Source organism: Symsagittifera roscoffensis, chromosome 1, assembly GCF_963678635.1.
Source record: "Symsagittifera roscoffensis chromosome 1, txSymRosc1.1, whole genome shotgun sequence".
Taxonomy (NCBI): Eukaryota; Metazoa; Xenacoelomorpha; order Acoela; family Convolutidae; genus Symsagittifera; species Symsagittifera roscoffensis.
This window is the reverse complement of record NC_087062.1, coordinates 52,701,958-52,823,853: the sequence shown is the minus strand read 5'-3', so window position 1 is coordinate 52,823,853 and position 121,896 is coordinate 52,701,958. Positions and strand designations below refer to the sequence as shown.

General features: G+C 36.7%; 4 protein-coding genes across 4 annotated transcripts; all 4 read right to left on the bottom strand.

Annotated features, from left to right (window-relative positions):
- Nucleotides 1-613: 613 nt before the first annotated feature.
- LOC134856951 (uncharacterized) lies at nucleotides 614-5,653 on the bottom strand. Its single transcript, XM_063873246.1, has 2 exons — nucleotides 5,487-5,653; nucleotides 614-892 (listed from the first exon to the last, which is right to left on the bottom strand). The coding sequence occupies exons 1-2, from the start codon at nucleotides 5,605-5,607 to the stop codon at nucleotides 645-647; spliced, it is 369 nt and encodes a 122-aa protein (XP_063729316.1). The 5' UTR covers nucleotides 5,608-5,653; the 3' UTR covers nucleotides 614-644.
- An 11,761-nt stretch (nucleotides 5,654-17,414) lies between these two features.
- On the bottom strand, nucleotides 17,415-33,238 carry LOC134838761 (acetylcholine receptor subunit beta-type unc-29-like). The gene is made up of 5 exons (XM_063854118.1): nucleotides 32,441-33,238; nucleotides 28,265-28,378; nucleotides 27,657-27,896; nucleotides 20,712-21,162; nucleotides 17,415-17,676 (listed from the first exon to the last, which is right to left on the bottom strand). The coding sequence occupies exons 1-5, from the start codon at nucleotides 32,508-32,510 to the stop codon at nucleotides 17,415-17,417; spliced, it is 1,137 nt and encodes a 378-aa protein (XP_063710188.1). The 5' UTR covers nucleotides 32,511-33,238.
- Nucleotides 33,239-51,892: 18,654 nt separating this feature from the next.
- On the bottom strand, nucleotides 51,893-61,335 carry LOC134838745 (uncharacterized). The gene is made up of 6 exons (XM_063854117.1): nucleotides 61,312-61,335; nucleotides 61,115-61,237; nucleotides 54,009-54,104; nucleotides 53,843-53,936; nucleotides 52,131-52,344; nucleotides 51,893-51,965 (listed from the first exon to the last, which is right to left on the bottom strand). The coding sequence occupies exons 1-6, from the start codon at nucleotides 61,333-61,335 to the stop codon at nucleotides 51,893-51,895; spliced, it is 624 nt and encodes a 207-aa protein (XP_063710187.1).
- A 5,940-nt stretch (nucleotides 61,336-67,275) lies between these two features.
- Nucleotides 67,276-95,198, bottom strand: LOC134845507 (very long chain fatty acid elongase 4-like). Its single transcript, XM_063862433.1, has 3 exons — nucleotides 94,972-95,198; nucleotides 94,199-94,480; nucleotides 67,276-68,015 (listed from the first exon to the last, which is right to left on the bottom strand). Exons 2-3 carry the CDS (start codon nucleotides 94,385-94,387, stop codon nucleotides 67,419-67,421), a joined length of 786 nt encoding a protein of 261 aa, XP_063718503.1. The 5' UTR covers nucleotides 94,388-94,480; nucleotides 94,972-95,198; the 3' UTR covers nucleotides 67,276-67,418.
- Nucleotides 95,199-121,896: the final 26,698 nt, after the last annotated feature.

Below are 121,896 nucleotides of genomic sequence, written 5' to 3'. Positions count from 1 at the left end.
ATTTTTCATTTGCTCAAAGTTTTCTCTAAATTTGTTTTGGTCGTGTTACACTGCCATCTGAATTGAAAACTTTAAGTCAGAGACGTCCAAAAACGGACATAAATTGACAAATGGCAATCTCTCAAACTGGTTTCTCTTGAGATAAATGATTGATATATAGAAAAGTTAGACTACTTAAGAAAATACAAACATTAGAAACATTGTCTTTATTTAACATTAAAATTTAATTTCGAAAAAAAATCAATGCATCAGTTTGAAACTACTTTTCAAAATTCTTTGATCGAAACACTCTTAAATAGCAATCTTAGGTTAAAAAAACTTTTAAAAGTCCCATTTATTATGTTAAGGTTAACGCTGCTTGTCTACGAGAAAAGGCTCCAACATACGAGATGCTCAAATCTTTACTGATAGACATTTGTTTCGAAAATTTTTCTGCACTAAAACAACGAGCTCGGATTATGGAGGATGTCGCAACACAGACCAATCATTTAGAAGGAATCTAAACGGCTCCGCCAACGTTTCCATAAAAGTGATTTTTGATTTTTTTCAACCTCAAAGGTCTGTTTAATACTTTGTCAAAAACATTTTAATTGAGAATAAAGTTATTGGAGTAATTGCACAAGATCTCTATATTACAGTTCAGGTCACTCGAGGCACGTGAAAGCCAAATATGATACAAGAGCAGTTAAGCTTACAAAATAGAGATAGAGAAAAAGAAGATCCGATCCAGCAGCAACTGTGTGCCACTTATCGTGCACATAATCCATGTACTCTCGCTCTTTCAGAATATTCAGTCGTCGAGAAATCTCCCTCAAATAGTACTCCAATATGGAGCTGCGGATGTCCTCATAAGAGCCGGAATTGGAATGTCTTCCAACGGCCCTTGTTGCATCTAAAACAAAACGGGCCAAAAATTCAAGTAAAATTAGAAACTGAATAGTGAATACCCCTGCAAAGCACGCCAAAATTACAGTCTCAATATTTATATGAACCCGTCACGTTAAAGGAACAACCCTAAAAGTTTTGGCCAAAAGACTCCCAATTTTATCAAACGCGTGTTTAGCACCAATTTATAAAAAAAATTGAGGGTGCGGGCGACGGAGAAGGCTACTTGTTGTTTTGAAAAATTAACCAAAAATATCAAAAACTGAATTTCAACCAGTAGCGGATTTAGGGGGGCAGGGGGGGGGGCGGACGACTCCTTTCCCCCTCCTCAGGGAATCGACCCCGTGCCGACCCAAAGGGTCCCCCCTTTGTACTATTTTGAGATATCCATATTTGCTGACGAACCCTAAAAGTTTTCTAAAGGCGCCTTTGGCGCCAATCTATACTAATTTTGAGAGGGGAGCGCGCGCGGAAAAAAACGCGATTTTTTGGTCGAAATTTGTCAAAAAGTGCCTAAAAACGCCTTTTTTTAACGTTTTTTCAAAAATATGCCTGCGGCGCAGAAAATTTGGTAAAATATGTGTCTTTATAGTGGTTTGGGAGAGCTCAGAAAATCAATTTAGTCGACCAATTTTTTTTTTGAAAATCCCCACCCCCCTCGAGAAATTCCGGGTAAACAATTATGAACAACCTTTTATGTTTTTACGATAATGTAGTATTGAAGTACAACCAACCAATCACGACGTAAAAAGCAAAGAGTTCCTGAGATTGTGGAAGATCTCTACATGCTAAGACTTTCCTACTAGCTGGTCTTAGACGGGTTAAACCTAAGCCAGGTTGAAAAAACCTCAGCCGGATTGGTTAAAAATAAGCCGTGGAAAAACTCAAAAACTTTTGACCATCTTTCACTCCCACACACAGTGTGACCTTCTTTCAATTCAGTGACTTAATGAACACAATAAGTGTTTGCTCATAGCCAAAAATTTAAAAAAATAACCATTAACTTTCAGCTTAACATCCTTGGGCCATCTTTAATTGCCACAGAGTTTGACCTTCTTTCAAATCAGTTGCCTTTTGAATACGTGAAGTTCTAATTCAAGCTTTTTTTTACGAAATACGACCATTTAGTTTTGATTTTAACTGTCAAAAACTTTTATCCTCCTGATTTGATCTATAACCTTTTGAAGATCGACGTATGTACGCCACATTTTTTCAGACACAAACAAAAGCATAACAAAATATTTTGTATTCAAAAGATCGCAAAATTAGATTAAAAAATAAAATGAGATAAACCAAAATAAAAATTGATGTAATTAAAACTTACCTAACGACTATCAATTATAGTTGAAATTACTTGAAACGGCCGCAAAAGTTTTGCTATGCAGAAAAACTCCAGGCTTTGGAAAGTCAGCTATCAAAAAACGAGTAGAGAAATTGTAGTTCGACATTTTAAGTTTTCCCAAAAAAATTCAGTTACCGCCTATGTTAACAAGATCTGGCCAGGACTTGATTACTAAACCTCATGTTCCGAAAGCTTTTTATTATTCATTTCTCAAAAAAGACAAATCATTTTTGAAATTGTCACTTCCCTCTTGGAGCTTCCATGGATAATAACCGATTATAAAGGGTTTTCAAGGTCTGTCCACTTGCGATTAAATAAACAAAGAAAAAAAACTAGTTCTACTAAAATTAAATTTTTGTCTGTCTCGATTAAAGTTCTTTCTAGGCTAACATGCCAGAAAATTGATTGTTGAATAAGTAACGGAACACAACTTACAATGAGTAAACACAGCCAAAAATCTTTGAGCAGATATAATTTGAATAGAAAAAATATGATTTCATAATTTTTTAAACAGTTTTGAGTCCCATCTGAGACTAGAAAAAACTACACTTGCACTTTCAACTACACGGGAAGTTGCCTACATCACAAGTAAATGAAAAAAAGGTGATGTGGCAACTAAGCTGACAATCTTTGAGCAGACACCTGTTGAGCCGACAAAAAGACTATAAAGTCCACCTACCTGAAACTACAAAGAACAACACTTGCAATTACAAACAAAGTTACACACAGAACAAACAAGATGTGCAAAGCGGCAACTAAGCCGACAAAAATTTTGCCGAATAACGGAAGTCCAACAACCAAGTTTTTACCAATTTTTTTTTCATTTGGATGCTGAAAAAAATAAGGTCCGGCCGTGAGTCAAACACCAGAACTTAAGGTACAAAAGCGAAGTCGTTAGCTCTAGGCCAAGTGGGAGGGAACCTGGATGTTGTGAAGTTTCAATAAAAAAGCAAGTTGAAAAAGAAAACATAAAACGTGTAGACAAAGTTGTTTACTGGAAAACTGTATTGCTCCTGACTTCAATACACTTGCTCTCGCAAGTGTAATCCTGCCTGATCTAGTCGAAAAAGAATTTCTTCTCTCGAAACAACGCAGTATAAGCTCTTTATGCCTTCAAAGATTAGCTAAAACCGTTTTAATCGAAAAAGAATTAATAAAAAATGAAATTAAAAAATCAGACTTGGTGTCATGGCAAGTTACAAATTTTCAACGACAGTAAAAACAAATTCAAATCAAAACAAAATCCATGCCTAACAAAAAGTCCGGAAAAAAAAACCAATGGTTAACAAATTGGAAAAAACGGGAAAGTCACAGACGGAAATTAGGCCGAAAAACGCGAATCTGGAAAAAATTCAACATACTTTGTAGAAAAATATGTGAATAATCACTAACACCGGAATTGGGCTACACTTGAAGGTATTTTAATTTGAATTTTCAAGAAACTGAGTATGTGTGAATTTTAATGCAGTAGTTTTGTTCGAATTTTCATGAAATTGAGCATGTCTGAAATTGACCATGAAGATGAGCATGACCAAAATTTATGCCCAAAGTATTTTTGTGGAAAAGAGAAATCAGTTTAAATCAATATAATTGATTATAATGGATCATAATTTGTTTTACGCAGTAGCCTGGATTTTACAAATTTTTTCCGTCTAATTTCAAAACTTAAATAATGCAATTGTTAAATTGAGATTTACATTTGGCTTGTAAATTTTTAGTGAGAGTTTGGCGTGGCGGGTGTTTTTGACATTGTGGTATTTCTCACGGAAGGTTGCTGAAAGTGCGCTGGATTTAGTTTTGTTAGAATTGAGTAGAATTAACTAGGTTTAAAAATCCAGCAGGCTGTGAGAATTATTGAAAAAGCTGCAAATTTGGAAAAGTTTCAGACATTGTAATTCATTATAATCCATTATAATGGATTTTAAATAGACTATAATCAAAATTAATGGATTAAAATTTATTATACTCGATTGTGTGGTCTCAAAGTGTAACTATAATTGATTATAATGTCAAAATTTTTGACGACAAAAATCGATTATAATCGTTTATTATCCATGGAACCTCTTTGCGGTTTGTTTGAATTTTATGCTACGTAATTAGAGGGTTGAAAAGACCTTATTGCACCAAGAAGTTCAAAAAAATCGTTTCAGAGAGATATAAACCTGGATGAGTTCTTCCAAATATGCACGAACTGAAAGAGTGTTTCTTTAGAAATACGAGCATCTGATGCATGCAAGGAAAATCGGATGGCATAGCGACTCACTTCAGCATAAACGTTGGAAAATTTGGATAACGTGGTAAGTTTGCTGCCGTCTCAATAAGTTTTCGGCGTGGTCAACTCATATTCAAAATTGGGGTTATTCACACACACGCGCTAAAATTCGGAACTCCCAGGTGATCATGTCTGCGAGTTCAATTTATAAACATTGATGCATGTCCTTACTTTTCGGATTTCTCAAAGGAAATCAATTATTTTCTTTCATGTTACAATGAAGGTTATGAAAATTATGAAATCCTTGATGTGTCCCGTCTGCGAGTTTGATTAATAAACACTGATGCATAACTTAACTTTTGGAATTCTTTGAGGAAATCAAGTATTGTCTTTTTTTTTAAATGAATTAATGACGTTGAATGATTTTAGAGACCAATTTAATGTCTTTCTCAAAGCAAAAACGGCTCTTTTTCCTTCACCCCACCAAAATTCCCCGCGCCACCACTTCACCTAAACATTAATCAATTTTATAGGGGTAAAGAGGGGTTTTAATTGATTATGGGGTAACGAGGCAAAATACATGAAAATCAAATATGTTTGTCACAGCCTAATTAGTCCGCATGTCAGTTTTTGCAACAATCGGACAGTGTGAACAAAAAAATACTTATAAAAACTCCCAGGTGCGGCATAAGGAAAAAAATTGCAAAGATTTCCACGGCGTGCTTTTAGCAGATGCCAATTAGCGGATGGAGCAACTAGTGACATTAACTCCTACAAAAAATCTGCCCAAAAACCTTTGCCTTTCGCAGCAAAAAAAACAAGTATTAGGAAAACATGTTTTTGACAGGTCAGAAAAGGATAAACTGGCCAGTTTTTCTATCATATCCAGCCACATCCTCCTTGTAAATTCTAGATCTGGAGAGCATGGTTCGAGGAGAACATTTGCTTTCTCCCTTTATAGAAAGACCACTAAGCCCATAAAATAAGGGAAGATGCTGACCGTATAGTTGCAACACCCACCCAAGTGGTCTAACTGAAGACACTTACCCTTCTGATAATTAGCACCTGATCCACCACCGCTTTCATCCTCATGTTCATCCACTGATCGCTGTTGGCCTCTTGAGATGTAATAAGCAACATTGAACTCGTTGAATTTTTTGTCGCCCATTGCTTCAAACCAATTCGATTTGCCCTCGAAGTTGTTCCTGTTGAGATTTTCAGTGATGAGCATCATATGAATAAAAAACTTGTTGATTCAAGTTTTCGGATCTACTTTACGCCGCATGATATCTACTAAAGAATATCCGCTTCTTAAAAAACAGTAAATTGGTAATGAAGCTTTTTACTGAGAATTCTAATTTTGCTCCATTCTGATTTTTCGCAAATTCGACCAACTTAATCTGCACAACAATATCCCCCTTCTCGAAGTATATCCCAGTTTTCCATTAAGAGAAAAATGTTGGAAAAACGCATGATCGATGTAATATATCTTGTTACACAATTTTAGTCAGGCATTTTTTCACAACTGAAAAATTAGACAAAATTAGGTTGAGGTTATTTTTCGGCCACGGACTGAGACTTATTGTTCCGACTTTTGATACGAAAGTAACGGAATATTTGTGCTCGGGGTGGGTTTTTTTTTCTTCAGACAAATTTCTACTTTTTAACTAGCCATTTTTGACGGAATTTTTTTTATATCATTCAAAAGGTATTGTTGTCTTGAGCTTAAATTTGAAAAGATATTTCACCTGTGATCGTTCTTCGTAAAGTTATGAGGGTTTAAAGATTGCCATTTCGGCCATTTTGACCAATTTGGGACAATTAACGCGCGGTATAATTCGCGCTATTAACGCGTAAGCGAAGATTTAATCCGTCTTGTAAATCGCTCCAAATTAGTTGAACGAAGCTTATTTGCCATAATTGATTTGTTACAAGGAACGAAATCTCTCTTTTTATACTTTATATGGCCTGTGAGGGGATGATTTTCATAAAAAACTTTCAAATTTTAGAAAAAAAAATTTCATTGTATTTTAAGTCATTTAATTTTTTTATGTTATTACTGCTGCTCCATAAACCTTAAAAGGCAATCGGAACATTCAGGGCTTCGCCCTGATACGAACAGTCTTGTTTTGTATTCGGATGTATATTTACACGCAATAAAATGTACTACAGATGGATATCGCAAGAATTTGAATAATGCATCATGATGAAAACCTTTCAGTCTTTTTTTGCCATGCAATGAAAATTGTCAGAAATGTTTCTACCGCCGACAAAGAGCACAACAATTTTTTCATTGTTTTGCAAATTTCAATCAGCGATTGAAGACTTTGCGTTGACTGACAAATGTTTGTTTCATTTTTTTGCGCAAAAAATTTTCAAGGATTTCTGAACTGACAAATATTTAAGTGGTATTTAAGTGGCAAGGCGAGCGGCCAAATTATGTTTGAATTGAAAATTATTTAAGTAACTTTGATTGAAGTTGGGGATTTTAAAAAAAAATAAGTAGTTCGAATCTGGACAAAAATAGATGTCATATGATAGAATGCTCGAATTCTTGTAATATTTTCTTAGTTTACATGAATCTGCCTGAATCTGAAATTGAATCAGCTCCAAGCTGAAATAAGTTGCGCTGACGCGTTGAACCTAATAGAAAAATCCATGAAAATTGCGCATTAATTGGTCCTGTAATGCTGCAATTTTCCATAACATTACAAAAAATTTTGATGTTGAAAGAATCTAATTGGGGTATCAAGTTAGTCTGAAAAAAAAACATATAAATTTCGTTACTTTCTGAGACAATCTATAAGAGAGATTGCTTGGAAGTCATTTTCAGCAATTAAGTTCAACGTGCATAGCCCGTGGTTGATGTTTCGTCAAAAATGAGCGCTGTAAATGTGCAGAAACTGTTACCTCCACCTAGGAGTTAAGAATCTTAGGAGTTTACAATTAGGGCAAACTTTGGACCTAATTCATCACAGAATCAACGCTGGAACAGAGCGTAAGCTTTTTAGCGATTAACTGTTCGGTGAAATACCTCATTCGATAGTATCCTTCTCTGAGAATGCCATTTAGCTATATTTTTTGTCTTATAACTTGCTTTTCTGTCCAGTAAGCACTATATTAAAAATGGAAATTGATGCTTTTTGAAAACAAATTAAAGTATGCTAAACACAGTTAGGCAGCAATTACGCAGCAAAAATAAACATATCATAAATTAGACTTTGTTTTTCAATCAGAGTTGAAACAAGACTTCTTAAAAAACAGTAAATTGGTAATGAAGCTTTTTACTGAGAATTCTAATTTTGCTGCATTCTGATTTTTCGCAAATTCGACCAACTTAATCTGCACAACAATATCCCCCTTCTCGAAGTATATCCCAGTTTTCTATTAAGAGAAAAATGTTGGAAAAACGCATGATCGATGTGATATATCTTGTTACACAATTTTAGTCAGGCATTTTTTCACAACTGAAAAATTAGACAAAATTAGGTTGAGGTTGTTTTTCGGCCACGGACTGAGACGTATTGTTCCGACTTTTGATACGAAAGTAACGGAATATTTGTGCTCGGGGTGGGTTTTTTTTTCTTCAGACAAATTTCGACTTTTTAACTAGCCATTTTTGACGGAATTTTTTTAATATCATTCAAAAGGTATTGTTGTCTTGAGCTTAAATTTGAAAAAATATTTCATCTGTGATCATTCTTCGTAAAGTTATGAGGGTTTAAAGATTGCCATTTTGGCCATTTTGACCAATTTGGGACAATTAACGCGCGGTATAACTCGCGCTATTAACGCGTAAGCGGAGATTTAATCCGTCTTATAAATCGTTCCAAATTAGTTGAACGAAGCTTATTTGCCATAATTGATTTGTTACAAGGAACGAAATCTTTTTTTTTGTACTTTATATGGCGTGTGACTAGGGGATGATTTTCATAAAAAACTTTCAAATTTTAGAAAAAAAATTTTCATTTTATTTTAAGTCATTTAATTTTTTTATGTTATTACTGCTGCTCCATAAACCTTAAAAGGCAGTCGGAACATTCAGGGCTTCGCCCTGATACGAACAGTCTTGTTTTGTATTCGGATGTATATTTACACGCAATAAAATGTACTACAGATGGATATCGCAAGAATTTGAATAATGCATCATGATGAAAACCTTTCAGTCTTTTTTTGCCATGCAATGAAAATTGGCAGAAATGTTTCTACCGCCGACAAAGAGCACAAAAATTTTTTCATTGTTTTGCAAATTTCAATCAGCGATTGAAGACTTTGCGTTGACTGACAAATGTTTGTTTCATTTTTTTGCGCAAAAAATTTTCAAGGATTTCTGAACTGACAAATATTTAAGTGGTATTTAAGTGGCAAGGCGAGCGGCCAAATTATGTTTGAATTGAAAATTATTTAAGTAACTTTGATTGAAGTTGGGGATTTTTCAAAAAAATAAGTAGTTCGAATCTGGACAAAAATAGATGTCATATGATAGAATGCTCGAATTCTTGTAATATTTTCTTAGTTTACATGAAATTGCAAAATCCCCAACTTCAATCAAAGTTACTTAAATAATTTTCAATTCAAACATAATTTGGCCGCTCTCGCCTTGCCACTTAAATACCACTTAAATATTTGTCAGTTCAGAAATCCTTGAAATGTTTTTGCGCAAAAAAATAAAACTAACATTTGTCAGTCAACGCAAAGTCTTCAATCGCTGATTGAAATTTGCAAAACAATGAAAAAATTGTTGTGCTCTTTGTCGGCGGTAGAAACATTTCTGACAATTTTCATTGCATGGCAAAAAAAGACTGAAAGGTTTTCATCATGATGCATTATTCAAATTCTTGCGATATCCATCTGTAGTACATTTTATTGCGTGTAAATATACATCCGAATACAAAACAAGACTGCTCGTATCAGGGCGAAGCCCTGAATGTTCCGACTGCCTTTTAAGGTTTATGGAGCAGCATTAATAATATAAAAAAATTAAATGACATAAAACAAAATGATTTCGGATGTATATTTACACGCAATAAAATGTACTACAGATGGATATCGCAAGAATTTGAATAATGCATCATGATGAAAACCTTTCAGTCTTTTTTGCCATGCAATGAAAATTATCAGAAATGTTTCTACCGCCGACAAAGAGCACAACAATTTTTTCATTGTTTTGCAAATTTCAATCAGCGATTGAAGACTTTGCGTTGACTGACAAATGTTTGTTTCATTTTTTTGCGCAAAAAATTTTCAAGGATTTCTGAACTGACAAATATTTAAGTAGTATTTAAGTGGCAAGGCGAGCGGCCAAATTATGTTTGAATTGAAATTTATTTAAGTAACTTTGATTGAAGTTGGGGATTTTTCAAAAAAATAAGTAGTTCGAATCTGGACAAAAATAGATGTCATATGATAGAATGCTCGAATTCTTGTAATATTTTCTTAGTTTACATGAATCTGCCTGAATCTGAAAATGAATCAGCTCCAAGCTGAAATAAGTTGCGCTGACGCGTTGAACCTAATAGAAAAATCCATGAAAATTGCGCATTAATTGGTCCTGTAATGCTGCAATTTTCCATAACATTACAAAAAAATTTTGATGTTGAAAGAATCTAATTGGGGTATCAAGTTAGTCTGAAAAAAAAAACATATAAATTTCGTTACTTTCTGAGACAATCTATAAAAGAGATTGCTTGGAAGTCATTTTCAGCAATTAAATTCAACGTGCATAGCCCGTGGTTGATGTTTCGTCAAAAATAAGCGCTGTAAATGTGCAGAAACTGTTACCTCCACCTAAGAGTTAAGAATCTTAGGAGTTTACAATTAGGGCAAACTTTGGACCTAATTCATCACAGAATCAACGCTGGAACAGAGCGTAAGCTTTTTAGCGATTAACTGTTCGGTGAAATACCTCATTCGATAGTATCCATCTTTGAGAATGCCATTTAGTTATATTTTTTGTCTTATAACTTGCTTTTCTGTCCAGTAAGCACTATAATAAAAATGGAAATTGATGCTTTTTGAAAACAAATTAAAGTATGCTAAACACAGTTAGGTAGCAATTACGCAGCAAAAAAACACAGATCATAAATTAGACTTTGTTTTTCAATCAGAGTTGAAACAAGACTTCTTAAAAAACAGTAAATTGGTAATGAAGCTTTTTACTGAGAATTCTAATTTTGCTGCTTTCTGATTTTTCGCAAATTCGACCAACTTAATCTGCACAACAATATCCCCCTTCTCGAAGTATATCCCAGTTTTCTATTAAGAGAAAAATGTTGGAAAAACGCATGATCGATGTAATATATCTTGTTACACAATTTTAGTCAGGCATTTTTTCACAACTGAAAAATTAGACAAAATTAGGTTGAGGTTATTTTTCGGCCACGGACTGAGACTTATTGTTCCGACTTTCGATACGAAAGTAACGGAATATTTGTGCTCGGGGTGGGTTTTTTTTTCTTCAGACAAATTTCGACTTTTTAACTAGCCATTTTTGACGGAATTTTTTTATATCATTCAAAAGGTATTGTTGTCTTGAGCTTAAATTTGAAAAAATATTTCACCTGTGATCATTCTTCGTAAAGTTATGAGGGTTTAAAGATTGCCATTTTGGCCATTTTGACCAATTTGGGACAATTAACGCGCGGTATAATTCGCGCTATTAACGCGTAAGCGGAGATTTATTCCGTCTTATAAATCGTTCCAAATTAGTTGAACGAAGCTTATTTGCCATAATTGAAGCTTGTTACAAGGAACGAAATCTCTCTTTTTGTACTTTATATGGCGTGTGAGGGGATGATTTTCATAAAAGACTTTCAAATTTTAGAAAAAAAAATTCATTTTAATTTTTGTCATTTAATTTTTTTATGTTATTACTGCTGCTCCATAAACCTTAAAAGGCAGTCGGAACATTCAGGGCTTCGCCCTGATACGAGCAGTCTTGTTTTGTATTCGGATGTATATTTACACGCAATAAAATGTACTACAGATGGATATCGCAAGAATTTGAATAATGCATCATGATGAAAACCTTTCAGTCTTTTTTTGCCATGCAATGAAAATTGTCAGAAATGTTTCTACCGCCGACAAAGAGCACAACAATTTTTTCATTGTTTTGCAAATTTGAATCAGCGATTGAAGACTTTGCGTTGACTGACAAATGTTTGTTTCATTTTTTTGCGCAAAAAATTTTCAAGGATTTCTGAACTGACAAATATTTAAGTGGTATTTAAGTGGCAAGGCGAGCGGCCAAATTATGTTTTAATTGAAAATTTTTTAAGTAACTTTGATTAAAGTTGGGGATTTTTCAAAAAAATAAGTAGTTCGAATCTGGACAAAAATAGATGTCATATGATAGAATGCTCGAATTCTTGTAATATTTTCTTAGTTTACATGAATCTGCCTGAATCTGAAATTGAATCAGCTCCAAGCTGAAATAAGTTGCGCTGACGCGTTGAACCTAATAGAAAAATCCATGAAAATTGCGCATTAATTGGTCCTGTAAAGCTGCAATTTTCCATAACATTACAAAAAAATTTTGATGTTGAAAGAATCTAATTGGGGTATCAAGTTAGTCTGAAAAAAAAACATATAAATTTCATTACTTTCTGAGACAATCTATAAAAGAGATTGCTTGGAAGTCATTTTTCAGCAATTAAATTCAACGTGCATAGCCCGTGGTTGATGTTTCGTCAAAAATGAGCGCTGTAAATGTGCAGAAACTGTTACCTCCACCTAGGAGTTAAGAATCTTAGGAGTTTACAATTAGGGCAAACTTTGGACCTAATTCATCACAGAATCAACGCTGGAACAGAGCGTAAGCTTTTTAGCGATTAACTGTTCGGTGAAATATCTCATTCGATAGTATCCTTCTCTGAGAATGCCATTTAGTTATATTTTTTGTCTTATAACTTGCTTTTCTGTCCAGTAAGCACTATATTAAAAATGGAAATTGGTGCTTTTTGAAAACAAATTAAAGTATGCTAAACACAGTTAGGCAGCAATTACGCAGCAAAAATACACATATCATAAATTAGACTTTGTTTTTCAATCAGAGTTGAAACAAGACTTCTTAAAAAACAGTAAATTGGTAATGAAGCTTTTTACTGAGAATTCTAATTTTGCTGCATTCTGATTTTTCGCAAATTCGACCAACTTATTCTGCACAACAATATCCCCCTTCTCGAAGTATATCCCAGTTTTCTATTAAGAGAAAAATGTTGGAAAAACGCAAGATCGATGTAATATATCTTGTTACACAATTTTAGTCAGGCATTTTTTCACAACTGAAAAATTAGACAAAATTAGGTTGAGGTTATTTTTCGGCCACGGACTGAGATACGAAATTAACGGAATATTTGTGCTCGGGGTGGGTTTTTTTTTCTTCAGACAAATTTCGACTTTTTAACTAGCCATTTTTGACGGAATTTTTTTAATATCATTCAAAAGGTATTGTTGTCTTGAGCTTAAATTTGAAAAAATATTTCATCTGTGATCATTCTTCGTAAAGTTATGAGGGTTTAAAGATTGCCATTTTGGCCATTTTGACCAATTTGGGACAATTAACGCGCGGTATAACTCGCGCTATTAACGCGTAAGCGGAGATTTAATCCGTCTTATAAATCGTTCCAAATTAGTTGAACGAAGCTTATTTGCCATAATTGATTTGTTACAAGGAACGAAATCTCTCTTTTTGTACTTTATATGGCGTGTGAGGCGATGATTTTCATTAAAAATTTTCAAATTTTAGAAAAAAAATTTTCATTTTTTTTTGTCATTTAATTTTTTTATGTTATTACTGCTGCTCCATAAACCTTAAAAGGCAGTCGGAACATTCAGGGCTTCGCCCTGATACGAGCAGTCTTGCTTTGTATTCGGATGTATATTTACACGCAATAAAATGTACTACAGATGGATATCGCAAGAATTTGAATAATGCATCATGATGAAAACCTTTCAGTCTTTTTTTGCCATGCAATGAAAATTGTCAGAAATGTTTCTACCGCCGACAAAGAGCACAACAATTTTTTCATTGTTTTGCAAATTTTAATCAGCGATTGAAGACTTTGCGTTGACTGACAAATGTTTGTTTCATTTTTTTGCGCAAAAAAAAACTTCAAGGATTTCTGAACTGACAAATATTTAAGTGGTATTTAAGTGGCAAGGCGAGCGGCCAAATTATGTTTGAATTGAAAATTATTCAAGTAACTTTGATTGAATTTGGGGATTTTTCAAAAGATAAGTAGTTCGAATTTGGACAAAAATAGATGTCATATGATAGAATGCTCTGAATGTTCCGACTGCCTTTTAAGGTTTATGGAGCAGTAATAACATTAAAAAATTCAATGAAACAAAAAAAATGAATTTTTTTTTCTAAAATTTGAAATTTTTTATGAAAATCATCCCCCCACACGCCATATAAAGTACAAAAGGATAAATTTCGCTCCTTGTAACAAATCAATTATGGCGAAAAAGCTTCTTTCAACCAATTTGGAACGATTTCTAAGACGGGTTAACTCTCCGCTTACACGTTAATAGCGCGAAATATGCGAAATATATCGTGCGTTAATTGTCCCAAATTGGCCAAAATGGCAATTTTTAAACCCCCGTAACTTTACGAATAATGATCACAGGGAAATATTTTTTCAAATTTGAGCTCAGGACATCAATAATTTTCGAATGATAAAATTCCGTCAAAAATTGCTAAATTAAAAGTCGAAATTTGTCTGAAGAAAAAAAAAACCCACCCCGAGCACAAATATTCCGCTACTTTCGTATCGATACTCGGAACATTAAGAAACCAAACGTGTTGACAAAAAAGCAAGACTGCTCGTATCAGGGCGAAGCCTTGAATGTTCCGACTGCCTTTTAAGATTTATGGAGCAGTAATAACATTAAAAAATTAAATGTAAAAAAAAATAAAATGAAATGTTTTTTTTTGGCTAAAGTTTGAAACTTTTTATGAAAATTATCCCCCCACAAGCCATATAAAGTACAAAAGAACAGATTTCGCTGCTAGCTAGTAACAATCAATTATGGCAAATAAGCTTCTTCCAACCAATTCGGAACGATTTCTAGAACGGATTAAATCTCCGCTTACGCGTTAATTGGGTGCGTACCCACGGAGCCGCATTCCCGGATAGCCAAAAAAAAAAAATACCTCCGAAAAAAATAAAGACCCAAAAAATTGCCATTTGCAAATTTAAAAGAAAACAAGACTGCTCGTATCAGGGCGAAGCCCTGAATGTTCCGATTGCCCTTTAAGGTTTATGGAGCAGTCATAAATAACCTTAAAAAATTCAATGAAATAAAACAAAATGAAAAAAAATTTTTTCTAAAATTTGAAATTTTTTATGAAAATCATCCCCTCACTCGCCATATAAAGTACAAAAGGATAGATTTCGCGCCTTGTAACAAATCAATTATGGCAATTAAATTTCTTTCAACCAATTTGGAACGAATTCTAAGACGGATTAAATCTCCGCTTACGCATTATTAGCGCGAGATATAGACCTTTGAAAAATTTATATAAAAGATATTGTTTTCTTGAGCTAAAATTTAAAAAATTCTGAGTTGATCAATCCAATTTTTTTTTTCGGAAAAAAATGGGTGTTTATAGATAGCCAATTGAACCAGTTTGACCGATTTGGTAGATTTAAGGCACGATACATTTTGTGATATTAACGCGTCAGCGGAGATTAAATCCGTCTTGAAAATTGTTCAAAAATGAAATGAGGCAAGCTATTTGGCCGGTAAAAAACTTCTCGATACGTAAAATGTATTAATTTGCACTTTAAATTGCGTATGAGATATGTTTTCAAAAATAGCGTGTGGGATATGCTATCAAAAAAAAAATTTTTAAATGCTGATTTAAAAATTTTTTCTTCTAAAAAACCCATTTTCTTAAAGGAAACACTACTCCATCGACCTTAAAAAACCGTTTGAAAATTCAGGGCTTTGCCCTACTTTGAGCAGTCCTATTGTTCCAACCATTCGAAAATAGTAAAATAGTGAGGAACTTTGTAATCGGGTGTGATTTAATTTTTGTTTTGTTTTTGTTTTCAACAAAAAGTCAGGTTCCGCAAATAATCATCGGTATCATTCAAGTAATATATCATTTTAAAACTCTTCCAGTTTAGATTTGAATGACCTACAAAAATGAACTTTTTTTTCAGTTTCGACAAAAAACTGACATGAAATTTTTGATTTTTGGTCTATTCTTGAGCTAAAAAGATTTGTCAAAATCAAGCTGGAAGACTTACAATAGCTTATTTTAGCTTAACTTAAGCCGTGAGAGCTTTTTTACTCCAGTAAAGTTAGCTTCTGAAAACGATTGCGCCATTTCGAGAATCAAAAACTGCAAAAAAAAAACATTTCGTAAATTTTTTATCTGATTTTTTTTCGTTTTACTAGTCATTTTTCTACAGAAACTGTTTTCACTGTTTTCCAATTGGCCTATTTGACTATGACTGTCGAATAAACTTTTTTTCGTTCAGATCATACCATGACACCACACAGAAAAAAAACGATATTAAATTGAAAAAAAAAATCGTATTTTTTTTTTTTAAAACTAGGGTCTGTACTATTTTCACAGCGACCGGCTATTCTTGTTTAATGTTGCATAGGTTCGTTTTTTATCTCACTTCCAATTGGTCAATTATTGTGTTTGTCTATTTTTTGACGAGTATGTAATATTCTACATTCTAACTGCACTCCTTATACAACGCATTTAGATAAAATTCCTGCTAAGCGAGTTGTATAATAACTACTATATGTGACTTAGAAATCGTCTTTTGAGATCCAAAGAAGCAATGCAATAATTAATTTGCACAATAGCCATCCTAGATCATCTGGGGTTTTTGTTCCGACTTTCGATACGAAAGTAACGGAATATTTGTGCTCGGGGTGGGTTTTTTTTTCTTCAGACAAATTTCGACTTTTTAACTAACCATTTTTGACGGAATTTTTTTATATCATTCGAAAGGTATTGTTGTCCTGAGCTCAAATTTGAAAAGATATTTCACCTGTGATCATTTTTCGTAAAGTTACGGGGGTTTAAAGATTGCAATTTTGGCCAATTTGGGACAATTAACGCGCGATATTTCGCGCTATTAACGCGTAAGCGGAGAGTTAATCCGTCTTAGAAATCGTTCCAAAAGGGTTAAAAGAAGCTGATTTGCCATAATTAGTTTGTTACAAGGAGCAAAATCTATCCTTTTGTACTTTATATGGCGTGTGGGGGGATGATTTTCATAAAAAATTTCAAATTTTAGAAAAAAAAATTCATTTTTTTTATTTCATTGAATTTTTTAATGTTATTACTGCTCCATAAACCTTAAAAGGCAGTCGGAACATTCAGGGCTTCGCCCTGTTACGAATAGTCTTGTTACTTTTCTTATTTGTTGTATGACTCTCATAATTATTTCTATGATTGTTGTGATCATAATTTCTGCTAGTGTTGCGACTTTCGGAAAAAGTGACAAAATATTTGAGCTCGCGGTGTTTTTTTTTCTGTTTTTTTTTCTATTCGACTATTTAACTAGCCAACTTTGACAACCGTTTTTCTTTATCATTCAAAAAGTATTGTTGTTCTGAGCTATGCAAAAAAATAATTCACCTGTGATTATTTTTTGCAAAGAAATGGGGTTTTAAAAATAGCCAAATAAGACAATTTGGGACAATTCACGCGCACTATAAGTCGTACTCTTAACCATGAAGCGGAGATTTAATCATCCGTGTCAATCTTACCAAATTGATTTCAGGCCGGCTAGTATATTTAATATTTTGGTACGAAATATATCATTTTATTCATACGTCATATTGTGTTAAATAGCGTGTGTGGATGATTTTTAAACAAATTTCAAAAAAATGTGATTTGTTTTGGAACTTTCTTCAATTTTTTTATAGCAAACACTACCCCATAGACCTCAAAAGGCAGAGTCGGAACATTCACCCTGATTCGAGCAGTCTTGTATTATTCTATGTTACAATGCTCATCACTTCCCTGTGTAGTGGGTTGTAGACGTGGCTGTATATGAATGATCGCTTCCCTATATTCTCTAGGAAGTGGAGCAGAGTGTAGAGGCAGTAGGACACGGGTATCTTGTGTGCATTCATGCCACTGTGGAACACTCTCAGCACAATCGCAGTCTGTGCCACATTCAGGGCAAACAAGGAGGTCAGAACAGTGCACAGGATAGTCACCAGGGGCATCGTGTCAGCCGAAGGAGGCACAAACTGGCTGAGAATAAACAAAAAACCGGTCATTTCTCATTAACCAACATGTAATCCGAATTACTTAGGCATTAATTTGAGACAAAATTAAAAACAGATTGCCGTAACAGCTGAACAAGTCAAATGGTGGTTCTTCTACTCATGCATTTTTTTTATTTTTCATGTAAGTAAAGAATATAGTAGAACTCGGTTTCGTATTTGCTTCACTTTTGGGAGGAATAGATTATTTCTGTAATATGAACACTTTACCATCATTTCACCATTCCATTCATTCAAGGTACCTGCTATAATTATACTACTCAGTTTCTCTTGACACTAAACAAGACTGATCGTATCAGGCCGAACCACTGAATGTTCCGATTGGCTTTTCGGGTCTATGTGGTAGTGTTCGTTTGAAAATTTTTAAAAATTTCAAATTTTTTGAGATATGTAAAGTATAAAAACTAGGTTTTGCATATAGCAAAGTATAAAATAGTCAAATAGTTTGCCTCAATTCGATTTATAACTATTTCTAAGACGGATTATATCTCCGCCTACACGTTAATAACACAAAATATATTGCGCTTTAATAGTTCTAGACTGGCCAAAATGACAATTTTTAAAGTCCTATAAATTCACAACAAATGATCACAGTTGAATCATTTTTTAAAAATTGAGCTCAAAAAAACTACACCTTTCGAATGATATATAAGAAAAATTTGTCAAAGTTCGCTTGGTAAAACGTCGAAAATTATCTGGAGGAAAAAAACACTCCGAGCACTAATGCTTCGTAAGTTTCTTCGAAAGTCGAAACAACTAATCTCTGTAAACTTTCTAATAATTCAATTCTCTATGATCTTGAAAAATTTTCAAATACCACTCGTTTTTTATTCACGGTTTTCATCGAACGAATATCATGCCCGGATCCAATTATTTCAAAATGGGCCTCACTAAAAAGGTGTATAGCTTTCATGCTAGATGTATATTTTAAAAAGTTTTAGACAAAATAACTGTTGTGATACAATCTTAACAAAAGTATTGCTTGGTTGCCGATTGTTTGTTACGACTTTCGACAAAAGTGCGGAATATTTATGCTTAGGGTGATTCTTTTTTCAATCAATTTTTGAATTTGTAACTGAGCGTTTTTGACGGAAATTCTATATATCATCTATAAGTTGTTGTTGTCCTGAGCTCACATTCAAAAATTTTTTTCAGCTGTGTTTTTTTGCAAAATTACAGGGGCTTGAAAATTGCTAATTTGGTCGTTTTGGGACAATTATTCCGCGTTATTTCACGTTCTTATAACACGAAAAAGCGACAAATTAATGCGTTTCAAATTGGATTGAGACATCAAATTTTGTCATAAAGAATTAAAACAAGGCGCTATGCTAAACACACTCTTTGCATTTTACTCTGCGTGTGAGGGGATAGACCATAGAAAAAAATGAAAATTATTATTTTTTTCATTTTATTTCTCATTCAATGTTTTTGCCACTTATTCAATTAAAAAGATTTTCACTTGACATTAAAATGCAGTCGGAACGTTCAAATTTTTACTTTGATATTTTTTGATAATACTGTGAAATGTTTAGCCAAAAGAATCCGACCAACTTGAGACAAAAGAAAAATGGACAGCGCCCCAAAAAATGTTGGCCTAATAAAATGGCTTTGGCGTTTTAAGGCGTTGCTAAACATAGAATAGTTGAACAAATAAACATATTTTCAGAATCACATCCAACAGAAAAATTGAAAAGTTGAAAAGCGCGTGTTTTGTCAAAAACTAAAGATTATGCGAAACCATGAGGGAACTAAAAAACTATTGTTCTTTAAATTGCCTTTGCAATTGAGTTTGATTTGTTTCCCAAACTTTGTGGATCAAAATTAGTTACAAAAAATCATGATTGCGGCTGTCATACCTTCGTTTAAAATCATTTACGTTTATGATATTCCAAATATTTTTTCATATTGAAACTTTTTTTGATAGAAATTTTTAAGAAGCATCTATCTTTGGAACCATTTGCAGCCTGCATGTGGTGTCACAAAAGAATGAAATGAATATCGCGATAATGGAAACCCTCATAGACAAAGGACCGAATGGGCGAAAATAAAAATCAGCATATCCGATTTCAGTATTCAAACGTTGGCAAGAAACGTGAAAAACTCAGAGAAAGTAAACATTTTTAGGGACTTAGAATTAGTATTTGCCGAATAAAAAACGGCAAAATTTTCAAAATGTCGTTTACCGCAGGCGAATTAGGACATATTTCATATTATAAGTTTTTGGTTATAAAAGAAGCAAAACATTGCTTCATTTAATTCCTTTTTAGTTGAATGGCAATTGATGTATTTGAATAAATGACTTTCGACTGTTTTTGTTTTCGGTCCTTTGCCCATGAGTAACTCGCCCATTCGGTCTTTCGCCCATGATACTAGCCCCCTATCGCGATATGGGCACCTGAGTTGAAATTGAAAAAGCACATGTGTGTAATTTTTCTACACTCAAGGGATCCAAAAAAAGAGCGGAAACCAACCACGCTGGTAATTTTATTCTAACACCCTACCCTTTTTTATCCTGCCACATATCTATCATTTTAATGGGAGAAAAGGGAGTTCATAAATTATGTATATTGCTCACACCTGTCAAATTATCACATTAAGTGCCAATCGATTCCGCTCTTGTCCCTTTATCTGACAGTTATGCGACAATTATCATCACTCAGCGTTATGCAAATTTGAGGAAAAAGGGGACTTTTCATATGAAAAGAATTGTGTCTATTATGCATAAGTTTGTGTGAACAAAGAAAAGTTCGGCTCTAAAGACCAGCTGCCTGTCAAGGTCTTAGTAAAGTCTACATCATAGCATCAAATGTTGCTATTCTGTTTGTAAAGTCTGCTTTTCTGTGTCCCACTCCGTGCTATTAACGTATAGCAACCATTTAAAGCATAGAATGCGGCTGTAGAGTTCATTCGGCAGTAAAAATTTATTTCTTACTGTTTGCCTTGCCGAAAAGCTATCTCTATGGATGCATAGAGCTTACAATGAGACCTTAGCACTTAACTCACTTGATGACTAGCTGGTTGACAAAAAGTGCCAGGAACATTGAAATGGGAAAGGACACTTTAGCCCCGTTGTCCACGGGGATCAAGAAAGTGAGAGCTCCCAAACTGGCTCCCAATAAAATTGGGACGAAGATGCAATACACGTAGAAACTAGGTTTTCTCTCTATCGTTAAAGAGTACTGCACTTTTGAGAAATTCATGGGTTTGTTGTGGAACTCTGAGAAGCGTTCTGCAGTGACTAAGGATGCCTGGATGTTTGTGATGCTCCACTGGATGTTTTGCGAGACTCTTTCCAACAGGGTTTTGTACTCCAGTAAAGTCAGTTGCAGTAGTTCTTGTGAGTAAGTCCAAGATCCCAAATCAATGAAACAAGTTTGGACGTCGAATGGGAAGAAACGGGCGTCTGTCTCGCATCTTGTAGTGATTCTGGCAGGCAGAAACCAGTACACATACCCTAAGCAAGCAAAATTCAATTGGCCATTTCAATTATCATCATCATCCTATTTCATGCATAAATCAGGGTAACTTTTAAAAATATATGTTAATGTCAAATTTCCGGCAATATCCTTGTAGGTTAACGAATCTGTGCAAAGTTATGTGAAAAGTCGGTTCGACAATAGTAAATTCCGGAATCCATATCAAAATATAACTAACTTAATATTCCAAATTATAGCTCAAGAGTGAGAGCTAGAAGTCACACCAAAGGTGACAGACACGCCGTTGGCCGGTACCTGCAGGAATTTAATTAGCACCGATAGTATGACATATGATTGACAGTTAGAATAATTACAAATGCTGAATTGAAACGGATTTAAATAGCACTATACGACATTCCCTCTGTTAAAAAAATTGAAAAAATTGTAAAAACGTGTTGACTGAAAATTGCACATATGTAAAGCTATCGGATGGTAAATTTTAAAGTACTCAATTGAAATGAATTTAACTATTGCTGCATTTGGAGTTTTAACAAACGAAAATACCTCCGACGGCAATGAAAGAATTTGAGTTTTAGGAAGACCCACAAAAGTACAACCAGCCCTCTCCTTGGACTTCGATAAAGTTTTTGGACAGTATAAGCTTCAATTTTACTCCTTTCCTTGGTCGGTTTTCTTAGAAATATGGTCTATCATCACCCATCCAACCTTGGTGACCGCCGTTCGTTTACGCCCACTTTTTCGGGACGCTGTTGTTTCTTGACTGTCGTTCGAGTCTTGGATACTGTACGACAACAATCGTTGTTTGCGTACACGTTTCTTAGTTTCCGTCGGTTGCGAAGTATCTGCCGTTTTTCCCGCTACGCCTGTCGCTGGTGCCGCTGGTTCCTTGATTCCGATTTGGGTTGTTGCCGTTGGTTCAGCTTTTTCTACATCCGCCAGTTCAGACGTTGCGCCACGGGCTCAGAGGGCTCCGCTTCCGACTCTGCCAAGTAACTGTGCCTGGCCACCGTTCGCTTGATTGAGAGCGGAAGGTTCTCGCTTTCGTTTTCACTGTTTGACTTGTTAATTGGTTCGGATCAACGGCTTTTAGTGATTTGATTAAGAGTTCTTGGCTTCTTTGGCTCCGATAATGGTTGCTTCTTAGTCAGTGTTTGTTTCCGTTTTAGATCCCTTGGTGTAGGCGGCTGAGGAAACTTTGCTGAAACCGTCTTTGAATTTTTTGAGATTGCCACCGCCGATTTCCGCCGAAGAACAACGCCATTGTTTAGAGTAATTGTATGTGCGCTTGTTGATTGCACCTTTGAAATAATTTTTCTATACCTTTGGAGATCCTGATCTCCAGTGCGCTGATATAAGTGGCCTGAAAATCCTGGTTGCTGGTCCACATAGTCCGATTTGCGAGCCAATTGTTTGTCTTGTTGGCCGGCCTGCTGCTCCTCCGTGAGCTTGCTCGGATGGTTCAAACACCAAGTCCGAGCGCACACCCCAGTTGGTGTCTGCCGGAGGGGAGTAAGTCCTGCACCGCCGGATCACTACTATCTAAACATGCAGATTTCTCTTTTAGTGCTTTCTACCAATTCAAATAGTGAAGCGAAGGTTTCTTTGTGAGATTTCTTAGAAAAGTAATTGCCTCGCACCCATGATGGGCTTCAAATGGCGTTAGTGGCGTTAACTGAAAAGCGAAGCGCACCGAGGGCTCGTTCAACCATGTTCCCCAAGGGTTCGGGATTTTTTTCCTTTGCGTGCGTGAGAATAGAGTTTTTCAAACTACCTATTGTCCGCTCCACACATCCAGCAGCGCGATGATCATTTACAGGTGATTTTACAATTTCAATTCCCTCAGTGCTACAAAATGTTTCAACATCGTTTGACATAAAGTTCATTCCCTGATCTATACGAGTTTTTTTGGCACATCATGGGTTACTATATACGTTTTCGAGAATTTCCTTATTTTTTTTCCAAGTATTATTTCTGCCCACCATAGCCGACGGCCAACGAGAGAAACGGTCCACTGCTACTATGAAATACTTTTTCGATTCATTTAGGTAGTTAATCTGGCCCCAAAAATCAAGTTGAACCGCTTCATTAGGATCATTAGCCTGTGCAACTTTTCCCATATCATATCTTTTTATTGAGTTTTTGAGGTTTTTACCCGACTCTGTGCAATCTGTGCAATTCTTAGCCATAGATGCTATCAAACAGTATATGTACGGTACCAATGTCTTTGGCGGCCTGGAACATGTTCGATTTTCCATGGTGATAACAGTGAACGCGGTTGTTGGTTGCAGTAGTTAGAGAATTGAGGATAACAAGCTTGTCGTCCATCCACACGAAGTTTTCTAGAACATAAATGTCCTTAATAAATTGGGCGTAGTAACGGTTCTTAGTGTTTAGTTTTTAGTATTTGTGGATCTGATTTATATTTGGATTCGGTAAATTACAGATTGAAATTTCTGGTAATGAAATAAGTTTGCTAACAGTTTTCTATCCCCTTGATACAATAGACATAAACAAATTATTAGAATCAACCGATGGAATAGTTTTGCCGGCGTATGCCGAAGGTAAAGAAAGTATAGTATTTCCTTCAATGGATCTTCACTTCTTTGTAATTGCTTCTAATTTTGATGTTGTTGTTGGTATTTCTTCGAATTCGTCGCTGCTACTGTGTAAACTGCGATGCCGTTTTAAAAATCGTTCTAATTTCCGAAAACTCCTATCCATATTTTCTTTGTTGATTTTGTTAGATTTTAAGTAACTTTAGGCTATGTTAATTGTTTGATCGTATCCCAAGGTGCAACGTATTGATATAATTTTGACCACTGTGAATATGCTATCATACACTCTTACCAGCACCGCTGCGCCATTTGTGTTTCAAGATAGATGGTCCGCCATGCCGGTTTTCGCCCCCAGCTTATGTTCTTCTTGGAAATCGAAAATGATTAAACGATCTAGCGATCTTGTAAGTCTACTAAACATATTCTTATTTTCTTATTGTTTCCGTTAAGAGAGAGACTATGGCTTTATGGTCTGTTAATACGTAAAATTTTCGGCCCAGCACGTGGTTTTGGAAATAGTCTGCCCCCAAACTACGGCGAGCATCTCGAGTTTGTTGGTTGAATGCTTCTTTTCGGCATCATTAAAGTACCTTGAGGGAAATCAAATATGTCTCCACCCTTCGATGCCTAATTATTCAAACACCGCCCCTAATCCGTTGTAACTTGCGTCACATATTATTCGAATGTCAAGATGCATGTTGAAAAATCGTAGCTCGACTATGTTGGCCACTTGCCGTTTCAAATTCTTAAATGCGGACTGGCATTCCGTTGGCCATATATATATATTTATTTTTTCGACTGAGTAGTGGGCGAAGTGGGGCGGAGGTTTCAGCAAGCGCGGGCAAAAACTTGTGTAAGTTGCGTATGGAGCCCATAAAAGATTTCAGCTGCAGTAAAGTTCGCGGAGGTTTCAGCATTTTGATCGGTTCGGTTTTCCGCACCAATGGTGTGATGCCCGTCGGTGTAATCTTATGTCCGAGCCATTCACAGCTCTTTTATGCGAAATCACATTTTGTCAGTTTTAGCGACATGTTTTCCTTGTCTAGTTTTCGTAGGATCTTCTCTACGGTCGCTATATGATGAATTTCCCAGCCTTTCGTGACTACCAGTATATCATCGATGAACGAGTGAGCCGGAGGAAATTCCGACAGAATGCTATCCATCGTTCGCTGAACTTTCGCCGGCATCTTTGTACGGCCATAGAACCCGGTCTTGAAACAATACGTACCGATAGATTTTACTCCGCTTAGTAAAAAATTACACTTAACGCTCGTAACCGCACTTACGGGAAACTGCCCACACGCGTACGTCAAATCCAATGTTGAAAAAATCCTCCCACGGCTTTCTCTCACTGATGGTTTGTCCGACGGTGTTCATTAACTCTTCAATATTACGCACCTAGTTTTTGTTGCTATGGACTTGTTTGTTCATTCCTTTGTTTCTAGTGCTAATTTAACCGAACTTTTTTAACCGTGATAACAATCGGTGAAGCGAAGTATTTATCCAAACATTCTTCAAATTTTCAATATGCCCCTGTTTCAGTAATTTGGAATCTCTTTATCCGCTTTTTCTTACAAAGTGATTGGGACCCGGCGTCTTTTCTTTTGCACCGGAGATAACTTCTCACAAAAATCAGCCTGTACTTCATAGTTCCTTATTTTTCCTACCCTGCGAAAGATGTTTGTAATTTGCTTACTAAAAATTCCTGCTACGGGTTTAGTTGAATCTCTGGGTCCCCGGTCGCATCCTGGTCTATCGCCATCACCTTGCGCTCTGGTTGTTTTTGCATCAATTTTTGTCCTATGTTCTCCATTAGGTCCCGTCTAATGATCGATGGTCTGTTGCCTCCTATCACCCGTATTCTGTTCTCTGTTTTCCCTGCATTCGATTCAAGTTGCATCGTTCATCACTCCAATTAACTTATGCGGGTTATTTCCGTAATCGCCGAACTCGTTATCTTCCGGTGTCAGGTTCTCCAATTTGACCCTTTGTGCACCCAGAATACTCCTTCATTCGCCAACGATGAAAATTGAGATGGGTGATCCGCTGTCTATCCATACATGTGTGGTCTTTCCATTAATCTTCACAGAAAAGTGCGTACCCGCGACCTTGAGCTCAGTGGAGATTTTAGATCGAATTGCCATTACAACGTTCTCACCAGAACTATCCGAATCCCAAGAATGTGAACGTGCAGGCAACGCGGGCCGATTCACCCAGCCAACCGATTTTCCGTGTTGTTTTGAGCCATCATCCGGTGTATCGGCATAATCCAATGGTCCATCATCCTGTTCTTGAATGAGATTGACTGCACCTCGTCCCCTATTCTTTGCTTGTTTTCCCTGCAGGTAACCTTGCTCGCTGGGCACTTGCGCGGCACTTGGACGAGAGTTTTGGCATCCTCTTCGGATAATTCCAACTGATTCCTCCTTGTTTTTTATGCCACCTCCCGATGGTGACGACCAAATTCCTCTTCCGGTAGTCGTAGAAACGTATGAATTAGCATACTTGTCTCCCCGCTCGTACGACGAAACATTTTTGTATTTTTCTTCTGGAGTATTCGTTGATCGGCAAAGCTCGTTCTGGGCTTCCCGATTATTCATACTGACAATGAAAACGTCTCGTAATATCCGGTCTTCCAGTGTGTCAAAACTGCACCTCGATGCCAACCCGCTAAGCACTGAGTGAAATGCTCGAGCGAATCGCTAATTTGTTGCTTCCTCGACGGTAACTGGAAAATTTCATAAGTTGCAATCCGCTCCTTCTTAAGTTCCGCTTCTAGTGCGTCGAATACTCGGGGATATCGTGTTGCCCCAAGGTCCATATGCGGCGGTATGTTATGAAATTCCTCCTGCCCTTTCTCCTCCAGGCACAGGTATAGATTTGAAATCAACATTTGCTCACATTTCAATCGGTTCTTGCCATCCACCTCTTCTGGCAAAGCCGTTATTTGAGCCGTCGTAAGTGATCCACCCGAATGGAAGGTCTTATGGTTTACTCCGTGTTTGGCGACCATCCCCAATTGAAAACATGTATACCAAAATTCCCACATCATGATCGGCTCAATGCATTTCGATGGCCAGAACCCAGTTATGCCCAATGGGTTCTTACCCTCACTTGGAGCTGCTGACTGCGCCATGTGAAAAGTCGGTTCGACAATAGTAATTCCTGAATCCAAATCAAAATATAACTAACTTAATCTTCAAAAGTATAGCACAAGAGTGAGAGCTAGAGGTCACACCAAAGATGACAGGCAGGTTGTTGGGCGGTTCCTGCAGATATTTAATTAGCACCGATAGAATGACACATGATTGACAGTTAGATTAGTTTACAGACAATGAATTGAAACTGATTTAAATAGCACTATACCACAGTTACTTAACCCAAAAATGCTCGTTTTGTTGTCCTGAAATCAAATTTTACTTGAATTCAACCATACAACTTGGTAAAAAATATATTTTTAAAAAATTTATTTAAATATTAACAACCGTTTTTTGACCCTTTAAATTGCTCAACAATTTTGCATTAACTATAAATTTGGATTAGTAAACACAATTAGCCAAAAAATATGAATTCTTTTTGCTGGATTACTAAACAAGGATCTAATACTGATTTTCACAATGTTAACAGTAGATTAAATGTTTTCTCATATTAAAAGTTTTTTTTTCAATTCTGATAGTTTTATATATTGTTATCAGACGTTAAAGTTTTCTCATAGGTTGAAATTCTACAATAAAAAATAGCTTAACCAAACAGCGTTTAACTCCTCCGCGAATTTTTTGTTTTGAACACTTTTTCAATTGCGTAATATTGGAACCAGTTTGAAACAAGTATTTAATTTATACTTTGATTTTTCTCACTGTAAATTACTAATAACTAGTCAATCATGATCCATGGTTTAAAATTATGACGTATCTTAACTTCTGCTTGTTTTGTTTATTTTCCAATCCAACCCATACCAGTGGAATCGACAGTAGCTGGAAGGTGTGATCCTTTGGGAAGCTCCTGGGCCGAGTTGATGATGACAACGTCTGGAGTCCAGATATTGTCTGGGAACACTCTCAGTTCCCTGATTCCGAACATCTCCTCGCTCCATGACAGTCTGGAGTCCTGCCAGATGAGCCTCATCCAGCCCATCACTTCCAGCTGCTCCTTCTTCACGTCCAGCTCAATCAACTCTTGCACGATCAATTTCACGTCTAAATTAATTATTTTTCGAATACATCCTCTTAGTACTCGTGGACCAACAATAACATAAGTTACGAATGATTGTCTCAGTTTAAATTTAAAAGTCATAACTTTTCTCTCAAGTACATGTTCGCATATATGTCCACAGCTTGCCAATTTTTGAGGGAAAGCCGCTTGTATGGCTCTAATTAGGAACTGCATGCTGTTTGGGTTAATTTTTTGTGGACTGGGTAATATGTTTGCAGTCTCAAGCAAACCGTTTCCACGATGGTAGGCTTGGACTTGAACTCGCTCCGCAAACAAACGCTGCCTCGTTTAAAACAGATGGGTTCAATTAGATTTGGTTGGGGGGGGGGTTGGAGAAGTGACCATAACTTACAAAGTGTGAGTGGATTTGTGGGCAGAGTGATGGTTGAGTAGTTCTGCAGCCGGCTGGTGTCGAAGATTCTCTTTATCGCTTCCACATTCTCATAATACAGCTCCGGATTCACATCTTCAAACAAACAACCATTTCGTTGTAGAAAATATTTTTGTGATTTGATACTTTTGTGAAAATATATTTGTTATTTGAGAAAATACCTACAATCAATCAAAAAAATTTGTTTTCCTCCTGGGAACTCAGTAAAGGAATTGAACAATCAATTGGAATCAGACATCGGCGTGCACTTGCAGTCGTCGTTGTCTTTTTTTACTCATTCTGGTTAGAAGCACAATCTGGGCACTTGAATGATTATTTTTTCACTAAATTACGCTCTGATGGACAATTAAGTAACATTTTTTCTCTGGTACAACGCGCTAATTGCAATGGATTTCTTAGTACAAATAATCAGGGTCACTGTTTTTACATGTGCTTTTATCCATTTTACATGTGCTTAGAATTAGCATTTTTGTTCTAAAAACAATCAAAATTTCTTCTGGAAACAATATTCATGATTTTTTTTGTTGTATCAACTCAACATCTAGTCCTACTTTCAAAACAATTTTGGTTTTCAGACTTATTTATGCAAAATTTAATAACTCTGAAAGTTTAGACGACGTTGGCTGACATCTCAATTTTATTCGGTACAACTCCAACGTTGAATTAGCGGTATTTTAAATTCTTTTATCCACACACTTCCGTCAGCCTATATGTCGACAAAAGTCACAGTACGCTTAAAAAAGAAATAAGGCGACATTTTTTATTCATGTTTCTATCTTTTTTTAAGCTTCTAATTCCTTTTCTTTAATTATTGTGTTCGGATTATTCTGTGCTACTTGTCGAGCAACCGACTACTTTTTTCTAATATGTTGCTTTAAAAAGTTTTGGTAACCGTAAATATGTGTCCGTTCCTAGTCTGAAGTAACCGGTAATTTTGTTTACCGCACATAACAGTAATTTTTTAAAGGTTTGTTTCGGTTTTGCATGATGAAGAGTGGTATTAATTTCACAAAAAAAATGAAAAATCAGTTTACTTATTCAATGAGTTTTTTAATAGCTCATACAGTTCAAAATTATATTTCGTCTGAACCACTTGCTAATTATGTTAAAATTGTCGAAGACAAAATTTGCACGGGGTTGTTTTTTCTCCAGGACAATTTTGAATTTTTAACGAGCTGTTTTTGAGCCGAATTTGTGTTCTTATATCATCTGAAAGCGACTTGAGTTGAAAACTAAAAGCATAATGTTTTGAGTTGTGGTTTGAAAGTAAGAAATTTAACTAATTTAGAAAAACAAACGGGCCAGACATTTCGTGATATTAACGCATAAGCGGCTATTTAAACCGCATATAAATTGTTCCGATTTGAAACTCGGTGTGATAATAACATCACTTGTACTAGGCATAGCGTGTGTGGGGAACCTTTTAAAAGAGGAATGTTTCAATTTTTTGTGAAAATTTTTTCAGGCGTTTAACCTATACTTTCAGAACATGTTTCATTGACATTGAGAGTTCGAAACAAAGGTGTACAAAAATAAACCATAAACCTTAAAAGGCAGTCGGAACATTCAAGGCTTCGCCCTGATACGAGCAGTCTTGCTATTTTGTCAACACGTTTGGTTTCCTAATGTTCCGACTATCGATACGATTGTGCTCGGGGTGGGTTTTTTTTCTTCAGGCAAATTTCGACTTTTAATTTAGCAATTTTTGACGGAATTTTATCATTCAAAAACTATTGTTGTCTTGAGCTCAAATTTGAAAGGATATTTCCCCTGTGATTTTTTTTCGTAAAGTTATGGGGGTTTAAAGATTGCCATTTTGGCCAATTTGGGACAATTAACGCACGATATATTTCGCATATTTCGCGCTATTAACGCGTATGCGGAGACTTAATCCGTCTTTTAAACCCTTTCAAGTTAGTTGAAAGAAGCTTATTCGCCATAATTGATTTGTTACAAGGAGCGAAATCTATTCTTTTGTATTTTATATGGCGTGTGGGGGGATGATTTTAATAAAAATCTCAGTTTTTAAAAAACAATTTAATTTCATTTCATTACATTTAAATTGTTTCATGTTATTACTACTCAATAGACCTTAAAAGGCCGTCGGAACATTAAGGGCTTCGCCCTGATACCAGCGGTCTTGTTTAAAATTCAAAATCAAAATTACCATGTGTCTTTCAAAGTAAAAGACAAACATTTGTCGGAGTTTGAGTCAATTTGTCTTGAGTATTTTTTTCAAGTTTCTTGGTCTTATAATTTTTAACCAAGAACGAAAAAAAGCACATTTTTTTCGTATTTCAATTTTCAAACAAAAAAGTAACATAATTTTGTAAAAATAAGTCAACATTAATATGACTTGCATTTTTTAGCGTAATGAACAGACTTAATGATTTGCCTCAATTCAAGTAGGAAATATGTTTGAGCCTGATCATTTTGCATCTTACTCAATGATATTACAAAAAATTTGCAAATAGTTTTTCTGAGTGTCTTTTTCTAGCCCTTCACGATAAATGATTGCAGTGAATATTTCATTTTATTTTTGTGGTCAGGGCATTGGTATCTTTCAGACAAGTCAATTCATCTCTCTTTATTTCGAAGATACCCATCACTAAATCTAAGCCCAACTCAGATTTAGTGTTATTTTTTTCAAAAAATGCAACAATCATTGGGGGCAAACTTTGCGTTATAAACTTATCTGACTTCGGTAGCCACCCATGGCTCGGAACAATTTTAGAGTTTCTTTAATTCGAAGTTTAAGGACCCATTTTCATTATAAAATCTATGATAACAGAACTTATGATGAACTTTGGAGACTAAGTTCCTTCATTTTTTGCAGCAAAAAGTTTTAACAGTGAAACTTAGTCGTTATTTTTTTATTTTTAAGAGGTCAATATGACGCCACTACGGCGATATAAAATTAAGTGAAACCTACCTATCAAGCCAAAAAAAAGAAACAAAAAAATAGCAAACTGTGTTGGAAAAAACAACCAGCAGAAAAATTTCGATAAACAGAGAACAACGAGGTGAAGAAGGCCTTATTGCAAGGGTAATTATTTTAAGAGTATTACAGTATGAGTACCGGTCTGAGTTTTCAACAATACAATGCTTGCTATGTTTTTACCACTTGATTTAGTTTAGAAAGAAAACAATTTTGAGTTTGTCTGGTTACCATCCTCAATAAACAGATCAAGTTAGGATCCTCCACACCACTAATGCAGTTGGTTCAAAACTGTTCATTGCTGTGATTTTTTTTTGTTTGAAAAATCCATATACAAACTAATATAATAAATTCCCCTAACTCCCTATAAGGAGAAGATGTAAGCTTGGTTCGACCTATTCATTTAAATACGACTCCAATTTCGGGTTTGGTTTGATCATTCTTCTCAAAATAGAATCGAGGCGATTTCATTTTGCAACATTTTACCTACAAAACTTCAACGATAATCATCAGTTATATTGTTATTTTTTATTCAGTATCTACAAATCTCTAAAATAATGAATCTAATGCATTTAAACTGGATTACAAACGCTACAATTCGTTTTGCTACAATCCAAATCTTGCAGAATAATTTTAAAAAATTTGAACAAAAAAATCCATTTTAATCCATTATAATGAATTATAATGGATAAATTGATTGCGTTGCTCCAAAGTGTATTTTTGGTTGATTAAAATGGCAACGTTTCAGATAAAAATATCGAATAATATCGATTGTTCTCCATAAAACTTCACTGCGTGTAATCATTTTGTGACTCCTTTGGGCTGGCTGGTTTCACTTCAACATTCTTTTAGACAAAACTGAAAAATAATGGCTTTTGAGATCAGAAAACCAGAACATTCGCTTTCATAAAAAATACTTGGTGCAATTTTTTTTTTCAAACCCAAATAAATTTGGGGTAAATAAAAAGGTCGGTGTAAATTGTAGGCGGATAAAAACATTTCAGAGTAAATTCCATACAATATTTCTGCTATTTTCGTAAAATAATTACGATAGAATTGAACGTGAGGTTAAAAGAAAGGAACCAGGTTTAAAAAACCTAAAAGTTTGCGCAATTTGTGCTTGCTGCGAATTTCATAATACAACATGCCAAAAACATTTTAAGAAACAGTAACAAAAATCGAAAGCAAAGGAAACGTACCATATCCACGCCACGCAACGCAAGTGATAAAAATGAAACAAAGTATGCAGAAAGAGCGGAGAATTTTCATTTTAAAATATGAAAGTTTAACTTGATGGTTTAGCTGGTCTTTGATCGATAATAACTCTTCAATATCAGAAAACGAAATTGTTTGTAGAAAGTAAAAGTAAGGAAAAGCAGAGTTCTCTTAGGCGGTTGCAGCCACTGTTTAAAACTCAAAAGGAAATCAATAAATCAAAGAACACCCAACATTGAAAAAAATAGCCAGTCATCGTTCTCTGCATTCCGCGAATTTATAACACTATGTGACCAAGCCTCAGCTATAAATTGCGGAACAAAATACTTTTTTGCTATCACTTTTTCGGTAGATGAGAACAAATTGTTGCAGAAAGCTGAGAATATCAATAAGCAATCAGTTTGAAGGACTTTGAATGCATAAATAGGCCGCTTGCTTTTTTAAATCTCTTCCTACAGGGGAATTTAGGTAAAATATTTTGGTGATCGCAGTAGTATCGATTTTGGAAAACGAAAGATTGAAAACGCCGATGAAATATGTGAGGAACAAACCCGGTTTATTTGCCAAATAACCGCAAAATTCAGAGGAAATGAAGAAATTTGCAAGTTGCAGGTTATAATTCCCTTGAGCTACGTGGAGGTACGTAATCGTATCACGCGTAATTGATTTACCAGCCTCTAAATTCACGATTAGATTTCGTCTGCGATAACTAATTGTAAAATTATTAGAAATCCTTTTTCACATATGGGTTTGTAATGACCCTTCCCTATGGCAACTTTTCTCTTGCGTGTTCTTGCTGACCAAGTATCAGTTTGTTGACTTCCTTTTTGCCTTTTAAACAGGTACAACTTTTGAAAAAATGCAACAAATTTCCTTTTGAAAAAATTTAAGTTCCGGTACTCCGCTTAAACCCGTAGCAATACAAAGGTTTACTTTCTCTTCATGCTTTAAAAAATATTCAAACCCGATTTTGAGTAAAAAAAGGAAAGGTCATTGTTCCGACTTTCGATACGAAAGTAACGGAATATTAGTTCTCGGGGTGGGTTTTTTTTCTTCAGACAAACTTCGACTTTTTAACTAGACATTTTTGACGGAATTTTTTTATATTATTCAAAAGGTATTGTTGTCCTGAGCTTTAATTTGAAAAGATATTTCACCTGTGATCATTTTTTGTAAAGATATGAAGGTTTAAAGATTGCCATTTTGACCAATTTGGGACAATTAACGTGCGATATAAATCGCTCTATTAACGCGAAAGCGAAGAATTAATCCGTCTTATAAATCGTTCCAAATTGGTTGATTTGCCATAATTGATTTGTTACAAGGAGCAAAATCTATCTTTTTGTGTTTTATATGGCGTGTGGGGGATAATTTTCATAAAAAAATTCAAAAAAAAATGTCTATTTTATTTTATTTCATTAAATTTTTTAATGTTTTTACTGCTGCTCCATAAACCTTAAAAGGCAGTCGGAACGGAACATTCAGGGCTTCGCCTTGATACGAGCAGTCTTGTTGTTCCGACTTTCGATACGAAAGTAACGGAATATTTGTGCTCGGGGTGGGTTTTTTTTTTTCTTCAGACAAATTTCGACTTTTTAACTAGCCATTTTTGACGAAAATTTTTTTTATCATTCGAAAGCTATTGTTGTCCTGAGCTTACATTTGAAAAGATAATTTACCTGTGATCATTTTTCGAAGAGTTATGAGGGTTCAAAGATTGCCATTTTGGCCATTTTGACCAATTTGGGACAATTAACGCGCGATATAATTCGCGCTATTAACGCGTAAGCGGAGGTTTAATCCGTCCTATAAATCGTTCCAAATTGGTTGAAGGAAGCTTATTTGCCATAATTGATTTGTTACAAGGAATGAAATTTCTCTTTTTGTACTTTATATGGCGTGTGGGGGGATGATTTTTACAAAAAATTTCAAATTTTAGAAAAAAATTTTATTTTATTTTATTTCATTTAATTTTTTTATGCTTTTACTGCTGCTCCATAAATCTTAAAAGGCAGTCAGAACATTCAGGGCTTCGCCCTGATACGAGCAGTCTTGTTTTTGTTTCTTCCCAATTTCTACAAATTATCCAAAAAGATAAAATTATTTTCGTAGAAAAAGGAATGAAATTGACTGATTCTTGCTTTTGAAGAGAAGGATACAGGGAAACTATTGATTTGCAGAATGAATATTTGTTTCAGATCAGTAAAATTATGCATTAAGAGAACAAACGAACTCCTCTGAACTGGTTTTGCAGAATATGGCAGTATCTCGCTCCGTTTTCGACCACATTATAAGTGGGTTTCATAACGGCGGCGAACGCAATAGTTTAGTTTTTGGCTAACATGAATTATAAACTATATTTTTTGTGGCATGCTTGACTTAACCAGGAATAAAATATTGGCTTAAACAGGAGTAACATATTGGAAAGAGAGTATCCATTTTCCTAAGAACAAAACTAAATAGAGCGCAAAAAAAACAAGACTGCTCGTATCAAGGCAAAGCCCTTAATGTTCCGACTGCCTTTTAAGTACAATGTAGTGTAGTGTTCGCTTTAAAAAAAAACTAAAAATTGATCCTAAATTGATCGAATAGGCAATGTTCAAACTTCTTTGATTTTACGAAAAAAGATCGAAGGTGACAAAATCATTTCTATTAAACTCAGTACAACGATAATTTAAGGATGACAAAAATAAATTGGTCATAAATTGCTAGTAGAGAAACACCTCGAGCTCAAATCTTCGCGTTTTTTTCTTCGAAAGTCAAATCAACATTTTTTTTGTAACAGAGTGAGGACTTTTAAGGTCAATTTCGACTGCAGTTTTCGCTTCAGAGAAATTCTTAAACATTCAGAAAATCCGATTTTTTTTAACATCAGGAAACTATACTTCCGTACGTCTGAAAAAAAAACAAAAAGATATATTTCGCATCAACAAAGTGTTAATCAGTAAACATTTATAAGACGGATTAAATCTCGGCTCACGCGTATAAAAACGTGACATAAGATGCACATTTTAAATGATAAGCGAGAAAAAGAACGAAAAATGTTTCATTTTTGTGCGGTTTTCTTTTTTTGAACACTAGCCGGATACAAAACCGTAAAAAATTGTTTTTAAGTTGTGGTTTGGCCATTTACTTAAGGAGCGACAGGGAAGTGTTCGTAGTACAAAAATTCCAAGTAAACAGCAAAAGAAGCTTGAAACTTTGTGTGATATGCGTTGCGATATCAATTGAAAACAAGGTGTAATTCAATACTGTATTCTGTATATTGAATTTAGTTTTCTTTTCTTTGCTTTGTTATTGGTTATTGAGAACTAGATCAGCACTGAACAACTCTGACCTCTCACTTGGTCTCAATGTCATAACACACTGTGACCTTGAGTATACCATGAAAGTAATAACTAAGCACCGGAGGTTGGTAGTACATACATAATCAATTACTGCTATTGCAGTAGCGGTATGACACACCCCCCTCGGTAAAAATAAATTATACAACATAAGTAGGATAATTTATCTTAAAAAGAGTTTACTGTACTCAGTTCACAAGAAAGTTTTTGGGTTACTGAAGGTTTAGTTCATAGTTTTCTTCAATTTTCTTCCAGCTCTATTTCGCAACTCGGATTCCATTCCACTCCTTCATCTAGCGTAGCATACCCAAATTTTCGCATGAATAAGTGTCGTTCGAGCCGTCTTAATTTTGCTTCCACAGGTCTATCACTTCGTTCCTTGAAGTCTCTTAGTTCTTTACGATATTTCTGAAGTTCTGTTTTGAGGAGTGCTCCCCCTGTCAGATTCTCTGAAATCTCTTTAATTGAGTGCTTTATCGGGTCACCAAAGCGTTTCGGTTCCTTGTTCTTCGTTTGCCTGGAGCTTCGTCTGACACTCGACTCCTCCGCACTCGATTCGTCCGAGAATCCTTGTGGTGGTTCAAATGTCGTATCTTTCTCCGAAATTTGTTGTGGGTTTCCTCTAATATCGTCCGCAACTCTCTGAACTCCACGTTTTAGTAACTGGTCTGCAAACTTTTCCCAATCGGAAGGTGCCAAATTTCGGTTCTGGAATGTATCTAGTATGTCCTCTGGAGGTGTCTGGGAATCAATACATTTCAAGTTTGTCCGCTGTTTTGATTAAGGCGTAGAACTTGTCTGAGTTTTATGACCTAACTTCCCCGACTTTGAAGTTGATTGCTCCTGTTCCGGATCGGCTGCCGTCGCAGTTTGGCCTGTCCCATTTTGTTGGTTGTTTTGGTTCTTCTTTTCTTTAGTTTTCTTCTCTGTCTTCTTTTTGTCGCTCTCCTCTGCAGGTGAACTTGGACCCGCCAAATTTGGTTTTGCTCTCTTGATCGCTAATTTCAGACCTCCTCCTGCTTCCGTGTCTTTTGAAGTCACTACTGTTTGGCTCTGTTGGAATCTGTCTATGGGGTTCATTGCATCCGCTATCTCCATGTCTCGTTGCAATTCTTCATCGGAACCTATATCCTCGAGTAATTCAGAGGAACTGATCCTTTGAAACTTTTCCGTAGGTTCTGCCGATGGGCTCTTACTCGCACTCCGCTGATTTTCCTGCATTAAAACTGTTCTCGATTGTGCAATATCCGACTTCCGATAGATAGAGCCTGTAGGCGTCTTGATAGTTGAGTCTGTTTCGGAAGCGATTTTTCCCTTTAATTGTTTTGTGAGTGCCTGTCCACTTTTTGTTAACGGGTCCTTTCTGAGTATTGTCTTAGGCGGAGATTTACTTTGATCTTCTACTTTGTCCTCAAAAAATCCCTTCTCCCATGAATATATCGTCTCCTTTCGTAGGTCAGGATTTAGTAGTCCGGTCTCGTCCACTAATCGTCTGATATCATTTTTAGCCGCATCTCTTCTCTCGTGGTTCCAGCGGGCGTTCGCCTCCAGCAGTTCATTTAGGGCTTTAGCCCTCTCTCTATCCCTGTCCGAGGTTAGTTGCTGCTTATGCAGTGGGCTTGTATCTCTGCTGAGTTGTCCTTTTCGTACTATTTTGAGGTTTTCTCTTAATTGGTCAATTCTGCGTTTCAATTGAGATGCCGTCAATGCTGAACGTTCCAAGTGTTGTTTGTCTGAATAATCAGAATTGTTATAACCCTATCCCTCACAATTTTGAATTCCGTTTTTAGTAGTCTGCCAAAATTGTTTTGAAGTTGATTGCTCCTGTTCCGGATCGGCTGCCGTCGCAGTTTGGCCTGTCCCATTTTGTTGGTTGTTTTAGTTCTTCTTTTCTTTAGCTTTCTTCTCCGTCTTCTTTTTGTCGCTCTCCTCTGCAGGTGAACTTGGACCCGCCAAATTTGGTTTTGCTCTCTTGATCGCTAATTTCAGACCTCCTCCTGCTTCCGCGTCTTTTGAAGTCACTACTGTTTGGCTCTGTTGGAATCGGTCTATGGGGTTCATTGCATCCGCTATCTCCATGTCTCGTTGCAATTCTTCATCGGAACCTATATCCTCGAGTAATTCAGAGGAACTGATCCTTTGAAACTTTTCGGTAGGTTCTGCCGATGGGCTCTTACTCGCACTCCGCTGATTTTCCTGTATTAAAACTGTTCTCGATTGTGCAATATCAGACTTCCGATAGATAGAGCCTGTAGGCGTCTTGATAGTTGAGTCTGTTTCGGAAGCGATTTTTCCCTTTAATTGTTTTGTGAGTGCCTGTCCACTTTTTGTTAACGGGTCCTTTCTGAGTATTGTCTTAGGCGGAGATTTACTTTGATCTTCTACTTTGTCCTCAATAAATCCTTTCTCCCATGAATATATCGTCTCCTTTCATAGGTCAGGATTTAGTAGTCCGGTCTCGTCCACTAATCGTCTGATATCATTTTTAGCCGCATCTCTTCTCTCGTGGTTCCAGCGGGCGTTCGCCTCCAGCAGTTACTTTAGGGCTTTAGCCCTCTCTCTATCCCTGTCCGAGGTTAGTTGGTGCTTATGCAGTGGGCTTGTATCTCTGCTGAGTTGTCCTTTTCGTACTATTCTGAGGTTTTCTCTTGAATGGTAGATTCTGCGTTTCAATTGAGATGCCGTCGATGCTGAACGTTCCAAGTGTTGTTTGTCTGAATAATCAGAATTGTTTAAAAACCTATCCCTCACAATTTTAAATTCCGTTTTTAGTAGTCTGCCAAAATGCGCTTGAAATGGGGATACTTGTATGATTTTCCGCTTGTTCCACCGCAAATCTCGCATTATCGCATTATGATACTAAGACACAATTTGATCGATTTATTAATTTCTTCAAGCAACATAACCCTCAATCTTCTTTTTATAGTTTGGATTGTACGTTCTACCAAACCACAGCCTCGGTGGTCCCCCACCGGACAGAATTTTTGCTCGATATTGAGTTCCGAACAAAACTTTTGTAGAGTTTTCCCCTTAAAGCCTCAAAATTGATCAGAGCGAATCGATTCCGGAATTCCATGTGTGTCGATATACGATCTCAAGAATTTTACCGTGCACTTCCCGCTTGTAGATTTCGTAACTTTCACCGATGGAAATTTTGAGAATCTATCTATAGCTACCAGAAGGTAGATTTTTTTTCCTTTTTGAATTTCAATAGGCCCCGCGTAATCTAATTGTACTTCCTGTCCCGGCTGCATGAGCAGTTGCAGTGGTTTTGATGCGTTTTTTGAAATAAGATATTTTACTACTTACCATATCTGGTGCAACTACGGCACAATGTCCTTGTTCATATGTGGCCACCACAGGTATTGTGATACTCCTAACATAGTTTCTTGGCCTGGATGTCCTCGATGTATCCTCTTTAGAACGGCTTGTCTTAGCTGGACTGGGACCGCTAAACGATTGTTCACCAAAATGCAGTCGTCCTGCACTGCCATCTGTGACCACAACGGGTTCGTATATGGACCCATTTATTCGAAGCCTTGTTTGTCCCCCCTTTCTATCACTCGTCTAAGGCGGTCCATCCAAGTGTCTTCGGTTGTTAATTCGGCCAACAGACTTTTGTCGAACAGTTTTGCTAAATTGTCCAGGGTCTCCTTTTGTTGCTGCTTCGGCAGTTTTAATTTTCCCAACGTCTTCAGTGGTTCGATTGCACACACTTCTTCTTCACTCTCAGTCTCTTCTGTAGTCGTCAAATCCATCTCGATTACCTGCACTTCACTTAGCTTTCTTTCCGCCGACGCGGTTGGTTTGGTTATCGCTGAACTTTGTCCATTTTCTGGGCTGTCCTTGATCTCCTCTGTGTTTGCCACCAATTCTGTATTGGTGTTTCCCGGTATGTTGCCTTCTCCTCCGATTAGTTGCCAGAATGAAAGTAGTCTCTGATCTGCTTCTCTTTAATGATCTGGTTCGAGCTGCCATTTCACTCGTGATGCCTGTCGGGTTTCACTGTCGGAGCTCTCTCTGTTTTTCCGGCCACCTTTAAAGATTTTTCTCGTTCGCTGTACTGTTTCTGTGATCTCCTCCTCTTTCGAAAGTTCGTTTGCATTTGACATTGAGCGGTTCCACTTATTTGAGCACGACTGTTTGTTGAGTTGAGTTGACAAAAAAGTGATCGGTTTATGTTGAACTGCTGTGTTTAGCTGTTTTTGCAGTAGTGGAAACTGTTTTCTCTCGTTCCGGTCGAGTTTTGTTCGTTTTTGACCGTTTTGGTTGCTATAGCAGCCATTAGTTGATGACTGTTTCTCTGCATTCTTTCTAGAACATTCTAGAACGTTTTCGTTCCGGTCGAGCGACCCAGTTTCTTTCAGCCTACTGTTCATGCAGTCTAATGCTTCATGAAAGGAGTTTATTGTCGCCAATGCAAACTTTTTGTCAAATTCTGATTCGGGCCAAGGATCATTGGAGGGATCACGCGATAAATAATCAACTATGCCCATGTCCCTCCCCGGAATGTGAACTATTTTGAACTGATATGGCAATAACCGGTCAACCCACCGGGTCAAACGAGATTGGTAGGTCTTATTCGACTTGTTACCATCTAGCGCTGATGTAAGCGCTTTATGATCTGTTGCCATGGTAAATGGTTTTCCCAAAAGGTAGTGTTTATATCTGTCTACTGCCCAAACAACTGCCAGTAACTGCAGTTCATTTGATGAATATTTTTTTCTTGGGCATTCAGATATCGGGGTGCGAATGAAATTGGAACCCACAGACCTTCATCATTTTGTTGTTCCAATGTAGCCCCTAGCCCATCATGGCTCGCGTCACATTTAACTCGTGTCTCTCGGTTAGCATCATAATAATATACTTTTGTAATATTTGCAACAGCCTCTTTTATAGCATTAAATACTCCGTGTGTTCATTCCCCCACTCAAACTTTTTTACCGGGAGTTTCATGTTTTTTAACTTTTTCTTTTGATTCTCTTCTTTAAGAAGTGGTCTTAATTTCTCAGTCAGACTTGCTGCGTTAGGTATAAATTTAGTTAAGTGATTTATACTTCCCAGAAATGACCTTAACTGCTTAAGCAATTTCGGCGGGTTCAGATTTCTAACCCCTGCTCCTGAGAGGTGATGACCTAACCAATTCATTTCTTGTTTGAAAAATTCGCACTCCGAGATTTTCAATGCCAAATTTTCCGCATCCAATTTCTTTAGTACCGCTTCCACCAGATTTCCATGTTCAATTTCATTTCCCTTCGACACAATAAGAATGTCATCCAGAAAACAGAACGTGTTTTTAGCGTGATTGATAGTTCTATCCATAGCCTTTTGAAATTCGGCTGGCATATCCGCTAAACCATAGAACCCTGTCAAAAATCTGTATGTTCCGGTTGCTTTCCCAACAACAATATTAAAGTTGCCTTGTTTAGCTGTATCTGCAACCAATTTTAATTGACTGTACGCATATTTCAAATCTAACACCGTGAAATATAGAGTAACCTTTTTGTTTTCGGTAACTATTTGGCTCACCCCATCGATGAGCTCATCTACGTTCGGCATTTGGTATTTGTTTTTGAACAGTTGTCTATTAATTGGTTTCGCGTCCATCGCCAATTTTATTGAATCGTCTTTTTTTACTGTTATCACAATCGGAGCGATAAAGCAATCACTTGTACATTTATCGAGTTTTGTTATATGACCTTCTGTCAACAGCTTCTCGATTTCTTTTTCAACTTTATCTTGTATGTGAATTGGGATTCTTCTCTCCTTTTCTTGAATTGGACATAGTGGGTATTTAATTTTGAACTTACAATGATTTTTTGAAATTCCTTGTCTTTCAAATAAGTTTTTGAATTTAGTGAAAAATTTTTCTTTCCAACCTTCTGACTGCTCGCACATGAACACGTCGAATCTGGTAAGTTCCTTTGGCGCTGGTTTTTGTGTAGTAACTATTCCCACTTGTCCTTGCAAATCTAGTCCCATGATGCATCTGGTCTTACGTTCTGATACAAGAAAGGTAGCGCCTTTCACCTCCCAGCCCGCCGACCGAAGGTTTGTCTTCAAGGCTCCCAATATACTGATCGGTTGTTTGTTATAATCAACGAATTTTGCCTGCAAGTTCAGTTTTCCTGACGGAATGAGTCTTACTTTGCTTGATTTTTCCATAATTTCCTTCGCCGTCGCCCAGTTGAGAAATGAAACTGGACTTTCCGTGTCCACTGTCAGTTGTAATATTTGATTACCGATTCGTACCATGGCTTTTAGTGATTTTACTCGTTTCAACGTTGGATCTCGAATTGAATCTATTTTCTGAACTTGTATCGTTTCTGCATTCGAATTGTTCCTTATTTCATTGATTCGATCTTTCACATACTTTGAAACTCTTTCGTTTTCCGGTTGTTAGGTTTGTATCGACATAACTTCAAACTCACTACATGACCAAAAACTTCACTTATCTGATCGCATTCCTCTACCGATCCTTCCGAGTCTTCCGCAACTTCACTTACTTGTTGAGATCTGCACATTTTTGCAAAATGATTGGGTTTACCACAATTCTTACAAGTTTTCCCCATCGCTGCACAATTTTTCAAATTTCCCTGATCAAATGTCCTTCCACATCTATTACATGGTTTTGTTTTCGTGTTGTGGTTCTTGTTATTGTTCTGTCTTTTATTTGATTCCTTTCTGTTTCGATTCTTTGTCGTCCCTGACAAATTTCTTACTGCCATTACAGGTTCTTGTTTTATTCTCACTCCCGAGGTGTAATTGTTACTTGATCCTCCTGTAGCCGCTTTTGGAACGCCATTGTGGTTAACTTGCTATGTTCGAACTTTATCGCCCTTTTCAGAACCTCTTCCTTGTCTAGGGTCTCGAATGTCAGCGTGTCCTGGAATGTCATGTTTTTCGTTTTTGAAATAAATAAATCACGAATTATCTCATTTTCCAATGTTCCCAATTCGGATCGGGCTGCTTGCGCAGTTAACGCTGCGTGAAATGACTCCAGAGATTTTCCGGATTCTTGCATTCTCGTAAACAGTTTGTATCTTTCGTACGTTACACATTTCACCTTTTGAAACGAAACTTCTGCAAGTTCTGTAATTTCCCTGAACGTCATTTTCGATATTTCAGTATGTGGGTTCTTTTGTAGGAATCTTTTCTTTCCTTCTGTACCCAAAGACAAAAATAATCTGGACACCAATTTCTTTTGTACTTCGTTGTAGAAAACATTGTGTCCGACTCGTGGGCCTCTTGTCCTTCTCTCTTCGTTCTCCAACAATACTCTACCCCTTGCAAGCTTGTCTCTAAGGGTCCTCGCATTCCTCGCATCTTCATTCTCTCCCTCTCGAGTTGTTTCTGGTAGAGGAGGTGGCTCCTCTAGTATGTCTTTTGGTTCTTTCAAAATAATCTCTGGGTTCACATTTTCTTTAACCGTTACCGCCATGAGAAATTGTTCGAACCAGATTTTGAATTGTTGAATTGCCACGGAGGATCTAAATTCGCTGACGCCCAAAATACGGGGATTCCCATCTCCGTTCGGTTGTCTTGAGCTGCGAATCCTGCTGGCTGCGCCATGTGATATGCGTTGCGATATCAATTGAAAACAAGGTGTAATTCAATACTGTATTCTGTATATTGAATTTAGTTTTCTTTTCTTTGCTTTGTTATTGGTTACTGAGAACTAGATCAGCACTGAACAACTCTTACCTCTCACTTGGTCTCAATCTCATAACACACTGTGACCTTGAGTATACCATGAAAGTAATAACTAAGCACCGTAGGTTGGTAGTACATACATAATCAATTACTGCTATTGCAGTAGCGGTATGACACTTTGAAAAAAAAATATTTGATACTATTATATTCATTACACAGCGGCCAAGCGCTGCTTTGCAACAGATGTGATACGAAATTATATGCCAACGTTCAAAAGATAAATAAAATTTCTCGAAAAGCTGATGAAAGCCGTACCATTAAATATTTTTTCAACTTTAAGGATTTGTTTAAAGATTTCGTTGAATTCCATTTGAAACGTTTATTGTCGATAAAATTGTATTTGTTTTATTCCCAGTAGAAGCCCCTAAGCTTATTGCTTTACTATAAAATCATTGCTTTCTCATATGGAAGTTAGAAAAAATAAATGAATCCCGTTGAAAAACTTGTCAGCTCAAAAAATAAATAAACATTTTGCAATTTTTAACAAGACTGCTCGTATCAGGGCGAGGCCTTGAATGTTCTGACTGCCTCTTAAGGTCTATGGAGCATTAATAAGATGGGAAAATAAATGAAAAAAAAAACAAAAAGAAAAATAAATTTTTTCTAAAATTTGAATTTTTTTATGAAAATCATCCCCCCACGCGCCATATAAAGTACAAAAGGATAGATCTCGCTACTTGTAACAAATCAATTATGGCAAATAAACTATTTTCAACCAATTTGTAACAATTTCTAACGCGGATTAACTCTTGGCTTACGCGTTAATATCGCGAAAGATATCACGCGTTAATTGTCCAAATTAGCCAAAATGCCAATCTTTAAACCCCCTTAACTTTACAAAAAATGATCACAGGGGAAATATCTTTTCAAATTTGAGCTCAAGACAATAATACCTTTCGAATAATATTTTAAAAATTAGTCAGAAATGGCTAGTTAAAAAGTCGTAATTTGTCTGAAGAAAAAAAAACCACCCCGAGCACAAATATTCCGTAACTTTCGTATCGAAAGTCGGAACAATAAAATCCAATAAATAAAACATAAAATGAGGTAAGACTATAGTTAAATTCCGTTAATTGCGTTATGATAACTAAAAGATTCAAAAGGTTGACGCTAAAGGAAACTTTTTACATTCATTCTGGTCCGAAAACTTCAAATTTTACCAGAAAATTTTAAATAACCGGAAATCCAACTTGACTTAAAATGATAAAAACTGTTGAAAATTAGTAACTCAAAACAGTTGGATCAAAAGCATCAAAAAAAGTATTCAAAGGTATAAATTTTTAACACTAAGAATAAATGCAATAAAAAACGACGCCTGTTAATAGAAGGCACACAACTTTATGTTGAGAAAAAAAGACATGAAACACTCACTCAGGTCAAAATCATTAATGAAAGTTTTTTTTTCCAAACTTGTTACAATTTCATATCAGTAATCTGTGCAATCACTTTGATGCGGTTTATAATGAGATTTTTTTAGTCTTTATTTGACTTAAGTTGCTAAATTCGAAGTAGACGCACTTTCAGAAGAAATAAGATTGCTCGTATCAGGGCGAAGCTGCACTTCACACCACTTGCGATTCAAAACTAGAAAGACGCCAAGTCGGAAAAAAATCCAAAAAAAAATCGAAAAAGTCGAAAAAACTAGATCTATCAAAATAAATCAGGCTAGTTTGAAACCAAAACATGCCAGTGAATATAATATAAAACTAAAATTGGAAGAAAATTTACAAAGCGTTTACAAAACTGAAAAGACCTTAGCAGAAACCTTTTAAGCCAAAAACAAAATCAACAAGGTTTAAGACTTTAAAAAAGTTAACAATGCTTTTTTTGGCGCGCGCTCACTTTCCAAAATATTGGCACCGAAAGCACTTTTAGAAAATGTTTATAGTTGGTCGGTCGAAAACATGTCAAAAATTACTACCAAATGGATGCACGAAATAATACCAAATTCGACCGCCTCACAAACCAAAAGATCCCTTTGGTTAGCGAGGGGGTCAAATCCCAGAAGGCTTCTCCTGCCCTCTCTTAATTCCGCCACTGTTCCCCAATTTTCTTTTCATATTTTGGAGTTGAACTAAACACAATCTAGTTTTGAACTAAACACGCGGTTGAATCTCCTTGCACGTAAATCAACTGAAGCGAACAGTTTTGTCTGGCCATCCGTGCACAGGAAAACCGGAACACAGACGGTTTCAACCAACAAGAAAACCAACAAAAAGTGAGAGGCCAAAAAACTTGCTCGGAAGAAAAAATTTTAAATAGTACGATCTACAGGCAAATATTTTCAGAAAGAATTAAAAGAATTCCGGAATCTTTCGATTAATATCTTCGCAATATTGCCAAACATGAATTTCGAACGCTATAAACTATTTCGGAGACGCAAGTTTTTAGCAGGTACAATCGATCCGATGGATTCGTTAAAAACAGAGGCAAAGCGGAGCTTCGCATTACTTGCGATACCACAAAAGTAGCATTGCAAGCTAGCAGACAGGAGTTGAAAGGAGAGCCACTACGTCCACAGAAACCGGAAAGGTTGTTGAAAAAAAACCGTAACTAAAAACTTCAAAAAATTAACTGGAATGATGTTCAATTTGCGGTAAACATGTCCAGAAGCACATTCGATAGCGTTTAATGAAAATTCGCAAACAATTTTTGAGTGAAAAAAGGGTGGCAATGGAAAACTTTGAAATCTTCTAAGATTTTTAACGTTTTGTGCGACCCGGAGGAAAACATGCAAACTATGTTCTCTCAAACGATCCAAAAATAAGTTAGTAAGCCGATAAAATACAAGCCAAAATCAATTAGAAAAAATTTTTAGGAAAAAAATGCATAAAATTACGAAATTAAGGTTAGTAGAATTACAAATTTTAGTAGTAAATGAAAACATAAAAACCAACTGTAATGAAAAACGCATAAAACAAAAAAATGTTGATGTGACAATTCAGCCGACAAAGTAATAGTAGACAAATAATAAGCCGACAATTTTTGTGAAATGGAGGAAAGTTTCCCGTTTTTAAAAAACAGGTCCTCGTCAGGTTGGAACCAGGGACCTTTGCAATTCCACGCGTATTCGTTGCACGCGTAACCTCCAGACATTCCACCACTTTTCCAATTTGATAACGCTTGCTAATTGATGAAAAAAGTTGTTGAAATCATCAATAACAACTTAAAATGTCTTATGCAACGACCAATGTCCATTTTTCCAGAAACGTTTCCCATAGTTTCAAAAACAAAAGGACAAAAACGCTCAGCGAAGCAACAGCTGTAAGAAGTGTAGTAAGTTCTTAAAAAAAGTATTGAAAAAAAGTTTTGCGCTATATAGTGGATACAAAAGAAAAAAGAAAGCTTCTTCACCAATTAATTTTTTAAATTAAAAAACAACAAATGTACAAAAATAATTGATAATAAACCTCAATTCCTAGAAAGTTCAGCAAGCCTAGTTATTTTAAGAAAAAAAATGAAAATGATACTGGTGTTTTTTTTAAGAAGATAACTGGGCTTGTTGGTGAATTATTTCAGGCATTGAGGTTTTTTATTCGGGTATTGCGATCTCTAGAATAGGAAAAGGCACAGTTCTCTTAACTTTTTTAACCAATTCAGACCAAAAAGTAACCAATCAAGAGGAAAACGATAAAAAAGTCACTCTTAAATGATTAGACATCAAACATACAAAAATTTATTGAAATTTGGACAATAACATAAATTTTATATAATCTGCATCTGCATCAGTAGACTTAAAAAATACTGCGAATAAAAATATAATTTATTTTGGCCAGTTTCAAAGTGGATTTCACACAGTGAGTACTATAATGAACGTAATCTATCGGGTTCATGGATTCACTTTTAAAAGACAAAATTTTTACAAAACTTATTGTGATGAAATCTGAATTGCTTCTAGAAGGTCGTCTAATGATATAAATTATTTCTCTAAAAGATATAAAAGATAAAGGCTGTGTGATTCATCGAAGTTCATTGAAAATCATGAAAGATACTAATTCAATTGATAACTTGAAGCTTCGGTGGAAGCAAATTTGATGAATTTGAAACGGGCAATATCCACTTAAAAACGCTATATTAAAAACGCATCTAAAAACGCTATAATAATTCTGAAAAAATCTATAATAACTCTGAAGTATAAAATTCCTTTTTTTGTTTCGTTTAACCGTTTTGTTGTCAATATTACGTAGCCCAAGACTTTTTGGACACATAACTGCTGTTTTTTTTTAGATTGAATGGCTGCTTATTTGAAAAACATTAAAATGAGAATGCAGAACTGAAGGCATAGAAGGTTGAAGCTGATATAGAAGATTCGAAGAACCCAAGCTTGGTCTTAAAGTTGAAAAATTTTCTCCAATAGCGCCCAGAGGCAAAAACATTTTGAGAAGACCTTGGGAAAATGATTGCTGGGTGACATTAGGCCTTTTTGCATAATGCAGAACAGTGGGTTCAGAAGTTTTGATGTGTGATCGTTGTGAAGTCTTGAAAAAAAAATTAATTGCAGTTCCTTATATAAGATTTTAGGTAGTTACGTAGAAAAACGCGAGCTCTTCGAGAAGAAAAAAACTGTTGAGGTTCAAGAAAAAATCTAGAAAAAACGAGTGAAATCTGATTGGGAAAAACTGACTATCTGGGTCAAATTATTGTAAATTTTTTTTTGCCAAACTTTTTTCGAAACAAAATCAATTTGCAATTTTATTTGCAATCTTTTTTGCAAGTTTTTGAAAGTTTGCAAAAATTAATTTTCAAATAAACAGAACAATCGTTTTGACAAAAAAGTAAAACTAACAACCTACTTACTTCCTTTCCACAAATTTAGGTGTTCTACTTAAACTATAGAAACCAAAAAATGGTTCATGATTAGATTATCTCAATTTACGTATTCTACAAACAGCTCAATTTTTTATGAGTGGATTGCAAAAGCCCTTGCAATAGCATATTTATTAAAGTATGTTCATGAAAAGACGCACGGTAAAATTTTTCGCTGAATGAAAATTTTTTTTCAACATTTGATTTAGCATACATCCAGAGAAGTTCTATCTTCGCCGCAAAATGAGTAAGAAAAAATAAGACTTATATATGAAAATCATTACAAGGCCGATTTGTGCATTTTGTGAACTGTAAGCCAATTCCGCAACAGGCAAAAATTAGATTTGTCAGGGAATCCGCATCTTGCTCGTTTTTTTAATCTTCTCTGCTGTTTTGAATTCCACGGACAAATAACTTAAACACTGTAAATGAAACAGTTTGGTCTCATAAAAATTAGAAGTACAGCTTGTCTCGTCCAGCAAGTGGATACTATTTTATCTAACTATGTGAAGCGTATGAACGCCTTTTCCCAAACGGAAAGATCTATTTGTTTTTTAATCGATCATTATGAACCTAAACTGCAGAAAAATTACTGGTTACATCCCTCACCAGATTCAACTTGTTTATCTACAGGTTTTGGAATGGGCAGCTTCAAGTTGTTTGTATATCAAGCACGGTTCTGAATCATAAATGCTAAATGAAACAACAGATTTTTGGAATTACAAAATTTAATGTACGTTTTTTCATAGGTAATGTTTAGATTTGCTGATATTTTGATTTCTTGTGGAATGTTTTTACAATGTTGAACCATTTTTGTCAATTTGAACTAATTTTACGATGAAAATCTTTACTTCATGAGATATTTAATTTTTTTCAGTCAAAATTAAAAACGGAATTTATTAATTTACATCGTTCCTATTTTATTAAGATCTACTAAGATTAAAAACGTAGTTTATTAAATAAGAACTAATTTTATTAAATTCCATCTGTCCTGAAATTCTAATAGGGTTTATTTTAAGATCTTTTTTTCATTTATATGACATTGAACAGTTATGTAAATGCGTTCAAAACATTCTAGTTCTGTGTTCAAAATATTCTTTTTTATCAATATCTTTGCCTCTTTAAGATCTGTTTTTTTTTTCTTACAATTGAACAGTTGTGCAAAATGTGTTCAAAACATTTTATTTTAGTGAGACCTAAAAATTAATTTTATTTAAAGAATTAAAATTAAATTTTAAAAATATCAATTGTTCGTAGTCATTTGAAAAGATTTAATTTAAGATTTTTGTTTTTTTTCTGACAATTGAACAGATGTACATGTGTTCAAAACATTCTAGTTCTGTCTGTCTAATTGCTTTTTTGTTTGTTTTTTTAAATGCCGTCTTTGAAATTGATACTTTATTTTCTGAGATTTCGATTTAAGTATGAAAATATAACGTTTGCATTGCAATTGATTTAATTTCTTGGAGAACATTTCAAAAGATTCTCTAACATACGGAAAGCTGTTTCCACAAAATTTTATATAATGCGAATGCCTTGCAACAAAAACAAAGCTGCTGAAATATAAATTCTGCAAAATTATATGATCCCAAAAACAAAAGTGAGCAATATTGTTTGATTAGAAAATTTGGAAGCATATTCCGTTTCAGCATACAGAATTTCTATTTTGTGTTATCTTCAAATTAAAAAGATGATTAAATTTTAAAATGCGACAAAAATGAGGCATAGTGTTTCACGAAGCCTTCTTTTTGTGGTAGCTTAGATTTGGAGAGCCGCCTTCTTCTATGCGTTTTTAAAATGATTCCGTTTTTGCTTGAAACTCAATTGGAAAGCTACTCCCGAGTTTTGAAACTAGTTACGTTTTAAATTTTGTTTTGAATCTCAAGTATGCACTGGGCCAGATAAAGATTGATCTTTATCGCTCTACAAAAAAAATAATTTTGTAGTTGTAATTGTTAGGTGTATTAATCAGTTAAAAAAATAAATAATGTTTCTACCTTATGTTAAGCGTATACTTGAACTTTTAAAATTAACAAAGATGCTCATCTTTGCATGGCAAATACTAGTGACATTATGACAAAAAGCTGCTTTAAAACGTTCAAGATAAAGCTTGGAATTACCAAAAATTCGCCAAGGTCTAGGATTCGATCTGCGACCTAAGGAACTTTCGAGATTTTTTGTCTCTTGCTTTATCTACTCAAACTGGACCACCGACAAACACTAGTCACCGAAAAACTAGCTACATATTGCCTGTGCAATTCAGTTAAAGTAGCACTAATTACAAACAGACTTACTTTTGCAAGTAATAATTTGGAATACAACTAAGTCATCCACGCTAACTTTGCTTCTAATAAATTATAAAACGAAGGCACATTATCAATTAGAGTACGAAAAAGTTGAAAATAATCATCGATAAAGCTTTTAACTTTGAGGATTTGACATTACCCCTAGCACGAAGCAAACACTCGCTTGAAATCTATCGCTATCTTCTAAATTTTGCATCTGAGGCATTTTTGTCGATGCAACATGACAACTATACTTAAAGGAACTATACACCAATTCCTCAAAAAAAATCGGAATAATTAAAAACTGATTCTCACTTTTTAAACTTGTTCTAAAAAGCATGCACTGTCAAAAACTAAGCAGCGCCCAAATTATTCATTTTTCTAAGAAACAAAACATTTCATTTTTACGTGTACTAATTCAACTACTTAAGATTACTGCTAAAGCAACCAGCATTAAGTAGTCTTGATTAATTTTTCACACAGAGAAGATGCACATCGCATATTTAAACAAAAACATGACCGATAACGCTACGGGGAAAAATTGAATTAAAAACACAGCCTACAAATTTTTTTTACGTGACACGCCAATTATGAGCCTACATAATGCCTAAGTGACACAAGCCAATTATGACGCATTAGCAGTACCAGACAATTTGAAAAAAAAATTACCAACTAACATCAATTTATAGAGCGGTCGCATTTTAACTAGCATACGAAAAAGATCATTAAAACATTCACGCCTGCCCAGGTCCAAACAATCATATTTTGTTGCGAGTCTCCTTCCTCACCTCTACGATACAGATCCATTATACATTGAAGCTACCATGCTATTTGTAATATAAGTTCGTGTTCAAATCCTCAGCATTAGCTGAACTTAATAGCTGGTTATTGATCAAACTGAACACTTTCAAAATGAACACACTTTGTCGCAACAATGTTTCCGACTTAGGTTCGAAAAAAGAGAGTTCATACTATCACACAAGCTTTGCTTGTGTAAATAACTTGAGCACATCAGTAAGTTAATGAAACCCACGTGCATTTAATGATTCAAGTTTCGTTTGTTTACAATAAGTTGTTCACCAGAAAAAAGTCTTTATTCCGATTTGAAAACGCTTGCTAAATGCAAGCGTTCAAATTTTCAATTTCAACCATGAATACAACATATCAACACGAAAATTTCAGTTTGAGTTTTGCATGTAAAGTGTATCATCTTCGCTTCATTCACGATCAGTTCAGGAAACGTTAGAAATGCATTGTTAGCGTTTTAAAACAGTCGCAGGTCGCTCCTTTACTTCCTCATACTCTCCAAAGCTTCTTGCTCTGCCTGTATAAGTCGATCTTCCTCCGTTTCCCAGGTTTGCCTAAGATTCAACCAATAATTATTCCCAATACAACAACCCAACGAGTGCATGAAACAACTCACTGAATATCTTTCTAATCGCTATTTCATTTTGAACCGCTTGACCTTTGTATGACAATGTTTACGTGGATAAGAAGGAAATGAACGTGACTTGATTGCAGCATACCTCCAGTTGAGGTAATAATCTGCCGTCTGCTGGTCCACTTGGTCTAAAACGTGCACATTGAGTTCTTTGCACTTGTAGGCCACCAGTTGACTTAATTCCTGTAGGTTGTGATACTTGAACTGCTCGTGCATCTGTCTAGTGGCCGCTATGTGGTAGATGTGCTTCAGAGACACCGCGCCAGTCGGCGGCTGATCCACGCCAGGCTGTCTTTTACCTACAACAGCCCAATAACTACTACACACGTCCAATGCATTCATTCATCCTGCTTCCGATTTTGTTGGTAAACAAAAATGCATTACTAACATCCACTATTAGATCCATATCATTTCGAGTTTCAAAAAAGATATCTATCACCTCTAAGTTCCTTAACTTCAAAAAATGTTTCTAATTGACACATAAAAAAAAACTATCACAATTTGAATAAACTGGATCATTAGGCATTTTCTTTATTCGCTTGAGAAGAAAATGAAATCCACTTAAAAAGTCAATCACAGTATTTCGCACTATTAAGCGTTTGTATTTTGCCTTCTTTTAAGCAAAACTTAGCCAAAAAACAGTTGGAAAAAAGTCAATGAACGCAAAGAAACAGCCAAAAAACTGGCTTAAAAAATAGACAAAAATCTGAAAAACCGGCTCTTTCGCAATATATATATGGTCTGAAATCTCTTTGAAATACTAGAATAGTTTACTAGTAGCACTCTTCTGATAAATTAACCCAATATAACTACCTTTTGATAAAACTGCGCATATACCTGGGGGTTTCCGTAAATGCATTACATAACACAGAGGCGAAGCTGCGCTTCGCAAGCATTTGCGAGAACACGACCAAAAAGCAGCTCTATCAAGTGAAATAAAAAAAGTAGAAATCAGCCTCAAATTAGCAAAAACTCGGCTACGTGTAGGATTCGAATCTGCGACCTTGTAACTTATTCCACGGATGTTTAAATTCACCAAAAAACTAGCCACTAATAACCAAGCTACATATGCTAATAAATTGCCAATTCTATACCTCATAAGTGGCACCAAATACAAAAAGACACAATTTTGCAGGTAATAAATAGGAAAGCATAAAGCCAAATTATGTATAACTTATGCATTTCAAACAAAATGCGAGATATATTGAGTTGGAAAGTTTCTGAAATCGAGCTTATCATCATTGTACTGCTGTTTGAAACAATTAACTTTTTTCGGTTGATTCATCGACTTAAAAACGCATCAGCTTTGTTAAGTTTTTACTAATCAAATGTTAAAGTACATATGACATTATACTGCTACCGCACCCTACCGATTCAAAAATACCACCAAAAGTAGCACTTTTATTAGCGACTTAGGTTGAAAAAAGAAGGTTCGTATTAATACACTCGCGTCGCAAGCGTTATTAAGTATGAAAGCACTGCTTAAAATGTTAGAGCAGTTTAAGACTATTCCTGAAAAAAAAATCATCCCGACCTATATAAGTCTGACCTACAATCATCGACTCTTGAAAAATTTTAATAAAACTATGAAAAATCAACAAGACCAAATAAGCGTGTTGACTTCGTTTATAGACAATCAAAAGAAAAACTCCTCAAATTTACTGGATTACGACTCATTTGAAGCCAAATTTTAGGAAACGATGCCTAATTCTCAAGAAAAGATAGTTGAACATTCTTCCCAGATAATTTTTTTTGAAATTTTCGTTTTCAAATATGACGCCACTGTGTCATACTCACTTGGTCGTCTGATGGGTTCTGTGGCTCCACATGCCGACAGAATCAGCCACTCTTCGGATGGTACATTTATGTCCAGAGTGAATGAGCGATCTTTCTGAGAACAAACAGTCATCTCAAGGCATTGTCCTAGCTCTTACAAACAGAGAATATAGGTACTAAATGTTACCTTGATGTTGATGGCCACATCCAAAGGAATGCCTTGTCTAAAATGGGCAGTTTTCATGTTGAAATCAGCACAGAAACTCGTGATGGGTATTCCTCTCTAAAACATAATTACACAGTTATTCGAGTTTCTTTGTAGTAGCTAGGATGGTATTCCTATATCTTTGCATAAAGAGTGCTGATTTAAATTATTTGGACAAAATGAAAACTTGAAAATTCAAACGCGTTTTTCTCAAATTGTATTGGTTTTCGACAGAAAAATGATGAAAACCAATCTCGCCCAAAATTTATCACTTTTGGCTTTGTTTAGTCAATCAAAAATTACTCCAGGGTCCAGGTAGGGCTATTTGAGGAAATGCTGCACGTTTCCTGTCACAGTCATATCCCGAAACCAAGCTCTCCACTGCTTCCTGTTTTGTGCCAGGTCTTTGCATCGTTCGCACCACTTACTCTCCCATGTCTAGATCGCCATTTTGGGCGGCTTCACATGAGTTTTAATATCATCTCCGAAAATGCTGCTCCGCTATTTTCTGCTGCTACCTAGGGTTCGTCGCCAGGCGTCTCCTTTTTCAAATTCTAGGGCAGCATTCGGGATCTCCGAGAGGTCCAAGCTAAGAACATGACAAGCCACTTCAGCCTTTTGAGTTGTATGGTAAATGCTATGCTTTTATCCAGTTTTGCTTTCGGCCATAAGTGTCATGTTGGCAGGTTGTATCCATTGTAGAGAATCTTTCGCAAGCACTTACTTTCAAAGCCCTCCATTCGTTTGACATCAGATTCTTTGATGACCCAAGTTTCGACGCCATTAAGCAGAACACGTCTGACGCAAGCTTTGTAGATTTGGGATTTAGCGCTTTCGAGAATTTTCCTTTGATTCCAAATGTGCTTTAGCTTGTTAAAATTTCCGGCTGCCTTTTTTAACATACCACAACTCAATTGGATTTTACTTCCCAAAAAAAGTAAAGCCTTCTACTCTATTTCTTGATTGTTGACAGTAAATTTCTGGACAACGCTGTGAGAGCAGAATTTGTTCTTGTCAACATTTATTTCGAGTCCAACGTACGCTGTATTTTCGGCCACTCAATCAAGGAGCTTCTGTGCGTCTTCCGGGTTATTGTCGAGCAGGCAGATGTATCTACAAAATCCAGATCCGCAACAACCATGTCGCCTTGTGCGATTCCAAGACTTTCTCCTTCGAGGGCTCTGGATATTACTCAGTCGATGGTCAGATTTAAAATGAAGGGTGCCAAGATTGACCCTTGTCTGACACCACTGAGATCACTAAAATTTCTTGAAATGCTATCAGAGACTCATTTGACTAGGTTTCAGTGCACTAAGACTTCAAAAGATTGATTGGACTATCAGTCAGACAAAGGTCATGGCAAATTTTTAACTTTCTCTATCTACACTACGGAACGCTGCTTTGGATATCAATGAATATCAGATTTGTGTTTCGTTTATAAAGTTCTCTTAGTTCTAAGATCTACCGAATTGAGAAAACATGGTCTCGGCAGCCTCGTTTGGGTTTAAAACCTGCCTGGTTTTTCCTTGCATACCTGTCGCATGCTGGCTTAAGTCAAACTTTCAGTACGGCTTTGAAAACTTCAAAGGCGATTACAAGCAGAGATTTTACAAAGGAGATCGGTTAGCTAAAAGAAAAGTTTTTGGTTAAGTTTTGGATGAAATTGGATACCTCCAAAAAGCTATGGGCTGCTATGTTTACAATTGCTATGGGCTGCGCACTGATTGATTGCATTTCCAATGGGCCTGGAGCTGGTCTATTTAGAAGTATTTCGAAATGCCGGGTCCATTCCTCTACAAGCTCTTTTGCGTCAATTATCAGACCGCCGTTTGAATCTTTCAGTGATTCGATCTGGGGTTTTCCTTTGCCTGCTAGCTGCTTTACAATGAAGATGCTTTTTGAAGGCTTTCTGATTCGTCAGCCAGGACAAGTTCTTCGGTCATATTACAGTAGTATGTTTTTATGTCTATGCAGACTTATTTTCTTTCCGTAATTTTGCCTTTGCCGTTTTGTTTCTGGCTCTGGCACGTTTTTCAATTACGTTTATTGTATCACTGCTAAGCCAAGGACTTGGTTTTTGTTTAGTGAAGCCAAGGGTAGTTTCAGCTGCTTATTGTATCGTGGATTTTAATTCGACCCACGCTTTGTCGAGGTCGACTTCAACATTGAGCGATGACTTTCCTAATGCTGATTGGTATTGATAGGCCTTTTCTGGCTTTTTGAGTGCAGCTGTTTTGTATTTCACTTTTTTTCACTTGCTTGGTGTACGCTTTCTGCCTGAGGCGAACAGGGGCAAAGACTGGTTTATGGTCTGCGTGTCAGCTTTTGATTAGCAGTAAACGTATCGATAATACTGAATTGGCTCCTTCGGGATACCATGAAATAGTTTATTTGATTTTTAGTACGCCTGTCATTTCAGCCCCAGGTGCGTGAAAAACAATGTTTCTTCAAAAAATACTCCAAACCATTTGTTCATTTACTGACAAAACTATACCACTGCAAGCCTCTTATGTAGACCAATAAAAATCAAGAAGGGTGTTATTTCCAAGTGTGTGGCTAATAAAATTACATTTTTTGGCTATTTTGGCTATTAAAGGAAAACTAGGAAGTAAAGCACCTCCGGTGCTTCGAATTTATGACAACTCATAAAAACGGCATATATTGGAAATAATATTTGCATCCTTCGAGTGTACTCCTGACATAACATAAGTATTACACAGGGTTGGTAATTTCAAATTTTGTTAAGTTAGTCAAGTTTTTTTTTATTCAAATTATGAAAACCATACAATTTTGTGATTCTTTTATATTAGTTCATTGAAAATTTTTTAAATGACAGGAAAACGTCACATCTCGAAAAATAAAAGCAATTGAACAGTCGCATTTGGACGCAAGATTTGCAACTTCTCAGAGTACTCACAACAGTCAACTACAGTGCCATATCCCGAAAACTACAAAAAGTTGAGCACTCATATTTGGGTGCACGATTCGCAACCCCTGAGAGTACTCTGACAGCCCCCCAACTTCAGGGCTAGGAATTCCACAAATTGTGAAAAAAACTAGGTTTTCTGAAAAAACTCTTAAAAAATCATAGAAATGTCATATCTCAAAAACTACAAGTATATAAGCAGTCATACTTAAAGGAAAAACTCGCAACCCCTAATAACATCAGATGGGATCAAAAGAAAATTTTTAAATCCAAGTTCTTTGGACAATAAAGAAAAACACTACAAACATCACATCTCGGAAACAAAAAGCATTAGAGCAGTCGCATTTGGACGCAACACTTCAACATGACGCTCCTGAGAGCACCCTCACAGTACCCAATTACAAGTTTGAGAAATTCAAATCCTTTGAACTTTTTATAATCCATGTTTTCTGAAAAATTAGAAAGAAATCATAAAACACTTCATATCATGAAAACTACCAAGATTGGAGCAGTCATATTTGGAGGCAAGATACGCAATCCCTGAGATTACTCTGCCAGCCCCCATTACAGAAATAGGAATTTCAAATTTTGAAAAAAATCAAGTTCCAAGTTTTCTGAAATTTTTTTCGAAAAAATCACAAAAACGTCATATTTCAAAAGTACAAGGATTTGAGCAGTCACATTTTCAGGAAAAAAATTGCAAATCCTGGTAGTACCCTGACAGAGCCTCACTATAGAGATGAGAACTTCAATTTTAGTGAATTTTTCTATATCTGAGTTCTTTGAAAAACTTAAGAAAAAATCCTGAAAACCGTCATATCTCCAAAACTACAAGGATTTGAGCAGTCACATTCAGAGGCAAGAGTCGCGAGCCCTGAGAGTACCTTCGCAGTTTCCAATAACAGGATTGAGAACTTCAAAATTTTCGAATTTTTTAAACTCTATGTTTGTTTGAAAAAATCGTAAAAAAACGTCAAAGATTAGAGAAGTGAGATTTGGAGGCAAGATTCGCAATCCCTCAGAGTACCCTGACAGCACCCAAGTACAGGGTTCAGAATTTCATATTTTGTAAATACTTTTCAAGTTACTTTTTTTAAACTGTTGAAAAATCTCGAAAATTGCCGTATCTCGTAAACTAAATAGATTTGGTAACTCATATATGGAGGCCACAATCGCAACACCTGAGGAAGCCCTGACAGCATCCCCATATTGGGTTGCTAATTTCAAACTTGGTAAAATAAACATTGAAATTGAGCTGGAAAATCAAAAAAAAATCATAACCATTGCAATATACGATATAGCTTAAACATGCAAAAATAATACGTTGAAAAAGCTTAACCATGGCGAGATAGTGAAGCCCGCATTTAAATATATAACTAGCATTCTCGACGAATAGCTTTTGGGACGAAAAGTTGACAAAATTAATTGCTTGAAACAAACTTTCACAAGTACAGAAAGACTTCGGTGCTTCGAAATTTTTCGACAACTCATGAAAAAAACCGCATATATTGCAAACAACATCTGCAAACTTTTAGTGTGCTCTGACTGCACCTAATTACAGGTTTGGCAATTTCGAACTTTTAAATTTTTTTTGAATTCCCATTTTAAAAGCGTCATCTCGGAAACTTATTGGGCCTCTGGAGAAATTTGGAAGCCAGATTTGTAAACACTGAGACTCCCTGAGAGCACCATACTATAGGGTTAAGAATCCAAAATTTTGTGAACTTTTTTAAACCTAAGATTCCCAAAAAAAAAAATTGAAAAAAAAAAAACGTCTTATCTCGGAAACTAAAAGGATTTGAGCATTCATATTAAGAGGGATGATTTGAGACGCCTGGGTGTACGCTGACAATAAGGTTGTATCTTCATCAAGTTAGTAGTTTCGAATTTTTTGAATTTCTTTGTAGATAAATCTTTGACAAATTTTTTTAAAAAATCGAAAAACGTCACATCTCGGAAACTAAAAGCATTTGAGCAGTCGCGTTTAGCAGTCGCATGTGGCAAGATTTGCAACTCTTTAGAGTACCCTGACAACACCGAATTATACAGTTAGGAATTTCAAATTTTTAAAATTAATTAATTTTAACTTTCTGAAAACTTTGAAAAAATCACAAAAAACGTCACATCTCGAAAACTACAAAGAATTGAGCAGTGATATTTGGAGGCAAGATTCGCAATCCTTGAGAGTACTTTGACAGGACCTAACTACAGGGTTGGGAATTTCAAATTTTTAAAGAAAAGAAATAATTCAAGTTTCTGAAAAATTTTGAAAAAATCGCAAAAAACGTCATATCTCGAAAACTACAAAGAATTGAGGAGTCATACTTGGAGGAAAAATTCGCAATCTTTGAGAGTACTCCGACAGACCTAACTAATAATACTAATAATTTAAGTTTTCTGAAAAATTTTGTGTACTCCGACAGGACTTAACTACAGGGTTGGTAATTTCAGATTTTTAAAAACTAATAATAATTTAAGTTTTCTGAAAAATTTTGAAAAAATCACAAAAAAAGTCATATCTCGAAAACTACAAGGATTTGAACAGTCATATTTGGAGGCAAGATTTGTAACTCCTTAGAGTACTCCGACAGCACCCAACTACAGGGTTGGGAACTTCAAGTTTTGTAAATTATTTTGTTATTCAAAATTTCTGAAAATTTTTGAAAAAATCTCAAAAATCGTCTTATCTCGTTAACTAAAATGATTCGGGCATTCAAAATTGGAGGCCAAATTCGCGACCCCTAATTCGATATTGGGCTGCTTAACCTAAGCTTGGTAAAATAACCACTAAAATCAAATTGGAAAAAAATCGAAAAAAATTCTTAACCATTGCAATATACGATATAGCTTAAAAATGCAAAAATAATACGTTGAAAAAGCTAAAACATGGCGAGATAGTGAAGCCCGTATTTAAATATATAATAGATTTTTAAAAACTAATAATAATTTAAGTTTTCAGAAAAATTTTGAAAAAATCACAAAAAACGTCATATCTCGAAAACTACAAGGATTTGAACAGTCATATTTGGAAGCAAGATTTGTAACTCCTTAGAGTACTCCGACAGCACCCAACTACAGGGTTCGGAACTTCAAGTTTTGTAAATTATTTTTTTATTTAAAATTTCTGAAAATTTTTGAAAAAATCTCAAAAATCGTCTTTTCTCGTTAACTAAAATGATTCGGACATTCAAAATTGGAAGCCAAATTTGCAACCCCTAATTCGATATTGGGCTGCTTAACCTAAGCTTGGTAAAGTAACCACTAAAATCAAATTGGAAAATCGAAAAAAAATTCTTAACCATTGCAATATACGATATAGCTTAAACATGCAAAAATAATACGTTGAAAAAGCTTAAACATGGTGAGATAGTGAAGCCCGCATTTAAATATATAATAGATAATAGATGAAGAGATAATAGATGTAATAGATAAATATGTTTCAGAAGAGCTGAGAAAAATATACCCTGTTTTAATACTGTTGGGCTACATGAGAGGCTTGTAGTGATATGGTTTTGTCAGTAAAGGAACTAATAGGTTTGGAATAATTTTATAATTGACTACAAACGCCCAAAATTGTTGTAATTTTCAGGGTAATATTTTAATCTGAGTTTTGCAAAAACAAATTGCACTATATCAAATCGGTTAAAATTTGAAGCAAGGTTGATCTTCATCATTTTTTGTCTAAAATCATCCAATATGAGAACAAAGCGTTTCAAATTTCAAGTTTTAAATTGTCCGGATAATTTAAATCAGCAGTGTATACTAGACCAAAAGGTTTTCAAGGCACAGGATAATTGAAAATGTTATAGAAACAAGTCAATAATTAATCTGCTCTGCATTGCCCAGTTTCGGATTTAGGCCGTATTTGTCAAAAAAAACACCAACACCAGTGGCTTCAAAAAATACAAAAACGAGGTCATGTGATGTGATGATAGACAAGACTATCTGTCAAGACTATTCCTCTGAAGTCAAAAATAACCACAATCTTTAGTCGGATACATTAGCCACTTAAGTCATCTTACCTCCCCAAAAATGACGAAAGAGAACATCGCCACATAAACCACGAGAGAAAGTCCAGAAGAATTTTGACAAAAAGTTTGAAGACTGGATTAATCAAGACTTGAAATCATTTTGATGACTGGATTAACCAAGCTTAACTAACTTGTCCTAACATGGGTCCCAGAGGGGGAGCAGGAGCGGCCATGCCAGCTGGCAAAACAGTCTTGATCACACTGCTCAACTCTTTCTTCTTCCCAGCTAGAAACTTCCGTGGAGTTTTCAGCGACTGAAAGGGTCAAATGATATCATCCTCTAGCACCGCAGATAAATCTCTGTAACTGATATTTGAGCATTGCTTACCGCTGTCCCAAACTTTTTCGACATTTCTAGCCTGAAGACAAAATTTTAAATGTTACCAGATTTATAAAATGGTACTGTTTTGCGAAACTAGGAGACAACATTTTACCCCAAAAACGGATCATTTTTGGCTTTTAGTCGCTCAAAAATAAGCTAAAACTTCTGTATCAATTACCGAAGAAGAAGAAGAAGAAGAAGAAAGAACACTTGAAATACTATACAATAAAGAGCCGAGGCATCAGTGTAGCAAAGTGTAAATAATAAAATTGGTTATAAATTCATTGGTTACATCAAACAAAAACAAAACATCAGAAAACAAGCAATAAACAAAACAAAAAAAACAAAATCGGTTACAGTTCGGAAATTGGTTGATTAAAGTATATGAAGTTTCGGATACTATAGAAAAATAAAGGTTTAAGAATTAGGAACAAGCTGGTAATAAAACTTTACAAACAATTTTACAGATAGTCCAATTATACAGCGTATATACAGAGTATATACAGTTTCTCTTTCAAGCAATGTGTGAAAAATTAAACTGAATTAAAACATATAGAACTAGCAAAAACGGAAATCACGCCACGTATTTGTATTAGTACATATAGGATTGTTTCTCAATTCACTCACGTAAAATTCTTTCAATTTTTTCTTGAATTCTGTTTTCGATTTTTCTAAATTGCGCAAAATTATGGGCAGTGAATTCCATTTCTTAGAAGTCAAATGAAAAAATGATTTTTGTAGAGAAGCAGTCGAACAATGTTTGTCAAAAATAATTTGTTTCGTTCTTTCGTTGAGCCTATAATTGGCAGTCGGTAGTCTCAGTGTATTTTCAAAAGCCTTCTTTTTGTTTGAAAGATATTGGTATAAGTATGTTATACACTTTAACTCAATTCTTTTCTCGATTCCAATGAACGATTTGCTAATGCGAAGAAGGGAAGAAGATTTAAATTTCGATCTGAAATATGTTCTTTTTAGCGCCCAGTTCAACTGTTTCTCCAAAGATAGCATCAAAGTAGCATTAATTTGTTGTAAAAAAATTGCTGAATAATCTAAATGTGATAAAACAAGACAATGAAGCAAGGCAACTAATGATAATGTCGGCAGTTGTTGTCCAATTGTATCAATAGTTTTAATCCCTTGGGCCATTTTTTGGAGAATTGTTTTGATTTGAGCATGAAAAGATAAACTTGAATCAAGAATTATGCCTAAATATTTGCATTCTGATTTTTTGGCTACAAAATGCCCACTAACTACTAGTTTATCAGTATCCACATTTTTGCTATCATTTTTTTGACAAAATGTTATAAATTCCGATTTAGATGCATTCAGATTCAATTGGTTCTCTGCAAAAAATTCCGTTAGATTATTGAGTGATTTTTGCAATCGATTCAAAGCATCCTCAGAAATTATAGAAGAGGAAAAAACCATACAGTCGTCAGCATATTGAACTAAAGTACAACCTTCATATAATCGCTCTTGTATGCCATTAACATATAAATTGAACAACAACGGACCAAGTACCGTTCCTTGTGGGACACCTCGTTTTATTTCAATCCAGTCTGAAAAAATTCCATTGACGTTTACTCTTTGAATACGTTTGTTTAGGAAGCTAGCAATTAAAGCATTTGCTCCATTTGAAAAACCGAGAGAAAGCATTTTTTCAATTAAAACTTCATGCGAAATAGAATCAAAAGCCTTGGACAGATCTAATAAAGCTGCATGTACGATTTTTTTTGAATCTATTTGATTTCGAATACTTTCTGTCACATAAACAAGAGCATCTTGTGTTGAAATGTTTTTGCGAAATCCGAATTGAAATGGTGTCATTATTTGAAATTTGTCAAGATGTTCTGTTATTTGGGCATGTAAAATTTTTTCAAAAATTTTAGAAAAAGCACAAGTTATTGATATTGGCCGATAATTTTTTGCATCCATTGGGTCATCTTTTTTAAACAAAGGGGTTACGTTTGCTTTTTTCAGTTCGATCGGGAAAATGTTCTCATCTAAGCAAGTATTTATGACAAAAGTTAAATGTGGAACTATAACTGATTGACCGTCAATGATTGCCCAAGCAGGTACGGTACAAGGTCCGAGAGGTTTTCTAACATTGATTTTTCGAACTATATCAAAGCATTGCTTCACTGTAATGTGTTGAAAATGAAAAGGTGCAGATTCAGAGACAGATTTGTTGTAATTCGGAGGCTTTTTAGCGCCGAAAAATTCGCCTAAGTTTGAAAAAATATAATTTAAATGATTGGCAATTTTTTTGTCTTGGGTTATCATTTCACTGAAGGAATTTCGTAGAACTGTAATTCGATTGTTGCCAGAACATGTACCTCTAACTTGGTTAATATATTTCCATTTTTGTTGGATAGTGCTGAGAAGTGAAAAACAATTTTTTGAATGATCGAGTTGTTTACTTCTAATCAATTGGCTCATTTGATTACGTAAAAACTGGTTTTTTGACCAATTATCGCTTGTGCTTTGACTGCGATATGATCTGAGTGAATTCTGTTTCTTAGTCAACAATTGCTGACATTCTGAATCGAACCATTCCGTTTTCAACACGTTTTTTGGTTTAAAATTACAAACAAACTTTTTTTCGATAGGAGCATGTTGCTGTAGAGCACAAGAAATTAAATAAATCATCGTCGAGAACATGTTTTGTGCGTCTGTACATTGATATAAGAGATACCAAGGAAGAGCGGAGAGTGAATTGCAAAATTCATTTTTCTGATAATTTTTCTTATTGAAAGTCGAAATTATCCTCGGTAAAATTTTGCCGCATTTTATATCCGTCAAAATAAATGAAGCAAAATGGTCAGTTTTATAAGGTGTATCAAAACAAAATTCAATGCCGTTTGTTTCATAGTCACTGATTATGTAGTCGATATGAGTTTTTGTTGAGGAACTAATTCTGGTCTCATCGTTTGGACAAAAAACCTTCAATCCATATGGAATAATTATAGAATCTAAATTTTTTTTTTCTTTGCTATCCAGATAATTTATGTTATAATCACCCAGAAGCGTAATTTTATTAGAAACTGAAAATGCATTATCTATGTTAAGCGTTAATTGTTCCAAAAAATCAATAAAGTTTGATCTGCTTGGGTTATAACACAAATTAACTAACATTTTTTCTTTACTCGAAATGTTAAATGTAGATTTGCACTCAACCCACACTGACTCATATTTTTCTTTATCAAATAAATTTAAATCAGGCCTCAATTTCGGAGCCAATTTGACTGGTATATATAACAAAACGCCACCGCCTTTCTTTTTTACCGCTGATTGCCTATCATATCTGAACATCGCATGCGTTCTAGGTTGGAAATTCCATAAATTGTCACTATCTTCTTTTTTAAGCCACGTTTCGGAAATTCCTATAATTGTATTTTCGCCCATATCATCAAGAAATTTTTTCAATTGCATCCGTTTTCTAATAATACTTTGAAAATTCAAATGAACAAATTTAAGATTTGCACAATTTTTTGAGCAGATACCGTAGACTGTTTCAATGGTTTCAATAGGACCAGGGTTTTTTTCAACATCCCCACTTTGGGTCAGTTACAACGCGAAAAGGAAAAGATGAGTCAGTGTGGTAGCTCTCCGCTCATTTATCCCACATTTCGATGATAATATCTTTTGCTGGCTAGTTTTTTCTTTAAATTCCATCTGAGCCTTGGAAATTAGAAAAATTGCACATAACAACCAGAATTTAATATTCAGCATAATAAGTTAAATAAATTAAAAAATCGCCAAAGTTTGCACCAAGAAAAAATGCGAAACTAGTATTTCCTAAAAAATTTTGCACCGTTTAGGAAAAATTGTAACATTTCTGCCGTTTTTGGATCTAAATTTGATGATTGTTGGGTTTGCTTCATTCTGGGGCGGGTTGTAATCTCACATGTGTTTGCATTAATATCAGAACCTCTAAAAGAATCTCTAAAACTTTGCACCAAAATTTCAACACCCCCATCAGAAGGATGCAAACCATCCGAGCTAAGCGCATCGGTATTTTGACTAAAATTTTTGTTTATGTCTAAAATATCCAATTTTACTTCGCCCAAGTCTTTTACATTCCGTACTAAATTAAGAATTTGCTTGTTTAGCTTCTGTACATTTGGATTAAAATCTTTTCTGAAAGCGCCTAAGGGAGTTACAGTACATAGTGAAATTGTTTCTGGGGAGAATTTATGATTTATGAGATAAATTAGTTTTTCCAAGCTACTCACGGCTTCCTTCGCGTCGAAATCACTTGAGAGGCAGTCATTTATTCCAATTAGCGTAGTTAAATGTTTAAAATGTCGCGATTTACTGTTTCTCACGCGTTCCAGCAATGCAGAAATTTTGTGCCCACCAAATCCTCTCGCCAACACATTTTCCGATATTTGTTCCCCAGTGATTCTGTTAACAATTGAGTCTCCCAGTAATAGGCCAGAATATTCTCCTTCTCGTGGTAAAAATAAATGTTTTCGTTGCTGGTCGAATTTTTCTTCTTGAATATTGGTTGCTTGTATTTTGATTTCTTGGTTATTCTTGCTTTCTTGGTTATTTTCGCTTCGTTTGTTCTGATTTCTGCTCCGAGTTCCAATCTTGCTCCATTCATTTTCAAATTTGTTTTCTGTAATTTTCGAATTGCCCGTGTTTTTAAAATTTTCTAGATCAATAAATTTGTTTCCTCTTTCTTCCTCTTTCGTTGATACAGTTAAGTTTTCGATAATTCGTTTAAAATAAGTAACATTTTCGACCAAGTCTTTATACAGCTCGTATTTCAATTCGTCGTTCAAATTTCGGAAAGTTTCGAGGTCAAACATGTTGGCGATTAAAAGCGAAATTAAAAATAAGACATTAAAATGAACCGACTGATCGCTAGAAAATTAATTTGGTTGTGAAAATGAACCGACTGATCGCTAGAAATTTAATTTAGTTTTGTCAACCCACACTGACAAAACTATATCAAAGTAGGCCTTCCAAGCAGCTCAACAAAGTTTAAGAAGGGTATAATAAATTACGCAATTCGTTCAAAAACAGTTTTCAAAAAAATAGGTGTTGTATATAGTAAAAATGAGATTTATTGGCTTTGAAAGAAAACTAATTTAACTTATTTATTTTTCCGAGATTTTACGCTCATTTTGACAAAGTTCTGTCAGTAATTATCGCAGTAATTATAACTTAATTTTTAATCGACTGAATAAACCAAAATGATCGGTTTTTGGAGTAACATTTTGGGTCCGAATTTCGCAAACAAAATGCACTATTAGTCTGCTAAACTTTGAAGCAAATTTCGTGTTCATCGTTTTTCACCTAACAGCAACCCAATTTAGAAAAACGCGTTTTGAGTTCCAAGTTTTGCGCTCTTCTGGATAGCTTAAATCAGCACTACGTTTGTTTTTGTTTTCTATCCGTTTCTTTTCTGTACTGTATGTTTGTTTTATTTTCTATAGAGAGTTGCAAAAAGTTCGGACAGACAGAAATAATTAAAAAGAGCAATCTGCTAATTTTGCGCAATTTTTGCATGCAAATTTGAAATTTTAGGTGACATTGAGACATATTTTCTGTCTGAAAAATTAGCTTTTGCTCGTAAAAATTGTCTGAAAAAGGCCATTTGCTCTTTTTAATTATTTTTGTCTGTCCGAACTTTTTGCTACTAATTATATATATTCAGTGAATGCAGCTTTTTAGCGACTCAAGGCCACCTAAATTTTCAAATTTGCTTGCAAAGATGCGTAAAACTTGCAGATTGCTCTTTTGAACTAATTCTGTCTGTTCCAGTTTTTAGCAACTTCACCAGTATTGAAATCGAAATTGGAAAATCTGAACAGATGTCAGATGATAGAGCATCCTCGTACAAAATAATTGCCTTGCAGGCGACTGAATTTAAGATCAGCTCATCACAAGGCAGATGACTTACCACTGAGGTAAAATACTCATGTCATTAAAATAATAAAAGGAAAAAAAATGCTTCAAAGTAAATTGACCAACTAGACTGTTTACGGAAGATTAAACTATATGTTAATTTGAGAAATGTCAGTTTATACAAATCTGGTTTTCATAGAGCAAACTACAGAAAGTAAACAGATCTATATTGTTTTGGCAACAGATAGTTCAATTCAGTCAGCTTTTTCTTCTTTCCCTTCGCCGTTAATCTTTTTAAACTCTTTTCTCCAATAAGCTTTGACGTAGAAATTACTAAACAACGCAATCATCGAGAAAGCGTAGAACAAAGAGTAGATGCAATACTGTCCCAAATACCATCCATAAGTTATAGGAACCAGGTCCGTATAGAACTGGGCCAGTTGCATCTGGGTAAGTCTCTTCTTGATAACCTGGGAGGCAACCAGGGGCGATCCAGCAGCCGACAGTCCGTAATAGGCGTACATGAAGACATGTATTAAAGAGTTCACACCCATTGGGTAGCTGAACGATATTCTGTACCCCGTGATAACCCCAAAGTTGCACAATAGAACCATAGTGGCATGATGAAACACGTGAAGAAAAGTGATTTGTCTACGTTTATGTCGAATGACCATAAAGACTGTGTCGAGTAGCTCAAACACTTTGGAGAAATAGTAAATGTTGAAGGCTATTTTGGTTGGCAAGTTGGTTTTCCTCGTGAAGAGCTCACCTTTCAAGTATATTCCCAGGAAGAAAAGGATCACGCACACTCCATTCAAAATGCTGCATGCAAAATTGTAAATGATCATCACCTACATTAATGAGACGTTAACTGTGCACGAGGAGAGGCAATTGTTTGAAATTCTTATGACTAACGTTTTTAAATGACCTTTTATGGGATATAGTAACTATGAAGACCGTATGATACTTAGTTCCCCCATACACAAATATGTTATATTTGTATCCCCAGTTACAAAAAAGTAGGCGAAGCTGTGTAATCAAAAGCAAAATGCCATTTGAAATCACAAAAGAACAGTTAGCGTTAAAAAACGTTTGAGATGGGTTAAACATCTCTATTTTGTACACTAATTTGATCAAACTCCAACCTAGTGAAAACATCGGTTCATTCAAAAAAATTTCGTGGAAGTTAAAAAGTAATTTGATGAACGAAACCAAGTTTAAAAACAATGATAGCCGGTTACTGCGCAAGTAGAACAGAACATTCCGACCACAGTCTTACAAACAACAACACAATTTTCGAAGTAGGGTCGTTTTTTGGCGTGGCGGGATAGAAGGATTTTAACGAAAAACCAGAGCTTGGGCATATTCGACGGTCATATTAAAACGGGAAATTGGAGAAAAATTTACAAGAAAACCGTCAAAAACTTTTTTTTTGCAGTTTTTCATTTCAAGAAGGCACTAAAATACTCGAAGTAAACTAACGTTACTCAAGTAAAACTAAGTTTTTACATTTTAAATAAAATTATTGTAAGCTTTTAAGCAATTAAAATCAGAATGCTCCCTGGCTTCCGTCGCTCGAAATAAGACGAAAAATCAAAAATTTCAAGCCGGTTTTTCTCGACAGTTTTTTGAAATTTTTGAAGTTCGAATCACGACTGAAAGGTCTTTAACATGATACATCACTCAACTCTATCCAATGATTATATGCGGTAGCTGATTTTGTGTGGAAAAGAAAAAAACCAAAACAGACCCGAATACAACATCCTTTCCATTTTTCAAATGCTCGGAACCACAACCATAGCCCGATTCCAACTTTTTTTAATTGGGTCGTTTTTTTGTTTTTGGTGTGATGAACAAATCTAAACTAAATAATTTGAAACCGATGATAAAAAATTAAGGACATTTGTCAACAGTTTTTCACATAAAATATATATAAAATTCGAAAAAAAACTTCACAAAATTTTTCGCAGAACTTTTTTTGATTCGTTCTTAAATTTTTTTAACAAGCAGGCGCTAAAAGAATTCTCGGTAACTAATTTCACTTAATGAAACTAAGTGATAATTAAATTTAAAAATTAAAACAAACTTTCATAGGCATATTACAAGCCTTCTCGCTCGCTTCATTCGCTTTAAATTAGACAAATAAAAAAACTCAAACCTGTTTTTCTCAAATTTGGGGAATTTTTTTGGAACTTTTTAATCTCGTTCGAATCACGACTGAAAGGGCTTTGATATGATATATTACACGACAAATTTCTATGATTATTTGCAGTACGCGATTTTGTGTGGTAAATAAAAAATTTTAAAAAACAAGGACAGCCTGTTACTGCACAGAATGTTCCAAAAAAGCACAGAATGTTCCGACTTGTCTTAAAAAACACAATTTTTTTCTAATTAGTGTCCTGTGTGGTGTCATAGTCAGATCTGAACGAAAAAAAAATATAAACTAGGTATATTCGACTGTCACAGTCAAATATGCAAACAGTTTCTGAAAACTGAATTTAAAAAAAAAACAAAAAAACGTAAAATTTAAAAAACAGCAAATTGGCGCTAAAACCAAAGTTTTACGGCTTAAAGTAGCTATTGTCGGAACAAAAAAAAGATACAAAGTCGCAACTAAATATCGTCTAAACATTTTCGCAGATGCCTATTTTGAAGGCGAAAAACATTATTTGATAACGGAGCATTTTTTCGATAAGTGAGTTAGGACCGTGTCGGTTAACTCATAGAGTAATTTCGGATAGGGTACACCGTCTGCTCGTCACGCTATCTTATTTTCGGCCGGATAGATTCGTGCAACTTCTTAGTCTAATACCGATCCTAATCTTACTCTTATACTATCTAGTCTCAGGTTGTTTAACTAGTCTCTGCTAGGCTCAATAGATCTAGGGTATACTGGTTTATTGCGGCTGCTGAAGTGCTCGGGAGAGTCCAACTAATTTCTAAGTTAAATTCAAATCTCTCTGGTGCTGAAATTACAAGTAACTTCAGCACTTACAAATAAGTGGGTTGTTAGTTAGATGGATCATGATTGGTTAATATTAAATACTTTACATTGGTAAAATATCTAATTTATCCAATCATAAAATGTAGTTTAGATCAGGTTCCACCCATCCGGGTTTTACAGAGTTTTTTAGAATAGTTCTTCTGCAATTCGAAGGATGGATGATGGAAGTTGGTGTTTGGCGAACATCTTATTTCTTCTGTTTCCTTTTTGTTAAAGAAGTTCCAGGAAGCTGGAGTTAGAGACATAAGACATTGTGTCTTCTAGTGACAACGACTAAGTCTTCGCAACAAACTCAAATCTGATTTCAGAATGGTTGGCTATGTCAGGTTTTTCTGTTCTGCGTGGAGAACTTCTTTTGTGTCTGATCTAGTTTGGGAATGGCGTGGAGATTGTGCGTGGAGGGGATGCCTGGTTACTCGGATCTGTACGTATACTTGAACATCGAGGTGGTCATTGGTCTAGTTCAATGAAGTCCTTTTCTGCGAAGTCAAGTCGTACTCTAAATCCTTTGAGTTGTGATTGTGAGTGGCATATCGATTGTGGTTGGTCATTCTCTCTCGAGTGTAGTGGGGTCGTTTTGTCTTTAGATGTTCGTCCTTGGTGTTGTATTCTGATCTATGTATTGCATAATGTAATTTACATTTTATAAAACATTTATTAGTTTAATATTTTTTAATCATGATTTTAGTTAGTTGTTTTCACAAAAGCTTTTTGTTTTAGTTTGGTTATTTTGAAGAGTTACTCACACTTGAGTAGCTCTTATTAAAAATAGAGGTGTGGTCACAAAGCGTGGATGTAGCGCGGTGGGTTAGGCCGGCTATAGAGCATGCTCAGGACGTCCTTCCTGGTGGGTTAGGCCAGGAATGGGAGTATGATTTCATGCGGTTTTTGTGAGGGGTCCTGTTATGTGACAACGTTTTATGTTGGGTTTGTTGTGGTTTTTCTTATGTTTTGTTGGTTGTGTCCTTTTTTCAAAAATCAAATTGTTTGTGGTATGGGTTTGTCTTTCGACTTTTTTGTGTTTTATTATTTCTTTCTTAGACTTTATAATAGTCTTCAAAAGAATAAATTATCCAGTTTTAAACTGGGTTAATCCGGTTTGGGTACCGTTGGTTTCCTTTTCTTAGTCATGCTGTTATTCTATGATTTGTGGTATTTAGTAAGCTGCGTTGGTTAGTTTTGTTTAGTATATGATTCCTTTCCAACCGGGTTAAAGGAAAGTTTGAAACATGTTATTATATGTTAGAGTTGTTGAGTGTGAAAACTTGAAACTGAAATTCATTATTTTAAACAATTCTTCGTGGGCGAGCTGTGCGAGTGTGGATAGAATTTCTGTGCGAATGAATGAAAATATCAAAAGGTTAGTACTGCAATTGCATTTTATTAATTTACTGCATAGAATTTGGAAATTTACTGCTAGTTATGGGGGAATTTTAAGTTACAAATTTTCATCATAATTAAATTTACTGCTTGTGGGGAAAATTTTAGAAATGAATTTACTGCATTGGTATTAAATTTATAAATTTATAAGTGGAAGAGATTAATAGAATTGTTGAAATCTTGTTTGATGAAATTTGCGATTTTTATTTGTCTTTTGTGGTTTTTGTAGGTGATCGTCGGATGAAGGCTAAAAATCTAAAGAAAACATGGATAAAGTATGGTGAGTTTTTTAATATTTTAATTAGTTAGTTATATTCATTTAATTCATACTTACCTGTTAGTCGTCGGGGAAAAAACCGTGGGGGAAGATGTCGTGAATTAGTTCTGAAGTTGTTAGTAGTTTAGCTAAGATGCGGATGATATTTTTAGTTTGAAGCAGTGGCCAAAGCAATTGAAGTGCCTTAATAGTGGTTAGTTCTTCAGTGCCAACTGCAAACTCATAAGGTGTGTTTTGGATTAGATTATATAATTTGTGATTGAATTTAGTGTTGTGGATGAATTCTAAAATTGGGATTTCTATGGGTTGTACAAACTCGTGCGGGAGAAGGAAGGGTCGGGATTCTTCGGCATTGAAGGTCTTGGTGATGGGACAGAAGATGTACATTTGGGTTATGGGGTCATAATTACGAAGAATACCATGGAGGTTAGTGTCTTTAATACAATATGTGAAATTTAGGAAAAATGGTGAAGTGTATTTGGAATTAATGAATTGAAAACGATGGTGTGGTTGTCTAGAGGGTGTGTGTAGGTCAAAGTGATTTTGGATGAAGCGATAATAACTATATGTGTGGGTTTGTTTAGTGCGCAACATAATATCGTGTGAGCAGTGTAAATCTCTTTCGTGTGGTGCAAGGAAATGAAAGGTTAGTGAAAATATTTGGAAGCGTTCTTTAAAACTTTCGTATGCTTGTGTGTCTGTTAGTGCTTCTGAAATAATGTGATCAAACTTTCGGTCGAAGATGTTTAGTGTAAATATATATGGTGTCTTGATGAAAAATTTCTCAGTAATTTGTGGATTAGCGAAGCGATCGTCGTCTAAGAATTGATCTTGGTTAGCTCTGATGATGTTGTGATCATAGTATTCGAGTGTATATTCGTTAGCTCTAGGTGCAGTGTGTGTTTTTAGTGATTTTTTATATCCAACGTAAGTAAATTGTCTAGCGGTTAGTGGTGTAGTGAGTCGATATAGCATATCCGTATTTCGCTCTATATCGATGTGAGTGTTAGATAAAGGTAAGCAAAGAGGGTTAGTAAAATGATAATATGAGGTCCAAGAGAGAGTGGGCATTAAAACGTATTCATCTACAAAGTTGCGTGTTTCGTTAGTGTCGTGGGGGGTATTTAAGGTGTATTGTGGGAATGAGGGTAAAGTGATGGCTAAAAATTCTTTTGTGTTAGTATGCTTGGGGTGGTTGATGTATTCACGGGCTGTTCCTGGTTTTGCTGGGAAAGGATGGTTGGGGAACTTTCTTTTAAAAGTGCGGTAAGCTCTATTAGTGTTGAGTGAAGATTCAGTTGATGTGGATGATGGTGCTAATGATTCAGTATAATTTGAAGAGGGTGTAGGGGTAGGGGGGTTGGATGAATTTATTGTGGAGGAGATTTGGTTTATGGTTGGGGTATTAAGGTGGTAGGGTTGTTGTTGAAGGGTAATAAAATTATCTAGCTCTGGGGAGATTCGGGGGGTGTCTGGAGAATGAGATGATTGGTCAGAATGGTATGAGGAGTAGGTTGGGGTAACTTGGGAAGCATAAGAGGGTGTGGGAGTAATGGGGTCAGGGTTATTGGATAATATGGGTTGAAAAGGGGGTTGAGAAAAATTAGAAGAGTTATGAAAATTATTGGATGGGGATGGTTCTGAGTCGGCAAATTCATCGGGGGTTTCAATATTCGGGTTATTGAGTTGTGAGATGGAATATAAAACTGAGATGTGTGAATTAGTGTCGGAATTCATGCCTGATGTTACATTACTAGATGGAAAATCGGGTGGCGGAAAAGCAAAAAGTGGTATTATTGGGATTGGAGAGGTAAGATTGGTTGGGTGGGAATTTGATCGGTGTAGTGATCCAAGTTGGCGGCTCATCGTGGGCTAAAAAAATGATTATTTTGAGACTGAAAAGCGGTGGTATGGGGTTGTTCAATAATTTGTTCATAAGTATTATCATCTTGTGACTGGTGTGTCATTATATGTTGAATGGGACTTTGTGATGTGGTGAGTCGAAAATTTGGATTATGTGTGATGGCTAAATTTCGAAAATTTCGTGGGACTAGGGATAGTGGATGGTTATTTGGTAGGGGTGGTAATTGTGGTGCCGTTGGCGTTATGTCTACATTGTTATGTTCTTCGTCGTATGTATTTTGTCGTGTTGCTATTTTTGTGTTATATTCTTTTATTTGTGCGTCTAAAAGAATTTTGTTTATAGATGTAGAAAAGATTCCAAAAAATCCTGCAAAGAGTATGCGTGCTACGCTTGCTTGTCTGTTTACTTGTGTGTGTATAGCACATGTGTTGTAGATTCCTTTTAAAAGTGAGAAAAGAAATCCAATAAAGTTAAACATTGCGTATAAAATATTCAATTTTTCTAAGATGTAGTAGGGCCATCCTAGAAAATCGAGGATCTCATTTTTGAGTGTAACAAAGCTAAAAATGTTAATTGGTGATATATCTTGGGGACGGTATTTTTCACCGTTTAGATATATATAATCTTTAATGTCTTTAAAATATCCGCTATAGTCTTGCGTGTAGATATCGGCAAATCCTGCGGTTTCTGCAAGTTTGCGTAAATTTTGGTCTATTGATTGTCTTTGTATAGTGTCCATTTGTGTTAATAATTCTTGGAATTGTTGTGTTCTAATGTGATGTTGAATATCTGATTTTGAATAGATTCCTATTGATTGTAAGTCTATATTTGGGTTTCGAGCAATAGCGCGAATGCTTTCTGGTGAAAATTTTTTGAGTGATTGCATTAATGTGGGATATGGAGTGAGAAGATAATATTTATTTTCATCAGGGTTTAGTTGTACTACATTGTGGCTGTTTTCTGATCCACATGGGACTGCGGTATCCCAGAAATAGGTTCTTCGTGAAAGTGTATCCACGAAATGTACTTTATTCTTATAAAAGATAGGGATTCTTTTATAACATCGTTTATCTTCAAAAACGTATAGTGGTGATACTTTTTTAGTACAAGTATAAAACCATAAGATGTTTCCTTCATAGTCTAAAAAATTTGATCTATTTCCAGATAATAAGTATCCTGCATAGGGTATTTTTAATACTGCTAGTGCAAGTGATTGTAATATTTGTGTTCGTTCTAATTCGCATAGTTGGTGTAGTGTTTCTAATTCGGAGAGTGACATTTCTTGAAAAATTCGGCTAATTGTATAATCTAGTTTCATATCTAAATGAATATCATAGTGGATATTACCGAAATATGTAGTATTCATTAGTGATAATTCTTGTAAGCGTGTGCTTCTGGTGTCATGGGGTTTTAGATGTCCACCAGGTTGTCCATTGCTTTTTTCAAAATTAACTGGTATATAGGATGTTCCTTCGTTTAGAGGATGACCTGTGGCATATGGGTCGATTTTTACTTTTCCAGTGGTCATGTCGAATCCTTTTTCGTATTCAACTAATATTTCAGAATATTGTGTTCTGTGAAGTGGATTCCTGTATTTACATGCAAGTTCTGTTTCTTGATATATTTGGAAACGTGTCAATTTATTTTCTATATTGTCTATGTTTCTAAAATTAGAACTTAGTTTTCGTGATGGATGGACTTGTTCATATGGAATTGATTGTATAAAATATTTTTCGTGAAATTTTATCATACGAGCGTGTATTTTTGCTACTTGAAATGTTGTACATGTATCTTCGGGGAACCAAACAATTGTTGCTTGTGTTCTCGTTGTAGGGTCGCAATAACCTTGATCATTTTTACAAGGTAATCGGATTCCTTGATAGATCATTGTATTATCTGATAAATCTCGTGTTAGTTGTATTTTTTCGAGTTGTATTTTCCAATCAAAAAACATTATTTCTTGGTATCCTTTATTTTTTGTGTCTGCTTTGCAGTTTGATGGGTCATTTATACCAATGTGTGGTATCCAATGTTTATCGTGTAGGTCATAGGTTAATCGTCCGTGTGCGCCGTTATACGGGTATTTTTCTTCTAGTTTTATATGTCCTTGGTGTCTTTCAAGTTGTGATTGATGTACAGAGTCTGGAAAAACTTGAAAATTAACTAATTTTCTTTGGGAGTTTTTATTTTGTGTGATGTTTAGTCTAAGTAATTCATTTTTACAATCGTCGGGATTGAGATGTAAAAGACGTTCTATATTACTTTGATAGAATGATTCATGGTCAAGTCGGTTTTTGTTTCCGTTCGAGACTTGTGAACAATGTACTTTCTTTTCGGAAAATGTTGCTGTGAATTTATAACCTGTAACTGTTGTTGCTCGGGCTTTTGAATAGAGTGTTGCTATTACATCTGTGGTTTCTATAGCTTGTGGTTCTGTTTCACATTGTGATACTTGATTTATTGCATATTTATGTAGTGTTTTTTGTTCATTTTCTTCACAATCGTAATGTGTTACTAATAAATCTTGTGGTCCTGTACGAGGGGAAGGGTTAATGTTTTGATTTGAGATTACTAGAAAAAGGAGTTGGAGAAAAATTAATAATTTTAGAATATACATGTGTATGATAATCCTGAGTATGGATTATAAAATGTAATGTAGCCAATTGTGTTTTTGGTATATCTGTCGTATTTGTATATTACTACAGTAGTTATAAACGGTGGTGGTAGTGATTGAGCTGTTATGTTAGGTGGGTTTAATGGGTAGGGATGTTGGGTAATATTATTTAACTTAACTGTGATTTCAAACTTTAATTGTAAACTGTTTTGTTGGAGTATTTGAATATTGTGATCACGGATATCGTTGTGAATATCTTGGCGATATTGTAATCTATTAAGTGCCCAGTTATGAAGGCGGTTACTTTCTTGATGTTGTCCAAATAATGGTGGAGGTGCTGTGAATGTATTCCAATCTAGTCTTAAAGGAATATTTATTGATGATTGTTCTCGATATCTGGCGTCGAGATTATTTGGAAAATTTAAATTAAAAGGTGGTGGTGAAATCTGGCTTATTGATGGTGTTGATGGTAGTGATAATGTTTCTGGTAGTGATGAGGATGTTGTTGTATCCGTAGAAATATCTATTGGGTCATTGACTAAATTTAATTCACCTTGTGTAAATGAATGTGTTGTCCAATATGGTAGTCGTGATGCCTGGTTTGGGGGGTTAAAGGGATTTTCACGTATTTGTTCAGATGTTGGTGTTGAACCTAAGTAATCTGATGGTAGGCTTGAGGTGCTACGTTGTGAAAGAATCGTAGGGGTTTCTGGTAATGTATCAATGGTGTTTTCTGGAGTGTTTTGTGATGGGGATTGAGGTATATCAAAATGAACTCGGGGAGTTTGAAAATTTCTGTTTCGTCGAGGATGTATAATTTGTCTATTTATTTCGACTGTATTTTGGTTTTGACTAGAATTTTTTATTCTACTTAGTTCTTGTGGTAGTGTTGGATATAGGTTATATGTTGGTTCGCTTAAAGGTGCTTGTCGTTGAACTGGTTCTAGTGGTTCTGATAAACGAGCATGTCGTTCTTCAAAAGTGTATGGATTGTCTTGAAAAGAAATTCGTGTAGATGTTTGAGGATTTTGAGTAGTTGAAGGTGGTGTTTGATTATCTTGGGATGATGTCGGTGAAGACTGATTCTGTGACTGTTGGGTAGCAATTTTTGATAGTTTTTTGAATTATTACTTTAGTGAGAAATTTTGTGTTTATTATAATATTCTTCCAAAAAAAGAATTAAAAGGATTGTTGCTAGGGCAAATGTGAGGATTGCTTTCTTTATACATTTACATATTGTCAAAATGAGGGATGATAAAAATGTTATGAAAATTACAAACAATAAAAAAATATCGGTTCTACTGAAAATTGTTCGTATCATTTAGACAAGTTATATGACTCGTACCTGTGGATGTAATCAAGGGTTTTGGAAAGTTGGAGGAATAGTTCGAGTATAGTGTAGAAAATTAAAAAAATGTTACAAAAAATGATTAGGATTATTAGAAAAGATTCAAGTATATCAAAAAGAAATATTATAAAGGTTTCAAGTATTGTAAAAAAATGTTTAAGATTTATGAGTATTTGAGTAACTGATTGAGAGAAGAGCATTTAAGAAATGATCTCTTGGTCGAATATTTTTTGCTGTTTGAGGCGATTTTCAAGTGTGGTCGGATTATTTATTAGTTTTTTGACAAGTGGGTTGAGTTTTGTAAAAAATTGTTGGGGGCAATTTTCATGGTGACTGGGAGGTCGTCTTTTTCTTTATTTTTGTTTGTCAAATGATCCGGGGTATGGTGAGATTTTTATACTTTAGGCTAATTAAAATGTTCATTTTGTTACTTTAGGCTAAGTTAACAAATTTGCTTTGGGGGTATTCGTGGTCTGAGTTGGGGAAATATTGTTGATCTTTGGGTTATTAGATAAGGGAGGGGTACGGTATTATGGTGATATTTATTTTAGTTGTCAAGTTGGAGTGGTTTGCTTATTTTTGACCTGGAGGTCGTAAAGTTATAGTTATAGATGTGCCTGGAGTTCTATATGATTCGTCTAATTGGTCTTAGTTTGAGTTAGAGAAAGTGACGGATTGGATGAATCCTATTGGTCTATTTTGAACTAGAATTATTACGTACTTGTCAGCATGTTATTTTGAAAAATGTAAATGAAAAATGTTTCGGAGGTTTCAAGATAGTGAAGTATAATGTTAAAATTACTTTTGAAATTCCACTTTCTTTAAAATTTTAGATTGGGGGATGAATATTTTATAGTTTTTACGTGGTTGATTTCGGAGTCTTGTTGTTTTTCTATTTTCTGATTTGTCGATTTGTTCTTGGGGTATTATTTGTTCGATCATTTTTCTATTTTTTCTTTGTTTTGGTGATTCTTTATGGTTTTGTGTATTGATTTTGGTGGCGATTGGTTTTGTGTTTTGATTTTCGATGGGGTTATCATTTTGTTCTGTATTTTTCAGATGTGGTTCATTTTGAATGATTTTTAATCCTGTGAAAGAATATAATTGAGTTAATTCGCGGAGTGCGTATTCTTTTGGGTAATAAGGTAATAGGTTGTTTCGATGTTGAACGATTTCTTTTTTGTTTGAGTCGGTAATTTTATATGTGACATCAGTGGGTTTTGCAATTATTTGGTATGGTCCTTTTCGAAGGGGTTGTAATTTTTTAGAAATTCCTTTTTGTGTATTAAAATTAGGTATTAAAACAAATGTTCCAATTTTTAATTCGGAGGCTGGTGTAAAACGTGAATTGATTTGTTCATTAATGTTTTGTCTTTGTAACAACTTTTTTGTTATTTTTTGATAAATTTCATTGTGTTTTTTATCTCTATTTAGAATCCATTCGGTGTGTGTACCGGAGGCTAGTTTAAGAATTTGTGGGTGATGAAAATGATCTTCATCGTGTGTATGTAAAGGTAGGTTATAACAAATTGAGTCTTTATTTGGTTGACAATAACCTTGTGCGTTTTTATGAGAATTTGCTGTAAACATTATTGGTTTGCGTGGCTTTTGGTTAAAAACCATTTCGTATGGTGACATTCCTAAAGTTGTCGTAATTTGTGAATTATACGCTAAGGGAAATAATTTTACATCTGCTGACCATTCGGTATATTTTGTATCATTTCCGTTGATGATACATCTTAGATATTCTTGTAATGAACGGTTCATACCTTCGACTAAGCCGTTTGTCCAAGGTGCATGAGATGTACGTGGTTTGTGTTTAATGTTATATAAATGACATAGTGTGATAATTTCATTATTTATGAATTCTGTACCGTTGTCTGTAACTAAAATTTCTGGTAGTCCGAATTTTGCTATCCAGTGTTCATAGAGTGTTGTGTAAGCGTAATAAGCGTTACAATGGGGTACTGGGTTAAGTGCTACATAATGTGTAAATGCGTCAACAATTACCATAATGTAGGAGTTTCCTTCTGATGAGGGTGAAATTGGTCCTTTAGTATCAAATGAGATACGATGATTAAAGTACAAGCTTTGTCCTTTAAAATCTTGTTTTTGTGCTATTTGTTTTTGATTTGGGTAAGGTTTATTTAGTTGACATACTATACAGTCATTGCATAGTACTTTTATCCAAATTGGTGCATTTGGGAAATAAAAGTTTTGTATAAAATTTGAATATGTTTTTTCTGATCCAGAGTGTCCTTTAATATTTTGTGTATGTGAAATATTAAAAGCTATAAGAATCATACTTAAAGGGAGACATGGAACTGTAGATTCATTCAGGTTATACTCTAAAAGGTCTGTATTTTCGTTAATTGTTGTGTTGTTAAATTTTCGAAAGTATCGGAGGAGTGTTTTGTTTCCTAGAATGGTTGAATCTGCCTTGACAGGTTTAGTTTTATATTTGTGCCATGACTTTAGTTGTCGAATTACTGGGTCAAGGTTTTGATATTGTTTCAGTGTTGAAATTGTAATTATTTCTGTTGGGGGGAGAAAAATGTTTTCGATTTCTAATTTAGATAAGGGTATTGTATCAAGTGGGTCGTGAAGGTCAAAAACTTGATTTATTGTGTATTTTGAATCATTTGTTTGTGGTCCTGATAAATTTATTTTATCAGTTAAATCTTCTTTTTCAATTAGTGGAAAATGGTCTTTTTTAGGCGGGTGTTGTTTTGTTCGTTTTTGTTGGGTGTTATTTTTTATCCATTGAGAATATGGGATTGGTTTGAAAGTTGATGTTCCAAGTAAATCAACTTCATAATGATTATTTTGACAATCTAAATAAAGTGGGAAATGTTGTAAATTATTTATTTGTGATTGTTCAATATCAGTTTTTACTGCATATTTGCATTCCAATCGGGGTGATGTTTCGTTTTCTGCAAGGTAGAATTTTATGTTTTTGGGTATTTCAACTGTTGTTTTTCGTGTAAGTAATTCAGGTGGTGTATTTCGACTTAAGGTGTCTGGTAATGCAAGATTTTTTCCTGCAGTCCAAACTATATGTAAGTTTGGAAATTTCATTAGAATTAGTTGAAATCTGTAAACTCGGTGGTTTGGGTTAGATTTTTGTGTAAAGAGAAAGATGATTGGTTTATGGTCTGTGAATAGAACTGTTGGATGTTTTGATCCAAGTATCAGAAATTCATATTCTGTCAGTGTATATATTATGGCTGTACATTCTCTCATTAGAGTTGAGAGTCGTAGCTCTGCTTGAGTGAATAATCGAGAATTTGCTGATATGAGGTTCATTTTATTTGTACCATTATGTGATTGTAATAGTGCTGCACCGATGCCAAAGTTCGAAGCATCGCACATTGCATAAAATGGTTGATTTGAATCTGGAATTGTGTTTGAAATTTGTTCAGTTAAAAGTTTCTTTATTTCTTCAAATCGTGTTTGATGTTCTGTGTTCCATTCAAAATTATTTTGTTGTCTAAGGATGTTATAAAATGGTCGTAGATATAATTGCATTTTATAAACATATTTACTTAAAAAGTTTAACATTCCAAGAAATTCTTGGATTTTCTTTTTATTTGTTGGTGGTTGAAGTTTTTGAATAGCGTCAATGCGTGATTTCAATGGAGTGATTGTTTTTCTTTCTATATTATGTCCTAAGAATTTAACTCTTGTCAAAAAGAAGTGTGATTTATCGGGGGCGGCCTTCAGATTTTCGTTCTGAAGTATTTGGTGATATTTTTCTAAAACATTGAACATCTCGTCTTTTGTTTGTGATTGCATAAAAACATCGTCTAAATAGGTGATTGCGTTTTTCTTGAGTATTATTGGTCTAAAAATTTTGCTCATAAAAGCTGAAAATGCTGCTGGTCCTATGGATATTCCATAGAATAAGCGGTTGAATTCATATTGTTGGTTTCCGATAACAAATTGTGTTAAACGTCGTGATTGTTCATCTAGTGGCATTTGATTGTATGCACTATTCATATCGGCGGTTGTAAAGTATTTGCCGTTTATTTTTGTTAAAATAACTTGTATTGGTTCAATGGGCCAATTACATTTTGATTCATCTATGAGTGAATTGAGGTATCTAGCGTCGAGAACGATTTTTAATGATTCTCCTTTAGCTAGAATGATAACGGGGTTGATAAATGTGTTGCCTTTTGGTTGTTCTTCTTTGTTTACTGGTGATATAATGTTGTATTGTTCTAAAATGTCGAGTAATCTGTTCACTTTATCATGTAAGTGAATTGGTACTTTACTTGCTCTCTGTTTTTTGAAAACTGCGTCTGGTTTTAACGGGAGATGTAGTGATGAACTGATTTTGCCAACATCGAATTTTGATGTTGCATAGACTGATGAATATTTAATTAGCTGTTTGGCTAATTTTTCGAATTCGTCTTGTGTTATTTGTGAATGTTGGAAATTAAACATTGTTAAAAATTTCTGTTGGTCCTCTGTGTAGTTACTTATGTTGAATGTAGGTTTGAAATATGGAGTTTTTGTGAAATAATCCGTATTTCTGTTTTCGTTACTTATTATATTATTTATAGATAATTCTTCATTAAGAATTGTAGATTGGCAAATATCTAGTAATTGGAGTATATTATTTACGCGATAGGCTTTTTCGTGTATTGGTGATATTGTAGCGTTGGTTTCACAATATCCTAAAAGTCCTAAAGGTAATGTTACTTGGTAAGGTGTGTTGTTATAGACATGTAAGGAAATGATATCGGAATTCGAATTTTTCAAATATTTTATGGATGAGATTGTGATTTTGAAAAATTTGTGAATAGGTTTGAATTCAAAATCTGACATATAAAATTTTTGTTTGTTTTGTTCTTTATCATATTGGTGAACTTGTTTGATTGAAAAATTATAGATATTTCCTGATAGTGGTTTTAGGTGTTTTCTTTGTTGGTTAAATATCGGGTAGAATTTTGAAAAGAATGGTGGTTGTTTATTTAATCTTTGAAAAAATGTTAAGGATGTTTCTTTTGTTTTTGTATATTTATCTTTGATCAATATTTTACTATTTAGTATGTTAATTGTTGGTATATACTTCGAAATAAATGGTATTCCAATGATATTATATTTAATGTCAGTGATATGGAATATTTGTTTAAATGGCTTATTTAAAATTTTGCTTTGTTCCATTGTTCTGGTGGGGAGGAGAAATAATTGGATTTTTCCGTAGTTTATCAATGTTGATCCTTGTGCTGTTGCTAACTTACTGGAGGTTTCAAGAGGTGTTAGCTTTGGGTGTAAAGTTTTTATTTCATTCCATGTGGGGATGTTTATTATGTTTGATTCTGCTCCTGAATCAATTAAAAAATCTATTTCAAGGTCTGGTGGTTGAAATTCTTTATTTCTTGGGCTTTCTAAGAGAAATGGTATTGTCCAAATTTTTTCTTTAGGTTGTTCTTTTTGTATATTTTGATAAATGTGGTTTGTATTCAAGCATTTTGTTTTGATATTTTTATTGGTTTGATTTGTAGTGTTAATCTCATTTGTTTCTTGCGTCGTTGGTGTGGAATTTATGGGTGTAGTGTAATAATTTTGAAGAAATTCTGATTGATTTTCATATATGTGTGATGAAAAAGGTTGTTCATATATGACAGATTCATAGTCATTTTCGACTTTTATCATATTGATAGAAAGAGTGTTTTCAGTATCACTTTCTGAATCTGATGATGTACAGTTTATTTGATTGAGTTGTAACGTATCAGTTACTGTGTCATCAATACCTGGAGGGTCTGATGTTGTTTCTGGGTTAGATTGTACTTGATTGATTTGTCTTTGATGTTTAGGTGTACTACTTCTGTGGCGATTATTAGAATTATTATAGTTATTATTATTCCGGTGTGGTGATTGGGAATAATTTCTATAACGATTATTATAACTTGAGTGTCGATTTTGTGAATTATTTCGCGATCTGTTTTGGTAATTATTGTTTGGTCTGTTATAGTTCGATCTATTATATGAGTTATTCCTTGATTGATTGTTCGGGTAATTCTGGTTTCGGTTGTTTGAATAACTTCTATTTCGATTATAGGAGTAGTTTCTATTCCTATTGTATGATGAATTTCGTGATTGGTTGTTTGGATAGTAGTTATTTCTTGATTGGGAATTAGATCTAGAAACAAATCGTTGTGTATTTGAATTTGATCTGGAGTAGTTATTTCGACTATTTGGTCTATTGTAGTGATTTTGTGATGAATTATTCGTGTTTCTTCGTTCTGGTGATCTTCCTCTATAACTTGAGTTATATGGTGATTGATTTCTTGTATAATTTGTATTGTTCGGGAGTGGTTTTCCTGAACTGTTGTTGCTGTAGACTGTTTTGTTCGGTAGATTTTGATCTTTTTTCATGTATTGATAGAATGATTTATTTGGTTCTTTATATTTTTGAGGTTTATTTTGATTGTCTTGCTGTTTTTGTCTACATTCGGAAATACTATGTCCGTATCGTCGGCAATAATTACACCATTTTTTGAAAGATGGTTTGCCTTTAAAGTTTGGGTTCTTTTCATAAATATTGAGTATTTCAGTGATTTTTTCAACGAGGTCTGTCTCTGATTCCTGTATATTATTAATATTAGTGGGAGTCGTTTCAATTCTGTTAACGTATTGTAATTTCAGATTTTCCGTTTCTTCTAGTTTCATCGTGATTTCTGCTTGTTCTAATTTGTCTACTAGTTTTCGAAAATCTAAATCGGGTTCTCGAATTGAAGAAGGATGGGATGCTCTCTTTTTTATTGCTATTTTCCTTAATTGTGGTGTTAAGGTCATCATTAAGATTTCTGTCATCTTTGTGTTTTTATAGTCATGTGTATTTAATGAATATGCTTTTCGAACTAGTGTTTCGATTCGTACTGCTATTTGCTTGATGGTTTCGTTTGGTAATCTGCGAATTTCATTACATAGAACTCTTTGTTGTTGTTTGTTTCTTTCGGAGTCAAACATTTTTGAAAATTCCTGTGTAAACCTTTTCCAGTTTGATTTTATTTCTAGAGGTAGTACTGAAAACCATTTTTGGGCTGCGCCATCTAAGGTTGTTTGTATTAACGCTGTGCGTCGATGTATCCAGTTTTGATGTAGTGGCGTATTAATTGGTTCAGGTCCAATATTTAAAATCAGGTTTGCTGTTACTGCATTTAAATAATCTTCTACAGAGTATTCAGGGTCTGTTCCTGTGAAAACCATTAAAGGTTTGTTTGATGTTATTGATGATCCACCCATAAGGTATGGATTCACTGTCATTTGTAATGATTCTGCTGCATTTGGCATTTGAGAAAAATTCGAAAGTTGGTTTCTTGTTATTTCATGTTGTTGGAGATAATATGGGAGTGGTATTTCATTTTGCATTTGTGATGCTTGATACGAGTGTGCAGTCATTGGATTTTGTTGTTGAATTGGTTGAAAAGATTGTGTATTAATTAGATTTTTTTGTTGAATTGGTTGTTGATGTTGTGCATCTATTGGTTGTGGAGAAAAATTTCTATGATTTGTACGTGTTCTCTGTATTCCTTGTCTACGATATTCTTGAGTATTTTGTGCAAATATATCTGGTTGTAAGAAATCATCATCTGAGGATAAATAATCCATTTGATAAGATGTCTGTTTTTTATTTTTATTTTGTTGAAAAAATGGGTAATTTTCACTGTGATCCTGTGGAGGATTTGTTTGGAAATTTATTGAATTAGGTTGGGTCATTGGGTTATCCCAATTTCGAGATCTTGTATATTGGTTAAAATTCCTTTGTGGTTGATTATATGTTTTTGATGGATGTGTATAATTATAATTATGGTCTGTAAAGTTGTTTCTAGTGAATGTTTTGCGTGTTTTTGATGGTATTGTCATGGGTCTGTATGTTTGGTAATCCATATGTGAGTATTTAGGGGCAACCGAAGGTTTAACGGTTGATTGTAAGGTTACTTGTGTTTGTGAAGGATTTGTATTTCTTGGTGTTGTTAAATTTGGGCGTATTGGTGAAATACTTTGTTGTGTAGTTGTTGTGTGTACAATTTCTTCATTTATGAAATGTGATGGTGTCTGGATATCTTGTTGAGTAAGATTCCTAGTTCCATTGAGGTTTTCATTGTGTATAACTGTAGAGTTTAAACTATTATTTTGTGTATCGGGCAAAAATGTATTATAGTTTAATGGTGTTGCATCAATGGTTAATGGTATTACTTTTACATAATCTCTAATGTAAGATATTGTACTTATTGCTTGACTTGAGATTGATTGTGGGAAGCTTATAAATGCGGGATGAGACCATTCGGGGTCCCAAACATAATCTGATTGTTCTGTGATAGCGGTATCATCGTTCGAGTTTTGGGGTCTAAAATTTTTTCTTGCTTGTGCAATTAAATCAATATTGTGTGTGAAATAATCTATTATGAACCATGCCAAAATTTTTTGTAGATCGTGTTTTGTATGTTGTGAAACGTCGTCTTTCGTGAAATTTTCTTTAATGATGTTTAAATAACTAGAGAGTAGTGTGATTTCATGTCGTACTCTTAAATGTTTAGATGTTTCTGTCGGTGAGACATTTGTTATTGGGATTTCGTTTTCTAATATCGAAATATAACTATATATTATTGCGAAAACTTCATTGGTGAATATGGAGTTTGCTCTTTGTGAGTTATGATATTGGATGCTTTTTATATATTCTGAAAAAACTTTTGAAAATTCTAAATCAAGATCGTCTGTTTGAATTGTATATTTTCTATTATTATGGTTTGGTGAGGTGAATTCTATGGAGTAAATTCCATACTGTTGCGTTATGTTGCATATATCTTTTAAGTAGTGGTCTATGATTTGTCTTTTGATTTTTACATCTGGGAACTCTGTTTTACATGGACTAATTCCGGGTTCAAATAAATTTACGAGTAAATTTTGACAAAATATGTGTTGTCCTCTATCAGTATCTGCGTCTACTATAAAAGGAAAGATTTCATCATCATCTGGAGTTTCTTCACCTGGAGTGTGCGTTGAGCTCATTTTTTCGTTCGATTACTGTTAATATGTAATTATTAATGTGTCGAATTGGTTGATTCCAATTGTATAAATGTACTGGTTTGTGTTTGTACTGCTTTTTTATTCTTCTTTTTCCTCTTTTTGATGAATTTGAAGTTGTTTCTGAGTCAGAGAAATATAATTGATCGTGAAGTGGGCAATTTTTATCTATTGATTCTTTTAGTTTGTAAAGTTCGTCTAAACTGTTGGTTTCTGATTCTGAAAATGCGTTTCGATTTTTTGAAAATCTTTTTCGTGTTATTTGTCTTTGTTTCGTTATTATTTTTCTTTTTAGTGTTTGTCGTTTTGTTCGAATGTATCCAACTGTTTGTGTATGAGGTGTGATTACAAGGTCGTATTTTTTGTTATCTATTTCACAATTGTGTAAAACGATTGTTTGTTTATTTCCTAGGTTTTTAAATGACATAAGGTTTAGGATGACGGATGCAAAAGGTTGTTAAATGGTTTCTATTTTCCTAAACTGTTAGTTCTTACGATTTTTTGGTTAGCTTAACCTGGGTCTATTTGTTCAGGGTTGGAGAGAAAAGTATATCGATTCCGAAGAATGATTTTTTACTTTCTCGTGGCTAGTATAAGTTAAGGTGTTAACTTACTTAATCTTACTTAGGGGTAGTGATTGTGTTCAAGGGTTGGAGAATAGTAAATCGATCCACAAGGTTCAGGTATAATTAGAACACGAGTAGTTCGTTAGATACTATTTTAAACTTACTAAGTCTAAGATTTATCCTGGGTCTGGTAAGAGGGGGGGTCAAGTGAAGGATGAATAACCGAAGTTCTTCACTGTTTATCCTAATTTGAATGATTAGTTTTGTTTAAAAATTTCTATTAGTCTTGGGTCTTTAGAAAGGGTTGGGTAGTGAATCGACGTTTGAGGTCGTTAGACACTAATTAAGTGGGTGGGGGAGAACAAAGTTGTTCTGTTTGATCCAAGGATAAGCCTTGATGATCAAATTTGAAATTAATTAAGTAGAAAATGATTTAAGATCCAAGGATAAGCCTTGATGATCAAATTTGAAATTTAATTAAGTAGAAAATGATTTAAGATCCAAGGATAAGCCTTGATGATCTGGTTTTAAAATTAAGTGAATTTAAGTTTAAATAAATTTTTAAATGTGTGTAAAGGAAAGATTTAGTGTTTTGATGATATTAGTGGGTTTATGATTGCTGTTATGTTTTAGGTGATGGAGCTGGAACAACAGGATGATTTATGATTACTAACCATTTATTGTCATGCTACTAATTTTTATTTTTATTTTTCAATAAATATTTTTCAAACATATTTTGTATATTACTGCAGAGTTTTAGGAAAACGATCTTAGATCTTTTTATCAATCGTTATTGTATATTAATAATTTTGTTTAGCGCCTGAAATGATTTTGAAGATTAACTTCAAGATTTTATGTTTGCAAATGAAAATCTAAATTCATTGCCAGTAGTATTCTAAATATAAAAGTTTGTTCTGGTTTTCTAAATATGGCAAGTTTCTACTTTGTCGTATGTCGTCTCTGGTTCGAGGTCTTCTTCCAATTCCGGGTAGTTCTGTTATGGTTCGGAATATTGGCTCTGATCTATTGAGTCGTAGAGACATTTCGATTAAATTATTGTCGTATAACATTTTGTAAATGTTTTTGTCTAATTTCTAATCTATTTTGGTTAATTCTAAGCTATTAAGGTCTTGTTCGAGACTTATGGTCGCACCAGATGAGTTAGGACCGTGTCGGTTAACTCATAGAGTAATTTCGGATAGGGTACACCGTCTGCTCGTCACGCTATCTTATTTTCGGCCGGATAGATTCGTGCAACTTCTTAGTCTAATACCGATCCTAATCTTACTCTTATACTATCTAGTCTCAGGTTGTTTAACTAGTCTCTGCTAGGCTCAATAGATCTAGGGTATACTGGTTTATTGCGGCTGCTGAAGTGCTCGGGAGAGTCCAACTAACTTCTAAGTTAAATTCAAATCTCTCTGGTGCTGAAATTACAAGTAACTTCAGCACTTACAAATAAGTGGGTTGTTAGTTAGATGGATCATGATTGGTTAATATTAAATACTTTACATTGGTAAAATATCTAATTTATCCAATCATAAAATGTAGTTTAGATCAGGTTCCATAAGGTACAGGCTTGCCAACTTTTGAAAATTGAAATAATAACAACTGTGTTAGGCTCAAAATTAACTTTTTTTGAACCTCATATGAACTTATATTATATGAATCAGTTGAATTATGAATATATTATTTGTTGAATATATTATATGAAACACTATTGTTCACAATTAACAACTTAACTAAAAAATACCAATTACGTTGTTAGAAAACGAACAGAATCAAAAAACACTAAATATTTCCTTATCGAAAATCTGCTGAGACTACCATCTGGCACTCTCGAATGAGATTAACATTGAGTTATCGACGAAAGTTAGTTAAAAAGTGAAATTTTACTTCGCTAGAGCAACAATAAACTACTATCACGCAGAAAATTCTTCGAAAACACATAACGACCTTAATCAGGGTCATCACTTCGTTCATTGACACAATTTTCATTTTAAAGTAAACGTTGACATCTGCATCACCATGCGCACTTTTGACAATAAAATTTGGAATCTAGCAACGGCAGGCAATTGAACTGCAAAATACTAAATATTACAAACAATATTCTGAAAAAATAATACGGTCTCTGAGTGAGCCGCTGACTCTCTACCGTCACACCAACTACTAAAACATGCCAAAACTTTATGTTGCGAGGTACAGTTTGTAAAGAGAAAAAACAATTGTTTCACATAGGCGAAGCAAAACTCAGCAACAATTACAAAACAACGCAAGCGAAGCATTGCAAGCTAGCGAAAAAAAAACTGAGACGGAAAACGCTACATGGTAAAAAACTGAATACAAAAGTTCCAGAAAAAAGTCAAAAAAGGAACACTTTTATTTTACCGAGCAGCTAAAAAGATGACAATACTTGGGTAGGAACCCATTGAGCCGAAAACAAAAAAATGCTTAAAAAAAGCTTTTCATATCCCACACCCCTTCCCCCTAAAAAACTCAAAATGATAAAAATCAACTGTTAATCTTCAAAGTATGCAAAATAGGGTGACTAGGAGAAACTAAATATAAACCGAAACATTTGATCGCAACCAAACTCAAGTATGGATAGTCAGTTGCGTTCAAGTATCAAAAATGTTCCGACCACATAATTTAAAAAAAAGTTCTTCAAATTACTAGAAATCAAAAAAGTGTCATTTCTTGGGCGTCGTGTAATGAGAAAACTATACCTACGCGTAGAATGTTGGTCAATTAGGCATAATCGACAACAGTCCTCGTCAAAATTAAAAAAAAATGAAAAAATTGTTCGAATATTTCTAGTTTTTTGCACGAAAAATTATTGATTTTTAAGAAAATTTTCATTGCCAAGGAAGCGCTAAAGTTAACATCCAAAACGAGCTCTAGTTTACAAAACAAATTTCAAGCCTAAAACACCAAGTTTTATAAAAACAAACATAACGCGATCACTTTAATCGCTCGAAAATAGTCAAAAACTTAAAAAATTTTAAGCCGTTCTTTCTCGACTGAGACAATTTTTTGAATGTCGTTCGAACAAAGGTTGAAAAGACTTCAATATGATATATCACTCGACTTAATCCGATGATTGTCTGTGGTATCGCATTTTGCGTGGAAAATAGAAAATACTAAAACACACCCGAATGCAAATTTCATCGGCAATTTCAAGGGTCGGAAAAAGGCAGAAAAACTTTTTAAGGTCTCGTTCGAATCAAGATTGAAAAATCTTCAGAAAGAAAGACCACTCGACTCATTCTGATAAATTTGTGCGGAACTTGATTTAGCATGGAAAACAAAAACACACCCAAATGAAAAGAGAAAAAAGACTGAAATTACCAACAGCAATGGTGGTATGAAAATAAACTTCATGAACGACATTGTAAACATATGCAAACCAAATAAATATTGAAGTTGTAGCCAATTAGTTTACAAGTTGAGCGGAGGCAAATTGTTGCACATTCTTTTTGAATGTGTTCGGAGGCTCTCCGGGAGATATACTTAACGACTTTGTCAGCGCGTTCCATGTGTAGACCACACATACACCTCCTCGAAGCAGAATACTTCCTCTACTTTTTCAACCTGGTTGGAAGGCGCTCCGAGTAAAAGAATTTCTTAGATCGAAGGAAATGATTAAAACAGCATCTTAAATTTGAAATATTTTGAAGCATCATGATTGATATTCCCCGCGAACAGCTTGTTTAGAAAAAACTGGTCGGCAATTAGATGTTTATGCGATATTAGTAATAGACTCAAAAACTTCAGTCAATTTATTAACACGGAGCCAGCCGTGTTAAAGATCTAGCTGCTCTTTTCTGAAATATTTAGAGGCGACGCAACATTGCGAGCTATACATCGGTTTATAAGGAAAAATTATTTATAAAGATTGATACTGTTGTAACGACTTTCAGACGTATGATTATGTTATTCAATTGTCGCAGCCGGTTGTTTAAGTTTTCGTTCCACGATATATCAGATGTTAGCAACCATCCAAGGCCCTATGCTTGGGAAAACTGCTGGATCAAGTCTTTTCCGTTGTTGTAGTAGCTACGTCTAACGCATTGTCTGCGGGATTTATTTTTGATTCAGTTCTTATTTGCCATCGCTTTTCAGTACTTCATCTCCGTAGAAGACGAAGGTTGATTGGGATTGTTTCCCAACTCCCTGCCCAGTACCCTTGTCCCTCGACATGATAGTTTGGGTGTGCCACATGTGTGGCTACATGAATACCTTTTCGAAGTCAGATATTCGTCATTGTCGATATTGGCTGTTTAGAAGTCAGTATCTGCGTCGTTGATTCTGAGATTTGATTGTTAAAGAGAGTTCAGGTCTCCCGCTCCCTCTGGATACGAGGAGCTCAGAAACTTTGAGGGGATGCAGCCAGAAGGCAGTAGTCAGGCCCATTAGGAGGTTTCGGGCTCAGTTAAATAAATAATGAAAGTCGTGCGGCTTCTCATTACAATCAGTACAGGAATCTTGTACCACACTACTTAGAAAGACGTATGCGCGCTATTCGTAGCAACTCGAATGCACTGTCATATATATGAAAAGGTTCACGTTGCATTAGCTTTGAAGGTTTGAGGTAGTTTGTAGCCTCGTTGTGATGGATAACCTTAAGTGATTTCCGCGTTATTAAGCCCTCATCCAGATAATGGAATTCAACACCTTAGGTGGTGCTCAGTGTGGATTTTATGTGTCGTTTAATTGGATGTTGGGTTGTCTGATAGTCGGAACGGTGACTCTGGTGGCATCCGACTAGAAATTGTTTTGCCAGAAAATCTGCTTGAATCTTTACAAGCAAGACTTTAGTTTCCCTGTGAAGGTCATCAATTTTTGTCATTTCCACAAACATTTAGTTTCCCTGTGAAGGCCATCAATTTTTGTCATCTTTACACAAACATTTATTGTTCTGAGGGCAATGTTTTTTGAATTAGGAGGCTTCTCCAGTTTCTTTTGCTTAGTGATGGAGACCAAATTGGTGCTTCATGGTTAAGCACACTGCGCCCGATGACCTTAAATTTTCCTATCTTCTTTGGAACAAACCCAGTGTTCCTGTGTTTCTTTGAAACAACCCCAGTCATTTGCAGAAAAATTTATGACAATATTCCGCTTTTGCTACTTGTCAGCGGTAGCTTGGATGAGTTCATTGAAAGTAAGCGGGCTGTCTAAGACCACGCCTAGCAGTTTGAGTTTTGACTTAAGCAGAATATGAACTCATGAGTGATTGTTAGACTTCTTAAGTTTTGACTTTTCTCAACTTGAGTGAACCGACCCTGTAAGCATGAGGTTATCCAGCGTTTGGTCCTGTTGCGCACATCCGCTTTCAAAGCATCAACTATTAGTACGTTGTGGTCAACCGTATCAAAGGCGGAGGTGAGGCTACCAAAAGGTTACGATCGCGTGGTTTGTGCTTGTTGAGACCTAGCTTGATGTCATTAGTTATTATGTTCAGAGCTGTAGTTGAATTCTCGGCTATGAAGCCATGTTCGTGTTTCGTTAGAGGTAAAGGGAAAAACCAATTAGCAGCAGCCTTTCGATTACCTTAGCAATTGAGGATCGTAGTGCGAGCGGTCGAAAAACACGCATTGAAAATCACTTTATTCCTCATCTTCAAGGGTCGGAGTGAAAAAAAAGCGTTCATACTTCAAGCACTTAAAAAATTTGAAACCTTTAAAAATTAAACGTCGTTCGAATCACGACTGAAAGGGCATCGTTATGATATCATTCGACTTATTCCGATTATTGCTTTAAGCAACCTCCTATTTAACATATTTTAAAACACAGAGGCGAAGCGGAGCTTCACAACACTTGCGATGCAAAAGAACACATTTACAAGAATGAAAACAAATTGCGCTATAACATTGTGAACAAAGGCGACACACTTTGGGTCGAAACCTGTTGAGCCGAAAACAAAACTGTTGTCATTAAAATTTCATAAAATTCAAAAGCATTTACGACCCATCCGAACTGAAACACATAATCCCAAACGGATAAGTTTGGCTCTCGAAACTACGCAAAATAAGTTGACGAAGTCGATCAAACATAAACTGAAACTGCTTGAATGTTTATAAAAACGAAAAAAGCTCAAAATCAGACATGACAAGTTTACAAATTTGTGAAATTCCAGTCATAGTAAAAACTGTTTCAATGGGAACAAAACCCATGCTTTAAAAAGTAAACTTAAGAAACCCTGCCAGATGAAAAAAATCGCGTTTAAAAGACGCAAAGTGAATCAACAGAAACTAGGACGAAAACCACGAACCCGAAAAAGTGAGAAATTTTGAAAAGGTTATTACTACCTGAAACGGATTTGAACTAATTACTACTTAAGTATCTTTTAGAGGAAGATACTACGTAGGTATCTTCCTCAAGAAGTGAAATCTTCTAGAAGATCCTCTAGAAAGGCAGATCTTGTGGACAAAAATGTTTACGGGAAAAAAAGTCTAGTACCCGATTGCAATAACCTTACTTATCGCAAGAGTAAAATTATTATGACTATCAGTTCTGATTTAAAAAATTATGTAAAACAGAAGAGAACTCCAAGCTTGCGAAATTCAGCCAACAGAAAGAAGCAGACAAACGACAATCAGTCAATTCAGTTTTCCCTCAGAAAAATCTATTTCATATACGCGAACATCACAATATACGAAGCCCGTTTTACCTTTAGATCAAGAAAGAAGGATCCAAGTTTAATTTCTAACAGATTTGTAGAAAAGTTGTTTACGAGAATAAAAGTCTAGTTACCGATTAGGGGTCACTAGAGCTTTCGCGAGTAAAATTACGCCCACAAAAAGAATTATGCATCGAATATATTTCAGCTATGCCAAGTTCAGGAAAAATTAAACAAAGATCTTTTAAATTACATTTGAGATCTAAATAGTATGAATCACAAAGGCATTCATCTCGATTATACTTTGCGACAGATAAACTTACAAGACGCGGATCTCTGGGTTTCGTTCTTCTGGTCCAATGTCCCGATAGCTGTATCATAATTATATAGAGTAAAACTAATGGAAAAGAGTTCAGAGTCAATAACGCGTAAGCAAGATCTGAGAAGCCCCGAATTTTGGGATAGCTGATAAAATCATTATCGTTCTCTTGTATTACCGCCTGCGATCGCATTATTGCACCAAATCTGAAAAAAGGTTCATCGAAACGAATAACTACCAAACAAGAATGGTGGAAATACTATATCATAAATGAGAAGGTCAGAATCTATCATGATAAAAGAAATTACTATACTAGTCCTTCGTCAGATTACGTCTCAAATGGCATAATTCCCAAATGGCATAAAAATTAAAAATTTCCCAAATGGCATAAATTTCATGCAACAGTTGCTTTGGAAAAATCGAGAACAATTTTTTCGTGAACAATGTGAGAAAATTAGTCAAATTGTCAATTGACATTTGTTGATTGACATTTTATCGTGAAAAACTTGTAGAACTTTTTATCAAAAGCAAGAAGCATAAGCATGCGATTATTAATAAGCTGCTTGTGGTCAATTTTTTTTCGACAAATCTGTTGCTTAAATTTGTTTGGAAGCAATTAATTCCAAATCTTGTTCTCATGCTTTCGTTCCTGACAAAATGATAGAATTAGAAATTGATGGAAAACGTTTAAATTACAATGAAAACTTGAAATTTATGCCATTTGGAAAAAGTTTCCATTTTTATGCCATTTGGGAATTATTCCATTTGGGAAGTTACCCTTCGTCATATCGCCCAGTCAAAAAACCATTTGAATGTCGTAAATTGGTGAAAATTAAAGTATAACGTGAATAAAAGTAAAGAGTACGATGGTGATAGTGGACAAAGCAGCGCGGTCCCTCCTTGCGTCATACTAGTAATGGTGGAACAAGCAGCTATAAAGGAAACAAATCGCGCCTGTAACAGTTGTTGTTTTATGTCACAATACTCAAAGGCTCAAAATGTATTACAAATCCAATATATGTTAAGGATAATCATTAACAGCAAAAAAAGATCTTGACTTGTAGAAAATTTTGGGCCAAATCCCTAAATAGTACTCGACTTTAAGTTGTGACAGCTTGACATTTTTCACAGACAATACGTGATGCGTTAGACATGGAAGTCTAGAATCGTTTATTTTATACTTTACATTTCCCTAATTTAAGAAACTCCAATGGTTTCTTGACCAGGTGATATCATGAAGGACTAGTGAAGTAACTTCGGTTTCCACGATAGTTTCAGATCTTCTGATTTAGTTTTTTCACCAATAAAAGCCATAAAAAAATGAATACTATCATGCAATTTTGAAAGTAATTCAGTGAAACACGTCCAGGTTAAGCCTACTTAGATTTGTCAAAAAAAAATTTGGCTCAGAATATCGAATATATCAACCAAAAAAACTGTAAAATTGAAAAATTAGTACAAGCAAACGCTAAGTTAGATTAAAATACTCAGAAGTTTAAGGAAAACTAAAGATTACAAAATTCTTACTCAAAAATGCTTAAATTTGATTAGAAGATTTTATTTTTTGTTTAGAACCACTTAATGGTATTTTATGAAGTTTTAACGACTGAAAATCATTTTATATCAATTTTATTAGCCTGACGATGGACATACTTCCGAAAACGTTCGAACTCACAACTTGAAAATTTTTCTTCTTAACAATTTATAAGTAATTTGATACCCCAGAAAAGCTAAAAGCTTGGATTTTGAACTGTTTTACCCGAACGGGGGCGCAGTTTTCAAAAACATTTAGCATTTCAAAAATTTGATAAAGAGAAGTGAAAAAGACTGAAAAGAATTTTGTTGTTTTTTTTATTCATTGTTTATTCATTTTCTGATGTTTTTATGTGGAGAATGATCCATATTGTGGCAGCCTGTTCTCTTGCGCACAGCCTGAAAGACCTCGACGCAGAGGAGAAAAGAGACTTTTCGGGGCACATCACAACCATACCGGGCCTTGCATTGAACCACAATCAAGTCAACAGGGACAAGAATTTGTTGAATTTGCTCGATAAAAGCCCATTGAGGGGAGATGATAATTTAGTGTTGTGGCACGACGTTATCGATAATTCTTTTACAAGCCACAGGACGAACATTTTTTCCCCTAGTTCAATCGGAGGTCTCTCTCATCAAGAGTCTAGAAGACAGAAAGGACCATATTCGAGCCATCGTATACTGCCAAAGGAAGGGTGCCCCAAACGTATTGAATTGATAAAGGCGGGGATTCATGGAATTGATAAAGGCGGGGATTCTGACCATCTTGACGAAAAAGTTTCTGGTCTACAAATTTGAGCAGGAGTGTCAACCCCAGATCATCTAAGGGCACAGCGAGCTCCACCAACAACACGAGCTCGAACTTAAGTCTTTGCGCCTTGTGTGGGAGCACATGGAGCGGTTGTCCGAGCTGTCCTAGTGTCATCAAGAGCTGAAAGACAGAAAGGACCATATTCGAGCCATTATATACTGTCAAAGGAAGGGTGCCTCAAACGTATTGGAGGAATTGATAAAGACGGGGATTCTGACCATCTCGACGGAAAGTTTCTGGTCTCCAAACTTAAGCAGAAGTGTCAACTCCAGATCATCGAAGGGTACAGCGAGCTCCAACAACAACACGAGCTCGAACTAAAGTCTTTGCGCTTGGTGTGGGAGCACAAGGAGAGGTTGTCCGAGCTGATTTCGAAAAGAAGAAGCAGAAAGAAAACACATCTTCGCAGACCCGGCGCAGGGCACAGTCAAAGCGGGTAGCTGCGGATAGACAGCAGAAAGACGACAGGCCGGAACCAAAGTGAGGTTAGTTGCATTATGGGATTTGCACTGTTAGCACCTTGTGAGTTTTTGCTTCTCGTGGCTAGCAGTGCAATGAACATTGTGCACTTACCACCGCCGTTCCTGAGGTTCATTCTCGGAAAAGAATTTTGTAGAAAACTGTTAAATTATACAAAAAACTTGAATAAATTTAACAATAGCCAATATCGTCTGAAATTTCTGAGAATATGCCTAGATTCCGATATGATACCTAAGTTTTGCGGTTTAGGGTACCTGAGAATGGGGTGTTTTCGGACCAAGCGGTTCACCGCTTATAACTTAAACTACTTAGAACAGAGATGGGTAGGGCGAAAGAGGATAGCTGTAGTGCAGCGGTAGACTTGGACAAGTTAAGGGACATAGTCAGGAGAACAATGAACAATTGACGAGAGATTATGGCCATCGGTCATTAACAATGTTCTGCGTCAAGCAAGGGACAACGCATTAGCCACGCGCCTCAGTCACTATCAGGAAATTGAGAAGTTAGCTGATAGACAAGACAGACTCCAAGGAAAGATACACAGAAAAGCGGTAAAACTACTAGATGAGATAAAATTGCCGGGATGGGTGGATGAGTTACTGTCTATGGGGCCTAAAGATCCAGTCCGAGACAAATTCAATGAAGTCCTTTTTTAGCAGACATATATATTTTTTGTCGGAGCTGAAGAAGCATGACGTGCTTGGCGCAGCTGCTAAGTGGTACACAAAAAAAGTATGCCAGACTCCACGTGATATGGGAATTGAAAAAGCTAGTAAATATCTCAAAAACAACGCACTACTGGCGGTACCTTTTGATAAGGGTGTTGGCTTTTGCGTAAGGAAAAAAAACATATATGAAGGAAAACTGACCCAGTTGCTAGAAGCAGAACAGTTTGAAAGACATGATAAAATGAATCATTCAGTGGTTCAAAAAATTTAACAAAGAACTACTGGCCATGAACAAAAGGAAGGAGATTACAGATGGCTTATTTGAGAGGTTGAAGTCAACTGGTGGTCAACCTGCACGACTTTATGGACTGGATTAAGTACGTTAAAAGGATACACCACTATGACCTGTCCTCTCTCTACCTGGTAGTTCTCATGAGAAATTGAATAAAACAGTAGCAAAAATTTTGATAAAATCGAGGGTACAAATATTGAGACCAACACTGAAGCAGCTAGGGATATGAAAGAGAATACTAAATTAGACTGAAGAGAATATCATTTCGTTGGGTGTGAAAAGCATGTACACAAATGTTCCTCTCAAAGATGCCATTGACAACGCGCTTAAGAAATTTTACAGCCAGAATGAGCCACATCAGTTGTCAAGCAGTACAATGAAACACCTTATATACAAGGCTGTTAGTAATGTCCATTATAAACGCAAAGACACACGGTATCTACAAAAGGATGGATTGGCCATGGGTGCATACCTGCCAGTCATTCTGGCAAACCTCTGATTGAAAGACTATGAGAAAATTGTGGCTATGGACTCAAAAGGACATGAACGGAAAATGCCCAAAATGCAAAAGAAGGGTGACTCTCAGAAGCAAGGCTGAGTAATGTGAGGATTGTTTGAATTGGTATCATAAAGATTGCGGTGGCATTTCAGATAAGGATTACTAAGGCATATCAGAAAGTTTGCTTCTGCAAATTGTGCAATGATAGGCGTGAAATTGAGCTTACAATAACAAGTGTGTAGCTTTTCCTACGATATGTAGACGATATTCTAAGGACAGTTATAGGCGACCCGATCGTGGTATTGCAAGCTGCCAACAAATTACACCCTAACTTACAATTCACACTTGAAACTTCAAACGAGAACGGTGACTTGGCTTTTTAAACTTTAATATAAATGCAGATGGCAACAAACAAACTAAATGTGGACGGTACCAAAAACCAAAGGATACTGGCACGCTTCTTAACTTCAGAAGTTGCGCACCACTGAAGTACAAGCGAAATATAATAGAGGGTACGGTGCACAGGATTTTTAGGAGCACATCCACATGGGATCTTTACCATGAACATTTGATTTAATTATTTTAACGATAATTTCTTCGAAGAAGATTTTATTCCTTATGAAGCGGATGAAGATTTTCCTCCTTATTTAATAGTTTACATCATTGGCGAATCATCGCTTGATCGTGCCATCGAAATCTTTTCCTGTTACCGGATTCGGATTCAACCCCAACAACAAATCCCTTGAAAATTCTACAAAATCAGCTTATTCGAGGAAATCTACGAGATAACAACGATATCGTTATCTTGCAGGACATGATAAACAACAGCATCTTTCCCCATTAAAGCAACACTAAACCGTCACTTCATGAAATCGTACTAACCGATAGCGGTCTAAGCGATCTGGCGGCTAAAAATAAGCAAAACCTATGAGCCTTATTGTTTTGATAAACGCATTAAAAATTTTCAGACAAATGCGCGGATTCGTGTAGAAAGTAATATCACACTAAAAGCCTCATAACCTGCTGGTCCATCTGGTGAAACAAATCTAAGTCCTCTGGTCAAACCACAGATCAGCGACTCACGCCGCTTGTTGCAGAGGACTGAGTAGCAATTCCTGGCTATGTTCTTCGTGCAGACTCCGCATGGCCATTTAGGCCCAGGGTTTCTTTCGACGCCGGCTCTAATTTGTAGGTTGTGGAGCAGAGCGGCCGGTATGTGCTGCTCCCAAACCAAAAACACGACAGAGAGAGATAGAGGATAGATTGTGTCCCATTGGCCGAGAGATCTTGGGGGAGGTCTCGGGTGGTTCCGCGACGTAGACGCTGGACACTTGAGAACCACTCTGTTGGTAAGAATTGGAGACCCATCAGCCTTCTCTGCGCCACTGCCAAGATCATGGAAAGAATCCTCTTGCCTCACATCGAGACTGACTCCGTGTTACAAACAACCCAGCACGGTTTTCGCAAGCACCACTCTACCAACACAGCCCTTAACCACATTGCCGCTGATATCACTCGTGGCTTCAACCAAAAGAAGCCAGCCGACAGGACCAACCTGGTTGCTCTCGATCTCACCGCTGCTTTTGATACAGTAGATGCCTTACCGAGCGCATTCTGCTCAATCCAGCTCCGAACAGTGTCAAACGCTGGATGATTAACTACTTGCAAGACAGACAGGCAAAAGTTAATGTCAAAGGGAAGTGCTCCAAGCCTCGGAAAATACACACTGGCATTGTCCAAGGCGGTGTCCTCTCGCCTACCTTATTCAACCTTTATATGGCCGACTTCCCAGTGCCTCCAGAAGGTATCAAGGCCATCATTTACGCTGATGACGTGACCATCTACAAGTCGCGTCCTGACCCTGAAGATTTCGTTGACAGACTCAACAGATACATTGAGACGGTCTGCAACTATTTCCAGTCACTGAACCTCACCATCTCTGAAGACAAGTCGACAGTCACCCTATTCACTCCTCAGTCTGCTCAGGCAAACAAGCGCCCTCAGGTTCTTGTGCAAGGCAACATTCTGAAACTCGCGAAGACGCCCAAGCTACTTGGAGTTACCCTGGACACGATGCTCTGTTTCGGACCACATACAAGAGACATCGCAGCCAAAGCTCAGAAGATTAATGCGTTACTTAAAGCTCTAGCAGGTACAGCATGGGGCAGTGACCGCGAAACCCTCATGACTCTGTACAAGCTACCAGCAGATCTGTCATCAACTACTGCTGTTCCACCTGGGCTCCCATCATCAAAGACTGCCACTGGAAACGACTACAACTGGCACAGAATAAAGCCTTACGTATCACAACAGGTTGCTACAACATGACGAACATAGACGACCTGCACAATGAAGCACGCGTTCTGCCCATTAAAGAACACACCCACATTCTCGCCAAACAGTACGCCATCACTTGCTACAACCCGAGGCACCCCTGTCACTCTCTGACCACAAGACCTTTCCCGCACCGACCTCAGATGAAACCTGACCTTTTCTACAAATATGAAAACCAGCTACCAAATCAAAGAATTGAAGAAAAAGAAGCCAAAAGACTACAAAAAGTCCTACACACACAGACCGTCAACGAAGTCAGCAGCATCCTCAGACCGAACCCTGTTTACGGAAGCGCACCTCCTGAAATACGCGAAACAGAAAGTTCACTACCAAGGGTCTGCAGAACACGCCTGGCACAACTCAGAAACGGATACTGTCGTATTTTAAACTCTTATATGTCAAGAATAGACAAAAAAATTGAAGATATCTGCCCAAACTGCAATAATCCCGGCCACACAACCCAGCACCTTTTCGATTGCGCGGCAAACCCCACTGATTTGACGGTTGATGCACTCTGGAAACAACCAGTGGAGGCATCCACTTTTCTCAGACTGGAAGACGACACAGAGATATAGCGGCTACAAACAACACTCACGCCGCTCGACAACGAACCGGGCGTGAAGTGAGCACCCCCTTCCCACTACTTGTTCACCTGGAGAGAGCAAAGACCAAACATCAACCTTAGAGCTGGAAGGATTATCAGGAATGATCGCTGTAACGTTCAAAAAATTTGGTCTGTGGATTCAGTGACAGAGTGGATAAAACTTTGAAGGATTCCAATCATTTTTTTTTTATTTCTGGTGCTGATTTAATGAGCTCATTAGGCAGTTATTGGTTTACTTTTTAACCTTGTCTGTTACTCTTTTAAAAATCCTAGCAGTTTCCTTATGCCAACTACAAGGAGTCAGAGTGCTAAATAGACTAATGATAACTCTCACAACAGTTTGAGTCAATCTTTTCAGGACCTCGAGCTGATTGACAGAATTCCCGAGGATCCACATTCCCGTCTGATTCAAGTTTTCGGCGTCCTCAACATCAATGCGCCCACAGCATCTCAAAGACTGTATAGGAAAAATAACTCGGTACCACAGGAGTTTCCATCTTCAACTCTATCGTCGAATTAGCCAACACCATACTTACCGGTTCTGTGTCAGCAGAAGTCACGCCCATTGGTGAAGCTTTGCAACGTCTTGTTGCTAAAACAGCTTCGGGAAAACTGGCCGCTAAGTGAAAAACCGTCCTTGTCCCTTTGAATGTCGGGTTTGCAGTTCCCAGCGGCGCCGAAGCTGCAGTTCACGCTGCTTGTGCTTTCTCTGAAATAGCTGGCGACGAAGATGTACTTCTTAAGATCGATTTCGCTAACGCTTTCTAAACTGTGCGTCGTGATGAAGCAGCAAAATGCATAGCACAAGTCTGCCCACAATTTTTGGTAAGGAACTCCTGTACACCAGCGAAGGTTTTCAATAAGGCGAACCTCTGGCTGTTTTTTACTTCTGTCTCTATTTTAAACTTGAGATTCTGAAATCTCGTTTCAAAGAAGGCTATCTTGACAATGTCTGCTGGGTAAAATTGGCAAACTGTCCTGAAAGACCTCGTAGACTTTCGAAAGTCTTGTGCCGACATTGACCTCCTGTATAATGAGGAAAAAACAGTTTTTCGTCTTCTCAACTGACGATTCGACATATTATCAAACATCCCCGTGCCATCTCTTATTGCCGACTCCTCGCTCTGTTGTTCACTTCATAAATCCCTCCAGTTGGTCTCAGATAACCTCGGCCAAAACACCACTCCCGAAAAAATCTCGGCTATAATGACGCTTTCGTCCGTTGGAAGTCAAAGTCAGTTGCCACATTTAAAGAGAAGAAATGTCAAGAACTTTGTTACAAGAAACTCCGTAAAAGTTTACTTGACATATCAGATGATTTCGCCCTGCTGAAGGCGCTGCTGCTCCCAGTGCCGGTGACTGGTTTTCTGCTATGCCTTCTTCCAGTGACGGCTTGTTTGGGAAAGGTTTTGAATTAACCATCGATATAAAGTTTTTTTTTTTTTTTTTTTATAAAAATGATGGTAATCAGAAGGTCAAAAGTATCATTATTATTATTATTATTGAAGCTTTACAACAAAAGTTGTAGGGCGTGAGCCCGTAAACATATTAAGAAAAGTCTATGGAATGCGGGAAACGGCAGTTGCTACACAGGCAGCCAAAAGTCCAGGAGCACGAGTCTAGTTCGTTATAGTGGCGGTGATAGTAGTCCCAGAAAAACTTGATAACACGCGGTTTGACGTTGCTCCCATCGAGGTTGATATGTCGGTGGAGAAGATTATAGAGGCGTGGGGCACGATACCAGAAATTCTGTCGTTGAATTTCTTTTGTGATGACAGGAAGTTCAAATAGGCTGTGAGTATGAGCTCGTGTGCGGTGCTCTCTGTTTTCACTTCTTCTTGTGTAATCATACCAGGGGAATGTGGAGTTAGCACCGATAAGTTTGCGGAAAGCAAGAATATCATACACTTGAATATTTAGAGATAGTGGAAGAAGGTTGAGTTTTTTCAATCTGTCGCAGTAATTGTCATCACAATAATTAAGCATCCAGTAGGTGGCGCGTCTTTGGACGCGTTCAATCAGGCGCAGATCACCTTTCGATGGACTCCAAGCAGTGGATCCGTACAGTAGAATTGGTATCACCATTGATTTGTAAAGGTCCTTTCTATGCTTTGTGCTCACTCGGTGGCCAACATTTCTTTTGATTAAGTTTAATACTCTATTTGACTTGCTGCAGGCACCAGTTATGTGGTCTTTCCACTTCAGCTTGTCGCTTACCAAGAGGCCAAGATCTTTTTCCAAACTTGAATGAGCTAACGGTTTGCCATAAAGAGCCAGATCGGTTGGCTCTGTTCTAGAAAAGGTAACAATTGAACATTTGCCGACATTGAAGCTCATGTAGTTTGATCTACACCACTCTTCTAGAGAGGACAGATTCTCCTGCAACCTGGAATTTAGGATCTTCTGATGTATTGACAATATCTTTGTGTCATCAGCAAACATGAATGTCATGAACAAAAGGAAGGAGATTACAGATGGCTTATTTGAGAGGTTGAAGTCAACTGGTGGTCAACCTGCACGACTTTATGGACTGGATTAAGTACGTTAAAAGGATACACCACTATGACCTGTCCTCTCTCTACCTGGTAGTTCTCATGAGAAATTGAATAAAACAGTAGCAAAAATTTTGATAAAATCGAGGGTACAAATATTGAGACCAACACTGAAGCAGCTAGGGATATGAAAGAGAATACTAAATTAGACTGAAGAGAATATCATTTCGTTGGGTGTGAAAAGCATGTACACAAATGTTCCTCTCAAAGATGCCATTGACAACGCGCTTAAGAAATTTTACAGCCAGAATGAGCCACATCAGTTGTCAAGCAGTACAATGAAACACCTTATATACAAGGCTGTTAGTAATGTCCATTATAAACGCAAAGACACACGGTATCTACAAAAGGATGGATTGGCCATGGGTGCATACCTGCCAGTCATTCTGGCAAACCTCTGATTGAAAGACTATGAGAAAATTGTGGCTATGGACTCAAAAGGACATGAACGGAAAATGCCCAAAATGCAAAAGAAGGGTGACTCTCAGAAGCAAGGCTGAGTAATGTGAGGATTGTTTGAATTGGTATCATAAAGATTGCGGTGGCATTTCAGATAAGGATTACTAAGGCATATCAGAAAGTTTGCTTCTGCAAATTGTGCAATGATAGGCGTGAAATTGAGCTTACAATAACAAGTGTGTAGCTTTTCCTACGATATGTAGACGATATTCTAAGGACAGTTATAGGCGACCCGATCGTGGTATTGCAAGCTGCCAACAAATTACACCCTAACTTACAATTCACACTTGAAACTTCAAACGAGAACGGTGACTTGGCTTTTTAAACTTTAATATAAATGCAGATGGCAACAAACAAACTAAATGTGGACGGTACCAAAAACCAAAGGATACTGGCACGCTTCTTAACTTCAGAAGTTGCGCACCACTGAAGTACAAGCGAAATATAATAGAGGGTACGGTGCACAGGATTTTTAGGAGCACATCCACATGGGATCTTTACCATGAACATTTGATTTAATTATTTTAACGATAATTTCTTCGAAGAAGATTTTATTCCTTATGAAGCGGATGAAGATTTTCCTCCTTATTTAATAGTTTACATCATTGGCGAATCATCGCTTGATCGTGCCATCGAAATCTTTTCCTGTTACCGGATTCGGATTCAACCCCAACAACAAATCCCTTGAAAATTCTACAAAATCAGCTTATTCGAGGAAATCTACGAGATAACAACGATATCGTTATCTTGCAGGACATGATAAACAACAGCATCTTTCCCCATTAAAGCAACACTAAACCGTCACTTCATGAAATCGTACTAACCGATAGCGGTCTAAGCGATCTGGCGGCTAAAAATAAGCAAAACCTATGAGCCTTATTGTTTTGATAAACGCATTAAAAATTTTCAGACAAATGCGCGGATTCGTGTAGAAAGTAATATCACACTAAAAGCCTCATAACCTGCTGGTCCATCTGGTGAAACAAATCTAAGTCCTCTGGTCAAACCACAGATCAGCGACTCACGCCGCTTGTTGCAGAGGACTGAGTAGCAATTCCTGGCTATGTTCTTCGTGCAGACTCCGCATGGCCATTTAGGCCCAGGGTTTCTTTCGACGCCGGCTCTAATTTGTAGGTTGTGGAGCAGAGCGGCCGGTATGTGCTGCTCCCAAACCAAAAACACGACAGAGAGAGATAGAGGATAGATTGTGTCCCATTGGCCGAGAGATCTTGGGGGAGGTCTCGGGTGGTTCCGCGACGTAGACGCTGGACACTTGAGAACCACTCTGTTGGTAAGAATTGGAGACCCATCAGCCTTCTCTGCGCCACTGCCAAGATCATGGAAAGAATCCTCTTGCCTCACATCGAGACTGACTCCGTGTTACAAACAACCCAGCACGGTTTTCGCAAGCACCACTCTACCAACACAGCCCTTAACCACATTGCCGCTGATATCACTCGTGGCTTCAACCAAAAGAAGCCAGCCGACAGGACCAACCTGGTTGCTCTCGATCTCACCGCTGCTTTTGATACAGTAGATGCCTTACCGAGCGCATTCTGCTCAATCCAGCTCCGAACAGTGTCAAACGCTGGATGATTAACTACTTGCAAGACAGACAGGCAAAAGTTAATGTCAAAGGGAAGTGCTCCAAGCCTCGGAAAATACACACTGGCATTGTCCAAGGCGGTGTCCTCTCGCCTACCTTATTCAACCTTTATATGGCCGACTTCCCAGTGCCTCCAGAAGGTATCAAGGCCATCATTTACGCTGATGACGTGACCATCTACAAGTCGCGTCCTGACCCTGAAGATTTCGTTGACAGACTCAACAGATACATTGAGACGGTCTGCAACTATTTCCAGTCACTGAACCTCACCATCTCTGAAGACAAGTCGACAGTCACCCTATTCACTCCTCAGTCTGCTCAGGCAAACAAGCGCCCTCAGGTTCTTGTGCAAGGCAACATTCTGAAACTCGCGAAGACGCCCAAGCTACTTGGAGTTACCCTGGACACGATGCTCTGTTTCGGACCACATACAAGAGACATCGCAGCCAAAGCTCAGAAGATTAATGCGTTACTTAAAGCTCTAGCAGGTACAGCATGGGGCAGTGACCGCGAAACCCTCATGACTCTGTACAAGCTACCAGCAGATCTGTCATCAACTACTGCTGTTCCACCTGGGCTCCCATCATCAAAGACTGCCACTGGAAACGACTACAACTGGCACAGAATAAAGCCTTACGTATCACAACAGGTTGCTACAACATGACGAACATAGACGACCTGCACAATGAAGCACGCGTTCTGCCCATTAAAGAACACACCCACATTCTCGCCAAACAGTACGCCATCACTTGCTACAACCCGAGGCACCCCTGTCACTCTCTGACCACAAGACCTTTCCCGCACCGACCTCAGATGAAACCTGACCTTTTCTACAAATATGAAAACCAGCTACCAAATCAAAGAATTGAAGAAAAAGAAGCCAAAAGACTACAAAAAGTCCTACACACACAGACCGTCAACGAAGTCAGCAGCATCCTCAGACCGAACCCTGTTTACGGAAGCGCACCTCCTGAAATACGCGAAACAGAAAGTTCACTACCAAGGGTCTGCAGAACACGCCTGGCACAACTCAGAAACGGATACTGTCGTATTTTAAACTCTTATATGTCAAGAATAGACAAAAAAATTGAAGATATCTGCCCAAACTGCAATAATCCCGGCCACACAACCCAGCACCTTTTCGATTGCGCGGCAAACCCCACTGATTTGACGGTTGATGCACTCTGGAAACAACCAGTGGAGGCATCCACTTTTCTCAGACTGGAAGACGACACAGAGATATAGCGGCTACAAACAACACTCACGCCGCTCGACAACGAACCGGGCGTGAAGTGAGCACCCCCTTCCCACTACTTGTTCACCTGGAGAGAGCAAAGACCAAACATCAACCTTAGAGCTGGAAGGATTATCAGGAATGATCGCTGTAACGTTCAAAAAATTTGGTCTGTGGATTCAGTGACAGAGTGGATAAAACTTTGAAGGATTCCAATCATTTTTTTTTTATTTCTGGTGCTGATTTAATGAGCTCATTAGGCAGTTATTGGTTTACTTTTTAACCTTGTCTGTTACTCTTTTAAAAATCCTAGCAGTTTCCTTATGCCAACTACAAGGAGTCAGAGTGCTAAATAGACTAATGATAACTCTCACAACAGTTTGAGTCAATCTTTTCAGGACCTCGAGCTGATTGACAGAATTCCCGAGGATCCACATTCCCGTCTGATTCAAGTTTTCGGCGTCCTCAACATCAATGCGCCCACAGCATCTCAAAGACTGTATAGGAAAAATAACTCGGTACCACAGGAGTTTCCATCTTCAACTCTATCGTCGAATTAGCCAACACCATACTTACCGGTTCTGTGTCAGCAGAAGTCACGCCCATTGGTGAAGCTTTGCAACGTCTTGTTGCTAAAACAGCTTCGGGAAAACTGGCCGCTAAGTGAAAAACCGTCCTTGTCCCTTTGAATGTCGGGTTTGCAGTTCCCAGCGGCGCCGAAGCTGCAGTTCACGCTGCTTGTGCTTTCTCTGAAATAGCTGGCGACGAAGATGTACTTCTTAAGATCGATTTCGCTAACGCTTTCTAAACTGTGCGTCGTGATGAAGCAGCAAAATGCATAGCACAAGTCTGCCCACAATTTTTGGTAAGGAACTCCTGTACACCAGCGAAGGTTTTCAATAAGGCGAACCTCTGGCTGTTTTTTACTTCTGTCTCTATTTTAAACTTGAGATTCTGAAATCTCGTTTCAAAGAAGGCTATCTTGACAATGTCTGCTGGGTAAAATTGGCAAACTGTCCTGAAAGACCTCGTAGACTTTCGAAAGTCTTGTGCCGACATTGACCTCCTGTATAATGAGGAAAAAACAGTTTTTCGTCTTCTCAACTGACGATTCGACATATTATCAAACATCCCCGTGCCATCTCTTATTGCCGACTCCTCGCTCTGTTGTTCACTTCATAAATCCCTCCAGTTGGTCTCAGATAACCTCGGCCAAAACACCACTCCCGAAAAAATCTCGGCTATAATGACGCTTTCGTCCGTTGGAAGTCAAAGTCAGTTGCCACATTTAAAGAGAAGAAATGTCAAGAACTTTGTTACAAGAAACTCCGTAAAAGTTTACTTGACATATCAGATGATTTCGCCCTGCTGAAGGCGCTGCTGCTCCCAGTGCCGGTGACTGGTTTTCTGCTATGCCTTCTTCCAGTGACGGCTTGTTTGGGAAAGGTTTTGAATTAACCATCGATATAAAGTTTTTTTTTTTTTTTTTTTATAAAAATGATGGTAATCAGAAGGTCAAAAGTATCATTATTATTATTATTATTGAAGCTTTACAACAAAAGTTGTAGGGCGTGAGCCCGTAAACATATTAAGAAAAGTCTATGGAATGCGGGAAACGGCAGTTGCTACACAGGCAGCCAAAAGTCCAGGAGCACGAGTCTAGTTCGTTATAGTGGCGGTGATAGTAGTCCCAGAAAAACTTGATAACACGCGGTTTGACGTTGCTCCCATCGAGGTTGATATGTCGGTGGAGAAGATTATAGAGGCGTGGGGCACGATACCAGAAATTCTGTCGTTGAATTTCTTTTGTGATGACAGGAAGTTCAAATAGGCTGTGAGTATGAGCTCGTGTGCGGTGCTCTCTGTTTTCACTTCTTCTTGTGTAATCATACCAGGGGAATGTGGAGTTAGCACCGATAAGTTTGCGGAAAGCAAGAATATCATACACTTGAATATTTAGAGATAGTGGAAGAAGGTTGAGTTTTTTCAATCTGTCGCAGTAATTTTCATCACAATAATTAAGCATCCAGTAGGTGGCGCGTCTTTGGACGCGTTCAATCAGGCGCAGATCACCTTTCGATGGACTCCAAGCAGTGGATCCGTACAGTAGAATTGGTATCACCATTGATTTGTAAAGGTCCTTTCTATGCTTTGTGCTCACTCGGTGGCCAACATTTCTTTTGATTAAGTTTAATACTCTATTTGACTTGCTGCAGGCACCAGTTATGTGGTCTTTCCACTTCAGCTTGTCGCTTACCAAGAGGCCAAGATCTTTTTCCAAACTTGAATGAGCTAACGGTTTGCCATAAAGAGCCAGATCGGTTGGCTCTGTTCTAGAAAAGGTAACAATTGAACATTTGCCGACATTGAAGCTCATGTAGTTTGATCTACACCACTCTTCTAGAGAGGACAGATTCTCCTGCAACCTGGAATTTAGGATCTTCTGATGTATTGACAATATCTTTGTGTCATCAGCAAACATGAATGTCTCAGAAACTAGATTGAGAGGCAAGTCAGCTACATAGATGATGAATAGTAATGGTCCAAGAAGTGAACCTTGGGGAACCCCGCCGGTTACATCAAGAAGTTCGGACCTTGCATCTCCAATTTGGACAAACTGTTTACGTTGATCAAGATAACTGCGCAGAACTTTGAGTAACTTTCCTTGGATACCCAGAATCTTCAGTTTTCTCAGAAGCACAGTGTGATTTATTTTGTCAAATGCTTTCGCAAAGTCCAAATAAACGGCTTCGATTGTTACGTCAGTGTTGGAGATATTGCGATAGACATTGTCTAGATAGCAGAGCATTTGTAAAACTGGTGAGCGATTTTTGGTGATAGAGAGCATTGAATATCAGTTTTTCGTGGATCTTCGAGGCAATGCTGAGGTTCGAACATGTAGCTTCGAACCCTTTTTATGGATCGGGCTTACTGCACCTTCTTTCCATTTAGCCGGATAACATCCCACCTGTTGTATTTTAAAGAACAGCTGGTGTAAAGATTTGCTCAAAGTTGGCGTGTTCTTGAAAAGCACAGGTGGTAGTAGATCAGGTCCACGGGATTTTGTGACATCTAGCGAAATCATCACTTTTCCAACAGCGGCGCTGCTCACTTCGTAGCCATTCAGGAAAGTTGATACAACTGTGGATTGAGAACCAGGTGTTTCGGGAGTCGATGAAGTGAAAGTAGATTGGAAGAACTCATTAAACATGCAGCACTGATCGCTCAGGGACTCTGCAGATTTTGAACCCCAGAAAAGTTTCGGTGGTATCGATCCACTGCCTCGAAGACTTTTGAAGTATTTGAAGAGTCTTGTTGTACTTCGCCCTTCAGCAAGTTTTTCTTCGTATGCGCTTTGGTCGGATGCCCCAGCTATTTTTATCTGGCTTTCGATTGTCTTTAGTTTACAAAGCATGCTTTCCGTTGGTTTTCGGTCGTACTTGCGAGATATTGTCTTCAGTTGCTTCATCAGGTGCGAGGTACTGCTGGAGATCCATGGAGGTAGTGAGCTCCGGTGTTGAGTTTTGTATGGTACACACTGTTTTAAAAGGTGGTCCAACCATTTATACCACTCATCAAGAAGTACATTGATATTGGACCTGCAGTTGCCAGTGAATGGATTGTTTGCGATCAGGCAGTTGAGTTTTCCATAGTCAGCAAGTGCAAAGCTGTATTTATGCTTTGGCCCGTGTGTTGACTCCAATTCCTTCCCAATTAATGTGACCTTGATAGGAATATGGTCGGAGCAGATTTGGCTTTTGACGCTGTACAAATTGTTGAAAACATGAAACGGAGACACGCTAGCGATGCAAGAGTCGGATGAGCAGAGAACTATGTCGATACAGGAAGTAGCAGTTGTCTTGAAATCAACGAGCTGTGTAAGGCTTCTGCGGTCAAACTCGACCAATATATCATTTTCATGATCATCATTGGAATTCAGTGTGTTCCAGCAGACTGTCGATAAGTTTGCGTCGCCAACTATAATGAGAACTTCATTATCCATGCGAAGAGCTTGAATACCTTCCAGGAGTTTCTTCCAGTGATCCAAAGTCCATCGGTATGGACTTGAAGAAGGCGCGTTATAAACATTCACTAGTATGTAGTTCTGCTTGGCAGTGAAAAGTCTACAAGCAACGTACTCGACATCTGAACATTCAGATATGATCAAATGTTCGTGCTTGATATCTTTGGATATTGCAATCAAGACACCGCCATGTTTAGAGACGCCATTTTTGCTAGCACGCTCACGCCGATAGGCAATGTAACCGGTTAACATAAGTTCACTATCCAAAAACTCAGGTGTAAACCAAGTTTCAGTTAGTGCGAGACTCATAGTAACCGAGGTTACAGTCATGAGTCCCTTCATCATGTATTCCAGTCAAAGTCCTTGGAATTTTTTAGATATGGAAGTGATAATGATAAAAGAAGATGACAATTGTTTAAGTCCTTTTCAATTAAAATCGATACGGGTTACGTTTCTTCAATAAGAACACGCAACTCGACACGAGATTATATAATATACAAGTGTTACAAGCAAAAAATTTCGTCGAAAGTTATTTTGTCATTTATTGTTCCGAGTACGCAAGCGGCGTTTGCAATCTGTATTGCCAGGGAGATTCTCTGTTTTAAAAAGCTGATTGCTCTGGGTTCCTCAGTGCATATGCTTAGGTTCTTACAAAGCTTGCTTAAAAATCTTGTACTGGGGCCGGCCGCGCCCTGAATTTCAAAAGCTAGCGGTTGAAAAAGATATCCATCATTTACAAGATCTTTATACTTGTCAATTTTTCGCTCTTCCGCTTCAGCGGCAGTCGTACCAGGGTTACAAACAGACCCGGCATTAATCCTACAAGGAGCCAAGGAGTCTACTACCGTTTTATCCCACAAGAGCTGCTTACCATCAGCCCATGGAACGAGCGTCAAACCGTCTGGTCGCTTCTGATCGGTCCTGTAGAGTTGTCGTGGTTCTAAAACAGACGGAATGTGAGTAGATGATAGACTCTGCTTTAAAAGGGCATTCAGGTTTGAATGCCTAGAGAATCTCTCGGCAATTCTGAGTTGTTGGTTCGACAGTTTTAACCTTAAATTTTTGCACGGGATGACGTTCAACCATTTGGAGCCAAATCTATCTTGGAACGCGTTGAACCTTTTTACGTCCGTTGTTTCGAGTCTTAAAATCAAGTCTGCAGTTTCGCTGTCAAAAATTGGCTCCGTCCAATTTTTTTGGATTTCATTTTCCGGAGCCATTCCAATTTTTAAAGGTCAAACCACCGTTTAAGCGCATCATCATAGGTTCCATCCACATGCTCCAAACCAAAGATTTCGCTCAAGGCATCTTTCGCTCCTACTTCTGAGGCTAAGAAAGCGGGTAAAGCGAGTAGACGAGCGGAAGAAACGCCCAAGCCACCTTTGGCTGCCGGGAGAACTGCTTGTAAAAACTGGTTATCATCCATTTTCACGTTAGTGACCTTGCATAACGAATTTCTTAGTAATTTATCGTAGCGTTCCAAAAAATCATTTTGCAAAAAACAAGGGCTCGTACGCAAAAATATAGGAGTTTTGGCATGCTAAAGCAATTTTTCATGAGGTAAAAACCATACTGGGCGTCTAGTTTGTCAATGACATCCGAGATTTTTTCAAGCTCCTTAATTGTTTCGTCGAGCAATTCTTGTCGGCAAAAATCGCCGATTGGAGATCCTAAAATGAGGAGTTCTTCTTTTGTTTGTATTTTTATTTTGGGGCATATTTTTCGAAATTGGGTTAAAAATGAATTATACTGTGTACTAGTAAACGGTCCCAAAAAACAAAGTTCACACTTCTCAGTGTTTAAGCTCAGGCCGTAAACTTTTTCCGATTTCAGAGCGTTTTTAAGGTCCCGGAGTACTACCTTATAGTCGTCGGCTAAATTCCCATCATCTAAATACCAGATGTTAATTTTCGACTCCAACTGTTTGACTGTGTATCCGCGAAAAGGGGTGGGGCTTCAGGATCACCTTGCTGAGTTCCGTCTTCTGACATTATGACAAAGCTTCCGTAAAAAAGATAACTAGGTTTACCATACGCGCAATGGGTGTAATTATACAATTCGGGGCGATTTGAATAAACATGATTCAGCATTGTTTCTCTGTTTAAAGAGTTAAAGGCATTCTTAAAATCTAGTTTTAAAAAAACAGTGCATTTTGGATTGTCGTCGCGTTCAATTAGGTTTCGAAACGAGTGCGCAGCTATTTCTGCTCCTCGTTTGGTACCGCATCTTACCTGTACGTTTCCGAAAAAATTTTGTCGCTCGGAGAGGGCCTTGCTTCCAGCGCATTTAGACGCGATACGTCTCAACGTGTTGCCTATGGCAATCGGTCTCAACCCTCCGTCTATCTTTATGAGGGCGATAAGCTTTGCGCCAAAAAAGAAAGGTCTTAGTGGTTCGGGTGTTTTGCCATCTCCAATGAGGTTTATCAGCTTAGTAAGCGATTTCAGAAAATTAAGTCCTGCACTGCCATTCGACTTATTAACAAGATCTTTAAAAATTTGAGGAACTATTTTATCAGGACCTGCTGCTGATCCGTTTGGAAAGGACATTATCGCTTTGTATAGGTAGAAATCGGTTACGAAAAAACTATCCAACTTTTGTGGATTTGGAGCTGCAAATTTGGCTCGCTGCGGGTGCTTAGACAACAATTTTTGATAGTTATCAGTTGAAAAAGGAGCTATTTTGTCATCCGAAGCAGCAAGCCTTATTCCTCCCTTTACATTTCCTTCATCGAGCTTACTACTTATTAACTTTATTCTCTGCTCGAGGTCACTCAGAGGCGGGCTTGAAACTTGGGGATGTGGTTTTGGAAGTGAAACGTCATTTGCTCGAATTTTTTTATTTATCAAAGAACTCATGCTTGTGATCTGTTTGCGTCCACTTCTTTTCGGTTGCTCCGAAAAAAAACAAGAACGACGTTAAAAAAATTAGCCATTTTGTAACATCTTCTACCTTGTAGACGATGTCATTTATTTTGTCCGACAGACTTTCCGCCAAGGGAACACGCGAGTCTTTTGGTACTCTCTTGAGTACTCGGACATTTGAGATGGATGTATTAACATAATTGTCTAGCACTAAATCATTACCTATTGTTGCTTTATTAACAGATTTTACATCAACGCATAAAGGACACTGAAACCATAGAGATTTCTTAGAGTCGCTAAGAGAAATATTTACACAACTGATATGATACCAACTAGAACAACAATCACATCTAATCCAATTTATCAGTCCTGAAGGTTTTAAGCAATCTTTGCTTGTACACTCTTTGTTGTTTTTCCTCATCTTGACGCAGCATAAAGGTAAAAAAAAGTATTTTGACTGGACTTTAGGGGACTGAACTAACCCATGATAAGCGGTTAGTGGGAATTTTAAAAATGAGCAAATAAAAAAAAGACAACTAAATTAATTTACATTTTGAAATCGAATTATAAAAATCAAAAACAAGGAACAATCTCACCCGAGCTCAGTAGGTCCAGCGGCGCACCACCAGACTCCTCAAGCCAGTTCCAGTTTCCCACCTCCCCACAGAAAGCCACTTGACAGACCTGTCTCTAAAATCCCTCAGAGGGCGCTCCACATACAGGCATTCGGTATAAAGTATAGAGAAATACTGAAAAGGTACAATATATGCTGGAATGATATTCGACGAGGTATCTTTATTGATTGTGGCACAAAATGTTTATGTCGGTGTCTCGGGTACTACAGGACGTGTATTGCTGTTTCTTCCCGTGTCCTCTCAAGGCTATCAAGGCAGTTTTCAGGATGGTGAAGGAAAGCTTCTTCCAGATATAGTTCATAGTGTCCGCATACGTACAGTTCAGCTTCTCACTCATTTTTTCCGCCAGTATAGCATGATATCGCTCTGCCTCCTCAGTCCATGGCGCCGTTGGTCGCAAAAATCAAAGGGGGTAAAAGAGGCATGCTCTACCTGCAGAACGCGGTCGTATTCGACTTTTTTCCGATTCTCATGAGTCTTTAGGAGTGGCTTCAGTTTTCAGTTCCTATTACTTGGAGCGTTCAAGTGTCTGAAACGGACGTCAATAAACATTTTCTGCAGCGGCGCCCAAAAACCTCGACAAGAAATATCCAGTCTTGCATTGTCTTCCAGATTGCTTCCACTTGCAAGTTCTCCATTTCCCGTCAATTGGATCAGACCGGGCTCAACGCTCACATCCTTGCACACGTTACATAAAAAGTCGGCTTCGACGTCGCGGACAGCGTTGTGACGCATTATGACGAAACCACCCATCTAACAAATCAACGCATGGTCGATATCATTTGCCGCGCCACACTCACAAGTTTGAGCCATTTCTTTCAGGTGCCATCCATATCGGAGACATAGCGCATCCCGGAACTCGTCCCTATTCATGTAAAAATTCTGCTCCCTAGATGGCAGACAAGTCAGCCATGCGGATGTTCCTTTTGGCTGTAGCAGGTCTAGCGTGCGCTTCATTTCATCCTCACTTCGGGAATACACAATTTCGAGGGCTTCTTTTGCATGTTTACGGTTCGATCCTGAAATTTCTGCTCGTCCAGTTCTATTCGTGTAGTCAATAAGATCTTGTTTGCATTTTTCAGTTTGTTTGTCAGCTTGACAGAGTTTTCATAGAAATGAAACGCACATTCTGTTGGATTTATCAGACCTAAACCACCAGCTGAGCATGGCAATGCTATGATGTCCCGTTCTAGATCACTGAGAGTTCTGTCGACTAAAAGAGAAATAACGTTCCTCAGTTTGACTTCAAGTGGCTGCATGTGCAGTTCAGAACCAGGAATAGTCCTCATTATAAAATTCCACCGACTCTGGATCACCTTGACGAGAGCAATATAGGCAAGATGGGGCTCCGTTTTGGCCGCTGCTTCCAGCGAAGACAACTCGTTCGACCATTCTTCAACTTTGTCTCATAGATAGTCGTTCGTGAAGCTCTGGCTGCCAATTGCCGCTCCCAAGTATGGACGTCCTTCGCTTGTGATGTTGATATTCGTGTTCTCAAAGACCTGCTTGGCTTGCTCTCGGAGACCCTCGCTTTTTATTACTAACCAACATTTCGACGGTTGCGGAAAATACCCAAGCTTGGGGCCGATACTGGTCAAAAGATCAAACCACTCACGGAGTTGAACTAGCTTACCTAGGCCTCCGGCGTCGTCAGCGAACCACTCTTGATGACACCCAGTTTTGTTTAGACTGACAAGGAGTTTTTTCAAGCACAGCGCATAAAATGCCATCGCTAAATTATCTCCTTGAGTGGTGCCTTCCTGTGATAAAATTTTTACTCCTTCGCCTAGAATGACTCTGGCTGGCAACCGATAAGTATTGATAAGATATGTGCTGATTTTTGGGCATATATGCCGTATGTTAAGAAGGGCGGTTTGACGATCCAGTCTGTTAGAAGCATTCTCAGCATCAATCAATAGAACGGCTTCTGTGGAATCCATCTGGAATGTTTCCCTGGCTGCATGAATTGCTGCTTCAACGCCACCTTCTTGACCTGCGCAGGTTTGCTGTGATCCTGCTGCATGGCAAATATCGGCACCAAAAATTTGAGCTATTGCTTTCCCGAGAACTCTTCTGATTATCTCTCCAATGCCTATTGGCCTTATGCCGCCATTACCATTCTTTTTATTCAGTGCAATTGCTCTGCATGCTATATAAGATTCTAGTGACTTTGGGTCAACAAACTCGGTGCATATTCTCCTTCCTAGAGCGGCTAAGGACTCACAAAGACTTTCTGAGGTTATTGTGCTTCTTGGAACAGAAGAGTTTCTTCATATTGTTCGCATCTAAACTTGATGGACCTGAGGATCCATGAGTCCGAAGAGCCGCTGAGTAGATCCTCTTTGCACCTAGATTCTCAAAGATCACGGGATGGACTTCGGGAGGAATACCTTGTAGCAATTCTTCCCGGTTTACATCTTGACCAATCGGATGTAACAAGGCCATCTTTGCTCTCACGTGCTCTGTGTGAGGTAGCACTCCAGTAGCATCCGTTTGTGATAATATTTTCACGGCAGCGCTCAGTCTCCCTTGGAGAACCAAACTGCAGAAACGTTTCATTTTGTTTTCACTCTTTCTAAAGGTTTTTGATAACTCGCCTTGTATTGCGCGGCACTCTTTGTACAACAAATCAATGTAACCGTCTCTCCACCATGCTAAACGCTTCTCTAGATACTTCAAATGATCTTTTGCCTTAGAATCTTTGGAATGTTTCTGCAAGACAAAAGCAATCAGCAAATGGAAAGCTTTTATTGAAAAACCTTGCATCGAATTTTTTTCATTGAACATGTCAAGCAGTTTTGTGAGTTCCTCAATGAGAACTTTGACGGCATTTCCATGTGGAATATTGAAGGCATTTCTCTTCCAGTGTATGGCAATATCGTAGTACTCGTTGACCTTGCTCGCAAAAGTACTTGTTGATATTTTACCCGATTGACCTTCAATCAATGCACTGTTTTCTACAAAAGAAGGGAGTTCCTCACATGTGTCTGCTGCCAGGTTCTGAGTTGGTGGTGCAATCGTCGCGAAGTGGTCATGCTGGTCATCCATATTTGGTGGCTCGTCGGATATCTGCATCTCCGCCATCGCCTGTGAGAGGCCCGAACTTCCACTTTCGCCGCCTCTCGGATTGACGATTAATTGACAGCGGGAGTCCACAATATCTTCTCCACATCGTTCCACATCTGGATGATTCCCTGTCGCATCATGTCCTTCACTCATTATTACATCCACTGGGTTGTCGCATCTACAGTGCCATTTACTGTCAGACCATTTCTTGATTTCTTTTATGGTCATTTTCGCACAAATTCTGTGAAACCAGTTTCCACAATCATAACATCGGATACTGTACTCGTTGCCTATCAGTCTCTAGCATGATCCACACCTCCAGATTTTCGGCAGATTTTCGGCATCATATCGGAAACTTTTTAATAAGTTTATCACAACAATTAGGCTAAATCCCTAAATTCATAACAATTCATAAATCCCTCCAGTTGGTCTCAGATAACCTCGACCAAAACACCACTCCCGAAAACATTGCGGCTATAATGACGCTTTCGTCCGTTGGAAGTAAAAGTCAGTTGCCACATTTAAAGAGAAGAAATGGCAAGCACTTTGTTACAAGGAACTCCGTAAAAGTTTACTTGACATATCAGATGATTTCGCCCTACTGAAAGGCGCTGCTGCTCCCAGTGCCGGTGATTGGTTTTCTGCTATGCCTTCTTCCAGTGACGGCTTTTTGGCAAAGGTTTTGAATTAACCATCGTTATAAAGTATAGAGAAATACTGAAAGTGTACAATTTATGCTGGAATGATATTCGATGAGGTATATTTATTGATTGTGGCACAAAATGTTTATGTCGTTGTCTCGGGTACTACAGGACGGGTATTGCTGTTTCTTCCAGTGTTCTCTCAAGGCTATCAAGGCAGTTTTCAGGATGCTGAAGGAGAGCTTCTTCCGGATATGGTTCATAGTGTCCGCATACGTACAGCTGTTGGTCTCTGCTGTTGGTCTCTGTTTGGGGCGAAACACTCCTGTTTGTGTGAAACTTAGTGATGCACTAGTACCCTCGCGCTGGTATGTGGCAACACTAAAGGTCGTATGGCTTGTCATAGGTTCTACAACAAAATCATCAAACATGCTTTAGGCTTTGCCGACATGCCTATTATAATGAAACCGAGCGGACTTTGCATTTCCGATTCTAGACGACCAAATGGTTACAGGGGTAATCAGAAGGTCAAAAGTATTATTGTAACCGAGGTTACAGTCAAGTGTCCCTTCATCGCGTATTCCAGTCAAAATCCTCGGAATTTTCTAGATATGGAAGTGATAATGATAAAAGAAGATAACAAGTGTTTAAGTCCTTTTCATTTAAAATCGATACGGGTTACGTTCTCCAATAAGAACACGCAACGCGACGCGAGAAAAACTAATATACAGGTGTTTTAAATAAAAAAATTCGTCGAAAGTTATTTTGTCATTTATTGTTCCGAGTACGCAAGCGGCGTTCGCAATCTGTATTGCCAGGGAGATTCTCTGTTTTAAAAGCTGCCTGCTCTGGGTTCCTCAGTGCATATGCTTAGGTTCTTACAAAGCATGCTCAAAAAAAATTTTCTATGCTGGGGCCGGTCGCGCCCTGAAATTCAAAAGCCAGCGGTTGAAAAAGATATCCATCATTTACAAGATCTTTATACTTGTCAATTTTTCGCTCTTCCTCTTCAGCGGCAGCCGTACCAGGGTTACAAACAGACTCGGCATTAATCCTACAAGGAGCTAAGGAGTCTACTACCGTTACATCCCACAAGAGCTGCTTAACAACAGCCCATGGAACGAGCGTCAAACCGTCTGGTCGCTTCTGATCGGTCCTGTAGAGGTGTCGTGGTTCTAAAACAGACGGAATGTGAGTAGATGATAAACTCTGCTTTTTAAGGGCACTCAGGTTTGAATGCCTAGAGAATCTCCCTGTACTTTTGAGGCAAGAAAGACCATTCCAACCATCCTCGGTAACATGTATTGCTGTTTCTTCCCGTGTCCTCTCAAGGCTATCAAGGCAGTTTTCAGGATGGTGAAGGAAAGCTTCTTCCAGATATAGTTCATAGTGTCCGCATACGTACAGTTCAGCTTCTCACTCATTTTTTCCGCCAGTATAGCATGATATCGCTCTGCCTCCTCAGTCAATGGCGCCGTTGGTCGCAAAAATCAAAGGGGGTAAAAGAGGCATGCTCTACCTGCAGAACGCGGTCGTATTCGACTTTTTTCCGATTCTCATGAGTCTTTAGGAGTGGCTTCACTTTTCGGTTCCTATTACTTGGAGCGTTTGAGTGTGTGAAACGGACGTCAATAAACATTTTCTGCAGCGGCGCCCAAAAACCTCGACAAGAAATATCCAGTCTTGCATTGTCTTCCAGATTGCTTCCACTTGCAAGTTCTCCATTTCCCGTCAATTGGATCAGACCGGGCTCAACGCTCACATCCTTGCACACGTTACGTAAAAAGTCGGCTTCGACGCCGCGGACAGCGTTGTGACGCATTATGACGAAACCACCCATCTAACAAATCAACGCATGGTCGATATCATTTGCCGCGCCACACTCACAAGTTTGAGCCATTTCTTCCAGGTGCCATCCATATCGGAGACATAGCGCATCCCGGAACTCGTCCCTATTCATGTAAAAATTCTGCTCCCTAGATGGCAGACAAGTCAGCCATGCGGATGTTCCTTTTGGCTGTAGCAGGTCTAGCGTGCGCTTCATTTCATCCTCACTTCGGGAATACACAATTTCGAGGGCTTCTTTTGCATGTTTACGGTTCGATCCTGAAATTTCTGCTCGTCCAGTTCTATTCGTGTAGTCAATAAGATCTTGTTTGCGTTTTTCAGTTTGTTTGTCAGCTTGACAGAGTTTTCATAGAAATGAAACGCACATTCTGTTGGATTTATCAGACCTAAACCACCAGCTGAGCATGGCAATGCTATGATGTCCCGTTCTAGATCACTGAGAGTTCTGTCGACTAAAAGAGAAATAACGTTCCTGAGTTTGACTTCAAGTGGCTGCATGTGCAGTTCAGAACCAGGAATAGTCCTCATTATAAAATTCCACCGACTCTGGATCACCTTGACGAGAGCAATATAGGCAAGATGGGGCTCCGTTTTGGCCGCTGCTTCCAGCGAAGACAACTCGTTCGACCATTCTTCAAATTTGTCTCATAGATAGTCGTTCGTGAAGCTCTGGCTGCCAAGTGCCGCTCCCAAGTATGGAAGTCCTTCGATTGTGATGTTGATATTCGTGTTCTCAAAGACCTGCTTGGCTTGCTCTCGGAGACCCTCGCTTTTTATTACTAACCAACATTTCGACGGTTTCGGAAAATACCCAAGCTTGGGGCCGATACTGGTCAAAAGATCAAACCACTCACGGAGTTGAACTAGCTTACCTAGGACTCCGGCGTCGTCAGCGAACCACTCTTGATGACACCCAATTTTGTTTAGACTGACAAGGAGTTTTTTCAAGCACAGCGCATAAAATGCCATCGCTAAATTATCTCCTTGAGTGGTGCCTTCCTGTGATAAAATTTTTACTCCTTCGCCTAGAATGACTCTGGCTGGCAACCGATAAGTATTGATAAGATATGTGCTGATTTTTGGGCATATATGCCGTATGTTAAGAAGGGCGGTATGACGATCCAGTCTGTTAGAAGCATTCTCAGCATCAATCAATAGAACGGCTTCTGTGGAATCCATCTGGAATGTTTGCCTGGCTGCATGAATTGCTGCTTCAACGCCACTTTCTTGACCTGCGCAGGTTTGCTGTGATCCTGCTGCATGGCAAATATCAGCACCAAAAATTTGAGCTATTGCTTTCCCGAGAACTCTTCTGATTATCTCTCCAATGCCTATTGGCCTTATGCCGCCATTACCATTCTTTTTATTCAGTGCAATTGCTCTGCATGCTATATAAGATTCTAGTGACTTTGGGTCAACAAACTCGGTGCATATTCTCCTTCCTAGAGCGGCTAAGGACTCACAAAGACTTTCTGAGGCTCTATTGTGCTTCTTGGAACAGAAGAGTTTCTTCATATTGTTCGCATCTAAACTTGATGGACCTGAGGATCCA

Excerpts from the sequence above, each read along its gene's own strand:
- LOC134856951 (XM_063873246.1), bottom strand. The coding sequence starts at position 5,607 with ATGGGCGACAAAAAATTCAACGAGTTCAATGTTGCTTATTACATCTCA. Across the intron at positions 893-5,486 it reads AGGTGCTAATTATCAGAAGG|ATGCAACAAGGGCCGTTGGA; the intron begins GTAAGTGTCTTC and ends GTTTTGTTTTAG.
- LOC134838761 (XM_063854118.1), bottom strand. The coding sequence starts at position 32,510 with ATGAAAATTCTCCGCTCTTTCTGCATACTTTGTTTCATTTTTATCACT. Across the intron at positions 28,379-32,440 it reads CGTTGCGTGGCGTGGATATG|ATGTGAATCCGGAGCTGTAT; the intron begins GTACGTTTCCTT and ends GTTTGTTTGAAG. Across the intron at positions 27,897-28,264 it reads CACAAATCCACTCACACTTT|ACGTGAAATTGATCGTGCAA; the intron begins GTAAGTTATGGT and ends TAATTAATTTAG.
- LOC134838745 (XM_063854117.1), bottom strand. The coding sequence starts at position 61,335 with ATGTCGAAAAAGTTTGGGACAGCG. Across the intron at positions 61,238-61,311 it reads CGAAAAAGTTTGGGACAGCG|TCGCTGAAAACTCCACGGAA; the intron begins GTAAGCAATGCT and ends TGACCCTTTCAG. Across the intron at positions 53,937-54,008 it reads ATGTGGCCATCAACATCAAG|AAAGATCGCTCATTCACTCT; the intron begins GTAACATTTAGT and ends GTTTGTTCTCAG.
- LOC134845507 (XM_063862433.1), bottom strand. The coding sequence starts at position 94,387 with ATGCGATCGCAGGCGGTAATACAAGAGAACGATAATGATTTTATCAGC. Across the intron at positions 68,016-94,198 it reads AACCCAGAGATCCGCGTCTT|GTGATGATCATTTACAATTT; the intron begins GTAAGTTTATCT and ends TCATTAATGTAG.